General features: G+C 41.1%; 1 long non-coding RNA gene across 2 annotated transcripts; it reads right to left on the reverse strand.

The window, feature by feature from the left end:
• Nucleotides 1–22,138: 22,138 nt before the first annotated feature.
• LOC149269447 (uncharacterized) lies at nucleotides 22,139–65,816 on the reverse strand. 2 transcript variants are annotated; one of them, XR_016269611.1, is made up of 4 exons: nucleotides 62,039–65,816; nucleotides 46,911–46,964; nucleotides 37,437–37,471; nucleotides 22,139–24,692 (listed from the first exon to the last, which is right to left on the reverse strand). It is a non-coding gene; the product is annotated as an uncharacterized LOC149269447 (long non-coding RNA). The 2 variants fall into 2 exon arrangements; XR_016269610.1 differs by lacking the exon at nucleotides 62,039–65,816 and adding an exon at nucleotides 55,975–61,526.
• Between the last annotated feature and the right edge of the window lie 49,089 nt (nucleotides 65,817–114,905).

Genomic DNA, 114,905 nt, shown 5'->3' on the forward strand with positions numbered 1-114,905 from the left:
CTGCTATATTAGCTCGAGCTGTTAGCATGCCAGAAGGGTCGACTCTACGAACTGACTGCACAAAATTTGCCTAATCCCCGCTGTCACTACTCTTATTGTTGTTGTTGTTGTTGTTGTTGCCTCTACCGTTGTTGCTGCTGCTGCTGCTGCTGCTGATATTCTGCGGTAGTCAACACGCCGACAGCTTTTCTGTTGTGTTGTTGCTGGTGCTATTTTTTTTTTTTTTTTTTTTTTTTATGTGGTTGTTGGCCCGATGTCGTGATCAGCCATCCAGTTGCGAATATATTCGCAGTCATTCACTCAGGCAACTCGGCGACCAGCGGCCAACGAACAACACAATGTTTGGGTGTCAAATTGATAATCGCGTGAGTTGTTATCACAACAACGTCCACACACACAGCAACGCACACACTCACACACTCAATGCAAAATACATAAGCTGTCCGTCGCCACATTTTAATGCAATTTGCGAGGGGTTGCAAAGTTGCCAAGTTGCCAAGTTGCGTGTGTGTGTTGGCTTTTGTTGTAACCCAAATATCGTATTATTGTAAAATATTAAGAAATTGTTCGTATAGTTGGCTATCGCTGCCCGCAAATCGCTGGACATGGCCAAAGCCCATTGAAGCGCGCTTGAGCCCAAAACGAATGCAACAAAAAAGAAACCCGCCTGCCCGCCTGCCCCCCTGCCCCCTGTCTTTCGGCCTGGCAAATGGAACTGCTAACTGGTTACTGAGCGCTAGTTACTGTGGTCAGTTTTTTGCATTTCGGGTTTGAAAGGGGTTGCTGCTGCTGTTTAAGGGCGCTTCGCATTAAGCGCATTTGTTTGCTCACATGTCCGGATGAAAGGTGCAGATAAAACGCAATTACATGCGATTATCACGAAATATGTAGCGAAATTTATGAAATGTATAATTTACAGTTACAGAGCTGCTGCTGCTGCTGCTGCTGCAGTTGCATGTACATGTCTGTCAGACAGTTAGCCAGTCTGTCCGTCTCTCCGGCTGCTCGTCTGCCCGTCTTCTCTCGCCTACCGATGCAGATTTCAAACACTGACGACTTTTTCGTTGCCATTTGGCTTAGGGTGTGTGCCAAACCATAAAAATGTTGTTAAACACACGGACAGCCGGCGCGCAGATATGGCCAGAAAAGTGGGGAGAAAAGTGGCAGTGCGTGTGTCGCAGTTGCTGTGGCTGTTGCTGTTGCTTTTGCTGTTGTTGTTGCTTTTGCTGTTGTTTGTGCATAAAAAGTAAACAAAATTGATTTGAAAATTGCGCGAACTGCGAGCAGAGGCAGCGGAAGGTGGACTGACGGGGCAGACATACACAACAATGGATCGGTAATGCTCGCATTATGTTGACGACGTCGTCGACAGCAACAACAGCCACACTCGAAGGCAAACATAAACACAAGCACGAGCACAAACAAACAAACAAACAACTGAAACAACTTAAACATGCAGGCGCACTAAAACATGCGCGAAAATGAATAGTTGCAAATAGTTCTTCGTATTCGCCAGCAATTGGTCAGGTCCAGCTCGGTTCCCGTTCCCATTCCCATTTCCCTCTGCCGCTCCCACTCCCGCTCCAGTTCCCTCTGCCGCTCCCATTTCAATGACCATTTTTGCGTATCCATGTCCATGTCCATGTCCGTGTCGTTCTGTTTTTATGACGCTCGACATGTTTATTTGGGCCTCAATGTGTTTTGGGTGTAGCTGAAACCGTAAAGTAATGTGCAAATAACGGTGCCCGTGCCCTCAGCGCGCTATCTATAATCTATCACTTCCAGCTAGCGGTACCTGGGCACATAAGTAAATGCAAACCGCTTGTTACCTGTAAGTGCGTCCAATTCACACAGATAATTAGATGCTTACATAGATAATAACTCACTTAAATTATTAATCATATTGCAGAAGGAGATGTTTAAGGCAACGGTTGTATATCAATGTCAAAAGATGAAGATATTATGAGATGCTCAGAGAAAAACGTTAATATTATAATAATACAAGACTCTTTTCGTTAATATTTATAAGTCATCTAACAGTTCTTTAGAATAATGCTCTACATCTTAAAGGTAACCTGATTAATATTTGTAAACAAAGTTATAAGTTGATAGAATGGATGAGCAACAAATGAGAGTAACCAACGTGTCTTTCGTTTTATTTTGGAAACAATTTTCAAAAACTATTATATTATATACTTGATTATTTAGCACATTATTAAGCACAGGTATGCCGACATTGACATAATGTTAGTTAATTTGAGTAATTATGTTACAAATGAGTGTGTAGTGTTGGTTAAGAGAGTGAGCGATAATTTCGAAGAAGCAGAGTCTGAATCGGCGAATGTGGGAAGGTTAAATGTTAATTTCAGTGCTATTGGGCTGGGATGATTCGTGTTTGTTGCTTTGTTTGGTGGATGTGTTTCGTATAAATTGAAATTCAACTGTAGCTGAGCTACGCCTATTCTCTCAGATGACATCAAATGCTCTTAACGCTCCAAATATATATATAGTTGATTTCTTGATTAATTGGTATCAATAGTCCAACTAGTTCTCCATAATATATATATTTGTCATATATGCATATAGGCCTTATAAAATATAGTGCATATTATTATAAAAAATGTATTATATACAAGACTTATATAAAATAATATAATCATAAATGAGTTATAATTATAAAATATATTGTCGGATATGAGGTTTTATAACATAAGTTATTAATGTCAAGTTATAAATATCAAGATTTTAAGGAATTCACTTAAAGAATGCCATAACATACGTATTTTGTATAATATAAGAAAAAAATAAAAATAAAAAAAAAATGTACACATTATTTTATTAAATAAATAATATTGAGTTATTATTCAATAAGTGGTATAAATGGTATACCTGACTTATAAATAGAATATGTCTTAAAATTAGCAAACGTATCTTATATATAACTGCCTTGTGTAATATAAGATAGATGACATCATTTTAATGAATTTACTTTTTGAATTATTTAATTTGTAAATGCTTTTTAATTAAATACTAATTAGTTTCTATTTATTTTATTAATTACTATTACTTTTCTTTTTTTCTTCAAAGTTGAACATTTCCAAAAAACTCATAATATGCATTTTACAGTTATTGTAGATCTGTGGCAGTAGCCATTAGGTCACTTGACATGAATTCTCTGTGGACGACTTCTCGGTTGAATCGGTTCATTAATCTGTGTCGCCTGACCTGCAATTAAATACAATTTGCAACTGCGCTGCCGTTCTATTTTAAGAGCCGTGCTCATGGTATTTATATACTGACTGCTATGATAACATTGTCAGGGCATTGGCAGGGCAGACGCGCTGATGTTGCGCCTCGATGTGCAGCCGCTAATCAGCTTAGGGAAAGGCCTGAACGAGAGTGTGCCCAGCTGGCCAGAGAAAGGCAGCTAAATGGATTTAGCCATATTAATTAGCAAGAAAATGCGAAAAATGCGACAAATGCCAAACAATGTGAGTTGGCATGTGGCCGGCCAAGCGAGTAGATAGGCAGCTATGCAGCCGTTGATCCCCTGCAGCCAAGTGAGACAATCATTAGGCGAGCTATCAATAACGGAGAGCTGGTTGGAATTCATGACTGCGTTCTATAATTTTTGGCAGCCACATTCGGCGAATGTGTTATTGCGAATATATGTATATATATATATATATATATATATATATATATATATATATATATATATTATGCATTTTCCAATCTGGCAGCCTTGTCTCATATAAATCAAGTTTTTGTCATGCAAATTCTCAAATAAAATACGGCATAGAATTTGAAAACATTTATGAACGCCACAGCATTGACCTCCAGCCCATAAATCACTTTGATTACCATTTAAGCTAAGCCAAACGAAGTGAGCAACTTTTAGTTACTCATTGCTTATCAGCAGCAGCAGCAGCAGCTGCACATGATTTGATTTCAATATATCCACATATATACTGAATATTTATATACATATCTACTATACATACATTTATACTATGTTAGTATGTATATATTTAGTGCCAGGCATTATAAGTGTCATAAATATATGCGAACGGAAAGTAACAGCTGCAAGCAGTTTTCTTTGAATTTTCCTATTCTCTAATAAAAATAAGCGCTTTCGTTTGAGAAATGCTCGAATTCTAAAGTTCTTGACCACACGACATGTCCTATAAAAATATGATTAAGAAGAAATAATTTAAAATAAAAGTAAATGCAAATCTGTTTTTTTTTTTTTTTTTTCGATATAGTTCTACCCGAATAATAATCCGTGTTAACAAATTATTATGAAATTGTTTACATAGAAAACTCATATTCTGCAGCTTGAGGAAGCTGAGCGATTTGAACTTGACTTTCATGATTACGACGTCTTATTTGTCGCTTGCTTGTAAAAGTGGCCTATTAAATACACATTATAAAGTCATAGATGTCAAGCACAAATGCCCATGTGTACGTGTGTGTGTGTGTGCGGGGGCTGCCACATAAGTTTGCCAAAGTTGAGTACACGGCAAGCACAAAGATGCCAAGAAGAATGCCTTGAACACGCCACCAAAGTCAAGCGAATCCAAATGACTAATTTCTGTATGATTGATGTCTACAAGTTTTTTCTTGTCGTCTTTTTTTTTCTCTTAAATACATATGTATATATTTGTTGTTGTTGATTAAGCCTGGTTGCTGTACAGTAAAATGAAAAAGATAAGATATTTTCAAGCAAACCGAAGGTTTAATACACTTGCATACATCTATATACATAGTATATAGTGTAACAATATAGTGAAACTATTTTAGATGCCATAAAAAGCACATGCAATATAAATTGATGTATGATGTACGTATGTATTATGTGTGAACATCGATGCCAAGCAGAGTTGGCTATTATAAGCTTTATCACTGTCCCGCATTGCTTGCATAGCAACAGATTGAGAAGCGACTCATTTAGAACTGTTTTCAAAGGCTAGGTGCTGAATAGGTACTAAATATAATCAATTGAACTATATTTAATGCATACAGGACACGATATATATTAGCTTATCCATAAACTGGATAGAGTTCTAGTTGCCTTTATTCTCTTTATGAACCTAAAGACTTGAGCACCTATGGCTCGCATGCTTCATATCAAAACGTTCATTCTTCCGGATGAGGGTATACATATATATCTTAATATATAATACATACTTGATGATTGGCAAGAATGTTGTCACCAATTTGGGGGTTTCTATGCGCTAAGTTATAGGCTATGTGCTATTATGTGAATTGGCTTCTAATATATGCATACATATCTTCTGGCTGTGTGCATGTGTATGTGTGTCACACGGACTGGCACACACACACACACTATCATAAATCATAAATGTATGAATCTTAACCAGTTGTCAGTCAGCTGGCACAGCCATAACTTATAATCAGTTTGTTTTCCAAGCTGATTTTTATTTAAGGCAAAAAAATGCCAACAACAACAGCAGCAGCAACAAGTCTCTTGTCAGCCCGCTGCATATGTGTGAATAATTTTTATTTTATTTTTTATACACACACACACTTATTTCTAACATATTTTTCCGCAGTTTTTATAGACGTTTAAATGAATAATGTTTTCGTTTGTTTCGCTGTCATTTTTATAATATACATATATATAATTTTTTTCTCCTTTGTATTTTCTGTTTTTATTATATATATATTAATTTATATGTATACATGGATATGTACTCTATTCATATATATGTATTTTTTATTTTTGTCTCTACTTTTGCTTTATTTCTTGTTTGCTTCGTTGTTTCGTTGAAGTGTTCATTTTGTTGTCATGTTGTTTCTATGCGCCTCACTGAGGTGATTTAGTGCGCTCTGCTGCCAAATCTCTCGCCTGCTCTGCCAATTACTTTTCCCAAAGGTGGCAAACCTACAAACGACTATACAAATGCGAGAACACACGCAACTTAAAAAGTAAAGAGAAAAAATTAAATAGAAGAGAATTATTTATTATGATTGTGGGGATTACGAAAGCACAGTACTTCCGCGATTCTTAAGCAGCGTCCTTTTATTTCTGCTATATGTATCTACTGCACAAGTGGAAAAGGTGTGATCAACTTTTCGCATGTATTATTACATAAGATTTTCGGTAAATATATGCTGTTCTGCTGCCTTCAGCCAACTTTCATGTGAGATAGTACATATTAGATTCTGATATTTCAATCTACTCTAAGAGTAACAATTATTCGCTGAATAATCTCATCTCAATTTTCTATATGTATTGGAGACTCTATTATATAATTCTTTGCATTCTCTAGATGATATTTCTCTTTAGATAGGCAATAACCTTTAAATGAATTGATCTGTTCTGTTCTGTTCAGTGCCGTACTTTATCGCTTTCCTTAACTGGTAATTCTAGATCTTCTTCTGTGCGGCCAGTCGACACATACACATATCTATAATCTCTTTAAATTTATTGCTGAGATTTTTTCACATTTAAAATACATACAATAGCCGCTTCCTTCCACATGCACTGTTCCCATGCCAGCACCAGCAGATCACCAAATTAGCCAACTCATTTTGTTTAGCACAACGCCAGCCATAAATAAAATTAATTAACAAACACACACAAAACAACAAAACGGGAAAAAAAAGAGGAGAATAAACAACAGCAATGGCAACAGCCAAATGAGAGACAACGTCTGATGGTTGCAGTTTTTGAAATTTATTTTATTTAAATATCAATTTTTTAAATGTCTTCATAGTAAAACGCTATCTGATCGGACAATTAATTAGCCGGGCTTTGTATTGGCTATATGGTATGGTGTGTATAGATACATAAATTTCAAAATATATATGACTAAAGCCCCTCGTAACTCTCCTATGCAGCCAAAAGAAGACACTGAGCCATTTTATTATAGCCAGCGCGAATCTGCATAGATTGGGATCAGGACTGAGGCAGTGAAATTAATTAAACATTAAAAAACGGCGCGATGATGTGGACAGCGGGCACTCCATCATATCAATCAAGTAGCCCAAAACCAGCCACTGCAAAACTCTATTCGCGGCATTTGAAGCTTTATTTATGAGCCTTCATTTTTCAGTTTTGAGGTTTTTTAGTTATTCAGTTTTTCAGCTTTTCAGCTTTTCAGTTTTTCAGTTTTGGGCGCTGCCACGTGCAGGAGTCGAGTCGGACGGGAACTGGAACTGGAACTATTAAGAAATGAGCCGCTGAACGGTTTGGCTAAACAAAACCAACCCCGCTTTGGGCTCTAAGTGGTTCAGCAAGTTGATAATTTTATATGAATCTCAATAAAATCAAATTAAATACGCGACAAATATGCTAATGCCAGCCAAGAGGGGAGCGTCCGAGCGAGCTGGCACATAAATTTCCGAAGAGCAGAACTTGTAGGTAGAGAAACTAGAGAAACTTACTAGCAGTAAAGTAAATTTACACAAAACAAAAAAAAAAAAAAAAGAAAACGAAAAAAAATAATAATAATAAGCGACAAACTTAGTAGTAGGCGCAAAAATAAAAATAAAACTTGATGGAGGAGAGAAGAAAAAAAAAACTACAAATTGTAGTTAGGTGTGGCATTTCAAATGGTTCGACGCCTCGCAAGTGACGCGGGCTGCCATTGTTGTTGTTGGGCTAGCTGTTAGCCCGCAGTAGTCCCGGTCCTCAGCCCCAGCTCCAGTCGATTGTCTCTCGAGTGAGAGTGAGAGAGGGAGAGGGACTTCAACTTAAGGAAAGACTTGGATTATGAACGACTGAAATATGCAAATTTATCTACAAGTCTCACATATGAACTTATAAATACATACGCGATATAAATATATACATACATACATATATATATGTATATATATACGTGCTCACATATGTATAAATTTATACAGCTTTGACTTGCTGTGGCGGTTTTTGTTGTTCTTGTGTATATTTTTCACTCGTATTTTTTCTAAATTACTTGAAAGCCGCATTTGCATAAAGAGGGTTGAGTAACTGAAGATTAACTGGCAGCACAGCAAAAACAAAAACAAAGTCAAGAAGAAGGCGAGCAGCCTGTATCGGGCGGGGCTTCTGGCTGCCAGGGTGGGGCCTAACAAGCGGGTCCCCCGGGCCAAGTCGCCAAGTCCCCAATGCAGCAAAGAACTAAAATTCATTTGAGCAATCAGCAGTTAATAAGAAAAGCTTTTGAAATTGACAAACTCAAACACACATACATATATACATATATTTATATATTTTTATATATTTATTTTTAACAATTGAAATTGAAATTGATAAACCAACAATAAATTCCAATACTTGTATTCTATAGTTGTCACATTCATCATGGCTTAGTGCATTGTTTGACGGGGATAACATCGCAAAGCTGCTTATGTCATATTTCCTAAATATATTGTAAATATATTCTAAATATTTTGGTATATACACATGTAGTGCCTCGGCTTGAAGCCGAGCTAGCCAAATAGCTCGAGATCTCTATTTGATAGCAAAGCATATTTGCTGTAGGCAGTAAATATTTCAAATCTTTCCAAGGCCTCTGCCCCGCCCGCCCGTTGTCTATAGCAAAATATTTATAAATATTCAATATTTACTTTATTATGCAGATAAGCAATCACAACATTTATAGTGCAGTTGCACCTATACACACGCACACACACACGCACGCACACAGATCCGCACACCTGACGGCGAGTGGGTTAAGAAGGTGTCCACCCAATAGCGATGAGCTCTTGTCGTGTTTCCAGATCGTGACACGAACAAATGAAATCATGCACAAGCTTGCAAAATATTTATTGGTTATAATTTTAATGTTGTCATATTAATTTTACTATTTATTAGCTTATTTTTAGTTAATTTATAATGTATAGTATGTATATATATTTTTTTTATATATTGTTTATTCTTTTAATTTTAATTTGAATTACCTGGTTATTGGTTATTGTGATATTTTTGCATCGACGACACGCGTTCATCGCTGGCTAAAAATGCACTCAGCGAATGCGATAAATTTTCACGCTAATGAAATCATCGTTGGCGCCTGGTTAAAGTGCGTCTATGGATAAATAATGGGCTGTTCGAGATCAATATAATAGAACCAGAAACAGCGTCGCACACCTGTTGGACTCGCTGCTTGGAAGTTTGCTTCCTGGTTATGCCTGCCCGCCTGCTTGCCCGTTGGTTCTGGCCGGGTTCATTGGCACCTGCAGAGGCACGAGGCAGAGGCAGAGGCAGAGGAAGAGGAAGAGCCTCGGAGTCACATGTGGCGCACGTCCTGTGAGCTGCTGCTGTCATCTGTTGCCAGCTAAAGACAAAGGACGCTTTTGAAAGGTTGATGACACCGAGTTGAGCGTTTGGTCAATTGCGTTTACAGTTGTTTGAACTAGTTCCCTTTCGTGGCCGAGGCAGCGACCGAAGCAGAGGCACGTGGCAAAAAGGGGCCCTAAACTGTTGTTAGCTGATTGCATAAGACTGGCAGCTGGCCAGCTATCAGCTTTTTCCTCTTCTTCTCCTTCTTTTTCTATATATTGTAGTTGTTGTCTTGGCAAATCATAAAAATATTTATGTAAATTAATCATTTTACCCAAATGGACCGATGACTGCTTGGAAATGCGCAACACGCGCTTTGCCCGCTGAAAACGCTTGAGTAAAAAACTCAGCAGAAAGAAAGAAAACGAAATCAGGCAGAAAGAAAAAACTAAAGAGAGAAACAAACATATTCCTCCAGTCAGCCTAGTACAACAACACAAATTATGGCGCACGGATTAGCATAAATTGTGAACCGACTCAGAGTCAGACCCAGTCCTAGGCTCAGACCCAGAGCCAGACAGACACAGACAGACGCAGACTCAGCCCAGTTTGTGGGTATCTGATTTTATTTTGTGGCCTGCCAAGCGATCGACAGTTCGGCTGCCAATCGAACGATCGGATCGATCGCCTATATATGGGGCTCGCCTGATAAGCTCTGCGTGCGCCAAACTTGGCACTAAATTCCAGCTCATATTTATGTCAAAATCCATCAAAGCTTATGTCGCCGCTAACGCAGACGTCGACAGCGAAAGCGACAGCGACAGCGACCGACAGCGACGTCGACGTAGATGTAAACGCAGACCGTTAGGCAATATATGTAAAGATTGACTGGCCGCTTGCTGCTGTTGCTGCTGCTGCTGCTGCTGCTGCTGTTGTTGGGGCAAGCAATACGCCGCTTTAGTTCGCATATGTAGCTGAAATCGGCTTAGGTCGACGATGCCAAACAATGCGCAGCGTTGGCTGGCCAAATCCGACAGTGAAATAGCACAAGTCACATGTGAGATACAAGATACAAATGTATCTCGGCGCAGATTTCAAAATAAATACACTCTAATGTGTGTTTTACAAATGAGCTAACCGCTGGCCAAGACGTAGGCGTCTTCCACCCTCCTTTGCCTCTCGCTGCAGTCGGGGCTACGTTAGATAACCTCTGAGTCAACTGCCCAGGTGACATGCAGCCATGTGCCATGTGCCATGTGCCCCCAGGGGCTCTCGACTTACAGCGAATCTATCAGCTAGCTGGCATCTAGTATATGATAATTGTAAATAGATATGTGTTCAGTTGATTGAAAATTGATTCTTGGATATAATTGCCGTGTCTGACGTCAGCTATAATTACTTGAAATCTCGGTGGGAGCAGCACGACTGGCACTCGGAATTGGATTCAACCTTAGACTCTCTTAGCCTGAATCACTCAGTGCTCAGTGCACGTGGCTGATTTATTGTAAGCCGTACTCGAATATACACGGCCCACTATTCATGAGTTAGTGTGCTTCGAGTGTCGGTCTGGCTTTGTAGAGCTTTTCAGCACAGCCTTGACCGTCGACACCGTTTGTCATTGACTAACTGCCTAACTGCCCAACTGACCAACCGGCCAACTGACTGGCTCACTAGCTGACGGGCTGACTGTGCAGTAAACCAACCCAACTAACTGGACCCCATTGGTAATTAGCATATTTTGTGCTGATATGGGTCAGCATTTGTGCTAATACTGGGCTGGGCTCGAGAATGGGAACGGGTATTAAATTCAACTCAGCTCAGCTGAACTCAACTCGCCTGAACTCAACTTGCCAGATCTCAACTCAGCGCAACGTAACTTGCTTGGAAAAGTATAGTAGAATATCTTTGGTACATACTTAAAGATATTTGGGTTTCTTTCTTGGTTTATAGATCTATTATAATATATGAAATATGAAATGAATTTCAGCTGATTCTCTTGAATATTCAATTACTAATTTTCGAATTATTTTCTTATAATCGTATCTTTATTTGAGGCTATTATAATAAATATTGTATAATAAGAAAATTGTAAGTCTCTTCGACTCATCACTCTTTATGCTCCTCCTTATTTATCGTCATCGTCATCGTCATCGCCTTCGCTTTCGTCTTCGTCTTCGTCTTCTCCTGCATCAACCGCTCCAGTGACGTTCCACTGTCCACTGTCCTCCTCTAGTGAGTGGAAGTGGACTTAGTCAGCATTTCGGTCGTGTCAGTGATTAACATTTAACGAGCTGCTCGAGTATCGAGTCTCAGCTATCAATTGTGAATGCTGGCGCCCCAATGCGCTGGTAGGGTTAACATTTAGGCATCCGAGCACACCCAGTAAATACATACCTATATCAGCCATATTCTATAGTGTGTGTGTGTGTGTGTGCTATCTATCCCAGTAGTTGTCATTTAGTTTACTATTTACTGTCACGCTCTCAAGTGAGCTTCAAGCCTTTTGCTGACGATGGGCATAAAGCGTCGAGCTGAACTGGGCTGGGCCTCGGTCTCTGCCGGGCTCTGGGTCTGGGTCTGAGCCATATGTGGGCTGGGCCAAGCAGCCAGATCAATTGTTGTTGCCATTCAATTAATTTTGAAAAAATGCGTTTGCTACTCATTAGATAGTTTACAATTGACTAAGTGAGAGGGCAATAGCAGCTAGAGCTTACTGTAGTACACAAACTTACTTTAATTGGAATTGAGTGGCTCTATCTCTCTCTCTCTCTCTCTCTTCATTGCCTGCAATTCAGTTACTGAACTGTTGACTCAATATTGTAGCTGAGTAAACATATTTCTGTACTTCAATTACTGTTTAATGTTTGATCATCTCCATTAGACTTAATCTCCTCATTAGATACCCTGCGGAGGACCAAGCGAAGGGCAGAGCCTACATTATTGAAATTAAAATTATTCAGTTTGGTAATAAACATAGTATTTCTTTAGTTTTGTTTTATAAGAAAGAATAGCTACATTTTGTTAATGATCCTAGGTTTGCTTTAGAAGCTTGTGATGTATAACTGATTTCAGTTCGTTTGATAAACCTAGCATAGTTTTTTGGTATCTGAATCCAGATTTTCAACAATAAAAGTTGATATACCCGAACCCATAAAATGGGAAATAATGGTTTGTGAAAGTATGTAACAGGCAGGTCATCGACCCATAAGTAATATATTCGATCAGGCGACGAGTGATATAACCCGTCGTGTCCGTCGCATGATGATATAAGTAGAGGCTGTGGCATGCATAATAAAAGTCACATTTTTTCAATAACACATCGACTTTTTATCGAGAATAATCGAAAATCGACATTGTTTTAGCCAAATGGTATATAGTGGATACAGATTTTGTAAAAACGCATTCCAGTACAAGACTTTGCTTGAATGAAACGACATATGATTAGCGCTGAAAGTTTTGCATTAAGTTGTCTACAAGAATTTACAAATAAATTTTAATTTGTCAAATCAGCGCGCCCATCGCATCGTGCTTAGTTAGCAACGCGTCTATAAGGCATGTGTATGTAGTTCAAAAAAAGTCCGAAATTAGAAGTTGGAGGTTCAAGTAGAGCTTCTTAATATATATTATTTTTAATATAATAATTATAATAAATTCTCTACGAATAACTAACAAATGTGAATAATAATAATAATAATAATAATAATAATAATTATAGTAATAATAATAATATTAATAATAATTTTAAAATGTTTTTCTCAGATCCTAACAGTTTTTTTTCCCAAAATATTCTATTCAACTTCTTGACACCAAATGTATTCACTTTTCGTTCATACTTGAGTAAGAAAGCGCAAGAGTATTACCTCTCATGGGATATTTTCTTGCTATTTCTCTCTCATAATGTTTTTCTAATTTTATTAATTTTATCGCAAGATATTTGTTAGCAGTTTGAGTCTCTATTAATATATTATTATCAACAAACTCTCAGGTATCTCTCTTTTCATCTCCACCTCTCTGTCTCTCTCTCTCTCTCTCTGTCTCTCTCTCTCCTCTTTGCACAAGAAATGCAGCTGCTTGGAATTTGTGTTTGCCAGCTGACCAAGTTAAGCTGTTGCTGCTAGTGTTGTTGTTGCTCGTATTGCTGTTGTTGTTGTCTTTGCCATTGTTTGTCAAACGTCAACCGGCTGTAAAGTTGACTAACTTAGCAGTCGCAGCCCCAGTTTCAGTGTTCAGTACTCAGTTCCGGCTGCCTGCGTGCCTCCAACTTCCCCTGCCACCCAAAAATATAAGAAACAAAAAACAAAAATTGTTCAGACTGAAAAATTGTCTCGACCAGGCGACAAAAACGCCGCGTCAAAAGCAAACATTTTGCGCGGCACAGTTTTGATTTATGAGCTGAAATTAAATTAACTGCTGCAGCTACAGCAACAACAACAGCAGCAGGAGGCAACACCAACAGCAGCAGCCACAAGAATTTCAAGCGTTGAAATGGACAACAAAATACAATGCCCCAAGTCCAAGCTGAGCTGTCCAGTTCCAGTTGCTCCAACTGACAGCAAAGGGAAAAAAAGACACGCTCAAAGAAATAAAAAACAAAAATATCAACTGAAATTGTTATTATTTTTGCCATTCGCTGTTGCTGTTGCAGTTGCAGTTGCTGTGAATATTGCAAGAGGCAACATTTTCAGAAACCAATTCTCACTGAGAACATTCTCATTGCCATTCCCAGCCTAGTCCCATTCCCTTTTCAATTCGCATTCGCCGTTGTTTCATTCCACATTGCGTACGATAAAGTGGGTATAGATAAAGTGTATCTGTATATATATGTTTTGTAAGCGCTTATCGGTAAATATATAGTTGTATGCATTTTGCTTGCTCATATCAGCAGCAGCAGCAAGCAGCAACAGCAACAACAACAGCAGCAGCAGCTGCCCAGCTCCCAAGTTAAGGCGTATCTATAAAATGCATATCTCTTGCTGTAGCTTATGTATTTCTTGTTTCTCTCTCTCTCTCTCTTACTGAACAGCCCAAAAGCTGCGAAATGTGCGTGTGTAATTGTTGCTGCTTGATGATGATGTTGCCGATGTTGCTGGCGATATTGCTGCTGCCGCTGCTGCCGCTGTTGCCTTCAGCTTTTGCTGTTTTGTTGCTGGTCCATTAAGTCGACATGGAGTTGGGCGCTTGGGCTTTGGCGCGTTGCGTTTTTTGAAAGTCTTACCCGTTCGGCGGCAATTTTTGTAGCATTTTTCTCATATGCTACAATTTATTTTTATTATTTTTCTGCCATTTTATTTTGTTTTTTGTTTATTTTCTGTTTTTATTTTCCGTCTTACTTTGTCAAGCTGCCTGACGCCGTTTAGTCAAAAGGTTTTTGACACTGCAACGGCTCGAAGGTCTTTCGAGTGGTCGACAACAACAGCAACAGCAGCAACAATAAGAACAGCAGCAACAGTAAGAACAGCAACAACAATAAGAACAGCAACAACAATCGAGGCGCTCACCAGGAATTGAGAGTTGGATATCTAACATAAATGTTCTCATATCGCTTAACTTTTGATTTTGAGACCAGACAACTAGATGTCAGGAATATGTCTCTCATCTTAGAACACAATAATTCACTTTACTCATTTTACTTTTATTATACTATATGTATTAGTTGCTTCGCAACTTTGTTGCTCCTATTGAACTCCATTCATACTATTTCTATTTCTATTTCCATTTCTATTCATATACTAATTCTTGCTTTCTTAGATTATTACATTTCTATTTCTATATATACTTCATATTTAACTCCATTTATATCTCTTAGATATATTCCTCTTTTTGGCTTTGATGTTTAACTAGAAATTTGTCTAGTCAAAAAAAAAAACATTCTATTAAACATTTTATAGATGTGTTTGCAACTTGTGTATGAAAAAGTTTCTAGCCAAGAAATCGAAAGCCATAGCTAAAGTCAAAGCTAAAGTTTTATAAAATAAAACCCATATTAACTGTTTATAATTTTCTTATTTCATATTTACAGCACATATATAATAATAATAAAAATCAGTTATTTTAGTCTATCGTTTGTGTATTTATTTACACATGTTTTCTCTCTTTCTTTCTTAGTAATTTCATAATTTTTAGCTAGTTTCCGTCACAGTTTATCATCTAACAAAGCTCGTTTCAATTCCTCTTTCTCTCTTTCTGATTCCCTTGCCCTCTCGTGGCCATTTTTGCATTTCGCTCACAAGAAATAGGCAGCACTGCACCTGTTTTTTCTGTCTTCTTTCTAGTTTTAGCTTTTACTAACACATTTATTCACCGATCTAGTTTCTTTCTAACTTCTTGGCCCAACTGCAGCTCATATTGCTGGCTTAGAGCCAGAGTAGCCCAATCCAATAACTTTTCGTGTGTTGCACGATTTGGAGATGACTCTATGGTCGTTTAGCACTTGTTATGCTGCCTGGCTGCCTGACTGGCTGGCTAGCACGAATCACGTATTTTTCTGATTTGCCAGCTATTTTTCTGGATATTTGGTACGGCGCACGTAGGCGGATTTCTGCATGCGAAATCCGCTAGCGCTATGCATGCGTTTTAAAACGCACTCTTTGTTGTTGCTCCCTGGCGAAGCTTTTGAGTTTTTTTTCTAGTGTTTTTGTTAAATTTCTTTAAACGTTTCCATGATTTCCATGGTTTTTCCAGATTTCTACGTACAATACTCGCCAGCGTTATGCGTGCGGTTTAAGTCGCTTTCATTTTCTTGTCTTTCAGGCGGAGTGTTTTATTTACTTATTATTAACTATTATTGGTAATAACTGTTTCTTTTTTGTCTTTCCCAGGACAACGGCAGTCTCTAGCAAGTAAATTTCACATTCGTGGTTAGTCTGTATGCGTTTTAAACCGCATTCGTTACTTTATTTCGTTTTCGTCGTTTCGCAGATTTATTTTCGCAAAAGTCGCTAGCGTTATGCGTGCGTTTTAAATCGCCATGTTTTTTGTGGCTGCCCCGCACTGCGCTTTGCTTTGCGCTCGTTTTCGTTTTTTGTTTGAGTTGTGTTTTGGTCTTCCAAGAGCACGGTATGAAGTTCCTACGAGTATTTAAATTGAACGTAGGAACTCTATACCTCGCTGATGGCAAAAACCAGGTAGCATACTCTCTTCTGCTGCTGCTTGCAGCATTTCCTCTTCCACATAAAACCTTCAAAATACACTTTTTCCTTCTTTATTTTCGGACCTGGGGGAATATTTTTTTATATGCTTTTGCACTGCTTTTCGTGCTTTTGGGTTTATTGTTCTTTTTGTTTTCTACACCCGAATTTTTTAGTTTCCTGTCAGTAAGAAATTCATTATCAATTTCGGTTTTGAACCATATGCCAAAAACATTTTCAATTCAAATTTTTGGAAGACTTTTTAACATTTACTTTATAGTAAAATTCAATATTTTTTTAATCGAATCAATTTTCTTATAATTTTCTTCTTTTTATAGGGGTTTCAAATTTGTTTCTTTCAGATTAATTAAAATTTTTTTTTAATATTTAATTTGAATTTGTATAAATTTACATTAATTTTTGCACACATGTTAAGCACTGCTAATCGTTTTTATTTTACTATTTATTTTACTATTAATATTCTTGATTTTCTTTTTTTTTCACAGGCGATTGAATATTTTTTAACTTGGACGATTATACGAAATTTTTTATAATCCCGCAAAAAAAACGAAACGTCAACAACACGGAGCGATTTGTGAGCGTATACTGGCAGCTCCAAAAGCGAACTGAGAAAAACGCAACAAAGTCGCATAGAAAATAACTCGAAATCGGGTAGCAGAACGCGGCGTCGACTGCGGCTGCGCGGCGGCGTCGCTGTCGCTATTCGGTCGCGGGATCGGTATGTACGCGTATGTGTTTGCTTGGTGCCGCTGCAGCGGCTGCTTATCTGCTGCTGCTGCTGCTATCATCAATCGATAATCATCAGATTAGAAAACGTCGACGTTCACTTGGGCACGTAAGCAGCAGCAGCAGCAGCATTAGCAGCGGCAGCGGCAGCAGCCGCAGCTGCAGCAGCAGCGGGCCCCCTAGTCACAGTTAGCAGCAATAGCAATAGCAGCAGCAGCAGCAGCACCGCTACAAGTGCAACTCACACACAAACACACCCACACGAACGAACGATCAAGAAATTCCAGTTAAGCAACAACAAGCAACAGCTACGGACGTTTTACCGTTAACACAACTGAGCACGTTCGCCGTCAATAAGCGACTGACGCCACAAAGCTACAAAACCCGAAGCCGAGGCCGATTGTCGTTTTGTCGCTGCCGCTGGTTGGTTGGTTGCTGTTGCGGCGCAGCGTTGCGCTGTTGCGTCGCTGCTTCTGTTGGTGTGCTGTCGCTGCTGCTGCTGCTGCTGCTGACTCTGTCGCTGCCTCTGCTGCTGCTACTTCGGCTGGTGGTGGTTTGTTGCCCTCAACGCGTGTGTGTTGAGTAGCAAAGCCGTCGCTGCAGCAACATGCCGATGCAGCGACTTCGTGTTTTGTAGCTTTGTCGCGCACGCATCGTATCAAGTATGACGCAAGCTACGGCGCGGTGAAAGCTGTTTTTGATTGTCGTTATGAAGTTTCTGGCCGCTGCGGCGCTGCAGCACTCATTGCTGTGCCCGCTACTTCTGTTGTGCTGCTTTGCGTGGGCGCCGCACGCGTTGCCAACTCAATTAATAGCAAAATAAAGCAACTTTTAATTAATGAAAATTAAATAGTGAACAAATACACACACGCACACACATGCACACATCCGCATATGTGTGTACAATGTATAAAAGCGCACACATTTCAAGGCCAACAGCATCCAACAGCAGCAGCAGCAGCAGCAGGAGCTGTGCAGCAATAAAAAACAACAGCAACTCTCTCGCTTTCGTGAAGGGAGTTCGATGATCTGTTTACGATTGTTTCGCGGCTCTTCGTCGTTTGCCCGCTGTGGAGGTTCTTTATTGTTGTTGTTCTTGTTTGTGTTGGTCGAGTAGCAGTGTGCGTATATACATACATACACGTATGTAGGCCTACGACTCTCGCAGCGCAGTTAACGTTCGCTGTCGACTTCGCGTATGTACAGTAGCTAGCACGCTTCAAGTGTATTTGCACACAGATACACAGGCACACACACGCAGTGGCGTACGAAATGTATGGCTGTGTATGCATGTACATACATACATACATATGTACGAATATGTTGTCATAGATATGTATATATCTAGATACGCGCGCACGTTTGCCGGTGTCTTTTGGCGCCTTATTTTGTTTCTCAGCGAGCGCTAAACATATTTTGGCGCCTTTTTTCGCTGCCGTCGCCGCTGCCGCCGTCGCCGGCGCTGATTAACACCTCATAGCCGTTGCTTTGTTTCTCGCTTCTTGCGGCCAATTCATTAGCAAATTCGGCACGTGCTCGCGTTGCAGGTGTACCCTTTTCTCCCATTTCACTCTCTCTCTCCCTCTCTCTCCCACTCTCTCTCTCTCACTCTTTCTGCCTGTGTCGTATGCATAGTAAAATACTATAAACATCGAGTTTCTAATGTATTCTTCTGCAATTATTGTTTCAATATAGATAGATCTGAGATATTTATCTAGATACGATTCTCTGCCATTTACCGTAAACTCAATTTGCTGGCATAAAAGCTGCCCCTCGCACTTAACCTACTTTCCAGAAGATGAACAAGAAGAAGCACCGTTGATTTCTGATAAGAATTTTGCAAACTTTTCTCCACTGCGATATCCGATAGAGATTTCCACGTATTGTGAATTGTTGGATTGCTTTCGATTATGACACCAATCAGAGAGTATCTACAGATTCTACCAATTGGAAATTAAATTTGTGATCGTCATCTAGATTAGAGAGTATGTTCTAGTCGATAACCCCTCTTATTGTGATTGGTCGACTGATGACATCACGCACTGCACTTATTTATTTTTAAGAATGTTCGGAAATAATCATTCAAATACAATTCAAATTGGAGTGCAATCAGATTCTGAGATCTTTATGAAGAGACACACACACACGCACACTCGCACACTCACACTTTTGCATATTTCTTTAGCTTTTGGCGCGTTTCTCTGTTTGGCTGTCTGTCACTCTGTGTGCATGTGCGTGTGTGTGTGTGTATGGCTGGCGTGCGAAAGTTTGCGTAGCTCAACTTAACTCAACTTTTTGGCTGTGAAATGGCATAATGAAATAAATGTTAACAACAACATAACAAAAACTGAAAAGCTGACACAGACAACAACCTGTTTCCGAGCGCGCCGCATCTATGTATGTGTGTGTATAATGCTATCTACATATACAAAGATATCTACACACTTACACAAACACGTTGCTAGATTTTTGTTTGGTTTGATTTTCGCTTGGCTGAGTTGCTTTGTTGTTGCTTTTGTTTGTTGTTGTTGTTGTTGCAATTGGTATTTGATTTCTGTGCGTTTTTTGAAGGTCAACTTTTATTTCATGTATTTATTTTTTTCTGGCGGTTTTTTGTTTACCTGCTATAATACCCTGTACACATTAAAGTGGCTCGAGCAACCAGCCAAATTGAGCATATTCGAAGTTGACCGAAAAACACTCCTAAATTATTCTCAGCTAATCGAAGAGATCTACGGATTCTTCTATTTATTTTTTTATATATTTATTCCGACTAAAACAAAATTGAGAAATATGGAACTAATCTATTCTCTTTTTTTCTAATCTATTCTCTTTGTATTATTTTAGTCTCTCTTTCTCTCTCTCTCTATATATATATATGTATATATATATATTTGTTGAATATATTTTGAAGTCGGTTTACCGTAGATCGAGATAAAAATTTTTTAAGACTTTCTTTTTGATCTTTCTGATCATATAATGAAGATGTTTGTTAATAACATATATTTAGTCTATTTTTAGTTCTTCTGAAATACCGAAACTCTTGAATAGTGTAATTACAGAGCATTAGGCGGTCAGGCACGCGGCTAGAATTAACATTTTTAATTTTTGGCTTGTGAGTTTAATGAGCCGTTTGCGTGGATATGTAGGCTGATTGGGTGAGAATTGGCAGTTTGATGGGTTGAGTTTTGAATAGTTATGAAACGGTAACTTTTGCCAGAAAACAAATGCAAATCTGGTCTATAAATAACTGGAAATAGCTCAAGTAACAAACTAAAACTGGTATCAATAGAAACCTATGCTCGTTAAATCAAATGTGTGTATTTATCGATAGCCAAAGCTTGTCAAACGACTCTGGTCAAGTCTGTTGCATTAGCTGATCTGATCTGATATGATATGATGGGTACACACAGGACCCAGATATAAAAATGTGAGGTAACTACCTCTACAAGGGCCTGCTCTCGCCTAGCCAGACCACGCCTTCAAATCTCATCTACCGCCATAGCCCCTTCATGGGTAATGTGTCATTGTGGAATGACGTAATTGTCGGGGCAATTATAAAGTTTAATGGAACGATTGAAGACCCACAAACAAAACGCCTCCTCTTCCCATGCACAGGTGTCTCCGGCCCGCACTTTATTTTACCAATTTGAGCTTTGAGCTTGAGCCCAAGAAAAGATGAACATAAATTTGAAATTTATGGCCGACACTTCAGCGCACACCCTGACGGCCTGTTGGAGATTTATGATTGCGCTTATAGGGCTCGCACATACACATACATGAACATACATCAACAGCTCATTTCATAATCCCTTGACTAGGTTTCCATTTGAATATATTATTATTATAACTAATATTTTTTTTATATTTTCTTTAAAATGCTTTTGCGCTGCCATAACCGCATGACTTTTGAAATCTTGGTCAAAACTTGCGGGGAAAAAAGTAAATAAATTATAGTTTGTTATGCTTACGCTGAAGTGTGGGGCGACATTTTGTATACGCTCCTCTGTTGTTCCCCCACAAATACGCCATATATATGTATGTACAATATATTTTATACATACATACGTACATATATTATATACATATAAATCTATGCGACGCGTAGGTGCAGCCAAAAGCCACAACGGCCACACATTTTCATTGCTCGTAACACGCCCCGTTTCGTCGGACCCATCTACCTAGCGAAGACCAATGCCCCGATGGGTATATCAATTTTGATAAGCAGTACAATATTGATGATGCCTTCTTAGCAAACATTCATTTACTTAAAGTTTAAAAAAGTTTCTGATCCTATTTCCATAGTGCTCAGCTTAAGAACACACTATCTACATATCAATAATAATAAATTTAGTGCTTTTTGGAGATGGAGATTGCTTTCTATAAAGCACTTCAAATCCGTGCAGGGTATGAATTAGTCTAGCACACAGCTCCACTCTGTGCCGACTTCGTTTGGTGTCTTTTTTATTCATTTTCGAAAATTTGTTGTAGAAATTTCGTGTTGGCTATTATGTTTTCACTTTGAATATAATTCTTGTTGATCACTCGTGAATTTCAATGGAACTTACGACATAAATCAGCTGCGAAGAATCCTACGCACCAGCTAATGACTTGTATATGCAGACAGATCGTCTCTTTTTCTCTTTCTGTATCTGTTTCTATCTGTATCTGTATCTGTATCTGTATCTGTATCTGTATCTGTATCTGTATCTGTATCTGTATCTGTATCTGTATCTGTATCTGTATCTGTATCTGTATCTGTATCTGTATCTGTATCTGTATCTGTATCTGTATCTGTATCTGTATCTGTATCTGTATCTGTATCTGTATCTGTATCTGTATCTGTATCTGTATCTGTATCTGTATCTGTATCTGTATCTGTATCTGTATCTGTATCTGTATCTGTATCTGTATCTGTATCTGTATCTGTATCTGTATCTGTATCTGTATCTGTATCTGTATCTGTATCTGTATCTGTATCTGTATCTGTATCTGTATCTGTATCTGTATCTGTATCTGTATCTGTATCTGTATCTGTATCTGTATCTGTATCTGTATCTGTATCTGTATCTGTATCTGTATCTGTATCTGTATCTGTATCTGTATCTGTATCTGTATCTGTATCTGTATCTGTATCTGTATCTGTATCTGTATCTGTATCTATACTGTCGTCTGTTGTCTGTCGTCTGTCTGACATCATTTGAATTCACGGGCCACGCTGTGTGCGATTACAAGCTGCTGATAAGCTAAGCTCTCGCCCAGCGCTGTTCGAGGGAAACATGTGTTTTGTATATGTATATATAAATTTATATATACAACAAAGATAAACTCTGGATCGGTAGTCAGATCGCACAGTTTTTCATTTTTTGTGGCATGCGTCTGTTAAGTTCTTGGCCAAGTTTTTGGCACAGTTTTCTTGCGCAAGCGAGACAGCCATAGGTCGACGCCTCCAAATAGATGTCGGTGTGTATGTGTGTGTGCGGGCCAGGCACAGGCACAAACATGGCAGCCCAACTGAGCAAGACAACCACCACAAGCAGCCACGATAAAAGTCACAAAAGTTATGAACTACCCAGAAGGGAAGGACACACATGAGTGTGTTATCTGTGGGGGTGTGTGGCACACATATGAGCAGACACACACACTCTCTCTCTCCCTCTCTCACTTTACTTTGTGTTGTGCGCAACTTCCTCGAAGACTTTCCGTTCATTTTCTTCCCTTTGTATCTATTGCGGTTGTTTGACTGTGCGCCAGTTGGGTCTGGGTTACATGTGTTCGGTTCCTCAGCGTGGCCTATTGATTATTGTTTTCCAATGGATTGACATCCCTCACTAGCCTTGACCTTATCGCTATCCCTGTCTAGCAATGTTCTTATTTTCGGCAAGCCCTCGCTCGGCCTGCGTTGCGTGACTATTAAGTATTTGACTGTTTGTGTTGTTGCCTTTTGCAGAAATGTCTCATCAAAATGATTAATGGCTAATTGTGTACGTGAAGGTGGGAGAGAGGTGGAGTGGGAAAGGGGGGACAGTGTAGGAGCTGTGCTTTAATGAACCACACTTTCAACAATCGAAAAAAAGCTTGAATTTAATGAAAGAGCAAGGACTAGTGGAACCTTTTGGAAATTAGGATTACTTTACTACATATAATATTCGACAATCCTGTAAAATTTCAGTTAGACCACAGAGCTACATCGATAGTTGATGCACTCTTCTTTGGAATCCCATTGTAAAGGTTTTAGATTGTAATAACAAGCAGTATTTCCTTTCATATAATCTCGTATCGTAATCTGCACAATTTAGAAAAAAGCAAGGAACCCCAATAGTGCCTAGAGAAACGTGCCTTATCGGCCTGATTATTAGTGCTTATAAAGCAATTCTCAACAAAGTTCCCTAGTGCAATATATGTGTATATCATAAAAATAATATAATTAGAAGCACCCTCGATAGCGCTACAAATATTGTATTGAAAGGTGAATTAAATCAAGTGTTATTTTAAGGCCGCTTCATTGATGTACAAATATTGTCTTAAAGCCAGCTCTCGAGACGTTAAGACAAAAGCCAACACGCCTTTTCAGTCATTGGCATTGCCATTGGCATTGGCATTGGTATTGGTATTGGCGTTGCCATTTCGAACACTTGCACTTGAAATTCATAATTCGAAAATTCGATTACTTTAGCTTTCTTTGCTTTTTGCTTTTTGTGTAATATTCGCCAACGTTTTGTGCGCGCAAATCTTTAGCTAAATAAATACGTGGCAGCCGCAAAGCTTCCACTTCCACTTCCACTCCCAGACGATCAATTGATCGAGCATGCCAATCATATATACATATATATATATATCACATACATAGGCACTTGGGAATCAACTCAGTCAAGAGCAAAAAATGTATTTGAAATGAGTTCAGCTGCTTTTGTTCTGCTTTGCTCTGTTGTTGTTGTTGTTGCTTTCGGACTGCTTTGTATTGCTGTGTGCGTTTGTTTTGCAATTGAAATTCAATTGAGTAGTACGCGGCAAGGGGCGTGGCCTGGCGGGGCTGCATTTAACTTCTTGCCTCGACTGCGGCTGCGGCTTTGGCTCTGGCTCTCGCCCTGGCTCTGGCTCTGGGTCGAATTCTGCACCATGTAAATGCAAATTCGCGCAGTGCTGGGGGCAAAATACCTTTTGAACTGTATGTGTACCGCACAGCATTCGGACCGAGAGAAAGGTGCAAGCACTGTGAGAGAGAGGGAGAGACAGAGGAAGAGCTAAAGAATCAGCAGCTGCCAGCGCTCTGTTGCTGTCATGCGTTTTAGCAATTTGCAAATTTACAAGTTCTACATACGGGACGCATGTTTAATATCAAATTATGAAAAGGCTGCCTCGCCAGCTGCTGCTGGTGCTCGTACTGCGACTTGCTTTCCTTTAGTGACAGCGATTGCATTTTCGAGTGCCACACGGCAACATTTGTATGCAAATTGCCTGGGCGACTGCACGAGTACAACATGTTGCTGCCGTACCAGTTGCTTTCATTGCTGTTGCTGTTGCTGTTGCTGTTGCTGTTGCTGTTGTTGCTGTCGTTGCCTCATCTTTTGCCTTGCGGTCGCCTGCAAATAAAGAACGCATTGAGTTTTTATTAGTTTTTGATGATGCTCATAAAACGACACGACGGCCGCGCTGATAAAAATCTGTTTGCCTAAGTAAAGTGAGGCATTTAAAACGGGCCCAGCCAGAGACGGGTTGACTCTTTCAATTGAATGACTCAGGCGGGATTTGATTGTGAAATGTAGCTAACCGTTGCTAAATGCCATAAAATGATGCAAGTGTTGAGTTCTCTGCGAGTGCTTGACTTTTACAGCCAGCGCCTGATTGCCCAGCCCAAACCCGCTGCGCGCTCCGACCCCCACGCCTCACTCTCCGAGCCCCGAGGCAGTCAAAGTCAAAGATTTTGTAATCCAGTCAGATGAAACGCCAGACTGCAATTATCCATTACCATTCCCCTCAGCGAGGAGTCGGCTAGTTGGCCAGGAATATGTCCAGTTGCTGCTAGATGGCTCGCAGCTCCAATGATAATAGCTGCAACGACGACCTGCCGCATGCCACACATCACAGTAATTACAGCATTGATGGGAGCGACAGAGAGGGCGGGCGAGCGGGGGTAGAGTGCTACCGCGCTACCTTTTAAACAATTACTTTAATCGTGGCAGCGCAGCAAATGTCATAAGAACTAAAGCATTAAATGGACTCTTAGCTAAATTAACATGCGGCAATACAGAGGGAAACTACAAGAGAGTGAGAGAGAGGCGAAGAGAGGGACAGAGAGATAGACCCAGTGCGATAAGCGCGCAACCTTAGGCGCTGCCAGACGCGCCCCTTTCGTATTGTGAGTACTTGTAAATGTATCTGTATGTGTGTGTGTCTCTCTGTATCAGTGTGTGTGTGTGTCTCTATATGAGTGTGTGCCATTTGCCAGTCTAATGACACAACATTTCATTAAAAATAATTTCACTAAACATTTGACGTATTACGTTCAATTGGCATTTCTAATGACAAACACACACAGATACACACACACACTTACATACACACATGCATACTTTCAGCTTATAGAAATAGAAATAAATGAGCATAATGGTACTAATCGTCAAACATGTATTTAGGTTTGTTGTCGGGTCTGTTAAATAGTTGTTGTTGTTCTTGCTTTTGTGTTGTATTTGGATTTTGCTTTTGGCGCTTGTATTTGATTTGCTCGGCCTTATCAGCGTGTATCGGAGTGTTTTTTTTTTTTTTTTTCAATTTCCTATTGCTGATCAGCAGTCATATAATTATAGTGCTTCTGAGCGGCAACACAGAGGCGTAGCAGGCAACAAGACGAACATCTAGCCCGCTGCAGGTGACTGAACAGGAAACGTGACTCACGCACGAGGTGAGTTGTTAACATTATTTTTATATTTACTGTATGATACTCTCAGCCCCCTTCGCCCCCTTTGCAGACTTTGTTGCCATGCAGCCAGTCCGTTAAAAAAGAAAGAAAATAAACTAAATGAAAAACCGCTGACAGAGCTTGGACAAATGTGTGATTCAAAATTGGTTTTATTGTAGATCGCTATCATATTGTGAGCTCATGTTTTCCCACTAAATAGGCCACTCACACACACACACACACACAAGTGCGCAAATCTGATTGCTGCTTGTTGCAGCTGCGACAAATATTTGCGCGCGATTAGACTGGACAATCACTCAGCAGCCTGCATTAAAGGCCATCAGCTAGCCAGATGTACGGACCGAGCGCCAAACTTGACTGAAATTAAACTATTTGCTGTCAATCAACGTCAGTGCCAAAGCCGAGCCATAAACAATATCCAATTTCTGGCCGCAGAATACTAATTAAATTACGCAAAAAAGGCAACAACAGCAACAGCAGCAGCCTGTTAAAAGTGAAGTGCAAAGCAAATGCCAGATTCTGAATGTGCAGATAAGTACAACAACAACAACAGCAACACGACACACACGCACATACAGCAGCAATTGTTGTTGCTGCTGTTGTAATGTTGCTAATAATAATAATGTTGCTGCTGCCCCTGCTGCTGTTGCTGCTGCAGTTGCTGCTGCAGTTGCTAATTTTAAATGGCAACAACAACTTTTGTACTGTTCTATTCAGCATTTTGTGGTTGCTTGTAATATATTTTAATTTATGCTTGGTTGGCAACACTTTTGGCCAGCAGCAACAGCAGCAGCAGCAGCAGCAGCAGCTAACGCCGCATTTCAGGCGCGCTGTAAAATTGCGCGTAAAGAAATATTAATTTTAATTTAATGAATTAAACACAGACACACACACGCTGCACTTTTGTATATATGTATTTATATATATTCATATATATGTGAAGACATCAGCAGTGGAATTTTTGAAACCGATTCCCTCTTTCGCATCAGCAATTGTTGCTGAGTCACTTCGCTCGTCGCCTTGGCACAATGTATATGTATGTGAGTATATACAACTTACATGTGTACAAACATTCATACATATATGAAACATGAGTTTTAGCTTTGGCCGTTCGCCCTCCTCTTCTCTCTCTTCTTCTGTTCTCTGCCATGCCTAGGCCTAAATGTGTTTATCTATTCGTGTATTTGTTTTGTGTGGGATTTGTCATTCATAAAAAATGCGCTCGAAACGTGTGGTGCAGTGCTAAGACTCAATGAAATGAATTTTATTTTGAATAAAATAAATAAACATACATCTTGCATATTTAGCGTGCAAGAAAGAGGCAGCTATGTATATATATATATATATATATATATAGAGAGAGAAAGAGAGAGATAGAGATAGAGAAAGCTTGCTGCTTCAAATTGTCCAAGCAGAATTTTAATTTAATTTTCTGAACATGTGAAATAAACTCTTTATAGGCATTAAAGATCTTTGACAAGCCATAATAAAAGAGTTACACATAAAGGAAAAATGTGTCTTTCTTATATAGTGCATGAATGTGAAATCAAAGAAATAGATCAAATATATAGAAATGGGGATTTTTACTGAGAAGTAACTAAAGCGCAAATGGTAAAAATCTGCAATTCTATCTTTTCTACTGCGTTTCTTTTTCATATGATTAAATATTGATTTCATTGTCCATGAGCTCATACAAGTGTCTTGAATGTATTGCATGTGGAACTTTTTGAATTAAAAAAATATTTATATGTTTTAACGCAAATAAAAGAGGAAATGTTTAATTTTCGTAGTTCTTTGTGTTATTTTTTATATTTATTTATTTTTTTTTTCAGCTTATTTTTATTCTCTCTCTAATTTGATATAATATTTATTTAGCATAAGATGGATGGATTGCTTTAATTTGCATATGAGAACTTTATAATTATGAATTGATAAATATAAAAGAAATTCCCAGTTTTTTTCCCATTTGCTTATTAGCAACATTTGCATTGAAAATATGTGTGCAACAAAACTGCCAAACAGCTCTAAAAATAGTGAATAAAAGAGCTATAATATTTGCATTAGTTGTTGCTACCATAAATAGTGTTAGCCTGAGTGTGCTTAGCTAATAACTAAATATAGAGACTGATTAAGCTGTGCTGATGCCACTGAGCACGCTTTAATTGTAGTCGAGCAAACAACAACAGCAACAATTGACTAGTTGCTGGCAACATAATTAAATGTGCAGGCAACGGCAATGTATTGTACAATTGAATTAGCCAAAGTGGGATTTCGGTTAGCAAGTGGAGAGCGGGCGCGCTTTGTTGGTTACTTTTGCTGGTCGTCGTTGCGGCTGTATCTTTATCAGCCATGCATCGCCAGTTGGCAGTTGCCACACTGCCACATTGCCACATTGCCACATTGCCACATGGCCATGTTGCCAGGTTGCCAGGTTGCCACGTTGGCTGCCTGTCGGTTGCTTGCAGCTATTTCCTGTCAGATTTTGCATAAATAATTTTTGATAATCAGAGCTGTGCTGTGACGGGCACATAAATTTAATTAGCAGCATATGCTGCATTTAATTAGCAGTAAGCTCATGACTGCCATCTAACTGTTGCAGCAGCAGCAGCAGCAGCAGCAACAGTTGCACGTTGCACGTTGCAATCGGCGCGTAGTTAATTGAAATTCACACGATGCGAATGCTCAGTGGCTCATTTGGTAGGCCGACTGCGTTGCCGTAGCTGTTGCTGTTGCTGTTGTTATTTGTATTTTTCATTATTTAGCTGATGCATTATTATTATTATTATAATTCCTTTCTATTTTGTATGCTAGTTTTCATTGCATTGCATAAGCCTATTGGCAGCCTGTTGCTGATGTTGCTGCAGTGCGAAGGGGCTAGAGATACCTCGCTGCCGCTGCATATGTGGCATGCATAATTAGCAGCCTCGAGCTGCGTCTCACTCGACTTGCCGCGATATAAAGAATTTTCATTTTCGTTTTCATTTTCATACACATATTACCAACAACAACAGCAACAACAACAATAAATATGTAATCAAAACACAGAGAGTGTATGAGTGTGCGTGAGTGTCCCATTTGCTATCTGATTTTCTTTCCCTCTCCCTTTCTCTGTCTACTGCTTCTTTCTTTTTCTTTTTTTAATGAGCCATTAAGCTTTAGATTTTTGTGTTTTGATACGCCCAAAGTTAGTCTATCTCGAGGAAAACGCTTGTATGATATCAAATGCGTTTCCACGAAACGAATTAAGTTATTAGACACGCTCGAGCTGGAAAACTGTGTGCCGGCCCATAGAATCAATTTGTGAGATTATGTTCTCTGAAACTTGTTGAAGTCTGTTGGACTCACACAAGATTCACAAGAAAGCCAACAACATGTTGCATTCATATTTCAGGTGCGGTCAAACACCGACTGCTGCATCTCCCTCAACCTCAGCCCCCACCCACCCTCAATCTCACTCACAGTTAACTTTTCCAGCCAGACTGCTTTTCCTTCTGTCCTGTCTGTCCGTCTGTCTGTCTGTCTGTCACTCAAACTGTGTATGTCAACTGCAAATGACTGTCATTTCGCCACAGCTCACAGCAAGTTGAGAACTTTATTAAAATTGTGCACACAATTTAACAACAACAACAACAACAACGGCAACGGCAACAAAACTGTAGCGGTTTTTATGTGTTGATTTCCAACTGTCAAAAGTTTGTTTATTTGTATTTACTATCTCTTTTATTTTTAATATTATGTTACGACTTGCTCGAATGTTGTTGATATAAGCTAATTTTAGATATTGAAATGTGCAAGTCTCACCTAGCAGCAGCGAGAGATAGAGAGAGAGAGAGAGCGGAGAGAGAGAGAGTGTGTGTGTATATTGCATGTGAAAATTTGTTCAAACAATGATACAAATAATAATAATACAAAATAATCAACAGTACAAATATGACAACGAATCGTATTACAAAGGCAGTTAGACAAACAAGCAAACAAAACCAGATAGAAGAGTTAACAGCCGAGCGAGAGAGAGAGAGACATATAGAGAGAAAGAGAGCATATGAGACAGGCAGACGGCCTGACGACAACTGACGCTGAAAGAAAGTCATGCCAACTGTCAGGCAGGCGGCTAGCTGGGCTAGATAGTACTGAGAGCCGAGGGCGATTGGGCTAGGGGCTCGCGGAGGGGCCTAGGGGCAGGGCGCAGACAGACAAACAAATAATAATAAAATAATAATTGTTTGTCAACATTCGTTTAGCATGTGCGCTGTGCACATGTAGAGCGCAACACACATGCATGCATGCATGGGCACACGCATACATGTATCTGTCTATATCTATATCTATGGCTATATCTGTATCTGTATAGAGCGTACTCAAGTACTGCGAGTTGGCATTGCCCTAGCTGCAAAGGGGTGTCTGATGTACGCTTTTCCTTCTATTTATGTAGTTTTTTGTACTCATTTTACAATTGACAATTTTTGTTCATTTTGGCATGAAATGTCATGAACAATTGTATATATACAGAGAGAGAGAGAGAGAGAGAGAGAGAGAGAGAGAGAGAGAGAGAGAGAGAACTCGTGCGATTCTCATTTAAACTGCGTTCTGCGGTTTCCCGGTTGAGGTGAATGCCACACGTTGGAAAAAAGAGCGTTTATAAAAGTTGAGAACTGTTTCAACTGGCATTCAGCACGTCATTTGCTTATTCAATTTCATGACACGATGTCGCCACACACACACACACACACACACACACTCACACACGCACACTCATACTCTCACACAGTCTAGTCTCGCGTGCGTCACATAGCTCATAGTAGAAAACATTTCTCTGCAACAACAACGCTTCGATAATTGATGATAAATGTTGTATAATTTGACAAAAACACCAGCTGAAGAACAAACGAACCTGAAAACTAAAAATATGGAACTCGACAAAAAAAGTAAGGTAGAAAACGCAGAAGAAGAAGAGGTGGAGTGGGGAGGAGGAGGAGGAGGAATAAATATGCACACTCGTCGTATGTGTGGCACCCGCAATTATCGCTAGAAAGCATTTCCAAATAATTACAACACATTTCCCACAATGCCCGTCGCATGATCATAGAGTGTGCAGTTTATGGCATATTATTCCTTCAGATATTTAGTGGGGCGTGTCTGCGTAATTATGTAGTCAGTAATGGGCATATGAATACCCCCTGGATACAGCTGAAACAGAAACAGAAAAAGAAACCGAAAATGAAACTGAAACAGTTGTTCGTTCGCCACTCATGTCAGGGGTATTACGTGTCCATGGAAGCTGGCGCCAGCGTAATCTAATTAATTAGCTGACTAAAAAATTAATGTCAATCATTCTTTAAGGTGGACAAAAATTATACAAGTATAATATGTACATATACACATATATAGGCAATCTAACAAAATTGTTACATTTCATTTTTATTATTCAGAAGTTGTTATCATAAACTGAGACTTTAAAAAATTTAAACACAAGTTTACTAAAAGATTTTTGTAAGAGGAAAAGGAAAGAAGATATTGTTGTTCTATATATTTACAAAATTATATTTTAGAATTCATACAAATTTATTGATAATTACTATAAGCTGAGATTTTAATAAATTTAAATTAAATTAAGAACAATCTTAATAAAAATGTTTTTAAGAGGACAAGAAAAAAGCTTTTTATAAATTTGAATAGAATTTTGTATTGTTTCAGTACAATTTTGTGAATTCAAAGCTGAAATCAAAATATCATTTTAAATTTAAATAAAATGAATTTTATGACTAAACTGAGTAGGAGTGGAAAATGAAATCGGAATGCTGAAAACAAATATTTTCAAAACAAAGTTCAGCTCTTCATCTCTGCATTACATAGATCGAAGCTGTTTCTGAGATCTCCAACAAATTATACACTCTGTTTCATATGAATAAAAATCTGCATAGAAAGTCTCTAACCAAAGGCGAATAGGATATTCCGTGAGGCTAATATTATCATAGACGCAGCTCTCGGGTTATACACTTTGAAGAGTGTCGATGAGTAATTGCCTCATAAAAATTATGTGGAAATTAATTTTCAGCGCGTTTTCTGTGCATGCTCTGCCCATTTTCACCGTCAGCGCATAGCGCGTTTCTATTAATAAATAAAACAAAACTAAAGAAGAAGAAAAAAAAAAGTAGAAAAACAAATAAACGAAACGAGCGAGAAAATATTGAAATATGAAATGCAGTTGGGGCCGCTTGGTGCCCGCTGCCGACTTGGGGCACTTGTCGTGTCGTGGATCCACCTGCCAAAATTTCAAAAATACTCTCGCTACATCGTCGCTTGACACTTTTGCCCCGTTCCGGTAGCCCCCATGCCCGGCTCCCCCGATTCCCTCGTTCCCTTTCCACTTCGCACAATCGTTGCATTCGTGTGATTTGCTCTCTTCTCTCTCTTCTCTCTCTCTCTCTCTCTCTTCGGCTATTTTGGGACTGATGCGCGTTCGAAGCCCGCGTGTTTTGTATTAAAATTAGTATGCAATATTTATGTAAAAAAAAAAAAAAACAACTTAAAAAGAAAAAGGAATTCATGTTGTGCGTGAGTGTGTGTGTTTCTTTTTTAACTCGCATATTTATTTCGGATGCGTTGAAAATAAACCGTAAATAATCGCGTCGCTCGCTCGGTCGAGCGGGTGGGCTTACAATCGATTCACTTGCACACTCAGCGATCACACGAGCATACCCTATAAATACAACCAAATCCATACACACATACACACAGGCATACATACATACATGTATATATTGTTTATAGGTATTTCGATCTGTGGTTATATTTATCACGAGTGGTGCCTGCCTGCACTCGTCGCAACAAATTTCAAAATTATTGGTAATAAAAATCCACCTTCACTGCGCCACCATCGCCCCCTCCGCCCACACCACCATGCCCCTCCTCTTGCGCACCGCTCTCATTATGCATCGTAAAATCTTGATATTTAATATATAGTATGTTTTGGTAGCTGGCTTTCCGTCCCATCGTCCGCTCGTCCGCTATTTGTGTAAATTTAAATATGTATTTAAAAATGAATTATATAAATATGCATAAGTTTAAGTTTAAGTGGGCTTCGCTGACATTTAGCTGATTCTTGGCGCTGTTATTGTCTTCCATTTGTTTATATGATATCGCAATACTCTTACTGGGGGTATTAAAGAATTGTGAGCATATGAGTAGTGGATATTTGTAGTATATAAAAGTATTATGCAAAACTCATCTCCTAGACTTGAGTCTGTCGGGGGAATATTTTGTATCTTGTCCTCGACTATATCTCAAGTTCACCTGGAAAGGGTACGAGATATTCTACTATTGCATAGTGATTTCTAATTTCTGTTCGAATCGCAGCTCGCAGCGAGGGGTCTTCTCTGTAGGGAATGACCGCACACAGTTGGCCGGCTAATGCCAAAGATGGGTTTTCTATTCATGCAATTTTGCTTTCATTAGGCTACTCAATGGCTGCAGAAGGCCATAAAAAGCTAATGGCTTAAAGCTTATATTTGGGCCAAAGACATTGTACCCTGCTGCTGCTGCGAAATGAATATGGAAATCTCTTCTAGAGTTTGTCTCTCTCTCTCTGTCTGTCTCTCTCTCTCTCTCTCTCTCTCTCTCTGTCTGTCTCTCTCTCTCTCTCTGGACTGCTTTTTGCCTTTGTTTGATAGTTGGTTAGTTAACTGAGCATAATTTGTGGCTGCAGTCACATCATTTGCTTTCTGATTCGAGCTGCCCACACATTGTTTGACGTCTTTTATTAATTCAACAAATATATGTACCTATGTATGTTGTTTTGTGGGGTCCACACATTGCATTTCTTTTCTCTGGCTGTTCTCTTTTTTGATGACAAATTGTCACGAGTGCATTGATGCAAAAAACTTAAATGAAGCGACATGCTGTTGAAATGTCTACAACGCCCTAATTCAGAACCGCCCTCAACAGCCACGCCCCTGCTGCTGCCCCTTGGCACTGGGTTAGCCCTTGCCCAGCACTGCTGTTGCTGCTGTTGTTGTTGTTGTTGTTGTTGTTGTTGTTGTTGCTGTATTACGACTACTGTCCACAGCTCGTTGCATGCTTATAGAAGATACAAAACAAAGTACATTGCGTGCACTTGCAGATACTTGAGCGTCGACGTCCATTGTCAATTTTTGGGCTTGTCTTTTGCAGCCGTTTCAGCTTGTTGTTGTTGTGGTTGTTGCTGTTGCTGTTGCTGTTGTTGCTTTCGTGTTCGGTGGCTCATCATAATGAACAATGAGAATGTACAACTTGAAAACTAATATGCCGGGCCATGAAAGGAGCAAGCAGCAGGCCAAGTAACGAGCAAAGAGTACCAAGTGACTAAGCCCGCAGTTCCAAAAACCCAGACCCAGACCCAGGCTCAGACTGAGAGCCCAAACTCAGCCCCAAAAAATAAGAAATAAAAACGACAATGGTTGGGTTATCTGGCTACCTCTTTAAATTGTTGTTGTTGCTGTTGCGGCTGCTCTCGGATTACAGCCCAAAAGGAAAACAACAAAAGCAAGAACATACGAGCGACGCTGTTGCAATTGAAAACCGAGCTTGACATTTCTTGGTGTTGTTGCTGTTGTTGTTGTTGCTATTGTTTTCGTTCTGTTTTGCTGGTTTTATGGATTGCCAAAAAAGCAAAAACAAAACAGCTACAGCAAAAAATTGAACTTGGACGGGGGGTCTGGTCTGGTTTGAGCAGGCCTTAGCTGGTTACCGTTAGAAGGCGGCATATATCCTAAGTTCTGTCTCACTTTCCCAGTTTCTTTTGGAGTCTCTGGCATTTTTATGTTTTCCTGGAAGCGTAAGCAATATGTCGCTGCGGGTGCGGAATTCCCATTTCGAAGGATCGAGGGGATATATCGAGCGAGAGGAACAGAGAGAGAGAGAGAGAGAGAGAGAGAGAGAGTGAGTGAGAGCGAGAGAGTGTGTGTCGAAAGAGTTGGCAATTAAATAAGCTGTTGTTTGTAACACAAGTAAACAAAATGAAATCGAAACGAAACGAAACGAAACGAAATGAAAGAAAGCGAACCGAGTGCCTGGCAGCAATAATTCAATTAGCACTGTTTCGTTTCATAAAAGTATTAGTTGATTTTTTTTAATTAATGTGCAGTTATCATGCAATCCGATTAAGAGGCGACTCCACTCGCCTTGTCTTGCCTTGCCTTGCCCCGACTCAACTCGACTCGACTCGACTCGACTCCAGCCACTCGTAATTGCAAACTGTTTGTTATTTGTAGTCCAAGCGGGCAGAGTGTCGTTGTTGTTGCTGTTGTTGTTGCAGTTGCATTTCTTGTTATCTGCCAAGAATGCTAATTATAAGATTAGTGGAAAGAGAGAGAGACAGAGAGAGAGAGAGAGACTGAACTGTGATGTAGTCTCATATCTCGGCATCTGCAACTGGGTAGCTGATAGCGCGCACGCACGGCACAATGGTTGACAACAATGTTGAGACTTTGGCTGCCTGTCAGCAGCAACAGATACAGATACAGATACAGATACAGATACGGCTATAGATACAGCCATAGATACAGATACAGATACAGACATGAAAATTGCCAAATCGTTTTCCCTCTTGGCTTAGCTTGCAATATTTATTTCGCTTTCGCTTATGCTAGTTGGCCAAATGCAATGTGGATTTCAGAAATATTTATGTGCGCAACGTATTGGATAATATGTTTGCTAACACGCTCCACACACGCATACCCATGTATGCATGCATGTATGTGTGTATGTGTGTGAATAGGCATGTGGTTGCCAACCAGCATTGATTTATAGACTTTGCACATTTCGGGGCTTAGACTGCGAATCGAATCAATAGAACAGAGCATGGAATTACACAGAAAGAAAACTATGCGATATTCAAGCTCTTATTGAATCAAATGCAGCTCATACTACTCTAGGCTGTTGGATGACATCGAGAAAGGGAGGGAGAGGGAGAAAGAGAGAGAGAGAGAGAGAACTACTAAAAGTCATCGATGAGTCCATATAATAGCTGAAGCAACTCTTGTAATTGAGGGTATATTTAGTTGTAGTTTTATGTATATACTATATAATTTAATATGTTATTTTATATATTATATTAATATATCATAGAAAAATATTCAACAACAAATAAATTTAATTATCTTGCTCACTATGAAAACAATTGTTTTGCACTCGAGAAAATCATCAAGCGGAGCCTCTATCGATGCCTTTGCAGCTCTAAAGATTCATAGTGGATCAGAATATATAAAAGCTCATATTGATGTTGCCTTTTCTTCTCTCCCCCTTCTCACTTTTTCAGTAACTCCTTTTCGTGTCTGTCGATTATTTGGCATCAACTGCAATTCTAGTTTAAATATACATATATTTGATGTTTTTGAGTGCTACAACACGAAGAACCAGAAGAAGAAGCAGACACATCAGCATCAACAGCGGCATCAGCATCGGCGTGAGCATCATCAACCGCAGCAGCCGCAACTACAACAACAACAACAACAAGTTGTAGTACGTCACCCAGTGCAGCTTGCAGCGCACACATACATACATACATACATACATACATACATACATACGTGCATCTGTGGCTATTTGTGTGTCTGCCCCAACTGCCACGCCTCTATATAACATCATATATGCTTTTCAGTTCTCTCTCTCTCTCTCGCTCGCCTTTAACTTCTCTTCTGCTCTCCCTCTCTCTTTCTCTCTTGCTCTCTCTCTCTGCGGTATCTGTCGTGTGCATCTCTTGAACTATCAATTTAAATGTCAGTTTAAATTGTTGAATTTTTCATTTCGTGGACTTCGTGCATGAAAACTATAAAATGCTTTTTATTGTTTTACGTTGTTTTCTCCCTCTCTCTCTCTCTTTCTCTCTCGGTTTTTGTTGTTGCTTTTGTTTTTAATCTTTAAAAACTTTGCTTAGAGAGTTGAAGAGCGAGGTAAGGCTATAAGAATGTGGCCATATGTACAGACATACATACATATGTATGTACGATTGTATGTATGTCTGTCTGTCTCTATGTATGTATAGAGATGTTCGCTGATATGCGACGGATGAGGGACTTTGGGGCACTTTAGGCCATGGCTGACTCCGGCTTGTTTTGGATTTCTATATGGCGTATAGCGTATAGCGTATGGCGTATGGCGTATGGCGTATGGGGCTGGCTGGTTTTCAACATTTGACAGCAGCTGTCAAAAAAACTTGAAAGAGTTTCGCCGAGACATAGACTCGACTCTCCAAGACGGGGCGGCCGAGTTGCCCCAGAGCCCAAGTAAAAGTTGCAATGTATTTGTTCTCATTGTTATTGCCACTTGGGGCACTTGGGGCCCTTTTAGTTTTTGTTGTTGTTCTTTTGTTTTGATTTTTTTTTGTGTTTTTTTTTTTTTTGGCAAGTTACCAAGTTGTAGTTCTGCTTACCTTCGCGCCGAATACCAGAGAATAGAGCCAGTCAACTGAAATCAAAGCAAAGGAAGAGGAATTTCGTTAAAATACAAGAATTTCGAAAATTATTATTTAATATTTTATTCAAATGGATATTTCTGTGTCTGTCTGGCTTTTAAACATCCATGAAATATTAGACAAATCGATTTCATTAGCAAACCAGACGTGGGCTATTAATTTGTATGCCGTGATAAAGTTTGGGAACCGTATTTACAGTTTCGTAAAGACAAAGCCAGCAGCCAGAGACAAAGTAACAGTCAGAGCTATAAGATTTTGTGAAGTCTCAATATTGTTTTGAGAAAGCTTAATTGTTTCTCAAGTAGATTCTCAGTGCAGCTAAAAGGCTTTTAGTATCGGGTCGATGTGTGTCCGTTGGGTGCTCGAAAGAGATTTATGATCTGCATGGTGTTAAGGCCAGAGTTATTTTTGGCTTAATGCTACGGTCTTTAATCTCCGCTGCTTGTCTCGGGGCGCTTCGTCTATGCATCAGCCGATAATTTGTACAGTTCTTTTGTCTGGCCATTAAATGCCAGCCAGCCAGCCATCGGCCAGCTCGACTGGCAGACGATAATTGATGCCACCGTGCAGATGATTCAATGTGGCATAACAAAACCACATTTTTGGCAACTGTGTTGGCCATCGAGTCAGCGAGTCAACAAGTTGTTTGCCAAATTTGGCATTGATTGGAATCGGTTTTGACTGCCGGCACAAAAATAAACACAATCAAATTAATTAACTTGTTGTGCGCAATTAAAATGTCATTAGGCTATTATCGGCTTGGCATTATGAAAGGCTTTGTTGTTGTTGCCAAAATGCAAGGCGCCCTTGACATAAACCGATATGGTTTTCGCGCCGAGGGTAACCAGGCATGGGACAGGGGAGAGTGGAGAGGGGACAGAGGGCAATGTGCCAAAGTCAAAGGAGTCAAATGCAACCCCGGGATCAGGCCTTTGTCTACTGTTTGCCATTTGTCTCCTGTTGTTGATGTTGCCCTTTCAAATTGCCAATTATCGATGAATTTGCAAAAATACAAACAGACAGCAGTGAAGGGGCGCGGCTTAAGCGGCTACAGGACTCTCCCTCTCTCTCTCTCTCCATCTCTCTTTCACTCTCTGTCTGTCTGTGTGTGTGTGTGTGTGTGTGTGTGCAAAGGACGGTGCCGTGTCCTGGCTGTCAATATATTGCAATTCGGTTGTTGGGCTTGGCTCAGCAGAGCTGCATGCCATAGGTAGGGCTACGTATCCTGCCCCTGGCACGGCGCTCTGTCTGCTAGAATTATGCAAATCAAATGGCACATATCGATGTCAGTTGCAATATTATTGCTGCAATTGAGTATTTTGCATTGCCAGCAATCAACGCCAGCCAGGAGGAGGAGCATTGCGTGCAGCAGGACTTGGGCGTTGTCTGCATGCGGACAATCCTTCAAAGCATAAATTGATTCTTTTGACAGGACTGCAAATAGCCAAGCGCTAGCTTAAGCGTTTTCATGACAGTTGGAAACGTCTGCCTTCAAAAATACAGAATATTAACTGAAATCCGAGCTAGGACGCAGCTGCCACTGCCTTTCCTTACAGCCACACCCTTCTTCATCTTTCTACTCCTTTTTTTTTTATCATTTTTACATATGACTGCGTCTGTCAAAAACTTTTAAGAAAACGCATAAAAGAATGAGAGAAAAAAACTTCAAGTAAAAGAAGAAAATACAAAGGGTTCGCTTTTAATAGAGAAACCTAAGCAAACAGCAGAGAATGAAAGAGCTCTGCGCGGTCCTGCGGCTGCGATTTCGTTTTCAAATCGATGCACAGAAAATGGAAAAGAAATGAAAATACAAGTTGAAATTAATTCAGCAGTAAATACAATTTACAGCCATAAGCGGGGCAGCAACGACTTTTGCTGCTGCCGCGGCATTGAACGGCTGCTATTTAAAATTCAAATTACAAATCCTTTGGCTCGGCCTGGGCCTGGGTCCTGCCCAGGCGGATCTGCGGCTCGCCGTGCAACCCTTTCCTTGGCTGCTGCTGGATGGGTCTTAGTTAAAATTCCACGCACCGTCACAAATCGAACCCCTGTAAGCTCGCTCGTTGACTTTCTTCGCTCGAGCGCCGAACCCCTCGAGTTGATGTCATTGTACGAGTCCTGGCCGGGATGACGGCGCATCTCGCAGCTCGCATCTCGGATCTCATTTGAATATGCGGCTGCGTGAGAAAATTGTCAGCATATTGATTCAATGATTATTAACAGTTATGCGCATATTTAATTGCTGTCTCTGTCACGGGCTCAACTCAATTGCATCACGGCTTGCATTTAGCCGAAGTGCAAATAGCCAAACGGCCGCAGAAATCGACAAATATTTGCACAGCACCCGAAACTGATTGACAGTCGAACTGTCTATTGGAAGAGCATTTATAAAGTGAGTGCGGCACAGCTGCTGCTGCTACTCTTGTTCTCCCTCTGTCTGCCTCTACCTCTCCATAGTCCAAAAGCAACTTCATTTACATGACGCGCAGCTGACCCTTGTCTCTTAGCCGCTTTAACTGGAGTCGGGGTCAACACGGCTGCTGATTAGCCCAAAATAGAGGCGTAATTAGGCGACGTTTGCAGCACGGAAAAAAGGTCGACAGACGCATAAAGCGACACGAGCGACAGAGAGAGAGAGAGAGAGAGAGAGAGAGAGAAGGAGAGAGATAGGCGGTGCCGGTGCGCACAAAGGATCAAATGGTTTTTATAGGTACTATGCTGCCCTCTACTATCTAATTTAGCCTTACCGCCTTTTATATGCTCTTCGGCCCTATGCCCATTACAATTCCCATTCCCGTTCCCATTCCCAATTCCATCTCCATTCCAGTCTATGGCTGACTGGCTGGGCTTGGCTGTGCATTTGGCAGCGTGTAGAGCTGGGAGCGCGTCTTGTTTTGCATGTGGCAGGCATTTGTGGACGCCGACGTTGATGAATGCGCCGCCATGGCAGAGAGCGCAACTACAAGGCACTTGCAAGAGCCAGAGCCAGAGCCAGAGCCCAGGGCAAAGCCCATGCTGAAGCACAGGCCAAAGCCCAAAAGGTAGAACCAAAACTAGAAACCTAAAAACCAAACCAAAAACCCTTTGCGCTGCTTAAATTCCTAACCATCAAAGTTGTTGTTGCTGCTGCTGCTGCTGCTGCTGCTGCTGCTGTTGGTGTTGCATGTGGCATATTTGCTTGTTGGCTCTTCGGCTGGCGCATTAATCAGTTGCCGGGCCTGGGTTGGGGTTGCGCCCTGCCTGTCTGGCTGCCAAACTATGCGCCATGCCCACGAGCAGCTAGCTAGCTCCCATCTATCTCTCTGCGGCTGCTGCTGTTCCTGCTGCTGTTGTTGCCTTATTATTCCACTGTAATTAATAAAGATTAAGCGTTGTGACACAGCCAGCAGCAGACGACGGCCAGACGGCAAGATGGGAAGACGGCCAGGCGGACTGACAAGTCAACAAAGTTTGAGCAGACGAGCGAGTTAGAAAAAGAGGGGAAACGAGAAAGACTGAGAGAGCGAGAGAGGGTGAGAAACTTGCTTGCATTTCGGGTTAAGCGCTTAAAACATTTTTAGTTGCCCTGTAATTTTAGCTGGTGTCTGTTTTGGCCAGATGATTATGCACTTGACAGTTTCAATATTTTTAGCATAACAAGCAACAAGAGAGAACTCTCAAGATTAATGAAGCAAAGTTTTTAGAAGCAGCAGCAGCAGCAACTGACAGCAAAGAGAAAGGCAGAGAGAGAGTCTTGTGAGAAGCAAATTTACGATATCTAATTTTAGTAAGATCAAGTGGGGAAAACTTAATTTTTGATATTTATCGAATGATAATACTCGGCTCAATTTCAGACAGTTTCGTTTTATGACTGAGCTCTCTCAATGTTAATACTCGTCAGCATTTTATGGTGTCCATATAGATAGTACGCCATGTTCATTAGGATCATGCGCGCGTATCTCCTATAAATGGTCTTATAAATGCACGCATCGCATGGGAACCTGCAAATGCAACAGCATTTTATAAAAAAGTCATAAAATCGTATATAGCTCACATAAATTGTTGTTTTAATAAGGTCTCATGTTGCACGTTTTGCATACAATTCGATACACACGCACGCACACACACACGGCCATAACATATGGCAATAAACATAAACTAAGATTAATGCATTCATATATCATTCAATATAAGACGAAATGAACCATTAAAAGCGAGAAAAAAGCTCTGAATGCCTAACAAGTGATGGAAAAACAAAATTCGCCTTAATAACTGCGAGAAACTGATGAAAAATTCAAATTGGGTCACAGAGTGCAGCGTGGCGTGTGTGTGTGTGTGTGTGTTTCTATAAGACACTGTATCTATGTAGCTGTAGATACTGAAACCCAAATCGAAATCGAGGCGTCGTCTTTGCCGTATGGTTTGTGTGTGTGTGTGTGTGCGTTGGTGTACTTATAGTTAATTGCACTGGTGATTAATAATGTTATTTATTAGACCCATACACACACGCACACGTACACACATAGATACATGACTTTATAGAAGAGCAACGATGACCTCACCCAAATGTGCGCCGACTCGTGCCCATCTTTTCGCTGAGCTCTGCCCCGCTCAGAGCTGTGCTCTGTATGTGTGTCATTAAGTAAATTAAGTAAATAAACATATGCCAGCCAGTGGCCCAGCCAACACTGAGCCATAATTAATTGCCAGTCAGCCGGTGCTCGTTTTAGGTGCTGCCTCAGCCACTGCGATTGCGACTGCGACTTACCCCCAGCAAAGCTGCCATCGCTGCCTTCAGTGCAGCCAGCTGCCCCTTCACTCGCGCTCATCTCTGAAACTGAAGCGCGTTAGTTGTTGCGCCCTTTAAGCAGGCGCGAAACGCCTCTCCACATGTAGGGCTCGGCCAGACGCGGTCCGAGCCGAGCCGCACTGAGCTCCGTATCTGGCTGCGATGTCTTGTTGCATGCGCATTTCAACGCCTTCATTTGCATGCGTTTTATGGCTTAATAGGCGCAGGACGCAGCTAACAAGAGAAAGGCCGCCTCTTATCTGCTCAACGTTTTTGGCCAATAGATTATTGATAAGCAGCAACAACAAGTCAGGCAGCCAAAACATTTGCATTTCATTGACGCCTGAGTAAGGGTAACCCTCGAGGCTGCTTGACCGGCTCAATGTGGAAAGTTGCCATCAATTTTTGTCTTCTTCTTTACCGAAATGAAATGCCCTAACACAGAGTTGTATTCATTTGTCAAGAAATATATTTCATATTTAATAGGGGGACATAATAATATCTGACATCTGTTGACAGCTCGAAGTCTGGATATTGTAAAAAACAAATATACTATATATGCAATTCATTTAATTCAAAACTATTGCAAGAAAGTTATGTCTAAGTGATGCCCATAATCATAAAAACTTAGATGATACAAATAATTATAGAGTCATAGATGATTTATAACTATCTATAAAATCATAGATAAAGCAGATTATAGAGCGATAGATTATGCAGATACTTATAGAAACATAGAGCATATAAATAAGATAAGAATCATAGCTGATAAAGGCATCATAGTTCATTTAAATTCAAAAATATCTATTATCTATATTTCCGTTAACTTTTGTTTCGTATTATATTGCAGATAGAAAATATATATTCTGAAATAGAGCGAATCATATTTGATATGATCGATGATCGAGTTTTCCTTTAATAACAATTTAATTACTGAATATAGCAATATATATTTGAGTGTGGATAGATGATAGATGATAAAGTTATCTGCTTATTTAGTTCCAATTCAATTTTTATTCCCCCTAAGACAACTCTAGAAAGTGTTTTCCAACTGAAGTAAGACATATATTTTAATTCGAATAGATTGGAATTTAATATGAAAGAGCATTAAATTGTCGTCTTATTCAAGATTAGTCATCCTGTTTTTTTTAGTTTTATTTTTAATTCTTTTTTTTTTCGTTGTCGACTTCGACGTAATTGCGTGAAGCGCTGCAAGTAGCTGTTGTTGTCTTCTGTGCCACATTTGCGCAGTTGACTTACGCATATTGCGGCACGTCATCAGATCTGGCCACAGGCCACAGGCTGGCTGCAGCTGAGCTGAAAGTGGAACTGGAATTGGAACTGGAACTTGCACTGGCACTGGCTTGGAACCATTCACTGGCCGCCTCTTGCCGGTGTGGCAAATTGAGACACAACTCGACAGGAGCGCAGCAAGCAAAGCATTTAATTTACTTTTATTGTACTTGCACGATTTATTGAAATTGCTTATCGATTGTTGTTCCTTTTGGCGAGTGCGTTGCATACCCTGCATTGTTATGCAAATGTATGGAAAGCAGAGACCCAAGATCTGATTTGTTTCCCGACTCTGCTGGCAGTCGGTTTTCGATATGGCATTTAAATCCCGCTGAATATTTAGCTGGGGAAGCCTTTTCATGATTATTTTGCATTTCGAATTATTGTTTTGACTTATTATTGCCCTCCATTCATTGAGAGTGCACCGAGTGCTTCTGTGCGATGATAGCCTTTGGTTTATTTAATGGCCTGGCTGGCATTTGAATCTCGTCTCCAATTATGTTAATTGCAAGACGATGCTGGTTCGGGAATCGCATCAGCCGCGCTCTATGAGTCTGGCAAGTGCTCGACCTGCCATTTAGTCAGACACGTCAGCACATTTGTCAGCCGAATGTCGACGCTCGTGCGGTTTGTTGGCCATGCCAGCCGCATAAAGCCGTATATCAATGGCAAAAGTTGCCAATTGATAGGCGAGCGAGCGGGCGAGTATCGGCGATATCGGCGATATCTGTGCGGATCGGGGCAGTGCATGGGCCGGTTGCAATCTGAACTATTTGCATATTTATAAGTGTTTGCCTGCACGTCTTACCTCTCTGTCTGCCTGTCTGCTGGTCTGCCGGTCTGCCCGTCTGTCCGCGCGGCCGTTTGTCCAATTTATGTTAATTGCATAGAGCTATGAAATTAATACTTTTTATCGCTTGCTCAATCGCCGCGAACTTGTAGCTCACATGTTAGCTGTAAATTAAGTTGACAACTTGGCGCTGCCGCTGACACAGCTCGGCGATCGCCGACTGAGATCGGCTCGATGGAGTTCGGGCTAGATTCTTGCTTGGCTTACACTTGAAATTAGATTGTTGCACAGATAAATCAGTTAGCCAGGCCGCAATTATGATTGGTTGTGCCACTACTAAAAGGCCCAGCTCTTGGCCGAACGCCTCATTGACATTCTCGAAGCTCATATCAATGGCCCACGGCAAATAAAAGGTATTCAAGTGTCTGTGACCAGCACACACACACACACACACAAAGTAAACTCTCAGAGCTGTCTCTCTGTCAGCTGTACGGCACCAACTGTCCGCTGATGATGACGACAACGCCGACGACTTCAACTGAGTAAGAGTGCGTGTGTGTGTGGCTATTTGACAAGCATTCATTGAGCTGGGATCTCAGTCTGTCTGTGCGTCATTTCGTCAGTTGGGTACACTTTAGTACGCAAATAGTAGCCGCTATTTAAACGGCAAAGCCAAAAGCAAAAAGCCAAAAGCAACTGCCATTAGCTGCGAGCTGCGAGCTGGGCCTACGCAACGTCTACGCTTGGCTGCCTGGGCAGTTGGGCTGGACGCCGATTGCCGCTGTCTTCTCTATTATTTAGCAAATATTTAGAATATTTGAGCGGTGGCTCCAGCACTTGGCTACCGCGCGCGCTTGGGCAAACAAATCATGTGCCTATGGAGGATCGAGCTGAAGAATTGAACGTCAAAGTTTGTTCATTTATTACTTCAAATGTCTTGTTTAAATATTTAAGAGGCAGCACTTGCGGGTGCTCACGTGTGTGTGTATGTGTGTGTGTGCTTGTGCATAATGCACGCCTTTTGGCGAAAATAAGCAGGCAAGAGGAAAACTTTCTATAAACATGGCTAGGAGCCACCTGCTGGCTGGCTGCCGTATTGGCCTTTAACCTCTGCGAACTGCTCAGGCGCAGGCTTGTTGTGCGCGCACAGTGAGCTGCTAAGTTTTTTCATATCTGCATCTGCATATTGGCCCGACGACGTTGTTAACAAGCTTGTTAATAAATTACAAACAAAATGGCCATAAAAAGTGCCAGGCATAAATCAATGATGCCTCCTCTCTCTCTCTTGCTGTCTCTCGCACTCTCTCTCTCCCTCTCCCTCTCCCTCTCTCTCTCTCTTGCTCTTCCTCGTCCTTCCGCTCCACCGCGATCTCCCTTTCGCTTATGAGCTGCTTAGCTGTCAGCTCGCAGTAGTCTTAACGGCCAACAACTATCGGCTAGCAACGACTGCGACTACTAACTGGCCACGGCTCCGAGTGGCCGACTGGCCATGCATAAATAAATAAATAATGGCGAGTGTGGACACGAAACAGACAACGAACAACCCAGTCGCAACTTATGTATAATGTGCTATTATTAAAATTGATATAGCGAAAACTGAAAATTATGCTGCGGCAACAGATATCGCAGCCAAATAAATTCAAATTAATCAATTGACAGCGGCCACAAAAACAACTCAGGGAAAATACTTCATTAAAATGCGCGACATGCATAAATCAATTCAATTAGTTGGCATTATATCTGGACTTTATCTTTATCTATGTCTCTGGGCTTTTAATTTCGCTTTTTCTTTTTCTTTCTTCTATTCCTACATTGATAAAAGTTTCCACTAGGAAGTGATTATACAGTTCCCAAACATTACTCAAAAGACTTCGAGCAATAATTTATGCTCTTTAGAGGGTATTGACATCGCAGAAGATTCAGCAAATGTGGGTCTTTATAAGGAATTCCATGTGAATAAGTCTCTCACCTTTAATAATATAAAGACAAGAGCTAACCTGTTGGAAATATTTTATCAGGAAATATCTGTCAGAGTAAACTTATTTATTTAAATCTACTTATTGGATTTTTAACTTTTTTTTAGGTATTTTGCGTTGGGAGGAAATATCTGCCAAAGTAAGCTTTTCTATTATCTCTCGCGTAATACTTGTTAAACTAAAATTTGTATCTATTAGATTCCATCTTCTTGTTAGCAACTCAGGTTAATGTAACTTTAAGTATCTTATGTATTTGAACTCGTGCATTTGCTGACGCATGTTGCATATGGGCAGGTCGTTACTTTTTTTAATGACACATGTATGTAGATTCCCATTGCAGTTCAGTGTCCGACAGTTATTGCATATGAAATGCAAATGCCATTTAGTGAATTCAACAGGCCGCCAGGCACATCGTTCGTTATATTGCTCACTCGGCTCAATTTTATGGCCCTGCTCATTTCGTGTCATAAAAAAACATTTTCAACACATTTTTTTTTAACGACAAGTGACTATAAAAGTGCCTGGCAATACCAACAAAAACAACAACAACAGCAACGAGAGACAAAAATAATAGCAACATGAAGACAACAATAATGAAAACTTACCCAGCATTTGCAGCTTGTGGCCCAAAGGCGTTGGCGTTGCTTTTGTGCTGGCGACTGCAATAAACAGAGTGGAGAACACAATGTACAAATTATAATAATGATGCATATGTATAAGTGAGTAATATGTATATACATAAATGGGTGTGTGTGCGTGTATATACGCTGTATAGGTAGCATGTGAAATATATGTAGCACAGTAGAAGTCTTCCCTCAGTTAGCTCTGCATTAAATTAGCTAAAATTACTATGAATTTATAAAGCTAAACCACACACACACACTGAAAAGAGACGCCATGTCATGTCGGATCATTAAGAAAATTTGGTCAAAAATGTTTCAATTAAAAAACCAAACTAGACGAAGGCATTAAGACGAGCAAACACAAACACAAACACACAACAGCAACTCGCATAGAACTGAATGAAAACTGATTGTAGGCGGACAAGTTTGCCATAAATTGTGTAGGCCACTTTACTGTCAAGTCATTAACAGCAACAACAACAATGGCGGCAACAGTGTGGCAAGTGAATCATTAACAGCAAAGGTAAGCCAAAAATCGAAAGACTGCTTTCTGTTTTATCTGCCGCAGCTTCAGCTACAGAAATATCCGAGGAGAGACGACTCTATTCGTGATGCCGAACATGGAATACCCTATTTGAATAATATATGTTTATTCCATACATGATTTTTTTCTGATATCATTTGCATATTTCAAGTATACATATATCTTTGAGATTACCCAAGTTTAAGATGGAATAAGTTAAAAGCTTTCCTCATTTACATTTTTGCTTTGTTAAATTATTCATTTACCACCAAATGCTCAACTTAAAGCATAAATGAAAACTGAAATTTTGATCTCTATTTTTATGACAGCCATATATATATATATATATATATATATATATATATATATATATATAATATATATATATATTTTTTTTTTGCCTTAGTTAAGTAGTTAAAATATTATCTTTTTTAATGCCTTTTAGTTACATTTGCTGAACAGTGAAACAATGTTTGAGAAAGTTTGTCAAAATATCCACAGATATATATGGCATTTAAATATTTAATATAAAGTAATTATAATATAAATCTGTATTATATAGTAATTTAACGTTATGGGAATCAATTCATAAACTTTTATCAAAATTTATTCAGTATATATTTTTCCTGTATTCATTAATACACACAACAAGACAATCTAAGTCTACAATGACCTTCAAACATGAAAAGATTTGAAATTTTTGAAAAGATTTTAAATCAATATCTGCAAGCATTTGGTAGACCCTAATAGAGTAGCATATGTTTTTACATAGATATTTCGCTGATTTATTTAATACTTCTCCATGGTTGAAAGAGTTGTATATTATGTTAAATACTTGGTATTCGAATTGATTTGCTCATTCATTCGAATTTGTTTCAATTTTTTCTCAACTTTTATTCGAGCGAATCTGCTGTGCAGTCAGTGACACGTGCCTCGACAGTTTATGCAAATTATTTGATGGTCCATAACATTTTGTAGCGCATTTGAATTAAAAAGTGGTTTTATGTCTTTTAGCCAGTCATAAAAGCTCACACACACACACACACACACACACACACAAATGCACACTCGGCTCAACTTTTTTATTTTGTTATTTTTTTTGGCAGGTGCAATAAACTGCTGCGGATTTGTGTGTGATCTGGGCTAGTCAATTTCTCAGTTTGTCAGCTTTGTATTTTTATAGGTTCGCAGTCGACGTTAGCCAATTTATGCATTGGCCACAGGCCCAAATAAAACTAAAAGCTAATACACACGAAAAGCCGACAGCATTCGCTGCGCAGCAAAAAACGCGTGCAAAACGCTTAGAAATCGAGCATCAAAAAACAGAGACTAATTGAAAAACAGGGCAATATATTATGGGATATATATAAAATGAAGTGGTGTATTATGGTATGGTATGTATACATTTTCAAATCCCTTAATATATTTATTAAATATATTTAAAAAATTCAATTATCAAATATTTTAATTCAGTACATTACCAATATATTGTTTTCAAATGCCTAAGCTAATTAATGTATTAGACAACATTTTCATAGACCAAAATTCTACTTTGATTTCTCTATATCTGTCAGATTTATTGTACATATACCCAAACGAATACGACCCAATAGTTCTCATCTAGAACCCATAATATTCTGAGAATTTAATTTGTTTATTTATAGGTCTCATATTTATCAACTCTAATGAAAATTAATATATTTAACACTTATTCTGCCCAAGCTGCTTTCTTTAGTTAAAACTTTAAAATCATCTGAGTAGAATATGAGAAAGCAAAACTTTCTGTTAGGTTTTTTTAGCGTCGTTTATTTATTCATTTATTTATTTTTTTGTGCTCGTCATGGCCCCATGGCTTGTGTCAAGGCACCGACACCCACAATGCTGTTCGATGTCGGCACACTATAATGGAAAAATAAATCTTCAGCATGGTAAAAAGCAACAACAACAGCAACAACAACAAAAGCTAAGAGCCATGTGGCTAACAAAGTTTTGAAAAGGCGTTAGATTCGATCCGGGCTCGCGAGTCGCGCGTCTCGCGCGCGTTTTTCAGTTGCGCACATCAAAGCGTCAAATGCCGCTAAACAAAATGCCCACACTTGGCAGTGAGTGTGTGAGTGTGTGCTGTGTGTGTATGTGTGTATGTGTGTTGTGCAACAACAATTCAACAAATGCCTAATTGTCTTGGCGGCACTCGTAAAACCTACAAAATTATTACGGCCGCAAAGGAAAAGAAAAACAACAACAAAAATAAAATAAAACAAGTAAGAAGGCTCAAGTCGAGACTGCTCGACTGGGAGATACCCTGAACCCTCTAAGCTGATATTCTAATCATTCTGCACTTCTTTTATGCACACATACATACACATGCATCCACACGCACGCATAAGCCTGCGCTCTGCTAACTGCGCAGTAAGCAGCGACTGCGCTTGGGCTGCGCTGCAGTGTGGGCAATATTATGAGAATTTATTTGTCGAATAATTTCTTTTGTAAACATATGATCTTAATGAAACTTTCAGAGTGTAATCATATGGTGAATATGTGTGTACATTCCAAAGCACAAGTCTCTAGTACTTGAAATGCGTTTTTTACAAATTGGGGGAGAAGGGGGCGTGGTATCCAAAATCTGTAAATTACAAAATCTTTGTATCCATTAACTTCATATACAACGCAAATTTGAAGTCTCCAGGTTTAATAGTATTCTAATGAGGCTGAAAAAACAAAATCAATTTTTCGATTATTCTCGATAAAAAAGTTATCGGACAATTTATCGAAAAAATAAAGCAAACTCGTACTGCGTATGGTACACACGAGTATGCATGCCAAATTTCAGCTCTCTAGCTCTTGTAACTTCTGAGATCGACGCACTCATACGGACGGACGGACGGACGGACGGACGGACGGACGGACGGACGGACGGACGGACAGACGGACAGGGCTATATCGACTCAGCTCATCGCGCTGATCAAGAATATATATACTTTGTGGGGTCTGCCACGCCTCCTTCTGCCCGTTACATACTTTTTCACAAAACCATTATACCCTGATTTCCCATTTTCAATGGGTTCAGGGTATAATAAATAAATATATAAAAGAAAGAAAACACGAAAAAACGCGCCACTTCACATGTTGAGATCGTTTGGATCGGGTTCGCAACTCTGAGGGCAACGGGGCGACAAAAGTGCCAAAGGGTAAACTAATGACAGTTTAATTTACTCCCATTGCGATGAAGTGTAACGACTCTCAAAACTCAATTAGACCCGGCCGGGCAGGTAGCTCAGGCCAGGCCAGCGTTGGCTCAAATTGCCGCTTTTGGCCAAATGCGGCTCTAATGCGATGGCAACGACGACGGCGACGGCAACGGCGACGGCGACGGCGATTGCGACTGCAGCTGCAGGTGCAACATGCGACTCGAAAAAGAGAAAAATGCATAATTTGTACACTTTATGAGCGGCTTTCGAAAGGGCAACGCGGGGGAACAAACCGAGCTGCAGCTTAGCTTGCCGCGGCCTCAGCTCAATTAATTCGACTAGTTTATGTTTATGGCCCTGTTTGACGCATATTTCTGGGCCATAAGTTTCGATAAGAACGGCAACTCCTTTTACATAATGAACTTTTACGCAATGCGTATCTCATAGATGCAAAGCAGCAGAGTTCGCCAAAGAGTGGGCAACCACCAACTCACTCTCTCGCACTGTGTATGTGAAATTTATGTTATTGAGGTCGTAATTTCGTACAATATTATTGCATTTATACATCGTAGGCGATGCCCCTAATGAGTTTTTCAGTTCGTCTCCTTCAGCGATCTGTGAGCGAGCCAACAAATTTATGCATTGCCATTGTCTATAAGGCCCCAACGGTGGGCGGCTGTGTTTCCAGTTGCCCATTGCCAGTTGTTAGCTAGCTGGTTAGCTTGTCGTTGCTGCTCTGAGCCATTCAGCTGTGAGATGTGTTTTTGAACTGCTTAGGGTTTTAAACATTTTTATAGCAATGCCGCAGCATGTTGTTATTGTTATTGTTATTGCCGTTGTCGCTTTTGTGGCTGCAGCAACGCCCATGCTCTGGCTCTGGCTCTTCCTCTTTCTGCTAATGCTCATTGTGTGTAGGCGTTGAGCTGTGAAGGATCTCGGCATTGAGACGAGCATTTAACATGCAAGGCAATCTCATCTGGTTTCGACTAATTGCCAGCGTTAAGCTCTGTTGTGCCTCGGCCTAATGGTTACTTCATCTAATAGATATAAAACTCGATGCATAGAGAAAGTGTGATCTGAGCTGACTTGTAGCATTGCAGTATCTTTTACTTTTACATCTCAGAGCGAGACAAAGAGAGAGAGGTGAGGTCACGCCCCGCATATCGCAGCAATCAACAGCCATCAAAAGAGCAACACCTATCCATCAACAGCCGAATAAACTCGATCAGCGCTGGAGAGTAGCTGTCATGCTCCAATTTTGAATGCTTTTCACTGGCTGCTTAGATCGCACTGCCACAAGGTGTTGCTGCCGGGCTGCACTTCCTTATCGATGGTTTTCACAGCACGTCGCTGCCAAGCGAATTCAATTAGACAATACAAAAGAAATAAAGACTCAAAAGAGTCGAGGAGACCGAGGGACAGACAAAAAGGCATTCTAACTAAATGGCATTCACCTGTCCGGCTAAATAACGTCGCACACACACACAGACACATACACTCGCACTCAGGTGTACAGCTGTCAATATGTTGGCGCCAAACGAGAATTTTGTTCGAGTCAAAGATCCATGGCCATCCATTAAATGCCTACCGTCAAATCATAATTCATTTTTTGTACCCTCTGCCGCTTCCTCTTCCTCTGCCACAACCCGAACAACAACAACAACAACAACGGCAGCCACAGAGCTGGCTCTTCAGCTATTAGGCGCGGCCACTCCTAGGCACGCAGACCAATAAGCCAGGCAGCCAGGCAGCTAGGCAGCTGGGCAGCTGTGGGCACAGGTAGGGCCCATCTATGCAGCCAGTTTGCACCTTGCGCAACGACGAGTCGGACCGAGAGAGAAAAGATACTGCACCGAAGGCAGCAACGACAAACGATCCTCACTTATTCGGTTGCATCGCCTGCGGCGCAGCGAAGGTTCATTGATACTTTGTTGCAGCAGCAGCAGCAGCAGCAGCAGCATCTCAGGTGCTCAATCAAAAGTAATTAATGTGCATTCGGAATGCCATAAAGAGCCAAAGGGTGATGTAGAGATGCAGAGATGCAGATGCGGATGAGGGCCTAGTAAGTGGCATCGAGAGCAGCGATTCGCTATTGAAATGTCAGTTTCTCATATGAGTTTTTTTTGCCTTGGTTAATTTGCCGTATAGACTCGCAATTTGCAGAAACAGATACAGATGCAGATGCAGATACAGCTGATCAGTAGCCGCATTATGCATTAGCCAACTTTGTTGCCCGTTAGCCGAAAGCGTGCCAAATCAAAAGCAAAAAGGCGACACGAAACTTTATTAGCCCGTTGACGCAAATTAACGTTGACCGCTTCCATTTCGCATTTCGCTATTCGCATTTCGCATTTCAAAGCGTCAAACGGCCCCAACCGCTGCCAATGGGTTGTCGGCAGAGAGCTAGCAACGGCAAGTGGGGCAGCTGGCTGCACCACCATATCACCGGCACCCCACGGCTGCTGCCAGCGAAATAATTTGTAAATGTCAGTGCATTTTGACAGTTTGTGGTGATGTTTTTCAAATTACAACTTACAACGGCAGCAGCAGCAGGAGCAGCAGCAGCAGCAGCAAAGAAAAACTCAAACATAAATGAAAACAATTTTCGCAGAATGTAAAATGCAAAAATATCAGCAAAAGAAAAAAAAGAAATACACAATTTTTAATTTCAGTTTTTATTAATACTTCGAGTATTTTTCTGTCACTGCGAGGCTCTATCAAAAATATTTAACATTCGGTTTGCAAATGGATTTGCCGAATGGAAATGGACATGTGACAAGATTTCGACAAGAGGCTCATGAGCTATGAAATGAAAGTACGGCGTTCATATTGTAGATATGTACATACATATAAGTATATATCAGCAAAGTGTGGCAGATCTGATGAAGTATTTCATAATGCTAAATATAATAATGACAACAACAATATTAAGAACAACAGTAATTTTAATTGTATTAGGGATCGTATCTATAATATATGGAATCTTGATTTGCTGCCTCTAACTCTAATTCTTTTACATTATAAATTAATTTTTATTGGAAGTATTTATATCTCATAAGAGAAACCTCTTGGAGTTAGTTTGAATAAGTTTAAAAAAAGTAAATATTAAGAGTAACCGTTTATATATTTATATTTATTTAATAAATAATATGATATATCTTGCTTTTTAAATCTATAATCGGAATTTGTAGTTTCTGCTATAATTAATTTTTCTTGTCTGCATATTAAATAACGCATTCTATTCCATTATAAGAAAATTCTTCTTAAAAGAGTAATATAATATCTAATGTAATGGAATTGTACAATATTTCCTCATTTTAAGTTCGTTTTTACTAAAACAAATTTAAAATTTTACTTGCATATGTTTTCATAATTAAAAAAAAATAAACAAAAAAATTAAATAAAAAATTAATATATTTATAAAAAATATCTTTAATCTAGGTTTATATTTTTTAGTTTAAATTAATCTTCTAATTTTTAGGAGAAAAATTTTTTGAGAATACTATAAATAATATGCCAAAGATTTTGAATTTTTAATGATGTAACTTTCGTCTTTTCATGATGCTTTCATTAATTTTTTAATGAATAAAACCATAGTATAGTTTTACTCGAAAAACATTTTTATAATATGAAAATATGTTGAGAACAAGTTTTTATACATATATGAATATATATATATTCATTTTCAGATCTTGTTGCTGTTTACTAAAGTTCTTTTAATTTCCATTTGAAATATAGAAATTCAGTTGCATTGAAAGGGTAAGCGCTCCTAAGAGTACCACAAATAATACATCGAATAAACTTTTTAATGAACAAAATAATGTTTCGACTTGAATATGTTTTCATTAGATGCAAAATGTTGTGAGAACAAGTTTATATATTTATATTTTATACGCATTTATTTAACAACTAAATTCAACTCTGTTGGGCAAGTTTGTAGTTTGTGTTTGTTTGGGCAGCTTTTTGGTCAAGGCAAGACTTTGAACTGGTTGGCTTAATGCAATTAGGTAAAGAGAGCCACAGATTGGCTAATAAAATGTCAGACATTGAGTTAGATGAAGCGAGAGAGAGAGAGAGAGAGAGAGAGAGAAAGGCAGAACAATAAAATGTGTAAATAAACTTTTGTAGTGGGGCTTTGCAATTGAGACCGAGTCTGGCTGGAGCTTGGAAAAGCTTACAAGGCACGCGGGAAATTAAGTTCAAGTTATTTTAGAGCGGATTACGAGAAACAGGGCCTAGAGGGGGACGGTAGAGGGGCCGAATGCCAAACAAATGCGATAATAGTTGGCAAAGTCAATGGCTAGACAGTAAAACCAACAGCAACAACAACAACAGCAAACAGTAACAACAACAACAACAGCAAACAACAACAATGAAATTGAAGAAAATTATACTAAATTGGCTTCAATTATTGTATTAATTTGGGTTCCGTGTTGCTTTCCGGCTTATCCCTTTTTTTTACCACATTGTTGTTGTTGTTGTTGTTGGTGCTGTTGTCTTGTTGGTTTGGTTTGGTTTGCTTTGCTCTGTCTGACTGAGACGACCGCCTGGCGACTGGCGACTCGCAACTGGCAACTGGCAACTGGCAACTGGGATTGCAATTATTTTGTTGTTTTCTAACTTGGTTTTGGCATTTCGTTGGCCCAGCCACTTGGTCAAGTCTGGATTGGGTCTTGCTCCACGCGGAGCGCTGCTTAGTTGAGTTATTTCAAAATTATATTAGACAGCAGCCTGCATGAGGAGATGCCAACTGCAGCTGCATAGGTCTAGCATTAGTTATTACTGCTGTTGTTGCTGTTGTTGTTGTTGTTGTCTTGGCCTCAGTGTCGTGCAGGAAACAGCGCCATTGCGCTGACCAAAAGGAAGTTGACGATTATGGCTCGTATGAGCTATGTACCCAACATGTGTATGTGGTTACAGGTTTTGGTTTCTTTTTTGTATTGGTGGCGACTTGACTCTTACTGAATCTGTTTCTGGCTCTGACTCTGGGTCTGGGTCGTGGTCAACAGCCCGGCATCAAGATATCTGTGCAATAACTGAGCCCAAGACAAATCCAAAAGTAGCTGCAAGATTTTGTCCGCTTGAAACTGATTGTTAGACAAGCAGCGAACAACTTTTGGAATTCTCTCGAGCAATCTCACAAATTTGTGATGTGCCAAATATTATTTTGGCAACTTTCAAATAAACTAGATAAATTATAATAATAATTAGAATAATATTATTTGTTAATATTGTAAAGAGTTTTCTCATTATTCTTCATTTTGTGCACTTTAAATGATTAATAAATGAACACACATTCTGCGTCTGCTCCACACTGAAGTCAAATCCAACTCACCAGCTGAAAGTTTTTGCAAAATGTTTGCCGTAGACACACAAAATACAAAATGCAATTTCCTCTCGAAACATTTTCGTAAACGGGTCACAAAACTTTTGCCGTCGCAAATAGCCAAGCAACACGATTGCAACATTTGTGCAGTTTTTGTTTATTCATTTTTTGTTGTTACTTTTTTGTTCGCTGTTCGCAGTCGGCAGTTCGCAATTGTTTAATAGTTAAGCACACACACATAGCACATGGCGGCACAGCAGTTAGTACGTAATATTGTTAAGGAGGCGCGTTAGGATACGCTCTGAACGGAAGCGCGTGCAAAAGTTCTATGGGGAATTCTCTGGGTTTTTGGCTGCCGCGCGGCACGAAAGCCAAAAAGCGAATGCGGCTTGCTAAAAAAAGCGACTCCGACTCGCAATCGCAATCGGCATCGGAATCGACGTCAAACGGCAACAGCTACGCCAGCTTTGGCCTTATAGGCCGGGCGGCACAGTTTGCAGTTGCTGCTGCTGCCGACTGCTGCTGCTGCTGCTGCTGCTGCTGACGTCGTCAAGCGAGTCGAGACCAATACAAGCTCCCCTCTGTGCTTGTGTGCGTATTTGTGAAATTGCATTTCAGCTACAGCAACGACAACAGCAGCAGCAACGGCAGCGGCAACTGCAACATGTTGCCTGAACTTCTGTCGCCTTGCAGCTTTGTCGCTCGCAGAACTCACCACAGTGGCTGTTGTTGCTGTTGCTGTTGCCGTTGCTGTCGTTGCACGTGTTTCGGCTCAGGATTAGCCCTAGAATACAGAGAGACAACAGTTGCTGTTACTGTTGCTGTTGTTGTTTGTGGGCTTGTCGCCTGACTGACATTTCCTTTTGTCTTGAGTGCACCTACGTGTGGCAGAGGCAGCAGCAGTGGCAGCGGCAGCGGCAGCGGCAGCAATGGGGCGGGCTGGTTTCACTCGCTGCTGATCGAAGGTGACATTTGTCAGGCGCTCAAAGCTCAACAACTGTCAGAGTAAGAGAGCCTCGTCAGCGACTCGACATGCGCAAGACGGCCCAGAAAAGAGGGGAAAACTGTGCTCGAGTGAGTCGACTCGCCTGAGCTGACTGAGTGAGTCTCGTCGCATCACTCAGCGATGGGCAATTGCATTTGCGTTGTTTTTTGTGTGCGACACCCACACATACACAAGCACGGGCAGCAACAGCTGCAATTAAAATGGGTAGGTGTTGCAGCTATTTGATAGAGTTGCATGCAAATCATTAGGAATTTCCATTCCAGATTGATGTGAGAATGCGAATTACGAACTCAGCCAAGGGAAACTGCATAGTGCTCAATAGATATTTGATTAATGCTGCTCTTAAAGCTGAATAGATTATTTATTATGTATTATTTAAAGTAAACGCAGCACACCTTGCATTCATATTCAATTTATGTTCACTTGAAGCAAGCATCAATCAAAATCAATCAAAATTGCCATATGCTCATCTGCAGCAGCAGCAGTCACAGCAAAAACAACCACCACAACAACAACGACTTTAGTCTGTGGCAGTCAACGGGGCGTATGCGTTCCCGCCCAAAACAAAAAACTTTCTGAGCGCTTGTCACAATTTGTGCGGTTATTTGTTTGCACTGTTTGGCTTGGCATTGAGGCTGTTGCTTAGTATGCACTGGAGGGTTGCCTGATAGCAACACCAACAATTTTGTGGTCTACTTTTACAGCACACACAACGGTTCAACGTTCAAAGTTTTGCAGCCAGCAACCATTAGAATTTACGTTAGCTCGGCAAGCAGTAAAAACGGATTTCAACAACAAACTGATTAACCGCAAGCCATAGTTTCAACTGAATGGAGTTCTGTGTGTGTATGTGTGTGTGTGTGTGTGTGTGTGGATGAGCTGGCCACATTTCGTTGGCTAATTACAAGAGAAACGCCCAGCATCCTCAGTTGGAGTTGCAGTTGCAGTTGTTGTCGCAGTTGTTGTTGCTCTTAACGCATCTGAATTACATAATCTCTGTGGGGCGCCGTCTGTCGTTGGCTGACCACAAAATAGACAAGAATTTATTTGCTTGCCAATCAACAGATTCTCAACATGTATTTATGGCATTTCCCTTTGGCAGCAGCAAACACATGTTCTCATTTTCACATGCCACACGGCCACAAGAAATAAGTAGACTGAGACTGAGACTGAGACAGGGACACGAACTGAGAACTGAGAACTGGGACTGGGACTGGGACTGGGACTGGGACAGGGATAGCGATCTGCAGCAGACAAAGGGTCGCATATTTATTACATCACAAGAAGGCAAAAAGGAAGCGCAATCACAGACGGCTGAACCCACGCTACGCTGGAAACCGAAAGTGCCTCGGTAGCCTATAGACCTACTTACAGCCGAAGACAGTTGGCTGGTTGGCTCGAGAACAAGGGCTCGTTTCTGGTTCCTGGTGCCGACTGCTGCCGTGGCCCAGGCATTGTTTCGCTTTCATTGCCTTGGCAGCGGCAAGGGGCAGCGACAATAAATCAAAGACATTAAGTTGAATGCACCAGCGAGTGAAACGGATGCAAAAGTCGACGCTTGGGAACCTGAAGCTGAAGCTGAGGCTGAGGCTGAGCCCGCAGTCGTAGCTGGTTGATGTCGGTTCTGTGCGGATGTTAACCCTTGCCTACCTCAATGCCGGATCCAAGTCCGAATCGGAGGCAAATCTGAGTCGCAGTTGGAAAAACATGACTACAAAAAATTAAAGACTAAGAAGAACAAGGGAAACAAACAAGCAGGCAAGCAGCCCGGCCGGCAGGCTGTGAAGCAGTTGTCGCTTGAGAAACGTCAGCTGAGCGATGGCAGTGGCCCAAAGGGTTCAACAGGAGCGAAGAAAAGCCAGAGTCTAGAGAGAGAGAGAGAGAGAGAGAGAGGGAGAGAGAGATAAAGCCGGGGAGGGGAATTCGTCAGCCAACAAGATGAAATGATGATAATCCCCCTTTAATTTGGTTTGACTGTGCGTCTGTGCTGCAAGGACGAAAGGGTCTTAGCGCAGTCGAGGCAGTAGAGAAATCGGAGTTGGAGTTGCCATTCGACTAGATGCTGCTTTGCATTTAGAGATAAATTCTTTGAGCGCAACGAATCTGCTGGCCAAAGGAAAAGCATTTGCGCGATTAAAACCAAGTACACAGAGCCCAGAAAGGGTTCGGCAGGGCTGGGCTGCCGACTGAGAGCAAAAAATGGCATAATTTGCTTAAGAAAACTTTTCCAATTTATAAATGACAAACAAAACGACAGAAAAACTCAGCATAATGAGTAAAACTTGGCGAAAACTTCCAGAGGGGAGTAGCCAAATGAACGGCATTTTTCTCTTTCCTTGCCCTCGCCAGGGACCATCCGCAGTTTTTTCTTTCTAATTAAAGAGCCGACCATTTGCATAAAGCAGACAGCCATCGACAAAAAGGAGCAGTCGCTTAGGCATTAATCAAAAGATCAGCTGCAAATTAAAAGCGTAGCTGCTCAGAGCGAGCGCTAATGGAAAAGGCGTAGAAGAAAATTCGCTGATGCAGAACGGCAAGTGTAAAAGGAGTGTAAAAGGATTGCTCCATAAGGAGTAGATGGAAAGGAGCAGAGTACTGCAGGCAGGGGACACATTGATTGATTGAGCCTGGACACAATGAAATCAATTTAGCTAAAGTTACTTGAGACTGCATTTGTAATTATTTTTAAGTTAAAAGACTCCAAAAATATCCCATTTACAAATTATGATAAGACTGAGAACGAGTATATTGAATATATAAATTCTCAATAATTAATAATAATATATACACATATAGACATAAGTCTGGAAAGAATTCGGCTGAGGCACAACAACAAGAGAAAAGCGTAAAAGGTGAATCCATAAGTGGATGGAAATGAGGCAAGTCCTGCAGGCTGGGAACAAATTGATTGATTGATTGATTGAGCCTGAATACAATGAAATGAATTTAGATTACGTTTCTTGAAATTAAATCCCTTTATATGTAAAGAGTGAGAAAAATAATGATATGAATAATAGAGAGAGAAATCATATTTGGCATATATGAAACTAAAACCCATCAAATTCAATTGGCTTAAAATATATAAATAGGAATCGGGTTTTCCTCTCAGACTCTTATATTTTAATCAATCAATGTTTTCATTCAATAACTTCTTTTTCTTAATGTAAATTATTAAGAGAACAAATTTTGTCATGAGCGATTTTTCCGCACGAATTCATAAAGTTTTATTTATTGAACATTTTCAATAAGTTTTCATAAGTACGAAATATCAAATATCTGGATATACGTATATATAAGTATATGTATATGTATGTATATTATTTGCCCGAAATGAAACGGGTCCAGCTTTCCTGAATGCATATGCATTTCAATTTTAATATACAGATATGCAGAGAAATATCAACATCAGCACGCAAGAGAGAATGAGAAAGAGAAAGAGCCATTACCATTATCATCATCATCTTCGGCGTCATCATCATAAATATATGTATAAACGTTTCACTTGATGTTATTTCAGTTTATATGCGGAAAAAATAATATTTGTGTGCTTTTGCCTTCTTTGGGAAGACGAAACATTTTATTGCCATGCCATTGAGCGGCTCAGGCCCATTTCAGTATGAAATACTTTCCTTTCGACCACCAGCACCACCCAAAAATAACTGAACGCGATTCACTGGACAAGTCAGTTACAGGCTCGTCCGAGATGAGACGCACTCTGAGACTGAGACTGGGACTGGGACTGGGTCTGGGACTGGCAGAGGATTTTAAGTGGTGCTTGATAAGCGGCTGGACAACGAAAGGAGAATGCGCCATAATGCGCTTTACCAAAGTACACATGAATTGTTGTTGTTGTTGCTGTCCTCGTTTTGGCCAGCCCCGTTGATGGAATATCAACGTTGGGGCACCAGCACATAAATAAAAACAAATTAAAAGACGTAAAAAAAAGAAACAAGCAATTTAATTTGATATTTTTGCGATGGGATTGGCGTTAAAAACGATTTAATTTAAAAAAAAAAAAAGTTTCCATTAAGAAATTAAACGAAAGGTCGAAAGACTTTTGTATTAAGCAATTAATAAATTCAGAGCGAGAAATGATTCGCAAACCTATCAAACTAAGATATAAAAGCTTCAAGTATCAAATGAATTAATCAAACCCAGTAATAAATCAACAATAAAAACTCGAACAATTAATTTTGGTTTCCATGTGATTTTAAATGAATAAATGCCAATTATTTATATTATAAATGCTAAGTGAAATACATATATTAAAATCTTAATTTATACGCATTGAAAACCCAATCTAAATTAAGATGAAGTCATTAAGATTGAGTGTTCAAATAATTAGAAGTAAATTGAAAATAAATTAAATGATGAAAGCCGGTGTTACAATTAAATATACATATATTTATCTATTCGTATGTATTTGTAATTGAATGAATTAATAATTAAATACAAAAATATAATTAGTTTCAAGAATATAAACAAGAATTAAAATGCAAATTTTTCATTATTTTTATTTTAAATTGTTTTTTTTTTTTTTTTTTTTTGATTTAAATATTTTAAGTTGAAAATCTTACTAAAATTCAATCTATACTTTTTCGATTTGACTTTGAATTAAATTAATTTTTCTTATATATATACATAAATATATATATATACACACATATATATATATATATATATATATATATATATATATATATATATATATATATATATATTTTTTTTTTTTTTTTAATAAATTGAAACTAAAATCTTAGTTTATTTAATTTAAACTTAAAATTAATTGAATATACAAAATAGTTGACGTGTGCAAAAAATAAACAAATAGGAAAAGAAATAAATTAATGTCATGATGAAAATCTCAATATAAAATAACATACATAATTGATGAACGTTGCTCGATAAATATTTTATAACAAATTAAGTCGTACATATTAAAGATTAATACAACTATATGAATCTATAAATAGTTAAAGCCGCAATATTTATTAAAAAAGCAAACAAACTTCATCAGTAATGAAGTCCTCACATGTTATTTATGCAGTTCAAATGTTGTTGACTTACTTGTTGACAATTTTGTGCATTGGCCTTCCTCACAGACCGGGCGCACATGTGCACGTGCGTGCCTGTGTGTGCGTGTGCGTGTGTGTGTCATTTGAGTTGGCGAAAGTTGTCACTTGTTTTGTTAAATTTATGAATTCGCGCGCCATTTAATTTATAACGATTTCCAGTGCATAGTGTCACTCAGCGTTCATTTTGTTTATGCTTGTGAAATGGAAACTGCCTCCTGTTGCCCCGGCACCACCACCACCACCAAACCGCCTTAAGCTCTGTCAATGTCAGAGCCAGAGTCAGCAACAGCAACAACAACAGCGACAACGGCAACGACAACGGCAACGGCAACGGCAACGACAACACAGGGACACGCGCACAATTCACAAACACATACGCACTTTAAACAGTTACAGTTAGTGGCTAACAAGTTGAAACTGGCCAGACACCAGACACCAGAGACACCAGGCTGTCAAGTGGTCCACGTTCCAGTCCCGAACCAGACAATAAAATTTGCGCCATAAATCAATTTCAAGTTGCAAAGTCGTCGTCGTCGTCGTCGTCATAGTCGCCTGCTGCTGCAACAGTCAGTTGAGCGGGCTGAATTCTGGTCTGGCTTACTGGGGGCTTACTGTGGCACTGACTGGCTGGCTGGCTGGCTGGCTGGCTGAGTGGCCAGCTATGACTAAGATTTATTTGTCGCGCTCTGCGGCAACTGGGAACTGGCAACAGCGGCTGCTGTTGTCATACTGCACAAGGCCAGCCGGCAGGATAAACCACGGAGCCTGGGCCCGAGCTTCTGGCCGGCGCACGATCCGCGGCGTCGCGACGTCGACAGCGACCACACAGTCCAAAAAGGGGGTGGCATTGGCCATGGCCCTGGTCCTTCGTGGTGCCCTGCATGTTGTTGGTGGTTGCGCAAACCACCAAAAACAAAGGGCAAAAAAATCCACATTCACATCTACATCCGCAGCCACACCAACGCTCAACACTCACAAATACTCAAGCACACATGCATATGCAAATTAACGGCAGTTTGTTGGTGTTGAAAATAAAAATGGAGCAGCCGCAGCAGCAGCAGCAGCGGCAGCGGCAGCGAAGTTAACCGCAGGGCAGCACGTCGACTGCGCTGCCAGCGATTTTTTCTAATGAAGCGATTTTGAGTTGCACTCAAAGCTAAAAAAGCGGGGAAAGCCCCTAAAACCAAACAGGAAAAAATCTACGTACGAGGATAAAAAAGTGAAAAGAAATATTTCTGACAAAATGTGCAAAGCAACCCCAGCCAAAGAGAAAAACATAAAACAAACGGACATGGAAGATGGAGAAGTGCAGGAGAGTGAATGTGAAACTAGTGAATCAAAACATACACATATCAATACATAGCGAAACACGCACACAGCACACGCACATTTGCCAATCTAAGCAGCAACTAAATCAAACTAGGCAACTGGCTGAACGCCTCACGCGAATAAAAAAAAAACAATTGTACACACACACAACAGATATAGGTACATAGAATGTGAGTGTGCGTGTGTGCGTGTATTCACCTAGCAACAGAGAGCAACCCAAACTCTCCATTCACCAATACCAGAAGCAGCAGCCATCAATACACGTGCCGCACACTATGTACAAAATTTATGTGAAACGGCATGAGGCGAATGGCCAAACAGAAGAAAAAAAAAAATGGAAAAAGAAAGCCAACAACAAAAATATAAGGGAAAAAATGCTCGCCACCCTGCCGCAAAACGAGGGTGACTCGCAGTCAACCACCCACAGAAACCACCGGCATTTGAGTCACAGTCGCAGGCGAAGCGAAAGAAAAAAAGCAAATATAACAAAAACAAAACACAAGAACAACAACAAAATGTACTAAAAATCCAATATGGCTACAATTTGCCAAAGCGGGCGAGAGCGAAGGCGATGGCGAAGGCGGCGGCGACGGCGGCGGCGACGTCGGCGTCGCGAGAGCGCGCGCAACTACAGCAGCAGCAACAACAACAAGGTAAATGAGAACGAAAACGTAGAAAAAAAATGTACATGGAACTTTTATTTGCCCTGGCAACGCAGCAGAAGGGCGCTCGTCGCCGAGGGGTGGGTGGTGGGCGTCAAGTGGCGCGCAGAATTTATATCTAAAAAGAAAAAAACTCCGCCCCCTTTTTAAGACAAGCGTCTGCGCGAAGGTAGCAATGCTGGCGCAGCGCCAGCAACATCAGCAGCAGCGGCAGCAGAGGCAGCAGAGGCAGAGGCAGCAGTAGCAGTAGCAGTAGCAGCGGCAGCGGCAGAGGCAGCGGCAGAGGAAGCGGGAGAGTGTCAAGGGAGAGTGTCATCGTGATATCGTTGAGCTCTTGGCTGATGTGTTGCGCTCTCACTCTCTCTCTTTCTCTCTCTGCCGTGGGCTCGCTCGCCCGCTCGCTCGCACGCTCTGAGTAATTAAATGCTTATTAACGGTTCGCTGAGTCTGTGCGCCATCTAAAAACTCGTTAGCCTCGATATAATTAAACTCAGTTGCTTTGCACTCTGAGCTCGCGGCTCTGAGTGTGATGCGAGAGTGCAGCGCCGCTTGCAATAACCACCCCTGTAACTCACACTGGCCGCTGCCCCCCGCACTCCGCACCGCGCACCAGCAAACCCCTTGCCCTAAGGCAGCCTGCTGGCGTAATGCAAGCTGTTGTTGTTGCTGTTGTTGTTGTTGTTGTTGTCGTGTTTCTTTTTGCGGCTTCTGCAATACTTTTATATTTTTTGTGTATTGCACTTTTGACGCCATTTTGAAAATGTAATTGTGTGCATTTCAGCAAGTGATTGCCATAGGCAGCTAAACTACAACAACAACAACAACAGCAACAACAAACTCTGTTTACTTCAAGGGTCACATGTGTGCTGTAAGCTCGATTATTTAATTAGCCAGCGTGTTAGCCTGGCTGCCAGCTAGCCATATTCATATGGAAGCCAGAGCTCGATTTAGCTACCAAATTAGTTGCTTTTAGCGGTCTTTTGGGCCGATCATGAATCTCGTTAGGCTTGCAGCTAACGCTTAATCTAGTTTTGCTATATTTGGCCATCGAATGTTTGTTGCTAAACGTTCAGCGAACACTTTAGGGGCGGCAGCGAGGGGGTGTGGTCAGCCACGCTTAAATACTTTTCGTATTTAGCTGAACAGCCGGCAATTAAAACAAACTAATATCGCATGATAAATGTACAATAATCTGACGCATTACCAAATCGAAGCGAACAGCCACAACAACAACAATAAAAAATAACAGCAATAACAAATAAGTACATACATATTTCTATTTTAATTAAATTAATTAATTCCAATCCAAATCGGCGCTCATTTTGCTGCCCATTAAAATGTCATTAAAAGCGACAATCGGTTTTTCAGTTTGACATTCATTTGTTTCGGCCAAATATATGTAAATATATATATAAATATATATACTTATATTCTGCGTTTACTCTTTCCAAATGTTTCAATTGTTGTCGTTTTAATAGCATTAGAAATAACATTAGCAAAATATGAAAATAACACAAACATATTTAATTGTTTTTTTTTTGTTTTTCGAATTTATAGAAAAAATAAAAATAAATAATTTGTGTACACTAATTATTAATGGAAGTGACAACAAATACACATTATCATTCATTCTATTTACACTCGAATTAGATTTGAAAAATTATATAATTTCATTATTTTTTATGACTTTACATTTTATTATTCTTTCTATGTGAATACAATTTTTTTTTTTAAATATTTTAATTTTTTTTTTGAGATTTTTTCTAGCATAAAAGCACAAGATGTATTGAAGAGAAATAATAAAGCAAATGTCTTGATTTCTCTTCAAGTCATATTTTTATATTAATTTAATTATTATATTTGCTTTTATCAAACTATTAAAGATTACAATTTAATATTAGTAATTTTTAGTTACTTAATTTTCTGTAATTTGTTTCGTTATTCAGTTATTATAGTAAGGTTATTTATTAACAAAAGATGTGGAGAAAATGAAAGAAAATATAATAAGTTTGATTATAATAAATATGTAATTAAATATTTATTTAATTAAATATTTATTGAATATTTATTGACGGTAAACATGGAAAGAATTGAGTTATTAAAAATAGAATACAATTTTATTTAATTAAATTCCTTAAACAAAATCATAAATAAAATAATTATCAATATATGTATAAATTGTACAACCTTTTATTAAAAGGCTAATATTATAAAAAAATTATTTAAAAATGTTTATTAAATTATTAAATAATTATTTAATGTTTCCAATAAAAATACCTAGTTTTAAAGAACAAATTTTAATTTAATTTAAAATATAAGTATATAATATTAAGCAAATATGACATTAAGCCAAAGTTATTTTTCTGTTCATACTTCATGTATGTATATTGCTTAACTGAAAGAAACCTAAAACAAATAAGTTCGGTTAAAGTTTAGCTTCAATACATATTTTTATCAAGTTGCTGAAGTTTTTTCCCTGTGTTCCGAATTTATTGTTTATCAATTATAATTTTTATTCATGTTAATAAATTATTAGCTTTGCCCAAGTGGACAAATTGTACTTTGGTATTTTTTATTAAATAGATAAAAACTCAACTGTGTCTATACATAGGTTTTTAAATAATGTATTCATAAAACATTCTTATTTTTCCTTACCATTTAAATCGTATTTATTTTTCTTTTTCTTTTATTTTATTTTATTTTTTGACATAATAGTTGAGTACTATTTTCTATATCTCAATTCATTTTACTCTTGCGTCAATTTACGCACTTTAAGTTTGGAATTTATACGTACATCGCACACACACATACACTCACACTCGTATATCACTTTGTTAAAGCACCGTTTAGCCAGGTTTGTTTATGGACAGGCTTGCAAACCCTTTCGCGAACTCTTTTTGGGGTTTCTCTGTTCGACGCGAGCGACGTTGGCAAACTGTTCGAGTCGAAAGTTGTTGCCGCCGTCGCGGAAAAACGCATCAATTTCTGACCGGCACTTGAGAAGAGAAGACAAAGGCAAAAGCTGCGTGCCCATTATTGTTGCTGTTGTTGTTGTTGCTGCTGCTGTTGTTGTTGTTGTTTGTACTACGCTCAAAAACCTCGTTCGATTTTGGGCACACACACTAAAGGGTTGAGTGCGTAAGCCAGGGGTTTGGGCTCGGTTGCTGGTGCCGTTGTTGGGGTTGGGGTTGAGAGGGTGTTGGGCACAAACAAAAACAAACGGCGCACGCACTTAAACAACTCAGCCACTGACTGTAGCTGTGAACTGTGGCATTAGCCGCTGTCGCTTTTCCAGCATTGCCTAGCAATGCGTACATATGTGGCAGCCTAGAGAGTGTCTCACGCTCTCTGTGGAACGTGTGGTCAGCGCGAAAGTGTCAACGTTTAAGGGTTAGCCAAAGGGTTGAGATCTGCGCTGTTTGCTTGGGGTGGGTTTGCATGCCGCGGCTAACAGCTCACTCCGCCTCACTCAAACAACGGGCAACATTCACTCGTTCACTCACTCACTCACTCAGTCAGCCAGAGCGCAGGGGAGAGCATTCGACTCGCTGGCGATGTCTTGCGATGTTTTCGTCTGTTGGCTCGCTGGCAGCTGCTGCTGTGCTGCTCACACGCGCACGTCGTGCGCTCCGCCTACTTTTCGCATGCTATCTCGCTTTGAGTGAGTTTCGTGCAGTTGAGTGGAATCGCTCGGAGGGGCTTGCCTGTGATTTGGCTGCGTTGTTTTCACTATGTGTCGCTTCTATGCGCCTGCCCGAACTGTTCCCAGGTCCTTAGAAAACATCGCACTGAGACCCGACTAAGGCGTAACTTTGATTTTTGGGTGCGTGCACAGGCTAGAGCAGCGCCTTGAGTGACGTCGGCAGTCCTCGTTTCTACTAGTGCGAGCGATGAGACCTTAATAGCTGCAAATTAATTTCTAATGCTTATTGCGCCAAGCATTTATCTTTATTATGGCCAAGTGACGTTTTAGTGTCGACGGCCGACAACCTCCGCGCTCCACTCCCAGCTCCATTGGCAAAACTGCTCGTAATTGCTGCTACAAATTAACATAATTGATGCGCAGCCAGACACAAGTCGAGATTAGTGTCACTGCCCGACTCCATCCTTCCCAGCCCAGGCCCCTGCGAAAAGCAGAGAAAGACGCAGCAGGTGGCAGTCCGATGGCAAATCCAGCGACAGTGGCTCACCCATCGATTTCCATTTCCATTTCCAATTTCCCTTTTCTCATTTGCCAATTCATTTGCAGCCCTGTCGGAGCTGCCTTTCTATATTTGTTTTGCCAAATCCAATAAACATTGAAGGTCGCATGCTGGCCGTTGCCATTACAACAAAGAGCGAACGCCTCGAATTTGCAACCTCATGTTGCATATTAATTGATTTTCGTGCTCAACGACGTTTTCGCAACAAGTCGCCTGTCGCGGCCACAAGGGGCATGTGGCAGCAAAATTAGACACTGATTGAAGCGCTCTGCTTGCTCTGCACTGATAAATTGCCGCTCCTGTGTAGCGCCATCTAGAGGCAGACGTGCGAAGCTCGCCATGTCCTGGCAGCGGCACATTTTCGAAATGCCATTTGAATCGCATTAGAAAAAAGGTGCGAAACTTCTCTAACTGTGTGACAGTGGCTAAAAAATAAAAACAGTCTAGCAAATTATTTTTATTTCATTATTTTATTTATTTTCATTTTTTACGTTGATATTACATTTCAAATTTCATTCTTAAGAATATAATTTGTTGATTGATGACGTTGTTGGAGTATGTTATTTGTATTTAACCATATCAAATAATTGATAAAAAAAAGAACACATCTTGATAAATTTTAAACCAAATATACTTGTTTTAAACACTTTGCAAAAAATCGGAAAGACTGTATGTGACATATGAAGCATGTGTAAACCTCATCATGCAGAAGTTCTCTACTTTAGCTAAACCAAATAAATTAGAATTACAAGTCTGATTATAAAACTTGCAATCGTCAAGGAAATATTACAATTAATATACCATAATATTATAAATATATGTTTTTATATTAAAAAGAAACTTTATATAGTCAATTTCACACTTGTAAATGCTTCCCAAGTTTGTTTTTACTGTGTGTGATTTGTTCTGAAATGTAGACACCGTAGTGTGTAGTATGATGGGTATATCCTCAATGAATATTTTGTGCCATCATATGTGGCGGATTCCTCTGTGAAGTACATTTGAGATGCAGAGCAGTTTTTATTGATGTTTTAGATAATTTGTTTATTATGTGTCGAACCAAGGGTACATACATATAATGTATTGCTAGCTTAATATTGGGTATATCTCACTCAGTATCCTTGACAGGTACAAGTATTTCGATTTTAGTTTAATTGGAAATTATTATAAATTTGATAGTATTCGGTCAAGGTGAATGATTTTTCTGATGCCTTAGAAGGCATATATATTCATTAGTTGCAGTAAAGTTTATGGTGATTATGATATTTATTATTTTCTACAAATTTCAAGTACCTATCATAGGCATAGATATATTCATTAGTTGTAGTATAGTTTGTGGTGATATTTATTTTTTATTTATTTATTATTTTATTTATCATTTTCTATACATTTCAAGTACCTATCTTCCAATTATCTGATGTGACTTGCTTGTATGCTGGCTCTCGGAGTAATAATAGATTTATTCTCAATTCGAGTTTTCTATTTTAAAAAATTATTACTAAGCGAGTTAAAATATGCTGAGCAGAGCTGCTCTTAAAAGGAGATGGATTGCTTGATCAGCTGGAGAATAGGCAGAACATATTTATTACTACAGAGGATTTCAATCATCTTCTGAATTTCCTCTCAACAATATTTATAAAGCAGACATACAAAACAATACAAAACAATTTAGCCAAATTAATTTGATACTAACATATAGAATCTATTTTGTTTCCTTCACAAGGATCGGTTTACAGTATCATTTGCATCCATTGCACTGGATCATAGCTTGCTACCCTTTCGAATATCCTAGTCCCGTGCTACCCTGTGCATATTCATAACTTAACGCATCGCTGGCACAAGACTCATCAAAATCGAACGGCTCATTTGTGGCAGGCATCTAACGGATGGAACCCGTTGGCTTACTTTACCGTTAATCAAGTTGATACGCACTGCAAATCCGCATTGCCGGCCAAATGAACCGTTATCAATTATGTAACGGGTGCGTGAACGCACGCATCCTTCGACCTCACATCCTTCCCAAGTGCAATTAAACGCCGCAATGCAAATGCCAGCAGATAAAAAGCATGCGATAGGAGTCCCTCGAACAAGCAGTAGGGTCGCCTCGCCTCGTCTCGCATCGGGTAGAAGGCGAAGGGGTTGAATGGGTCCTCATTCGGTTGCCCACAATCTAAGGGTTAAGTGCGAGCCCTTAAGAAGCAGCCCAAGGTGAATGAACTGCAAAGGAGTCTTACATCGATCAGCCGAAGGAGGGAAGAATGTTCCAGGAACTTTTAAAGACTTTTAAAGGATATACATATAAGTAAGATTTTTGTTAGGAATTAAAACTAGCCAATTTTTAGTTTCAGTTATACTATATTGAATATTAAGCTCCAATTGAATAATGATAACTGGAATAATTATGTATTATTTTACTATTAACAATACTATATATTGGCGTAAGTTGAAGAGAAGACACCTTAAAGACACCTTAAAAAAAAGCTTTTGTGAAGGGAATCGGAAGAAGGTCTCACAAAAATGTTGTATAGAGTCAAAGAAATAATTTTGGCGTCTTAAATTTATTAGATATTCACGATTATTGTGTGTTCTCTAATTCATGGAAATGATGCATTTGTAGAAGTGCGAGGTATAAGACAGGGCAAACAGCGACTGACGGTCTCACATTAACGAGCTTCATGCCTTTACAAACAGTGCATTGATAAATCTCTTAATAATAAATGAAGGGTAGTGAGGCTTGATGAGCACGCAGTAGGAATACGAAGTTTGCTGATGATAGAACTATACCTGAACAGACATCTTACTCCTACTCGTGTGCTTATTTAAGTTTTGACTTGAAATAATCAATTTAATCTTGAGTGAGTGAAGGTGGCACTAATCCTCCCTCTCTTTCATATAAAGTCGCAAAAAACGGGATTAAAGAGATTTGTATTTTGCGAAATGCTTACAAATGAATGTAATAATGCTTATTGTCATTAAAAATGTCAATCTAGAACAAACATATTTGAGTAAACAAATTCCGATACCTTTTATATTGCAGCTCAAACTGCGCAGTAACCCGAGAGCATGTGTATGTATGTGTGTACGAGTGTTGTTTTCTATGTAATAGGTATGTATGTATGTATACAAAACCAGAGAAAAGGTTCGATGGGTCGGAGTATCTTCTCACATATTTAATATATATACATACAAATATATGAGTATGTATATCAAATATGTATATATAAAGAAATGTCACTTTATTTTCATACCAAATATATGTATGTATAAAAGAGAATATATATATAATCTCTTATTCTCGAAAAGATTATTGCCTTTATTATTTGTAAATGTCGCAGATGTTTCTTGAACATTTTCCACTCTTGAAGTTTTATTATACATATAAATGAATACTTTAAAAAATTTAAATATCTGAATTCTTTATTTATATAATTAATAATTAAGGATATTTATATTTAACTTCACTTCACTTCGTTTTGTTGGTCGACAGCCCTCCAAGAGCACGGTATTAAGTTCCTACGACTATTGCAATTTGCACGTAGGAACTCTATACCTCGCTGATGGTATATAGACTTCGTTATCTTTATAATCTCTGTTTCACTTGGTCACATGTCTACTTACCCAACCGGCGAGGCAGCCGAGGCAGCATCGCTCACTTCCGCCCACTCGCTGTTTGAGTTGTCAATTTTAAGCTGCAATTAAAGCCATAAACGGATTATAGACTTTTTGTGCCCAGATATTGGCTTCAGCTCTGACTTCAGTGTTCGCCAAAGTCGTCTGACTGTCTGGGCACTCGAAAAAAATATATAATAATAATAATAAAAGCACGATAAACAAAGATACAGTAGCTTATAGATATATAGATACACATATGTGTATGTATATTTGGGTATTTTTTTTGGGTCTGCTCTTAAAATTTTATGCTTGCACATTAGCCTTAAGCTAGGAGAGTATAAAAGAGAGAGAATGAGAGGGAGCTATAGAAGGAAAGAGAGGGGAGAGCTACACAGTCGTGCCTTATGCACATTAGCCATAAATGCGGATACATTATTTTTAAGCTAATGCACCAGTAGAAGAGGTGGAAAAAACCTAAGAGCTTTAGACCATTATAAAGTTTGTTCGCGCATTCGCTAGCTGGCTGAATGCAAAGCCCTTAATAAATTGCCAGCTCGAATGGCCGTCAACACGTTAAATTAAAGCAATTGCAAATGCTTTGATTTCTAACCTTGAATTATCTCAATAATTTTCCACCCGCTCGACAAAGAGGCTGACTGACTGACGGACTGACGGACAGTGTGAGAGACAGTTACTGCCTTATAGATCAAGTCACACCCGCCTAAGCCGGGCCTCGCTAATTACCCGCTGCAACACAAAAACTAATCAACTTGATTGATTTATCTGACACTGCTGCACAAGTTGACATTTTGAAAAGGCAACAGCAACAGCAGCAGCAACAACAACAGCAACAACAGTAACGCCCACAGCAACAACAACAGCAACGACAAAATCACTTGGCTGCACACGAAATTATCATTTCAATTATATGCAAAATAAATGCATTTGATTGCCAAGTTACTTTGGCTACAACTTTGCGTTAGATACATTCGTTCGTTCGCCGTGCGAGTGTTAACCACACAGCCAGCTAGATTTGCATTTGGTTTGCTGCTGCTGCTGCTGCTGCCGCTGCTGTTGGGACTGCTGCTGGCTTTTTGGCTTTGGCAAATGGTTCTCTTGCCTAGGAGTGAGTCAATTGTGGTCGGTCGCTTGCTGTGCCTCGGCTAGATATATTTGCAATATGTTTTCAGCGCTGGCTGCCAATTGCTGACATTTGCGTGACATGTCACGAGAGGCAGCTAAAAGGCTTCTGCATTCTGCATCCTGAGCTGCAGCTGCTCACTGCAGCGTCTGATAATGGCGCCATAACTTGTGGCGGGCAGCCAACTGCGCGCTCAGTACATAAACTGGCGGTCAGTGCGCTGATTAGCATCGGGCAGACGGCAGTGCTCAGTCCTCGGGCATTGAGCGACTGCCTTTGATTGACAGTTTGCGCATACAAAGCGCCAATGCAAAAGGCAAACAAACGAAATTCGCACATAAATCCACTCAATGCACGCTGCGATACAACTGCAAGATATGTGAGAGGAGCTTTCGACGACAATGACTGCCTGACTTACTGGCTGACTGTCTGACTAACTGGCTGACTGTCTGACTAACTGCCAATTCTGAGCTCTTATCGCGGACCGTTAAGTGTTGACGTTTCGGCGGCCTAATGGGCAGCCTGATCAGCTGGCTGCTTTATGAGCGGTTTGTCGCATTTGTGTTCATTGTAACGGTGCAAGCAGGATTCTAGCTGAGCCGTTCGACATTCAGAAAACTCAATTTCGCATGTGAAGCTCCAGCTGACAGCCCGACCCATTTCACTTTGACGGACTAAGCGACAGACAGACGACAGTGGACAGTCAGACTGCTAGCCAGCCAGACGGATCTTTCACTTAGAAAGAATTAATTAAAATGCCAAATTGCAGACACAGCGTAAAGTCCGCAGGCGCGGCGAGCGAGCTTTAAGCGTTGAAAAAATTAATTAAGTTGGCTAAATGAAAACGTATCAAGAGTTTGTTATGCTGCCTGTTGCACAGCCACGCCCAGCGAGCGGCCAATGTGCAACGCCTCCTGATGGCGAAACGTGCTTCGAAACTTTGATGGAGTTTTCGTTTTGGTCTTTGGATTTTGACGTCGGCCGCCCGCTAGAAAAGAAGAGAGAAATATTTCATGTTTACATTATTTAATTGCAGCTGGATTTTGCTTTTCTTTTCGTTACCTGTCGGCCATTACCTGTGCTTGTGTGCAAAGAGTCGCATTAGCGACGTGCGTAAAAAGCTGTTACACGATTCGATCAAAATCATCAGCATTTAGAAAGGCTGCTCTCTGCCATACAAAGTGTGCTTGATTCGCACTCGACCCGGCGCCAGACGCTTGCCAAGCGTGGCATATCGTAAAGCTCGAGGCCCGGCCATGACGAGTGGGCAGCTCACCTGCTGCGCTCGGTTACCTGAATGTATACCTGGTGCTTTCTGTGTAAACGTGTGGTTTTATGTTATGGCAAATTGCCGTTGACAGCGCGCGCAGTCAACTTGTGAGATACGACTGCTCTGCCCCTTAATTGCAATCCAATCTGCATCTGAAATAGTTCTTGGTGCCTCAGCTCAGTGTTGGCATAGCGCCTAGCCCAAGCTAGTCAATTAAACAGCATGTCGATCTTAGGTTGAGATTCCTAAAATACATTTGTATCTAAAAGAACTCAGCCAACTCACTTTCATCATTTGACATGGCTGTTACTTTAATAAGAATTACCCTGTAGAAATGACAATCTAAATAGATACATTTGTCATCTGTATCGTAATCTGTAGCTGTATCTTGTATCTGCATCTGCATCTGTATATTGTATCTGTATCTGTATCTGTATCTGTATCTGTATCTGTATCTGTATCTGTATCTGTATCTGTATCTGTATCTGTATCTGTATCTGTATCTGTATCTGTATCTGTATCTGTATCTGTATCTGTATCTGTATCTGTATCTGTATCTGTATCTGTATCTGTATCTGTATCTGTATCTGTATCTGTATCTGTATCTGTATCTGTATCTGTATCTGTATCTGTATCTGTATCTGTATCTGTATCTGTATCTGTATCTGTATCTGTATCTGTATCTGTATCTGTATCTGTATCTGTATCTGTATCTGTATCTGTATCTGTATCTGTATCTGTATCTGTATCTGTATCTGTATCTGTATCTGTATCTGTATCTGTATCTGTATCTGTATCTGTATCTGTATCTGTATCTGTATCTGTATCTGTATCTGTATCTGTATCTGTATCTGTATCTGTATCTGTATCTGTATCTGTATCTGTATCTGTATCTGTATCTGTATCTGTATCTGTATCTGTATCTGTATCTGTATGTGTGTCTACTTTAAGTAGGATTTCGTATCGCACATCTCATTTCATTATGTGGTCATTATTCTTTATTATTATTATGTTCAATTTTATTGCTTTATAAGCGCATTTTAATTTCTGCCTTTCGCCAGGCCAGCACAACAAATTTATGTAGCTCACAGTTGGCGCTCAACACTGCCACGGCTATGGCTATGGCTATGGCTATGGCTATGGTGACGGCTACGGCGTCATCTTGTGTCTCGTAAAAAATGCATAGCACATACGATGATGATCAACGGTCTGCCAACTGTCGGACGTGAATGACTGCGACTGCGTCTGAGTGCGACGAGAAGGCTGTCCGTTTTCCATGTGCCATGTCCGTTGTCAACAAAGTCTGTCGGCTGTCCGTGGTCCGCCGGCGATTGCTGCTGCTGCCGGCCGTTGCTAGTCACGTCAAATGTCTTTTGTGAAAGGCAACCAAATTACGAGCCCACATAAACAGATACACACGCATACACACGCGATGCATGCCAACTGCAATGATACTAGCTGAAAGTAAGACTTCAGACACCATCAGATAATTCAACAGAACAAGCGATACGCTTTCGCAATAGTAGCAAGAGCATGGCGCGTGAGTTTGATGAGATGACTTCTCTGCGATTCGCATTTGAGTATTTGTTGCATTCAATTTAATAGAAGTATAAGGTGTAGACGAAGCAATGATCTGTTACCCTTAAGAGTAGACTGAAATAGCCTAAGGTTTGCCCTTAATTCTCATGGATATTAAGAAATATCCTTTAGTAAATTTGGGGCTCAGAATAGGCTAACAATGCACATCTAATGAAAATGAGTTAAGGTATGATAGAGCAATAAAGAAGTCATACGAGTCTGCCGTAAATGATAGAATTGAAGTGTGGTTTCAAATACAAGTCGCTCTACCAGATTTTCTCTCTCTTCCTGTTCGACAGACACTTTCAGCCAGTGTCATTGGGATTTCACAATTTGTGAGTGTAATTTGTTGGATAGAAAGGATTGATCTGCAGGCTTGGCGCACTCGCGTGTAGTGTCTATTATCAAGTCACAGATTTGTAATTTTTTCTACTTCTTCCATTTCATTCTCCTGCTTTTTGCTGCTTTGCGACTGACAATTTGGCGCGGCGAACGTTTGATGCTGATTGATTGCGTCTGTAACTAATCTGTACATTTATTGAGCTATCTGCCTGGCATTTATAATTCGAACGGAGCTGAAGCTCGCGCCGTCGCGTACCAAAAGTTGACCAATTAAAAGCAAACGGTTTTTGTAACGCAATTAAACGGCATTTAACGGCAACGACGATGGCCAAATGCTGTGCATGCAAAATCGCTTCCTCATTGGCAGGCAACGCACATTAAAATTCCAGCGGACCAACATAAATTTTCGCACTGATTTCTTTGGCTTGCTGCTGCGGTGGGTAGAGGGCAGCTCAGTGTGTGTGTGTTTGTGTGTGTTTGTGTGACCAGTTCCAGAACATGTTGTGCCAGCATTTGGACATTGAACATGGCCACGCAGCAAGCAACTTATCAATCGTGCCACCGCATTCAGATACTGATGCAGATGCCGATGCCGATGCCGATGTCGATGCTAGAGTCGATGGTGATGCAGATGCAGATACAGGTACCGTGCGGACCCTCCCAACAGGTTACAAGCAGTCAGCTACAAGTTTGCTATTAATTTGCCCACGCTTTCCTCGCATCCCTCCCCCTGCGGCAGGCTGCTTGCTTTTCAGCAGCTGCCTTGTTGAGTTGTCAGCTGGCAGCAACAGCGGCAGCGGCAGCGGCAGCGGCAGCGGCATCGAATGAAACTTTGACTGCGGCTGGCGTCTTGGCGCGTGGTTATTAATGAAGTCAATCAGCAATTTTGACAGAAATTTATCTATAAGCGTCGGCATTCTGCCAGGCAACATGTTGCACAGTCACACACACACACACACACACACACACACACATACACAGACAGACAGACAGAGACACTCGGCTACAAGTTGCTAATTTTGCGCGGCGTTGAAACATGTTTACAGGCAACTTAGCAACCTGGCAAGCTGAGGCAACCTGGAAAGCTGGGGCCAACTGACAGCCTGGCACTCAGTTCCGAGCCTGAGCCCAGCACTTTTATTTATTTAATTTTATTTTATGTTAATTTGAAACCTGTTTAATTACCAAGTGGCTTTCGTGCTACCCTTTCGCATGCTTCACTAAAAACTGCAATCGAGCATTGGCTGCCACTGAGTGCGCTACAGAGCCCGATTGCAGATGGCTTGGTCTATTTCGTAAAACTTAATATTTTAAGTGCCATATAAGAGCTGTTCTCTCACTTATCGAATTGGCTATTTGATCATTTAATATATCGTTTGCATGGCTATTTTACTTACGGCTGATTAGCGCTGGCAGCTCGGCCGGACCTGGGACCTTGCCTATCATAATAGCGGCTGTTATCCAGTTAGCTGAGAATTATAATATCTATATGACTATTTGCGAAGCGTCGTGATTATCTGGTCATCAGCTAACAGTACATTTAATTATCGTCATTTGTTTGGTGTGCAAATGATTTTCGTATTTTGTTTTTGCTTTGCGTCTGGCTGTCCAGCCCGTCTCGCCCCATCGCTGATTCTGCTTAATGGCCTTAATCAATTTACGTTTTATGTTGGCCAAATTAATATTTAGAAACTAGTTTGACGCTCTGACACCAGGAAAAAGCTGTCCGCTCGCGTAGTCATCGAGGCACTGCCAACTGGACGAGCGACTTGCCATGTTGTCTGAGCCAATTAGCTGCAAAAAGGAAATAAACAAATATTGTGCATGATTAAATTATTGATTAATTGTTCAGCTGCAATTTGTGCAAAGATAATGTCGCTCAATGAATCAATATGTATGTGGGAATATCACTCCTTGATTTCAATCAATTATAATAGTCTAAAAGAAAATAGTTCATCGATTGGCATTTTTCACTGTATTAAAAATTATAAAAGTAATAATAAGAATAAGAATAATAATGTATTAAATCAGTCTACAATTGTTTTTCATATTTACATGGATATTTCCTGCTTTGTTTTGCTCGTTTTATTCGACTGCTTTTCGCTGTATTTCAACGTTTAATTTTCCAGCGATTTTTCTTTTATTTTCCGGCTCTGCCTGCCGCCCTCAACTGTCTTTGCCGCATTTTAATTTCACTTTTCGCAGCAAATTTTTCTATTGCTTTTCCTCGCGTTTTCCTTTTATTTTACCCAACCTCGACGACGTCGACGCAGCCGGCAAACTTTTTAATGTCGCGCGGCTGCTGCAGCTAATTTAGCCGGCGTGGCGGGTAGCTAGACGTAGGGGCTGTGGCAGCCACAGGGGCGCGGGGCGCGGGGCATGGGTGGGCGTATGCCTCGACTTGGCGCGCAGACTGTGCCAGGCAGTGTCTTGCTGACTCGCCGCTGTGGCAAGCCAAGTCAAGTCTGCTCCTTCGTCCTTGGCGCGCTGTTCGTTCATTTTCTTGCAATGAAATTAAAAACGGCAAGGAGTCGTTGCACAAACACACGCACAGAGAGACAGAGAGAGGTACTGAGAGAGCGAGACAGCGATGGAGAGAGAGAGGCAATGACACCAAGCATTGGGCTGCCTGCAGCTCTCAACTTTGCCGGCCCACAGGACTAAATGAAAATGAGTAAAGTTTGCGTTTTTCGCACCCACAAGCAAGAGCAGAAGCCGGAGCAGAAGCAGGAGCAGGAGCGAGAGCAGGAGCAAGAGAAGAGAAGGCCAGCCGGCAGCCGGGAGAGCAGCTCTTCTTGATTATGCACTTTCTCGCCGCCTACGTCAGCATCGTCATTATCATCATCATTATCGTTTGGCTCGTTTGCTTATTAACCCAGTTTCAGTGTTTCGGCTGCTGCTGTTGCCACACAGCTGCGGGCCATGCCTTGCTCTGTCTCTCTCACACACTCTCTCGCCTTGCCGCTCATTTATGCGGGCTGTGGTGTTTATTTTTTGTGTCCTTGTTTTAATTTAAATTTTTGTCTGGTCTACAGTTCGTTCGTTTTTTTTTTTTTTTGTTGCCTTCGTCTGGTTTTCCTGCTGGCAATTTGGTGACGTCGTCGATGGCTTTTTCTCTTCCTCATTCTCTCCCCGTTTACCCCGCTGCTTCTCCCGCTGCTGCTGCTGCTGGTTGCCGTGGTTTATGTCGTCATCAGTTGCCTGCTTGCCTGCCATTGTTTCTAGGTCAAGAACTTTACCGGCTTTGCGACTTTTTCTGTGGCGGAGATTCCGACTGATGATGACATTGAAATTCCGGCACTTGCGTGACTGACAATTAAGCGTGGGCGGTAGGCGTGGGCGTGGCTCGAACAATAGCCCAAAGGACGTGAGTCTATTAGCATGTTCGATTAGAAGCGCAAGCGAAGCATGTGTTTAGTTGGCTCAACGAGGCGTATACTTAATAAGTGAGCTTTAATTGCTGTGCACTCGACTAGGATTCGTATTTTATTCATGCATATTAAATGAAATCATTTGTCCAGCTAGAAACAGACAGACAGGACGCACAAAGGGACAGAATTGATGGACTAGCTGCCGTGGTCGCTTTTGGCAACTGTCATGCAAATGGCAGCACGCACTATAGTCATCAATTTGGCAGCGCTCGCTGCGATGCTGGCTGGCTGGCAAATCCCTGAAAAACCCAGCCAAATTGTATAAAAAACTTGGGAAAAATGAAAACCTCCCACTTAAAGCTTAAGCAGAGACTTTGACATCGTGTGTTTGAGTTTGAAATATTCGCAATTGCGAATCCCGACGTATTTGTCACAGGATACACACACACAGATAGATAGATAGCACACACATTATGGTACATATACATGTATATATAGGAGTGTATACTAGTATTTAGATTGTAGACTCCGCCGGGGAAGACATTATTATGATGGAATCCCATTTGTTACAAGGCAAATGGCAAAGCGAAAATAGCTGCCAGTGCCAATGACAGCCGAGACTTGATGGGGCTGACGGAGCTGCTGGCGCTGCCGGCGCTGCTGGGGCTGCTGGGGCTGCTTGGGCTGCTTGGGTGGGAGGATTCTTATAAATGGAGAGAGATGAGCTCCCAAGTTGCGATGCGCGCAGAGTAAATTATGCTAATGTCTAAATAATGCATATTCGATGATGTGGGAGCGTCGATTCAGCATGCGCAAGCTATATACAAGATTCTTATATACGCGCACATACATGCGTATATATAGATAGATATACATCTATATAGAGTGCGCATTGGCAGTTGTTCATTTTGTTACCCAGTTAGATTTGCAGTGCGTGGATATTAATGGCTGGACAGTAGCCGCAAAGAGCTGTATAAATCACATTTATGTTCGGCTTCAAGTGCCGCAACTAATGATGGAAATAAATTCACGGCGTTCGCATTCGCGGGCGACAGTAGCTGACTTTCAGCTGCCAGCTGCCAACTGGCAACTCGTAACTGGCAACTGCCAACTGCCAGGAGCAGGAGCCAAAAATAAAGAATAAAGAACACTGAATGGTTAGCAACTCGTGGCAATGGACATGGGAATGGCGCTTGGGTGGGGAGGTCAGGCGAGACTGTCGAGACTTGGCTGCTTTTGACGCCGGGCCAATATGCAGTAAATCTGCCAAAATGTGCCTCTAGATTTGGCAGCAACAGCAGCAGCAGGAGCAGGAGTAGCAGCAAAGGATCCTGTTGTGCCTGCGCGAGCTCCGTCCTGCCGTCCTGCTCGCCTCTGATTGCTGCTTGGCCGCGCTCTTTGAAATGGGTTACATATTTTATGCTTAATATTTTACATTCTATTTCGCTGATTCGCGAATGCAGAGCTGAGAGTGAAGGAGAACCCAAAGGCAGAGGCAAAGACTGTGCCTTTATGGCGTCCAGAGAAACGGAAACTTTCAGCTGTAGTTCCCTTGCTCACAGGGAAATTGAAAATTTGCTCAACAGCAACTGATTGTTGTGTTTAGTTTCAAAATGAAACGCAAAGCGTGCAGATAAAACCCAATTATAGCCGAGGCTCTTCGGCCAAAGAGTTCTGCGGCTGCCACAGCAGAGAACATCAAAGAATGCAATTTAAAAGTTGCCAAATGCTCAGCTACACCGATTACAGCTATATTTTATGACGGCGGGCCCTACCAGGCAGCCAGTCATATATCTTTCGATTTGATGTGGACTGACTTTACTTCACGCACTCGCAAAATGCGAAATGTTCCTCCCGAACCTCAAATAAAATCGATAACAATTTTTCGCAAACACAATTTGCTTATCAAGCTCTGGCGCTGCAACCCTCGGCCGTCAACCCTGCAGAATAAAAACCCTGAAGTGGGGTTGGGCTGGGCTTGGATTGGGTCGTGGAGTACTCGCTCGCTGGCTGCCTTTCAATAAAACGCAAAACACAACTTGAAGCTAATTTGCATATTTGCGAGCAGTGCGAAACACGCACAGAGTCGAGTGCAAAACTAATAAAAATTTGTTCGTAGGTGACAGTAAAACTGTGGCCCAGGGTGTCCTCTGACAGTCGAGCAAGCCGACCTGCATGACTGCCTGACTGACAGACTGGCTGACTGACGATAGCAAAAATTTATGCAAATTTTTGCGATCGAACACATGCGACAGCGCACACAACTCGATCGAGCTGAGGAGAGTAGCATGTAGCATGCAAAAAAGGATAGGAAAAAGGATACCCTGTTAATTTGCATAATCGGCAGGACGACGGATTGCGCAGCCTGTTTCCAGTCTGCCTTGTTAAAGGATTTGCGAAAATAAAATTTTACTTTCAACCGTTCTCTCTAATAAGCAAATTGATTGCATTGTTGACTTGCTGTGTGTGCGAGTGTGTCTGTGTGTGTGTGTGTGTGTGTGTATCTATATTTGGGTAAACAGCCTTTCGCCTTTGAGTAGCCTGACAGCAACTGACAGCAGCAGTCAGACAGTTGGCAAGAAAACCGAAGTGAAAATATTTGAAAATTGGTTTTGGCGCCGCACCTGACAAAGGAAAACAGCAACGAAATCTATGCAAATACAAGCGCAGCAGATAGCAGCCAAGAGATGCAGATTGCCGAATATCGGATGCTCGGAGTATAGACAGCCGTGCAGTCATAACTGTTGTTTGACTTTTGCAAGGACAGGCAGACAGAGAGGGAGGGAGAGGCAGAGACGAGAGGAACTCGTGTATGCATAGATATAAATTCAATTCACTTCAAGATGCGCGACAGCCCAAAGAAGATACGGAATCCGGCACAGGATGCGGGCGTGTGGCAAGTGGAGTATTTGGCAATCCTGTCAGGCATTTTCTACATTCTGATATGTAGTCGTATTTTCGTTTGCCTGCTAAAAAGGATTACGCTAACACAAAGCAGCCGCGCAGACAGAGATGGCAAAGGAGCTGGGACAAACCCAGATAGAGACAGCCACAGCCAGAGACAGACAGAGTGATAGAGTGATAGAGCGATAGAGAGGGAGTGGCAAGTATATAGAATATTTGGATTTTTGCACATGCCAATATGAAATGCAGACCCATCCAACCACCCAACCTCCAAACCACCCAGCTCAAACGAACCACTCTCGGATTTTCATGTGTGTTCCACGCTTTTGTCGCAGTTTTCTTTTTTTATTTTTTTTTTATTTTTTTTTATTTTGTTGCTGTCGTTGTCGTCGTCGCTTTTTGCTTTGTTCGCCAACGCAATCACCCCCGCCATATACGTGTGTGTGTATCTATAGACATGCGTGTGCGTGTGTGTGTGCTTGTGTGGTTGTTTGTATTTGTACAGCAACCATCAAACATTTGCTTATGTCTCTTGTACAAGAAAAACGTTAAATTGTAAGCGTGTGTGTGTGTATCTGTTTAGCTGTGTGCGTATGTGCATGTGTCTGTGCGGGTGTAAGCAACAAATTTGCGAAAGCCAAAAGAAAATGGGCGAAAGGGGGAGTTTGTGGGCGGCAATTCCGCCTTTAGTTAGCGGGTTGAAACGTTTTAGATTGAACTATGGCTGCCATAAATGGCTCTGCATCGCATATCTAAAACGGCTTAAGTGCAGATTGATGGCAATACACAAAGAGGGAATCAGCATACCAGAGAAAGGAGATAAAACAGGGTAGATGTGTTTCACAAATATGGATGAGACTTTATTGATTTTCTTTATATTTGCAGAATAAATAAAAAAGAAAATTGTATGTATGTATATGCATTTTATTATACTTTAAGGTACTGATTGTTAAGTAATTGATTAATTAAATTTTAGCTAAAGTACTACTGTATTATACTGTATTATATTTTGGGTTTAAGCTTATAATCATAGAAAAACGAGGTGAATATTATTTGCCGTTGTTAAGTGATTCTTCATATTCATATATCTTCTCATATTCATATATATTCTTCGAATTTCCTAAGCTAATAATATATATATAAAAAAAAAAATATATGCATATATATATATATATATATATTTTTTTTTTTTTTTGAGTAGTTCCCATTGCTTTACAATGAGCTTCCTTTTCTACGAGCCATATGAAGCATTATCAATCCCCCTATCCTCATGGACTCGTCTATGCTCAGCTACTAAGTCCATAATTGCCAGCGGATACGTGTAGTACCTCACTCAACTGCTCGAACGTCTGAATCGATAATTGACAGCAGAGTCGCTCGGAGAACACGATTTGCAAATAACGCACTTGAATTTGCATAGGGTTTGCCAAAAATGCGAAACAATTTATGCAAATTAGCTGCAACTCTTTGCAATTAAATCGCAAACCCAACTCAAAGCCAGCAGCTGCGCAACGAGCCGAGAGCCATATATGCACATATATTAATCAGAGTCCTATTCCACTCAGGTAGACGGAAAGCTCATTTGCATAAAAACAGTTCACGAAAAATAAAAAATAGAAGAAGCAAAAAATGAGAGTGCGTAGAAAGTGAAAGGGGTAGTTAAACAGCCAGGGGTAAGCCCTGACCCAGCCGTCGCTCATTAGCATAAAATTAAACAAATCACGGCAAGTAGAGAAAATAATAAAAAATAATATAATAGAATGAAAAAAATGTTCAAGCTGAAACGAGAAATTCTGATGCTCTCTGGCAGCTGGCTGTGCCTCTGTGCGCATCCTTGTTGCCGCTGCCAACGCCAGGTTCAACGAACTGTCTCACTAACCCAAATTAAAATTATGTTAATGAACGCCGAGCGAGGCTGGGCAGAGCGAGCGAGGCCGGCAGCCAAATCACGGCCAAGGACGACGGCAGCGTTATCGCTTTTTTACGTTCGCCCTCTGTGCTTTTCGTGCTGCCTAATGAGCGCGCGTCGTCGTCCTTCGTGGTCCTGGCTGCTCCTGTTACAGACGGCGCTCATTAATTTTGCCGTCGCGTTTTCTCATGCATTTGCTTTGCTTCCATTTCCGCAACAAATTTCTCCTCTTGTTTAATTTTCGTGTTTCATTTTTCATTTTGTACCGCGCTCATTTGGTGACGTCACAGCTCATCACACGTCTCTCTCTCACTCACTCTCTCTGCCGCTCTTGCTATTTTCTGCCATCTCATTCAGAGGCTCGGCCTCTGCTGCTGCTGCTGCCACTGCCTCTGCCTCTGCTTCTGGCTCTGTCTCTGCCTCTGCTGGGAGCAGCGAGCGCTGCCTTCACATAATTAAGATTTTAATTTATGCAATTATTTTACCGGCTGCGAGAGTCCTTTTTGCTCTCGTTCGCCCGCTCAAATGTAGGCCAAAATGCTTCAACGTGTTTTGCTTTTTTGTTGTGTTCCTCAGTTTTTTCGAAAGTGTTTGATGTGAAGTTATTTCGCTGTGTTCTTTCGATGGGTGCGGTTGAGTTTCGCGTAAGCTCTTAACTAACTGAATATTGAAACTTCTCATATAATGAACTCAAAATGAAACTTAATTAAAACTCCAGAGTTGCGTGAAATATGTGAAAGTGAGATAAGCTCATGTATCAATTTTAATAAGAGAATTGTGTAAATGAGTCTGATATGGAAGTAAAAGCAGTTCAGAGCTTACAAAATATAATTCACTTTTAAATAAAATATATTTAATATATATAAAACAGTATTATTATATGTATTGGTTTTGGAAAAAACAAAAATTGAGTTTGATCTGATATATCGTGTTTATGGAAAATTATAACATTCATTCCATAATTTCAAAATATTTTGATTTAGTATTTATTTTCGATTAATAAATATTTAAATTTATTTTAAAATTAATTATAATTTTTAATTTTTTTTTTTTTTTTTTTTTTTTTTTTTTTTTTTTTTTGTATAATTGCAATAATACATATTTTCACATATCGTTCAACTTTTCATAAAAATCACTAAGTTGGCTATTTTAAAGTTATGCAAACTTATTAAGGACTTAGTTCCGAAATGCACACATATATGATAAATTCGCTAATCAAAGTGATTTCAAAACAATTTAAGTATTCAAAATTATAAATGAATTCATATAAATTTTGATGTGTTCAGATAAACTATAATTGATATTTTGTATTAATGTTTATTCACTTTGTTCTTTAAGCACAAAATACACTTACCTGATATAGAAGTAAGTGTTTAATAAAAAACATGATCGCAATTAAGTTTATTTCGAACTCAAAAGTTTTCTAAAATTCGTAAATTATTTTAAAATTTTTATTTAATTTTGTTTGTATTTATTCTAAACTGTTTATGTTGTAAAGGCTCACAGCTGAATCACAGTTTTGCTTTCTTGACATTAATGTACTATCCTTAGCAGCAGTAACTTTCTTTAGAACGCACACAACCGAACCGATACGCGTCGCATTATGAAATGATTGCGAATTTGACTCCAAAAACCACTTTGGCGCTCAGTTCAGTTGAGTTCAGTTGGCGTCTCGTCGCGTTTCGCTTTCTTATCGCACACACACGGATTGGAATTGGAGTAATCGCGTAAGAAGCAGGCGTTCATGGAGCAGACGCCGTCGTCGGCAGCGACGTCGCTGCCACAGAAGAGATTCGAACGAATTCACATCGCAGACACAAAGCCGCCAAGCTTCAAGCGAATGTCTTCAAGTGTTCCGTAACTGAATTCGCTTTGAGACCAAGACTCAATCGCTGCCTGAGCCTGACCAAGCCAGGACAGGATAGGACGCACCAGCCGGGCGCAAGGCCCAACTAATACTGCCCACAGCAATGCTGCTTGCCATTTGTTTTCAGTGTGGACGACGACGACGACGACGTTGTTGCCGCTGGAAGCAGCCAAGCAGTCGAACTGCCACCCCCGAATGGCCGTCAAGTGCTGCGCTGCCGGCAGCGACGGCCATGAATTTAGAGTCTGAGTTTTGCGCAGGCGCACTTGACGCCTCTGCGTGCTCTCTGGCCGAGCGGCAGCAACCCCCTCAGGTGGGCACTTCTCCTGCGCGCTGCTAAGCAAAAAACTGCAGCACGCTTCCAGGCTTTGAAGCCACGGCCGTCTCCATGGAAAGCGCAGTGCGTGGTATGTGTGTGGTGCGTGGTGCGTCGGATGTGCTACCCCTCGGCCAGAAATCCACCACGGTTTTGGAACCAAGCTAGCGACCATTCGTTGCCACAGTCGCTGTTGCTGTCGCTTCTGCTGTGGAGCTGAAGCTGAAGCTGAAGTTGCGCAGCCGACGCAGCTATAAGGAGCAGTCAGGCCCATCAATAGTTAGAAGAGCTGGCGCCTTATCAGGCAGCTGCCAGGCCACGCATTTTGTCATTTTTTGGTTTTGCGCACGCAACAAAGGCAAACAGAGGCGCCACCGTGAGGCCGAAATGGGGCACGGGTACGGGAAAGAGGACATGGGTACGGGTGTGGGGTACGAGGCGTAGGATACGGGATGAGGCGGCGCTAAACTGAGCAGCTGAAGTAGAAATGCTTATACGCTGGGGATTTGAGCTTTACAAGCGTAACAAAATATGTAAAAAGAAATAAAGAAAAGCCCTGGCATGAGAGCGCGCACACATACCCAGACAGTAAATTGTGTGTGGGTGTGTGTGTGCGAATGTGTGTGTGGGTGTGTGTAGCTCGCGTATCTATGAATTTCCTTCCGTTTGCCGCAGACATTTGCGCCAAGTGTTCGCTGCAGTTGATGAATGATAGATGGATTATGATTTTGTTTGGCGTAAATTGAATTTCGCATATTTTTTACGCTTTACAAGCGCCTGCTGTCACCCTCGCCTCTTGGCAAACACAAACAATATTTAGACAGCGTAAATATTTAAAGCGCCATCCACAACCAAAAATAAAGTAGAAAAAACTAAAACTTAAAGTTGAGCTCGCTGAGTGGCGAGGCCTTTCAGCCGCTTCAAGCTGTCAACTTTTTCGATAGCTGCATTCGTTTGCGAGCGGAAATCAAGTTAACGAAGTAAAAATGTAAAATGCAACAGCAGCAACAACGACAACCGTATTCAGCATGCCACTGGCAGAAGCAGCAGCAGCAGCGGCAGCAGCAAAGGGAAGCCTCAAATCGATGTGGAGGACGGACCAGGACCCAAAATAAACATCTGCAAAACGACTTTATGCTTTAATGTAAACCAATTGGTTGAGCTGCAAATGGAATTTACAACTATTTTTATGAGAAATCTTGAATAATTAGTTTCATAATATTCCATTTTTAATACATTTCAAATGAGAGCCGAAGCAATTAATATTTTTTGCATATTTAAGCCAAGCAATGCAAATTTGTCGCAATATCTTCGACCTTGAGCACGGCTGGCGAGGCTGAAATCTTGAACTGCATGGCTAATGCAACTGGAACAGAAGTGCCAGACTTGAGTTGGCATCGTCAGTCGATCCACTAGGCTGTCCCACAATTTGATGTAAGCCTTGCGTGGTTCGAGGCACTCTGCCAACTGCTCGTCAGGAGCAGCACTCAAGCACTGCTTTTGTGTTGTTGTTGTTGTTGCTGTTGCTGTTGCGTTGCATGCACATAGTTTTATGGATCAGCTGCAACTGCAATGGCAGGCAATACCCGCCCGGGGGTAGGTTTAACTTTCAATTCTGATTCGTTCGCATGCCCAAGCCAAAGGCAGAGCTTTTGTTAAGAATGCGAACACCCACACACACACACACGCACACAGAGACTTTTTAACTAACATATATACGTATATATAGAGTCATGGACTGTTTGCCGACTGTTGTCGACTGTTATAAGCAGCAAATTTATATTTCCATCTCATACTTTTACTCACAATTCGTATGCGTCATAACTCAATAAGCAGGCAGCAAAGGCAGCTGCAAGAGCAACAGCAACAGCAACAGCAACAGCAACAACTGTAATCCTAATGAAACTACAACACATATTACGTACTTGTATTGCACTAAAGTCGGATCCCCTAGCAACATTTGCATGCAACAATTTGGCAAAAGAAAGCAAGAAAGATGGAGGCAACTTCAGGCAACTCCTGGCACAAGTCAGCAGGACTCGGTTGCACATATGGAAACGAATACAAGGAGCCACTCATCGTTGGCATCTTGTTGCCTGTAGTGGAATTTATTATAAGATTCTTTTCCTTTCTTTATGTGAATGCAGCAAACTTGTTGTTGTTGCTGCCTTAGTTGTTGTTGCTGTTGTTGCCTTTGCCTGCATGAATATTTTCTACAACATTAAAAGGCATTTCGAGTTATTTGGCTTACAAAATATTTTATTATAATTTGTGTATAGTTGGTAAAGACCGGGAAGGGGAGTGGGTGAGGGAGGGGCGAGTACGACAAGACGAGAGGAGTGCAGACACGCCACTCCATAGCCGAGTAGTTGGCGATTTTGTGCACTCAACTTTGGCATCCAATAAGCCAAATTCCTGAGCAGCGACTAATGACCGTAAAGCCGCTGGCAAAAGCTAATCAGAAGTGGCTTGGGCATATGTATGCGTGCGTGTGTGTGAGTGTGTGTGTGTGTGTGTGTGGTGCGGCAGGCAAATTGCGTTTTTAGTATCATTAATCTGCCACACTCGGCGCAGCCGTCAACGCCAGGCATCGACTCAACCAGAGAGATGATATGCCACCCAGTCCACAAAAGGGCACATTAATTTCCTCTGCCCGCCGATAGAGGCATTACCTAGGCGGAGATCTGCGCGAGCCGATAGCTTTAGCTGATTGCACAAATGAATCGGCTGTGCAGCTGGCGGAGAACCGCGCGGCCCGCCCACACTCATCTGACCGTGTGTAAGCGTTTACGCAAAATGCGCTGAGAGCGATTAGGTGGCATCCTTTGAGAGCGCCGTGGCAGAGACGGGCTCTGCTCGAGCAGGTTATTAAGAACTGGCTGCCAAATGCGGCGTGGTATATCTCCATATTACGCATACGCAGCGTGTTGCGTTATGGCCGTTTGATGTTTCAACCGGTCTGGATGTGAGCGTGTGTGTGTGTGTGTGCGTGTGTGTAGCTCTTTATGATGACATGCCGAACATTTATGCAAAATGTTAATTTAAAGCCAAGCTGTAGACATTAGAAGCGCTCAGCGTGCTGGTTGCCCACGTGCTATTCTTGTGTTTGGCAGTAAAACATTGCCACAGTGGGACGAGGTAAATGTCAACTCGTTTGCATTTTAAATAGGGTTGAAGAAGAACTGGATAAAATAAAAAAAAAAAACAAAAAAAAATCTAATATTAATTACTTGTTTTTAAGGTTTATTTTAAATTGATGCTACAAATATAAAACAAATTTATATTAAATTAAATTTATATTTTTATTTTGATAAAATTTTGGTAAGTAAAAATAAAAGAGTAAAATCAAATACACTTTCTATCAAATCAATTTTCATTGTATAAATGATTATGTTTATGTAGAAAAGGACTAGTGTGTGCTGCACTCTTAAATGTAGAACACAACACTATTGTAAGCCCTAACTTGATTATAAATAAAGTATCCCATATACATAAATAGATAAATAAATATGAATTAAACTTTGGCAATTCTCAAAAGCCCCAGAATTATAATAGACAGAGATTAAACGAAGTGTTATGTAATGTATTGCAATAGCACAGTATGCGAGATAGTCTGTTAATGAAATTATTAGATGATCTATCCTATTTTTCGATGTGGAGTAAGTTTCTTTATGGGTGTTAGATGTGTGGTTAAATTCTAAGTTATTAATCATTAATTATGAAATAAACAAAGTAACTAGCAGAGACCATAAATATTAAATATATATACATATTTTTATTATTTTGTTGATTCTGGCAACTAAAACAGGAGCATTCAAAAGTCATAAGAAGAGTAAAACATGTTTGCATAGGAAAATTCGATTTTCTTATTATAAACAGTCTAGTTAAGTTCTTTAATGCCTTCAACGTGACAGTTACTTCCCAGGAAAATACAATTATAATAATTTGCCAAGTTTGATTGCAAATTGCTCCACTGTGCATTTAAGTAAACGCCTTCTCATCAGCATGGCTCGTCATGCATAACTGTGGAGCTGCCACATACTGGGGCGCATTTCTACAAGCATATTCCATAGGCCGGATGGCTGGCTGACTGAATGACTGAATGACTCAATGGCTGACTGACTGAGTGCCTGAGTGGCTGAGTGACTGACTGACTGTGAACATCGAGACTGGGCTGTCACTCACAGCTTGCCACGCCTTTAATGCATTGCGCTGCCATTTTGCTGAGCGCTCAACTTCATTACACGAAATATTGAAAATGGCTTAACAGGAAATTAGGCAAAAACAGCAGGCAGAACGAGAAGCGGCAGCTAGTCGGACAGACAGCCGACCGATCTCTATCTAAATCTAATGGATATAACACAAATCTTGAAGGGAAATTAGCTGTGAGAATGCTTAGCGAATGCGAATGCGAAATCGAATGCAAAGTCGAAGCTCAGCCCCCCAGTGCTGGGTGTGTGCCATTGTTGTTGCTGTTGTTGCAAAATCTTTATTGTAATTCGGCAAGTATTTGTGGAATATGAATTGCGAGTATTTGCATAAATGAAATGTGTATGTAAATGGCAACTCGTAATGCCAATCAATCACCCCAAAAAGGCCGGGCACACATTCGCACACATACTCGCTCACACACTCGCTCACACATACGAGTCAGCTCCTCCCACAGTCACACACAAAACCAATAAACTAAATTCGCATGAAAAAATGTGTTGGAGAAAACAGAGGCAACAGAGAAAGAAAACGAACGTAGCAAAAATCGTCAACAACTCAAAACCCACACATGACGAGAGCGAGTGAGTGTGTGTGCGAGTGTGTGTGTGTGCGAGCGTGTGTGTGGGGTGTATTGCAACCCTTATCCTTGGCAGGATATTACATGCTTCAACAATGTTGTAGCATTCCCAATAACAACACCAACAACAACAGCAACAACAACAGCAACAGCAACAGCAACAACAACGCCTTAACATTCCTGCCGAAAATGAAATTCTGTTTTGCATTTTATGTCGACGACTCCGAAGCCAAAAGCATAAAGAGCGGGACAAGAACCAGGAGCAGAAGCTGAATGGGAACGAGAGCCACGCCAGCCAAAAACATGACGAGCACAGGAGGCGACTCACAATGATGGAGCAAAAGCAGCAGCAAAAGAAGAAGAAGAAGTTGCAGAAAGGAAAAAAATGAAATCTAAACAAAATGCGTTCGAGCGTGTGTGTTCAATTACAATGTGTGTGATTGCTGGAGCCAGCACAGGGTCAGGGGACGGGGCAACGCTCACACACACAGACACACACACACACACACACACACGCGACTACAAGCTGGCATAAAAATTTACAATGCGAAATAAGCGAGCGAAACGCTTTTTGTTTGCTGCTGGTCGTTGCCCAAACCCAAAGCGGGACCAGGGACCCGGACCCGGACCTCGACCCGAGCCAGCAGGCCATCCTTATGCAAATAACAGCGAGGGCACATAAAAATAAAATAATAACAATACAATATTTTTTGATGACAGCCGCCAACACAGCGATGCTGGCCAGCCCCGTTAGGGCCACACCCCCACGGCTCGGGCCGCGCCATTGTTGCGCTTGGGCTGGCTTCGGGATCTCGACAAAGGCGCACTTCAAAAAGACAGCGCATAAAAGAAAGGTTTAATCGACGCGCATTTCACGAGCAGCAGCCACAAGATGGAGAGCGGGCGACTGGGCCGGGGGTTGGCCTGGGGGATTGGGGCTGGCAACACTTTAAATGGGTTTTAGTGGAAATTGTGAAAATTTTCTTATGACACCATCACGATGCGTCATCAATTTGGGTTTTATGTTCGCCTGCCGAGATGTGCTCGCTGGGTTCATAAACAGCTGAAAGAGAGGGGGAAGAGAGAGGGAGAGAGAGAGACGCTGGCGAAAATGGGCTATCCCACAAATATGTCGCATATTGCGATTATTTTGAGTACCTGGCAAATCAGAAAAGAAATCAAACTTTGGCCAGCCCGAAGCTGTGAAATGCCTTGAAATAAAATTAGGACTCTGCAAATATTGCTTAAACCGAAAGCATTTTACATGCCGAGCGCTGTTTCAACACTCGTGGTATTTAAGGATTGGATTTTGTAGGAGAATTCCTATGAATATTTGTTTATGATGTAAAATTCTGCGAAACTCGTAAGCAATGCTGAAATTGAATTTGCCAGCATATATCAAAAGGTCAAAGCCTTCTGCCCCCACTCTGCATCGAGCGATGTTAGTTACATGCGAGCCTCAGTCCCGAGAATCGCAAATCACAAATCAAATTCCTCGGATGCCAAATGCAGCAATCTAAATAATTATTTTTGAATACAAAATGTTAAACAAACAACATGAGCGGAGGCACTTAAAGGCGAGGGCAGAGCGAGCGGGGGAGCGGGCACGCGAAGCGAAGCGGGTAAAGGATGCGAGGACACGTTCGGCAAGGACATGCGAAAAAGAAAAATAACTGAACACAGAAATCACATTTGAATAACAATCATGCCGTATGCAAGTTATTTCGATTGGGAGCCAGCCGGTCGCAGGGGCGAGCAGCGAGTAGCGAGCAGCGCCGAGGAGATATTGAAAATATGAAAAGAAATAAAAAATAAAAACACACACACACACACACACATACACACACGCAAAATCACAAAGAATTCATAATAAGCGTCATTGTCATGCGAGAAATGAATAAAAATCAAACGAGGACAACGACAACAACGAGCGGAGCTCGTTGAAAAGGTAAAAGGGGTATGGGAGGGCGCGCGAGCGGGTGGGGCGGGGCTAGGAGCTGTAGGGCACGCAGAGGGTACATTGAATTGAATGTGTCGCACAGGATGCGTGCTCCGTTCATGTATGTATGTATGTGTGTGTGTATGGGAGCGAGCATCCAAGGTTGAACCGGATCGTCAACAAACATCATCTGCATATGTGAAAGGAGAAAGGCGGCTGGCTGCGTGGGCTGCATGAATTTTAAATGCCGTGCCAACAACTTGAGCAAGGAGCAGCTGAATCGAAGCTGAACGAGTAGCAGGACCAACGCCAGCTACGGCCATTGTGCGGCAGCCTTGCTCGGAACGGAATGCGCCACTTGAAGCAGGATGTGCCCGTACTGAGCGAGCGAGCGAGCGAGTGAGTCCAAATATCTACACCCATTCCCATGCCCCTTCCCATTTCCACTGAGAAGAGCAGGCTGTAGACGCAGTGAACCAATCTCTGTTGTGATGCTGCGCCTTTTGTGCGTTGACAAATTGTTGCCGGTCGCTTGTGGCATTTAATTTTCATCAGACGCCGCCAACAGTTGCTGTCATAATTGATTTCATTAAACATACTCCAGGGAGCTGGCAGCAGGCAGCATACAGCTGGCAGCAACAAGTGGCGCATGCCTCGCAAAACTTTCAGCTGAAAGTAAAAACAAATTAAGCTGAAAATAAATGAGCCGTCGTCGACGTCGACAGCAAAAATAATTGAGGGAATTCCCACGAACGCTCCAGACAGCCCAAGGACGCTGATGAGGACGCGGCCAAAGCAGCAGGAGCAGGCAGAGCCAGACACTTTGACATAATTTCTCAGCCAGACGATGGCGACGACGACGACGACGACGACGCCGACGATGACGACGAAGACCAGGACGAGGGGGAGGACAAGGGCGAGGGCGCAGTAAACGTCTCCCGCCCGCACAAGGACACGACCATAACCAGCCCCAACAAAGTTTTAATTAATTGCGCTCAACTTGCACACACACACACTCACAAATACTCACACACACATTGGCAAAGCAGCGGCAGCGGCAGCAGCTGTATGCCAAAATACCAAATGAAAATGAGCCAAAGCACAAAAAGTTAAGAGCAAATTATTTTATGCTCAGAAGGCACTGAAATGTTTTGCTTGGGTGGGTGGTTGGGTGTTTGTGTGGTGCGATGGTGGTTTGGTGGGGTCGCTGGCTGACTTCTAAATGTGTAGCCAATGAAGAAACAAGCTAATAACTGAGGCGCTCGACTGTAGCAGTTCATAATTTCAATGTGTTGCTTGCCTCGAAACGCCACGAGGGGTGTATAAGAGTGAACACAGCTCTAGGAACAACTCGTAAGACCTGAGGTGTTTGGCTGTGTAAATGATTTCTCTTCAGAATACATTTTCTTTTCATTTTTCTTCCATTAAGCATTGATCTAATTAACAGCGGTGACAATACAGTTTTCCAGATCTAAGTCTAATTTCTCAATTATAATTGGAGATAATCTAAGTCCTGCGCTCATATTCCAATCATCCTAAGACTATTTTATATATGCGTATCAAACACAAATAGAATATTAAAATCGGCTCTTAATGATAAAATTTATTATATATGTATGTGTTAATTGACAATGCAGAAGTCCCAAGTATACTAAATTAAAATTTGCGAGAATCGACGCATTTTCGTTTATTATAAATGTGTATGGAAAAATATGATAACCTTTCACGGCCTTTGGTATACTGGAGTACTCTTTGAAGATAATTCTTTAGCTTTTGTCATTCACAAGATAGGTGCAGACAGTGAGGGAGAGATAAATAGAGAGAGGCAGAAATATATAGATACATTGGGTGATGAAGAGAAGAAAAGAGAGCGATAGATAGACAGATATGAGAGAGAGAGAGATATAGATACATTTAGTGATGAAGAGAATAAGAAATGACATACATTTTAGTAAGCTGAATTCTTATTTTTAATGATGATATAAAATCACAGCGTAAGGCCATCTTCACTTCGCTGAAATGCTGAAGTCATATTGTATTTTTGTATGATATTTGCTCGTCTATGAAACAATTTTACATTTAATTTTTAATTTTTTAAGGATATCCATGAGCCAACTTCCAACTGATAGCGTTTTAGAATTAGTTGTCGAATCGGAAAGTTTTGCCATAATATAGACATATCTGAGTGATAATAAAATATAGTAATATAATATATAATAATATATATTTATCAAGTTAAGTCCGCTAGATGAAAAAGTTTTCTGTTCGACTTTTAAAGACAAATACTCAACATTTTCAAAGCGATTCGCAACAGTTCAGTGATCCAAATGAAGCTGCAGAAAATTATTAAAAATAAGGCATGAAATCCTCAATCAAATTCATGATGCGTGAAGACATGCGGCCCAGGTAGGACAGACAGCGATAGAGATACCGTTAAGGCTAGGGGCATGTATGCAGATGATGTTTGGCCATATGCAAAGAGTTGGGCCTGCCCAACCGTCACAGCCTTTATCAACAATTTGAGCATGAAATCTACTTTGAAGCTTCTCCATATCTGCATGTTTGCTGTTTATAAAACTCTAATTAAGTACGACCACAGACACTCGAGTCGTTGCTCAGTGTCTGTGCGTGGCGAGCGGTGGAAAGTCAGGTACCCCATGGCCATGCCATGGCAAAGCCCAAATTGTTTAACCCCCGGGCACAGCACAATTGACAGCAAAACCAACAATCACACACACACGCAGACACAGACACAGAGAGAGAAAGGATGCTCTCGAAACCCTTTTGTCTGGCCCATTGTCTGCCGTGCCATCCGAAGGCGATTTATTGCCGATTTGCGCCGAAAATCGAGAGTGGCTTGTGCGCATTTATCGATAGTCCTGCGATGGCAACGGGCAGGGTCAGGGCAGGGGCAGGGGCAAGGGTTATCAGTTGGTGTCCTGGGCTATGGATGGGGATGGGGTGGCCGGTGCGGTTGTGCAGCGCATTATTATAAATTTGCCTTTTAATTCACGTTACGCCGATTTTAAACAATGTCGAATCAAAAATCGAACTATGAATATTCATATTGCCCCCTGCCAACTGACAATTGTTAATGGGCGAGCATATGTTAGGCTAGGCCAGGGGAAGGGTACATGGCATAGGGGCGGCAGCTTGGATTCTGCATAAGTTCTCGACTCTGTTATCTCTGCCGTTGCATAAAAATGTTGATTTATGCGATCCGCTTTGAATTTTATGCCGATTTTTCTTTATGTCCCGATCGCAATTTAACAAAACATTTACATGGCAGACTTTTTATTTGTTCTATGGCCCTGGTAAAACATTTTAATGGTATGTGTGTTGGTTGATGGAGAACAATAGGGCTGTTGAGATGTTTCGAGAGCTCGGCAATTTCATATGCAAAATATTTAGGCTATAAATGGTGAGAATCGCACATGCAAAGTATTTACTCTTCATAAAGCAAAGTATTTAAACTATTAATATTGTGCGCTTAGCGTCTATGAAATCTAATATCTGTCATCAGAATAAAATCTCTAGGCTTAAGCTGAGCTGAGAATTCGCAACTCATCAATCAAATAGCGGAGAGCTAGCCAAACGGACGGAAACTCGTCAGCTGATAAGCCGAGCGACGCCTCCAGAGCTCACCGGGATTCCGTTGGCTATTCAAATTTGTTGCATTGCGATTGATGTGGGCATTACGTGACCTGCCAGCAGTAGCAGTCAAAGGGTTTCTCTCTTTAGTTTCATTTTTTCTTCTAATGGCATTTTGGCGTAATTTATGCGCCTGTGTAAACGCCTTTGAAAGAGACAGACGCACGGAAGCTGAGTCTGCCTACCTGGGCAACTGCGAGCCAGGGCAACCCCTTGGCAATGGATGAGCTCGCAGCGGGCTCTACTGCATAAATTACAATTTATTAGCGATTTGCATCACTGAAACGGGCACACGGCACAGCTGCCTACAAATCCTGCCCAGCCAGCTCAGCCAGCTCAGTCAGCTCCTCGGCTCGTCAGCTCCGACACTCAGTCTGGGCCGTTCAGTTAGTGCGTGAAGTCCGCAAGTGTTGGTTGAGTTGCTGGTGCTGCTGTCGCTCATAAATTAGCAGCATTTTAAAATGAAATAAAAACTTAATAGAAATGTTAAAGACGCCACGCATGCGTAAACGTTACGGTCAAGTGGCCTTGCGATTAACGCGGGCTGCCTTTGAGGGCCGCAGTCGCCGTTTGTGGGCGGGCACTTCACTTCACTTGGGAGTGCCGCTTGCTCGGAGCTCCTCACATGTGAGCTGCATGGCACATACCACACTCAAGTCAAGTTAATAATATGAAAGAAATCACTTTGCCGCTTTGTGCATTGTTAAAAGTTTTAAGCTGCGCCTCAAACAGACGCCGACTCCAACTCCAACTCCAACTCCGACTCCGACTGAGGCTTCGATGCATATGCAGAAAAAGGAGGAGCTGCTCGCATGCGGCAAACAAAGTTGTTTGTAATAGCGCTTTTGTGGTTCCCCCCTCAGCGCCAATGCCTTCGCTCAAGGTACTCGGCTGGTAGCCAGCAAACTTTGCTGTTTGCAAACTTTTATTCTTCTTTTTCTTTTTTTTTTATCGCTGCAGCAGCAGCAAGTTTTTTTCTTACGCCGCCAACAACGAAGGAGCAGCCGCTGCGTAAAACTTTTCACTTTGACTCCACTTTATTGTATTTCTAATACTTTGCTTTTCAGCCAACTTAGTCGCAGCAGCATGTGAACAAAGTAAGCGGCCAGCGCGTTGCCGAACTGTGCAAACGTCTATGAAAATGTGCTGGCTATTGCTCTACGCGGCCCCACTCGATGCGATGGAGTTCAAGCGCACCCCTCAAAGTGCAGACAATTGAAAATTTTTACATTTTATGACGTTGCGCAATTCGGTGGCTGCGGTCGGATTTCTATACCCTGTAGTCATAGTGGAATGCTGAATGCTGAACTTGTGCGAGCTTGAGAGAGTCTACAGATGTAGTACCACTAGAGTAGGCTGGTTTTTACAGTTAAGTTATTTAAATTCATTATTCATTTTTTATGAACATATATGAGCTATTGTCTATTTTATTGCACAATATCATTAGATAGACGATACTTTCCTGGATTAAATTGACTAAGCTCCAGGTACATGCTGGCCAGAGGGGCTGGAGCTTGGTCGGAATTCATATATTATATAATGTATATTCATAATTTGGAACATAAGATAAACTCATCTCGATTTGTTTCGGTGTCTGCTTATGCATTTGGTTGTTGTAAGTCATAAAGAGATAATAGAATAGAGAACAGATATTATACTTGAATAATTTAGCAGAACTGCACGCATTGACAAACACAGCTAAACCAATTTGCTAAATGTTCCAGAATATATCAGAAATATACTTGCTACGGTATAGAAGATATTCTTTATTTGACATATCAATCTTATATCTTTATCATCAGCAGCAGACACGTCTCGAATCTTATTTATAGTAATGTCACAGTTAAATGTATTTTCTAATTCCTAGGCGAAACCCATTTCTTAGAGCTCATTCCACCACTCTTATACTCCACTCCACTGGATTGGCTAGAATAATATAGCAGTTGTTAAAGGACTTCCGATGTTGATAAGGAAGCTAAACGATAATCTTATTTATGGATTTCCATAAACAGGGTATTTCGAGGCATATGCATTGCTCTTTGACAGGTTACTCAACTTTATGGAATCGCACACATGGTGAATTATACATTGAGGTTAGAAAAGAAACGTGGCTAACTAAATGTAAAAGCCAACAGCTCTGATACGGCGGGAATGTAATGGTGACAGAAGCATATGTATTTGGGAATAACATGTCCTGGCTATTGATGCTAAATTAAATATATATGAATTCAGAGACTGAAGTAGGAAGTAAATATATATTTAAATAAAAGAAGACTTAATAATTTATATATGTAAATGTAAAGAAATCTGAAAACTGATAAAATCTCAATTGAAATGTTTTTCCATTCCCATATCAGCTTTAACTTCAAAGAAACATTTTCAAATAGTTCTGAAAGTTTCCTATATATCAAACAGAGTAGTATAAATGATATTTTCAAGTGATTCCCTCTTTGCTTGTCTACTTTGTTAGTTTATTACAGTTTTAGTTAAATCACCCAAGACAGAGAGAATTTAATTGTTTATGTCATCAAATAAAATTAACTTCAATTAGAACTGAAACAACGGTTCCTCCAGCAAGTGGCATCGTTTGAAACCTCTCTCTCTCTCTCTCTCTCTCTCTGTCGCTCTCTCTCTGTGTCTTCAGAAAAACCCATTAGCAACTCCAACTGGCAATTTCGTGAAACCCGAATTGGAAACACATTCGCAACGGGAGCGGGAGGATTAGAAGGAGGTTGGTTTTTCCGAGAGAGCAGAAGTGGGCGAAGAGGATTCGCTGTTGGTCTCTTTGACTGCTGCTTGACTCAAGTCAAGCCAAATGAAATGTGATGAATTGTGTAATTTTGACTGAGAAATGGCATTTGCATGCGAGGCATGCCAAAGTGAGCGAATTTGTTTGGTCTGCACTAAAAGCGCAAGAGGCAAAATAAAAAAAAAACCAGGACACCATCACATGAAAAAGAAGCGTCAAACTGGCAACCAGCAGCAGTTGAAGCGGGCCACAAACGAACGAAAAGAAAAACGTCAAACTGGCAACCGAATCTTGGAGCAGGCAAAAGCTGCGGCACTCACATCTCATTAATTTGTGATTGATACGCTCTGCCACCCCCTCCACCAGCAGACCCCTCCATTTTCCTTCTTGTCAGACGGTCTGCCTGTCAGTCTCTCTGCCCGTCCGTCCGTCCGTCTATCCGCCTGTCTGTGTGTTTGTGCGTAAAGCGTCACAAATGAAATTGAAGTGTGTTTGTGATCCCATTACAAATAAGCGAGCGAGTACTGCGAATTCGGTGGGGTTGGCTTCCGTCCTTCGCATATTCGCATTTGATGGATTTGCACGCGTTGTGACACAAGTCACTAAAATATCTTATTACACTCACACACACACGCACACACAGTCACATATGGGTGCTTGGCAGCCATTTTAAAATTTCTGGCTCACACACGTATAGTCTGCATAAACAAACAGGACATGGACACAACATACAACATCGGCTCGGCATTTGTCTTCCATTTATTTTTAAACTTCGATTTTTGCTCAACGCAAATTTTCGAATATTTTTTTTTTTTGCAAATTGACACCCTCACAGCATACACATACAAAGAGAGTCATATATGTAGAGCTTGTTAGTGAGCTCTGGCCATTGTTGTTGTTGTTGCTGCTGTTGGTTCTATCTGGCTGTCAAGCTGCGGCTGGGTCGGCAGCAGCTTCATCAATGTTGCTCGCACGCCGGAAGCGTGAAAATCTACAGCGCTCAGCGCAAAAGGGAAAAGTTCACAAATGGAAAATTACGGGTGCACACGTGCAGCACATATATACACACACACACACACATACAGCACCCACCCTGTTGGCAACAACCTCTGCCACTCTCTGTTCGTTCGTTTGTCATTTCAGGTTGTTTTATTCAATTTCGAGGCAAGCGAAATTCGCAAAAAAAAAAAATAAGCAAAAATAAAAAAACTCTTTGAAAATACAACGCGGAAAATGTCATGTGATATGTCACACATGTAGCTGTAGCTGCCACGCCCCTCGGCACCCCTGTCACGGTTTGCCTTATCGACTGCCATATTAATGTACTGGAAATTTGCCATTTTCCTTTGCAAAGGAAGCGCTTTTCATTTAGCTCCCGTCGCTCTTTAATCTTATTTACAATAAAGAGCATTGCCAAATAAAGGCCATTAGGCATAAATATCACTGCAAATATACGCACGCATATATGTACCTTAATAACCCACGCACACATATACACACTAACATATATAAATATACATATTTGATATATTCGCAACCATAAGGCCATTCAGGGCCAGTGGTGCGTGTCGCTCGATTCTAATCACAAGCATTGCCCAAACTCAACCAGGCAGCAAAGGGCGAAAAGAAACTGTGAAACTGTCCTCTAATAGAAACTCCTTTATAGTCGTGCAGTGCCTGTGCTGTCCTTCATTTTCTTTTCGTTTGGCCAGTGTCCTGCTCAAGCGAAAGAAAGGTCAGTTCGGACTCAGTTGCTTTCCTTTGTGTTGACTGTCAATTGGACAGCTTTTAGCCTGCCTTTTGGTCGTTTCCCTGCATTTTTTATACTCATTCACGAAAGTGAATCAGTATATTGGTTTTGTGCAATGTCCGTCTTGCTGTCCGTCCGTCTGTCCGTCTGTCCGTCCGTCCGTCTGTCCGTCTGTCCGTATGAACGCAATCTATTTCGGCGCTATTGAAGCTAGAGACTTGAAATTTGGAACACATACTCGTGTATATCTCCGATTTATAAAGTGTTAAAATTTTCCCGATCCGCCCACTAGGGGCGTGGCAAATCGGAAAATGCATTTTCCGATATACCAGAAATCATGTTTGTTGAAGAGCTAGAAAGCTGAAACTTAATATGTAGGTCCGCGTTGACCACCCAAGATCACGAGCTATGGCGGATATATCTACGCCCATTGGGGGCGTGGCAAATCGGATAAAACTGTATCTCCTAAAGTTGTAAACCTAGAATGCTGAAATTTTGCACGTCAGCTAATGGTATGATTCTATAAAGTCTGAAGATAAATTATAAGTCTACGCCCGTTGGGGGCGTGGCAAATCGGACCTGAAGATATAGTGATTTTTTAAATTCTCCTATATTTTGGACACTATTTATGGCAAATTTTGTATATATACTCGGACTGATCACCCAAGACCAAAAAGTTTTGTCGGATATATGTCCGCCCACAGGGGGCGTGGCAAACCGCAAAAGTTTATATCTCCTAAAGTATAATAGCTAGAAGCTTCAAATTTGGATAGTTGAGTTACTGGTAGCCTCCTCTATCGATTCCCCAAAAATAATTTTTACGCCTCTTTAGGGGCGTGGCATATCGAAAAATACCCTGTAATTTTCACATTTTTTTAGGGTAAGCATTCAAACTTTGCAGTTAGGGTAACGTTATCTCTTTCTAAAAACTGACCAAAAATGAGGTGTCTACGCCCAGTTGGGGCGTGGCAAATCGGAAAAACCTGTATATTCTACAGTATTAGAACGAAACTTAACTACTAAATTGTTGATGGGATGTGAATGAGTATTCCGCAGTCGGTAACGCCCGACTGCAACGTTCTTACTTGTTTTCTTTTGAATTAGCACAGAGTTGACTCTTCTTTTGGCCAAACAAAAGAGTTGCGCAAGGATGGGAGATTGATCCGACAAAGGGAATGATTGCAGCATGTGCAGATTGAATCTGATTGGCGTTGTTCTTATTGGCAACGGCCGTGCGGGAAGCCCTCAACCGACATTCAATGCTCACTTCTCACAATCAATAGATTTGATTTCAATTAGAGACCTAATTGATTGATCATTGAATGATATTTCAATCAGGTTAAGATTAGTGATTAGTGATAATTGAAACTCAGTATTAGAAAAAGTTTAGATTAAAACAATTGTGAACAATTATGAATTCCATTTTATTCTATTCAGCTAAAAATTCTTTGACAGTAATATTCGTTAGAAAGGAGAATAACATTCAAGGCGCACTACTTGATTTCAAACATTCCAGAAAAAGAAACCGACTCATCAAAAGGATTTACCTGAAAATATGGATATTTATAAAAACTAAAATTAAAATGGCACAAACAAAAATTATCTTAAGCACGAATTATATATAAAATATTTAACGGGGATCATGAAGAGGGACCTGATAACGCATGGAAATACCCAAGACTAAAAAATACTCTCATTGCAAACATTAAAAGAAATTATTTTCGAAAAATCTCATTTTCCTCTTTCTCATTATAATTTTTTTTTTTTTTTTTTTCAAATTTCTATTTTTTCCAAATATTTTAATTAACTTTGATTTTATCGCAGCTATACTAAATATTTAAATACCATCTTTAAAATCTTTCTAGCATCAATGCAAAGCCCAACAGTTCTTTTAACTATCAAAAACATCTTACAACGTTTGTTATGTTCAAGATTTATTAAATATTTAATAATCTTATCCTATGTTCAATATCATAGATATTTAACATCTTGCATAAGCCTTGTGATTAAATAGTAACCAGGAGCACGATAATGTCCATATGCATAACTCCTCGGTAAACTATAATGATTACGGCATTATAAATCGCCGTCAATATTTGCATATGCCCACGTCTAGGTGAATATTCAACAGCTTTGTGCTCCATTTCAATTTCCGGCGGAGTCTGCCGTTGCTCAGTGCCGCGAACTCTGCTGAACATGCTGACAGCTCCCACGCGCTTTGGCCATTAATTTATTTCGCCATTTTAATTTCGCTTTCGTTTTCATGTTTCGGTCGCAAGGCCAAATGCAGTCCCATTCGGGCAGGGGTGGGTGAGCAGGAGTCGCAGCCCCAACAGCAAAAAAAAAGGAGCGAAAAATTGTTGCATTAAAACGGGAGTGCAACAGCCGGCACAGAGGCAACGTCATTGCTGCCGCTGTGCGAAAATGAGCCAAGTTCGTAGTTAGTCAGGGAGCATCGGTCGACGTCGACACCGGCTTTGCTGTTGCCTTTGCCGTTGCCGGCAGCGTTGCAGCTGTTGCTGCTGAGCTCCGCTTGTTTCATTTCATTTATTTCAGGCTGTTGCGTCCCCCTTTGGCCCCCACCTGCCGCCGCCTAGCTTATAATTTCATTCAGCCATTAAAAATTTACTTGCACCCACCCACTCGCTGCTCTGTGGGCCGCGCCGCAGTCGTCGGGCCGCGTCGCTCTCGTCCTCTTCCTGCGCTCCGTTCGTTAGTTTGTTTTGGCGCAAGCCACAAGAGAGCAGCAGCAGCTCCAGCGTCGGCGACGCCGTCGCCAAATGAATGGGAATGAATGAAACGAAAATGAATAAATGATAATGAGAGCATTCGCAGCTGATGAGCCGGCCGTGGGAGCATCGCTGGCGTCGCTGCCGCCGAGCCCTGTGAGGGCGGCTCTTGTACTCAGCGATGCTGTTGCTGCTAGCTTGTGGATGCTGCTGCTGCTTCTGCTGCTCCTTCCTGCTGCTGGTGCTTCGCTCATTTTCATTTTCGTTGATGAGATAATGGCTGTGTCTCTGTGTTTTTACTTTGGCTCTGCGCCGGCTGCTGCGACGCAGCCTCCGCGTCTGCTGCTGATGATGATAATGAAGTTGTAGCTGTGGGTCTGACTCTGGCTCTGCGCTAACGAGTGAATTATTTTAAATGTGGGTTTCAAGGTCAAGGTGATGCCGGCGCTTCCGCTTCGAAGTTATTGTTTTGCATTCCTCTTTTCGCATCGCATTCATTAAGCGCCGCGTCGCCCGAGCCGTCATTATCGTCTAACGCTTTGTTGATTATTCGCACAGCGCAGGACAATGCGGAAAGGTGAATAACCCACGCGGTCCCCAATGAAGCTCTGCAACTGGTGGTTGTGTGGCTGCGTCGTTAAATGTGTCAGAGCATTCTACTAATTGATTCCATCTGTGGATCGATTATCTGGCTGCAGCCAGAGTGCTGCCTTTGCCTTTGAGAGCGGGCATAGAGAACTTTACGAAATTTATCAAATATTTAACTCAACTCGCTGAGCAGCTACATGACTGAAAAGAACGACTGTCAGACAGTCAGTGCGGCTGTCCGTCGGTAGTCTGTCGGTCTGTCTGTCTGTCAGTTGGTTGCTTGGCTGGTGGCAGAGTCGAACGACAATGACGCACATCAAAATATGCAAATTGGGATTTCAAAAATACAGCAATATTGTTGAAGCAGTGGGCGACCCACTCCAGGCAGCAGCCTGCTCGGCTCCCCTCGCCCCCTCGCCCCCTCGCCTATGGCCAATGCGCCACAGCCTCTGTCTCTGTTCGTATACACATACACTCATATAGTTAACCCTATTTTGGACGCATGCAAATTTCTCGTACAGCCCCTGCGGCTGCCAGCATCGATGTCGCTGCTGCTGCTGTCGCTGCTTCTGCTTCTGCCGCTGCCGCAGTTGACGCCATGCCTGAGGCGGCAGACCGAGCCACCATTATTTGCCTTTACGGCTGTACACGGTGCTTCGCCGGCTCTGCGAGTGCCAGGGGAAACAGGGCGGCGGCAGCAGCGACAGCAGCGATAGCAGCGTCCAGTGCGCAAGCGTCCTGCCCGCTATCGTCGTTATTCTCTCGCCATCTCTGTCAGTGGCAGAGGCCTGCAATCGCTCGCTCACTCGCACTGCTCTGCCTGAGCGAGTGTGAGAGAAACTTCAACCACCACCAGAAGCAACAACAGCAGCAGCAGCAGCAACAGCAGCAGGAGAAGCAGTAGCGTCGTTCCATTCCGTTTCGTGCCGCATAATTGCTATGGGGAACATTTTGGCATTCGAGACGTGGAAATTAACACTACGCCCCGTACACGCAACCGAATCGACGCGTCGCTCGGCACGTAATGAATGAAAATGAAAATGAGAAACAAAGACTACCGAAAATTACCCAAAAATGAAGTTTTTCAGCAGCGGCAGCAGCAGCAGCAGCACTGGCAGCAGCATCGAGCAGAGCGGCAGCGAGAGTCGCAGCCACAGCGACCGAGCAGCAGAGCCATCTCCATTGCCAGTGCTGAATGAAAAAAAGATGAAATTGAGTGACGTAACGTGGCGTCGGCGTCGCTGCCAGCAATTAAGCAACAGTTAAATTAAACGGGTTTCTAGTTCAAGGACACGCACCAGCAGCAGCAACAACAACAACAACAACAACAATAGCGACGTGCCGGCGCACCAGATGCCCCGGCAAATTGGGATGGTTCTTTTATGGCTGCTGTGGAATGAGGCAATTGCCTTGTTGTTGCTTTTTAATTGTGAATCTCAGCTGATGGCAAAGAAGACAGACAGCGAGAAAGAGAGGGAGAGAGAGAGACCAAGATAGATGGTACGAATTTAAATGATTTGGGTAGATATTTATATGATGTGATATGATATAATAATATATTTTGAACTTAATTAAATACTTTATTATGTCCTCTTATTATCGTATTTAAATAATAATATTTATATACATGTTTTATTTGATATGAAATAAAATAAAGCTAAATAAACTTCAAAATCCTTGCAGAAAGTAGTTGAAAAAAGAATTTGAGAAATAAAATTAATATTAAAATATTTATTATAATCTAAAAATCATATGCGTATAAATATAAAATGTTTTAAGTTGTATTTATTACTACTTATTATACTAAATTTGTGTTATATGCTCACGTTTATAAATTCTTACCAATATTAAATACACATAAATTTTTTCTTGTATATACTAATTATGATTTTGTTAAAAGCAAATTAAATTTTGTCATAATACTCTACATACAGAAGAATGTAAAAATTCTATGAATTTGTAAAAAATAGCATATTGTTTAAGCTCTTTTGTAAAATCTGAGATATCACATATTATATATCAGCTCAAATGAATTACGAATCTATAAATGTACACATATGCAGCTCATACCAAATGTTTCAGTATTGGCAATAAATTCTGATTTGCCGCTCTTTTAGCTCTACTATCGCAATTAGTCGCGTCCAGCTTCTCCCATCTCTAAACTCTCACTCTCTCTCTCTCTCTTTTCGGATTGCGAGTCGGCAACACGTGCTTTGGCGCTCATTTTCATTTGCGCGCTTTTCATTTTCATTCATTCAGCTACACCCACTCGCCCGTTCCGTTCCACCCCTGCCGCGCGACCCTCGGTTGCCGTTCACTAATGACGACAGCGCAGCAACAGAAACAGCAACAGCTGATGACGTCGGCGTCGACGTTTGCTCATTTTCTTTTAATTTTTGCTCAACTTCTGTTACGCGCTTTCTTTATTTTTATCGCCAGTTTCGCAGCGCGACGCGAGCAGCTGTTCATTAAACATCTGCAGCAGATGAGGCGCCGAAAAAGGGTTGGACGGCGCTTCAAAGTAGGCAATGGAAAATCGCAATTGCTCGCAGCTTCGCCTGATTTGGGCCACTTTGCTGGCTGTGCTCTGGCGCTTAATTGTGCGCACATGAAATATCGATTGTTGCCCAAAACAACTGTAGCTACTGGTGTTGTCTACGCAGCTGAAGCAGGAGCAGCAGCAGCGGCAGCGAGGACACCCAGAGGACAACGGCGTGTACATACATACATACATATATATATTTTTATGAGATAAAATAGAAAATTTTGTTATCAGGCAGCAACTGCGAAAGGATATAAAGCAGCGCACAGGCACACACACGCACACACACACGCCCATGCCTCTCTAGCCATGTGGGTGTAGGTGTGCGTGTGCGACACTTGAAATGGCAATGGCAATGGCAGCTACCCTCAGCTTGCTTGGAATCCTCTTCTACCGCACTGCTGTCTTCCTCCACGGCGGCAGGAGGCAGAGCCCGCTCTCAGTTGGCGTTGCCACTGCCAACGGAAAATGTCTTCGGGTTGAGTGCTTTTCCGGAGAAAATGTAATTTTCTCATGGCAGTCATCCTCGTTGCTCGTTGTTCGTTGTCGTTGTTGTCCTCGTCGAACGTCGCACGATTGAAGTGTCGGTCGGTTGGCTGGCTGGCTGGCTGGCTGGCTGGCTTGGTACCTAGGCGAAAAGGAAACTTAAAGGATGCTCCCTGCTCCTTGCGCTTCGCCTCGACAGTTTCCTGTTGCCCTTTTTCACCAGCGCCTTGCAAATTGCTCACGCTTCTCCTATGCATGTGTGTATGTGTGTCTATATATGCCTCCGTATGTACGTACGTGTGTATGTATTTGCCTGTGTGTGTGTGTGTGTGTGGCTGTGTGTGGCATTGTCGTGGCTGGTGCTGTCTTTGTCATTATCCTTTTGGGGGTATTGCGACGTGTCAAAGCAACAACGCCACGCTTGGCTGTCTCTTGCCTGGTCCTGGCTCAGTGTGCAGTAGCATCCATCAATTTGATGGATAAATATATGCAAATTGTGTATTAGCTGTCCTTGTTGTTGTTATCCTTTAGCAAACAGACGCACACTCACATCCCCATGCCCATCCCATCCCCAGCTCCATCCACATCAATAGTCGCCAACAGTGGCATGTTGACGCTGCTCTGGCAGAGCGCTTTTGGGCCTGTGGATCGAGTCTCGCTTTGGGCCGCACTCGATAAATCATGTTAACAGCCAGTCAAAATGCAATACATAAACAATTGCAGCAGTTGAAAAACTTTTCGTAAAACATTCGCAATGCGGCCAGCAAAAGTTTTCTTACCCCAGTTCCCGGAAAATACCCAAACGTCGCTAATTGAATTAACAAACATGCGAGTTCACACGCCTCGAGGCAGCCGAAGTATATTTTTTGGCTTTTCTATTTCCACATGTGTAAGCTGAGCCGGAGGGCATCCCCTATGCAAATTCCTTGACACTTGGGGTTGTAATCCTTTTCAGCTAAAAAGAAATAAAGAAAAATGATTTATATGCAAAGTCCTTCGCAAAAGAAATGACTATACACAGGACCTGAGCGAGGATCGACAAACGAGAAAAAAAAAAAACGATCAAATGTCGCCGCTGTTGTTGTCATTGTTGCCTCATTTGCATTTGCATTTGAATGCCAGCGCACAGCCAGAGAGGTTGGAGGACGCGTCACACTGTGAAAATTAATATTTTAGCGCGTTTTGGTTTTTGCCATTTCTGATTGTGCGCAAAATTTATGCAAATTTTTCACCATATGACAGACAAAAGAAGTTGTAACAGATTTTTTCCCTTGTGAGGTGTGAAAGGGTTTCCTTTTGTTTAATTAGTGCACAAAGGTGAAAGGGATGATGCACTGTGTGAACATGTCAAGTCGCAGCAGCTGGATGACTACGATACGAATTCATGGGGAAGAATAAATATTCAGATAGTTAGAGTGTCGATAGATATTTAATCATAAGCTTATGTATATTGCTCAAATAATCAAAAAGCACGAAAATTTTATATTATTATCATAAAAATATAAAATTAGAAACTGTCAAAAGATGATTTATAAGTCAAACAATAAGTCATCCATATACCAAATAACCTAGGGCTAGAATATGTATTTATATTTAGCTTCAATGAGTTTATTTTATAGACAATTATACGTAATCTATACCAAAGAAAGATTCTATACAAACATATTTCAAATATAATTTTTATTTAAATGATTTTGCTTATTATTATTTTTTTTTTTATTATTATTATAAATTATTATATCTAAATATTTTACTCTATTCTTTTCCAGCCATCAATCAGTAAGCTACACTCAACTCCCATCTGCTGTGTGCTGGCGCCATCTATTGCCTAACCTTGGAAGCGCGAAGGACGGATGAACAAACAAGCAGTGACAAAGGATGCTGCAGCTGGCAAGCAGTTCATTCCAGCAATGCTGATAGCATCAAGCATAAAATAACTCGAAATAAAGTTGACTTCTCGCTAAATGGTTTTAAATTGTTTGCTGTGGGAAGGCCAAGCTGGAAATATGCGAGCAATAAATAACGTTAAAATTTACACATGAATATGTAAAAGTTGATAATGCAGAAATTAATTTCAATATTTCGCAACAAGATGCCGCAGCGAAATTGTAAAAATTGTGAAAATTGTTTTGCGGTCTGAAAATATTAAAAAGCAATTAATAAGCCGACCAAATGACTATTCGTAATTACGGGGCTTGCAGACGGCCAGCGCGCTCCATGAATTATGTTGTAAATGCCGCGCATACTAACAGTGCGGCCGGTAAAGGCTGGTTAAGGCTGAGTCCGGCCGTTGTAATTGCAATGCTTAATGAAAATGCAGCAGGCTGATGGAGTTGCACAGTTGCACTGTTGCACAGTTGCTCTGCTGCTCTGCTGCAGCTGCTACTGCATTTGTGCATTAATTTCAAAATAAACGCTAGCGTTGGAGGAGGAGCTGGGGAGACGGGGTAGAGTGGAACGGGTCTGAGCGACTTCAACTTCGACTTCGATTTGATGATTGCTCGTTAATTTGCGTTAACGATCGGGACTGAGCATACCGAGGCAGAGGCACCGAAATTAAAAGAAAACAAACAAGAAATGCTTAAGCCGTTAAGCAAGAAAGCTCGCAGGATCGGCGTTCGATCGATCAGTTCTCGGTCAGCAAATTATCTCCTCTTTTCGAGGCAGTTTTGGGGTGCAAACAGAGCGCACGGGGATAATCGCCAGTGTAAACATGCAGCACTTTGCGTGCCGATGCCACAAGACATGAAACCCCTCAATCAGCATTGGGAGCGGGCAGGAAGCGGGCAGGAAGCGAACAGGAGTTGGGCAAGCGGCTGGCTGTCTCACTGGCTGGCCGGCGTTAGGATTCGCACCGTTAACCAAACAAATCGACTACAGCAGCGACGACGACGAGCGGCGGACGAGTGAACGCAATTCGCAAAATGCTGTCGAAGGCATTCTCGAGCTCTCCTTACATGCATTCGCTTCAAATTAAATATAATTATATTTGAGTTCCGTCCAAAATGCAACACATCCATCATCGTAACCTCTGGGTGCCAGCCACATCAGTTCCCGCCACTGGAGGGATAGCTGGACAGACCCAGTTTTTGGTAATGAGAGTGGCGTAAGCGAAGCGCGATGCGCCTTAACTCATCTGCCCGGCACTTTATTAGTGCACCTGAGGAGCACAAGGTGCCCGAACTGGTTTCGAATGTCAATTAAGTCTCATGTTTGAACAGATTTTCCCACAAGTTAAGAGCTTGTCGGAATGAATGGATGAAACTGTAGCTTAAGTTATATACAAGGGAGAAATATATAAAATGCGAATTTATTTTTTGTTTCCAAGGAATAATAATACGAGCTTTGTATAAATGTTAATTAAATATATATCTTTATTGCAATCTTAGTGTTGATATATGACAGCAATAATAAAACTAACGATCCATCAAATGCAAAAAATAGAACCAGCTGAATTCAGGAAGTACAGATGCAGCTGAGCTTCCCCCCTCTCTTTCTCTCTCCCTCTCTCTCTCTCTCTCTCTCTCTCTCTCTCTCTACATTAATATATTTATTTATATGTATGTTTATTACCTAGCTGGTTCTTGGGTAGCCTAGCGAGGTATATCATGTCAAAAACAAATTACAACAAGCGCCAAAAAATTAACATGAAAAGCGCATAATTCAATTTCCCCATATACTTAATGGCCCAGACATTGGTGTTGTGCATTCTAATTACAATGCTTGGGCTCCTTGCACGCAAGCCCCAAAGACGGAACTGCAGACTGGGGCTGGGGCTGGGACTGAGCCAGATGCCGTTTCTGGACGAGCTTCATTGGCTGCCCGAGTCGTTATGTCTTCATAAAGATGACAATCAGGCTAAAAGCTGCATGTAAACTGGGCCAAAACAAAAAAAAGCCTGGCCATTTACTACTAATAATAATAGCCCGCCACCTGTGTATGTGTGTGTGAGTGTGCAAGTGTGTGTGTAGCACTTACACATTTCATAATTCATGTTATTATAATTATTTTTAAACATATTGCGCACTGGTCGACACTTTGCATGATTTTCTGCTCGAATGCTTGATTAAGTCTGATGTGTCGTGGGAGGGGAGCTGAAGGGGGAGCAGCAGCAGCAGCAGCAGTAGCGGCAGCTTCGTTTCAATGACACTCAGCCCTGGAGAGTGCATGCAGCACAGAGCTGGGCAAACGATCTGTTAATAAACACCTTCCTACCTACCTCACTCACTGGGCTGTTCAGCCTCCCTGTCGGTATCTCTCTCTCTCTCTCTCTCGGTCTCCCTATCCCCCTCGCTATGTGTCTGTCTGCCTCTGCTCCTGCTGCTGCTGCTGCTACCCCAACTGCCCACATACTTCACATGTGTATGCATTATTTTAATGACAGTGCCGCGCATGCTGCTTGTGACGCACGCCTCAGATATTAAGTACGACAACGAGGATAGCAACAACAAGAGCTGAATGCGCGAAGGACAACGAGCTGGGGCACTTCTGAGAACAGGAGCATCGTCGCTGGGCACTTGTGTTAATTGCAAGGCGACATTCGCCGCCAAGTGGGGCGGGCTGGGTAACGGCAAACCAGCCACCAGCCACCAGCAACCAGCAACCAGCAACTGCAACCTGCAACTGGGGAATGGCAACTGCAAATTGTAAATTGCGCTTACACAACTCGGCACTTGCAACCTGTGTCACTGATCGAAAGTTGGCTGCCCGGCCCAGTTGCACACGCACTCGAATTGCGAGCTTATTATGGGTCAGTTGCCAATTCGTTGATGATGGATCGATGTACATATTGTACGCACACACGCATACATGCATGCATAGGCTGCATGCAAATTGCATCGCCGACACTGTGCCCTGTTTGCATTAATGAGTTTGTAGTTGAGTGTAATGACAGGCTGCAGTTCAATGTAGTCGTTGTCCTATATAGGCGCATATGCAAAGCCAGAATTATCGAGAGGTAAACCAGGCCAGAGGCGCACCCTTTTCACAGTTTGGAAGGCACTGCATCGGCTGCCGCTCAACGCCAGGCGGCGCTGCTGTGCCTAGATTGTGATTGTATTATTGATTTAGGGGTTGCTTTCAGTTGATTGGAAGATCAATATTTATTGGAACTTGGTCTGGGTCGAAAACGGACGAATGGTGAGAGAGCTAGCTAGAGTGAGAAGATTAAAGATGAAAGAGATCAATAACAGATCAATAGTTTCCTAGAGATGATACAATTATATTCTGATTCATTCATATTCTATTCTAGGTTAGTATTTAGTATTATAGCAAATTCAATTGACGTTACATCCACATCCTCACATTCATCTGCTTCTTCTTTCCTTCAGTTGATGCCTCCAGTCGAATTGACAGCCAACAGGCAAAAGCAAACAAACAAACTAAAAGTGTCTCAGGTCGCTTTAAATGGACTATCCCTGCATCCTCGTCCCTGCGCCCTTTGCGCCCTTTGCCCTTCGTCCTTCGTTCTTGCCCTTTTACTGAGCCGTACGCTCTGTGACCTCGGGCATAAAGGCTAGACAACCCTTTCTTTGCACAGTGCCCGTATCGAGACCACGGCAATCAGTTCTCTCGACGTTGTTTTTTCCGTCGCTTGTTTTTTCAGCATTTTCTGTCAAATCGTCATGATTTAATGAAAAAATCAAGGGAAAAAAACTTATTTGCATACGGATATAATTTAGCATTAAACGAGCCAGAGGCAAACCAAAAAAAAAAAAAAAAAAAAAAAAGGATTTTAAAGCGAGATTTCCTTTTTTTTATCGAGTATTGTCTATGTGTGCGTGTGTGTGTGATTGTGTGATAGGAAATGGCTCGACGATATCTGTTTGTTTGAGATTAATATGCCGTGCATCTGTCGGTTTGTGTCTGTGTCTGTCTTTGTCCGCATTTGGGGGATTGTCCCATAGTTCGGCCTGTCAGCTCGTTTTCAGTTTTTGTTTTGAATGATGGTATAAAATTAGCATGGATACGATTTCACTTTTATAATCAGCGAGGACTTTTTTTCTCTTTAAATATTTGCCTTGGCAAACGTATAAAATTTCATTGAATAGAATGTGATGAAAGCGATAGTAAAATGGCGAGAATTGCTGATTCTAGCTGTGCTTTTGGCAAGGACATCAATTTTGGTATGAACGTTAATAGACAATTTCATTAATGTTTTGTTTTTAGTGTCTATAAACTATGAAAAACTGTTAAATCGTAATTGCATTTAAATAAGTAATTTCAAATCAAATTTGATCAATATTTGATCAAATAATATTATAAGCCGCAATAGTCTGCTTGATGTTGATTGCTTGGGCAATCTTTTTTTAACCGAGATTATAATCTCTCCAGGTCTCAAAGCGGGCTGTCGTAGCTTAATAATACCCAAGCCTAAGTGCTTAGCAACAAATCGGGCATTTTCGTTATCAATGGCCAACGATTTGTGCCTTTATCTTGAGGCGTAGCACACGCCCCCGTGCATATCATTAGGGAAGAATCCAGGTGGCAGGTACGGCCGGCGCTTGCGAGACGCAACTTAAGTTGCAACTGAAATATTTATTATAACTTAAATTACCTTCTAATTACAGCTAACGCCTCCGAATTACCATTTCTACCTGTCGAAGCACGGCCCTAACCCCAACGCCGGAGGCAGAGCCCCCGCCGAGCCGCGAGCCCTGTGGAAAAACAACATGCAATGCGGCATTTACATAAGAAATTAGCTTGTAAAATTAATCCGCAATAAGCCCGCCTCGAACAGCAGCCGAGCAGCCAAAATTACCGTATTAAAAAGCAATTAGCATTTAAATATCGGGCCAGAGACCGAAGACAAAGAACGCTAAGAGAGAGAAAGAGAGCGAGAGAGAGGGTGCAGGGAGATGGAGAGGCACCGCGAGCCGGGGCAGAGTAAAGCTGCCGCATATGGGCGGCATTAAGTGGAGCTCTCTGAAGTGGAGCTGAAGTGAAGGAGAGCCGAGCGAGAGCAGTTTGCCGTCAAAAGTTGCTTGGAAATTAAATTTCCGTTTGGTTGCTGAGGCGTCGAAGACGGCATTAAAATTAAATTTGCGCTGGGCGCGCAAAATCAAATATGGCTAAATCAGCAATGTTGCCGATAAACAAACGCGTTCGGAAGCCATTAAAAATTATCATTTGCG

Source organism: Drosophila arizonae, chromosome 4 (genome assembly GCF_054131065.1).
Source record: "Drosophila arizonae isolate 15081-1271.41 chromosome 4, UAZ_ARI_1.0, whole genome shotgun sequence".
NCBI classification, from domain to species: Eukaryota; Metazoa; Arthropoda; class Insecta; order Diptera; family Drosophilidae; genus Drosophila; species Drosophila arizonae.